This window comes from Chamaea fasciata, unplaced genomic scaffold (assembly GCF_029207755.1).
Source record: "Chamaea fasciata isolate MVZ Bird 193981 ecotype frontalis unplaced genomic scaffold, bChaFas1.0.hap1 SCAF_16, whole genome shotgun sequence".
Taxonomy (NCBI): domain Eukaryota; kingdom Metazoa; phylum Chordata; class Aves; order Passeriformes; family Sylviidae; genus Chamaea; species Chamaea fasciata.
This window is the reverse complement of record NW_027094101.1, coordinates 6,035,562-6,157,457: the sequence shown is the minus strand read 5'-3', so window position 1 is coordinate 6,157,457 and position 121,896 is coordinate 6,035,562. Positions and strand designations below refer to the sequence as shown.

At 49.9% G+C, this 121,896-nt stretch overlaps 1 protein-coding gene across 5 annotated transcripts; it reads right to left on the bottom strand.

Annotated features, from left to right (window-relative positions):
• Window positions 1-9,100: 9,100 nt before the first annotated feature.
• Window positions 9,101-112,969, bottom strand: ELFN1 (extracellular leucine rich repeat and fibronectin type III domain containing 1). 5 transcript variants are annotated; one of them, XM_066198249.1, is made up of 5 exons: window positions 109,821-109,891; window positions 90,512-90,624; window positions 55,534-55,668; window positions 53,286-53,418; window positions 9,101-13,550 (listed from the first exon to the last, which is right to left on the bottom strand). In XM_066198249.1, exon 5 carries the CDS (start codon window positions 13,108-13,110, stop codon window positions 10,720-10,722), a length of 2,391 nt encoding a protein of 796 aa, XP_066054346.1. In that variant the 5' UTR covers window positions 13,111-13,550; window positions 53,286-53,418; window positions 55,534-55,668; window positions 90,512-90,624; window positions 109,821-109,891; the 3' UTR covers window positions 9,101-10,719. The 5 variants fall into 5 exon arrangements, with proteins under 5 accessions (XP_066054346.1, XP_066054345.1, XP_066054344.1 ...); XM_066198248.1 differs by lacking the exons at window positions 53,286-53,418; window positions 109,821-109,891 and adding an exon at window positions 112,875-112,969; XM_066198247.1 differs by lacking the exons at window positions 53,286-53,418; window positions 109,821-109,891 and adding an exon at window positions 112,879-112,969.
• Window positions 112,970-121,896: the final 8,927 nt, after the last annotated feature.

Below are 121,896 nucleotides of genomic sequence, written 5' to 3'. Positions count from 1 at the left end.
GAGATGGCTTTGAAGTGGCGTTCGGAATTAATGCTGGCATATGTAAATGTTTCTTGTGCCACGGAAAAGCTGGCTATAAATGATGCATGAGGTCCAGCGAGAGAGAGGCTTGCTTTGTTTACACACACCCATTGGGCCTCGTTATGCCAGGAGCAGGCAGGGGAGGCTGCACAGACTGTGTAGCTGCTGCCCGGCTCTACGCGAGCGTTTCACAGGAGTTAACAAGGCGTCTTCAGCGCATCCCAAATTTCCTCCCGTCAGAAAGGTTTAAGCAGCCCATCAAGGCTGCTGCTGTCTCTGTGCTCAGTGCTTTCCCCGGGTCCCCCAGATGATGAGGAGGACACATCCTGCACTGTAAATCATCGAGGTCCTGACCTGAATGCCTGCCTCAAGCAAAACCTGCCTCGGGGCAGAGGCACTTAGGGATAACACTGAGTCCCTGCTCACCTGTTCCTGCTCCCACCTGGCTCATCCTCTCAGCACAGGGCTGTGCTCACAGCAGAGCTGGGGAATGTTTCATTTAAGAGGAAAAAAACCTAAAGAAAGAGAAAGAAAGCACAGAACCCACAAGCACAGCTGAGGGAGCAGGAGGAAGTGCATGGGGCAAAAAGGCAGAGGAATGTAAGATTCCTCAACCCTGTCTCCACCAAAGGCTTTTGATGATGGCCTTTCCACTGCTGGATGTGTCCCAGAAAGGCCAAGTTCAGCCCTGTGCCCTGGGGGGATGTATTTTATCCCAAGAAATGTTTCAGAGATGAATTCTTGTGCATCTCTTCTATGAAGCAGGACCCCTCTTGGATCACCCAACAGTGAGGTGGAAAATAGCTCCCTAACATCTTCTAGGAGTTTGTCTCTGCTGTTGGGATTGGAATTCGGCAGGTCATTGCCTTCTTCTGGTTGCTCTCCCAGCAGCCTGGACTGAGCTGGAGACCTTGCACAGTCCAGTGGGACCCTATGGAGACGTCCCTCTGGCATGGGCCTGGGACACCTGGAGCAGCATCTCTGAGAGACCTGAGAGACCTTTTGGAGCATAAAAAACCAGGGCACTTGTATGGGGGCAGCTGAGCATCTGTGCAGCTCCATTTCCCTGGAGTGATGAGGCCAATGTTGTAATGGGTGTCTAAGCTGATAAGGCCAGAAACCATCACAAAGTGGGTGGCAAAACCAGTGGCTGCTTGTTTTGAGCGAGTGACTGTACCTGGAGCACAATGTGGAGCCCTTGGCAGAACCTGACATGCAATAGGTTTGTTGTTCACTCACTCTGGGACTGAACGGGAGTCAGGCTGAATGGCTTCATCCTGACAAGCACTTCCTCTTCTTGGCTGCTTCCCTTTAGGCCTGACCAGGAGCAGCCTCCAGACCCCTGGCCCCCGTCAGATAGCTGGGGGAGTGTGTGTGGGGCAGCTGCCTGGGCACTTCTTTGCTCCTCCAGTGCTGCTGCCAAGAAAAGAAGCTGAAAATCACCAAGTGTGTCATGTTTTCCCTGCCGAGTTTATGAAATCGCTTGCTCATCAAACACAAAAGGAACAGTTTGCTTTTTAAGTAAAACAAATATAAAATGCTTTCCTCTTCATTGCTGTCCAAAAGGCTGCCTGGTTCCCTCAGCCTCTGCGCTTGCCAAGGCCACCAGGCTTCACAGGTGGGGACTCTCTGAGCCCACATTTCCCACCCCATCCACCCACAGACAAGGGCCCTGCAGATTCCATATCCCTGCTCCTGTGGACATGAGCACGGGGCAGTTCCTGGGCAGGAGACACCAAGTGCTGGAACTGTTGGAAGCCTGGCCCCCATCCATGGCACGCTCCCCTGCCAGCCCTCCGGACAAACTCCCTGTCACAGGTCTGGTCTGGACAAACTCAAGGTGAGGAAGGAGGGAGCCGAGCATGAAGCTGTGACCAAGTGCTGAGAGGATTTTGTATTTTCCTACTTCCAACTGTTTATTTACCAACATGCTGGAGAGCAGCAATCACTTCCTCATGCCTTATCGAGAAGCTCAGCTGTGAAATAACTAAATGAACCATCCCTTTTTATTAGCCTTTGGACTGAGCAGAGGAGCAATAAGTTAATGGCTGACCAGTTTTTGAAGATGCTAAGCACATTACAAGTGCTAAGTATTATTATTTTCCCTCCTATGCTTTATTTTTCCCTCTGAATACTCAGTTTAAATAACCCTTTCAATTACATTATCTGGTTTCATGCATTCTGCTCAGATTAAACGCAGTGCCACTTACAATTCACCCACCTCAGTGGTTTCCAGGTCTCTGCAAGTCTCATCCTAACCTTTGCCTCTCAAGCTTGGGTAGAAACAGCCTTTGTTCTGGGTCCAGAATCTGCCCCAGCTCTGCTTTGGCTTTTTAAACTCCAATGCATCCACATCACTTTCTGTCAGGCACTGCAACCTCTGGTTCCTTGCTCTTGCATGCTGTTTTTCTTTCTTAATAGGGGAACATCTTGCATCCTTTCCCTTTCCTTCCAGCTAAATTAGCTCCCTGGATAAGCTGTCTCCTCCCACTTGCTGGCATCTTGTGATGTTTTGGTTTCTTCTTCTTCTTCTTGAGGGCTTTGTGCTGTGCTTCTAATGCTGATCTCTCTCATCAGACCTGGGATCTCCACCCGTGTATGTCTGTGACTTTGCAGAAAAGTGAGACTGGCTCAGACTTCACTCCAGTGGGTGAATCAATCTCCTGGCAGCTTCAGAGCAGTGATGGATGGATCAGTTCTTCACAGCCACAGGTGGGCTCTTCTGGGTGTGCTGTTCTGCAAAGCCACCCTGGGGCAGGGACTTCTCAGTCACCCCAGCCAGAAGAGCCTCACAACAGTACCCAAAAGCGTTTCACCATCTCAGGTGGTTTCTGGAGCCCCCAGATCTGCTCCAGCACGTCCATCTCTACTTCTCCACTCCTGACAACTGTGCTGGGACACATCTGGTCTTCAGGACCCGAGTGCGAGATGGTGGGAGATCAGAAGCCAGCCCACCCCTCATTTCACTGTCCTCCTCCCTGGCTGCAAGCTCTGCCAGAGAAATACATTTGGAGTGGCCTTACCAGGCACCTGCCCTCCCCAGCATCTGCTGCCAGCCTCCTGGCATGTCATGCCCAGAGCCCTGGTGTCTGCATCTGTCTTTTAGGAGCTGTGATCACCCTGCAAGGCTGGAGGCAGCTGTAGAGCAGCTCGGGGCTTGTCAGCTGTCAGCTCGTGAAGGGTTTGTCATTCTTGGGACTGCTGTGCTTCTGCCTGGGATTTCCCAGGCAGAGATGTCTGTGTGTGCAACCCCTGTGGTGGGTGGGAGTGTTGTTACAGCCAGAATGATCTTAGGATGTAATTGAGATAAGGTTTGTGTGGAGAGGTAATAAGTTGCAGCACCTGAGATGGCTGGGGAAAAAACCCAAAGCACAACTGATTTTGTGTACACAAGCTCTTTGTCAGCCTAAGCGAGCTGGACACATCAGGGATGTTTCAGCTGGATGGTGGCAGATTGTTTGTGCTTGTGGCCACTTTTCCAGGGGGTTGTTGGCTCTGGCACCCCTTGGAGCTACTCTCAAGAGCTGCTCTGCTGCCACTCTTCCAAATCTTACTGAAACACAAATCCCCGGTGGGGCAGGAGGGCACTTTTGGGACAAGCAGACTTTAAGCTCCAGCCTCAGGGAATGGAAACCTTTGTGTCTTGGCTCCAAATGTGGTGGGAAAAGATTAATTAATTTAGCTGCATCACATGAAAAGTGCCAGTGTTTACTTGTGAGACCACAGAGGAGCTTTTGCAGTGCCCAGAGAGGCCTCCCATGTCTGGATGGGCTAGGAGCTCTTGATTGCAAGGCAGGAGATGCCCAAGGAGAGCTCTGCTGCATAAAAGCAATGCTTTTATGAGAGAGAGGAACAGATTTAAGAGGCCCCCAGCAGAGACAGGCTGCAAGCACCACACACAAACTGAGGCATTCCATCACATTTCTGCAGATCAGGTCAAGCCAGCCAGGGGCTTCTGCAAGGATGGAGGAGTCTGTCAAGGCTGCATGCTGTGGTGGCATGAGCCAGACTGGAGGGCTGCTAGGAAAGCAAGCGAGTTGGATGTTGTGTGTGGGGCTGATTGCTTCCTTTCACAGCTGAAAACACGGAGGAATATGACAGACCCAGAGCAGAGCCCAGGAGATGAGCAAGACAATGCTGGGGACAACACTCACAGATCTTAATGGATGAGACAAACCAGGAGAGAAGAGCTCATTAGGAAAGGGCATTGCATGGTGAAGGGAGGACAGGATGTAAGCCGTGTGAAAGCTGATAAAAGACAGAAATGGAAATCTTCTCGTCCCAAAGAAAGCAAGGATGGAGTACATTAATGAGCTCTTTAATGGCAAGGCAAGTAAAGGTGAGCAGCAAATGGCTATTGCCAGACAGCTGAGCTGAGTGTGAAAAAACAGATGTAGGTGGGATGTGAGAAGCGATCCAGCTCGTACAGGAACAACAGCACAACCCTGTGATTAACATTCCCACTGAATTATTGAAAAGGCACACACACAAACTTGGAGACTTGGCAGGCTCCTCTGGTTACTCTGCAGGGACAGGGAGGTTGCAGAGGGATGGGTACAGGCATGTTCACATCCAATTTGAACCAAAAGAAAGGGCAGCAAAACAAAACTGAAAACTGGCCTCCTGCTGGGCTACTCCCCATGTGATGAAAATCCACATCCCTGGTCCTTCTGTGTCTTCTCATCCCTTGTACAGAGTAAACTTAGTCCAGAAAACTGGCTGCACTCTGGGTCAGATGGTTTCCCTCCATTAAGTTCTGGGCGGGGAGAAGGTGGGACTGAGCAAAACTCTCAAGGCAGCATTTGTATAATCTCTACCACCGTTCTGGTGGTGCTGGTGAGCTGGCTGAGAGGGGTAAAACAGAAGCTGTGACACAGAGGAGATATGAAAACTTGGAGCCTAAGGAAATTCAGGTGAAGCCAAAGTCACTGCTCCAAGCCAAAGAATTGGTTTGGTTTCTCCAGCAGCACTGGCCATGCCCACCAGCCCCTTCACCTCCTTCAGTGCCTTGGGCACTGCTGGCACCGGGGGCTGGAGGTGAAAGAAATGAATGTGCTATATTCCTCTCTCTGGGGAACAATTTAATCTCAGAACACTTACCCAGAAAAACTGACCCAGGGCTCATGGTGGAAAGCCTCTGGTGAGGAAAAAGGGAGAGAAGAGCTTGAGGAGAGGCTGGGGCACCTCTGAGGTCCACACTTTCCTGACCATGGCAGTGTTGCAGCCATGCTACAAGGCCTGCTCACACACCCATGGCATTTTAGGTAGGATCAGTGCTTTTCCCAAATAAACCCTTCATCCCCTGAAGTCCATCCTCTTCCCTCTCCTCTGCTCTGTGTCCATGTGCATCCACCTGCTCACAGCTCCAAACTTTGGGGGGGGGGGGGGGTGACATTGTCCCAAGGAGGGTGACACTGTCCCCAGAGGGCACTGCAGAGGAGAGGGACACGATGTGCACCGAAGAGGAGCTGAAGCCAAGGTGAACAGGTCCCAAAACGCGCAGCAGGGCTCTGCTGCACCCGCACTGGGTGTTGTTGTTGTTGTTGGTCCTCCCCCTGATGAGCACTCACAGATGCAAATAAATTCTGACTTGGGCTCCCAAATTCCTGCTCTGCTGGCTGTGCTAAAAATAGCCCAACGCAGTGCGTGCTGGCTTCAATCACCCCGATCGATCCGCGCTCCTGGGGCCGGTCCAGCCGCATCCCCCGCAGCGCATCCCCCGCTGCCTCCCCGGAGCCCGCCTCGCCAAAAGGGTTTGTGAGATGGAGCCACTTCCACCGCACTGTCCTCCACCCCTGCTGACCCCCTTCTCCTGCAGGCGAGGTGATTTATTGCTCCACAGCCTGTCAGGCAGCCGGAGCCTGGCCAGGGCGGTGTGTGGCGGCTCCCGGGGTCTGCAGAGCCGCGTCCAACGCCGGGAGGAGTTTGGGGCTCTCGGGCAACCGAGCTTTGGGTTTGCCAAGACCCTGGTTCAGGGAAGGACTGACCTCAAAAATGGGCAGAGGGGAGCACTTGGAGGGTAGTTGGCTGAACTTCCTGGGAATGAGGGAACTCAGGGCTCAGGGCTCTGCTCTGCCTCTGGTTCTCCAGCAGCCCTGGGCATCTCCCAGGTGTTGATGCATGGGCTCATCCATAGGTACCAATGGGGTTGGGAGAAGGACAACTCCCTGGCAGTCCTAGGAAAGGTGCCAGCAGCCAGGAGGCACTGCAGGGCACCAGTATGATTTGAGCAGAGACAGGGAAGTCTGCTGTCTGATCAGGGTGGCGCATGGGAGCACCTTCCCTTCTTAGGGCCCCCGTGCACCCTCCCAGACCCCTCCCGTGGGATCTGCACCTGGTTTCATGGCAAACTCAGCTGAAGCCATCAGGAGACTCTAATGCTGGGCAGGGAGGGTGGCAGTTCACACCTCCAATACCCACCAGCTCTGGAGAAGGAGGCAGCCCCCAGCTCCCCTCTTAGTGCTTTGCTGCATCAAGGAGGCAGCTGGGCAGGCACTGCCACCACTGCCATCCCGTGCTGCTCCACGTTTCTGTGAACGTGGCCCTTCCCACAGGCCATGCTTTGAAACAGATGGACACAGCCGGTGTGCACACCAGGGCTGGCAGGTGCCCTCAGGAATCCTGGCCTTAAATGGTGCATGCCTATACTAAGGGATGTTTCTGTCCTAATTTACAGGGTTTTAAATAACATCCAGGCTCTAGATGCCACACAGGCTTTGTAACACATGGCAGGGTCGTTTGCTGACTCTGGGCCAGAGTGAGGATTGAGCCATGGGTAATGTGGGCTTGGATTTACTCTCCAACAGCTTCTAGCTGTCCTTGCTGGGGTGCTGGGGGAGGGATCAAAGGAAGGATTTTTAGTGCTGCCTTGGTTTTGCCCTTGAAGACAGGTTGTTGAGACAGCAGCAGTTTTGTGGACACAGAAAGGGCATCAGTAGAATGCATTTCCACATGGCCCCAGGGCTATGATTACTGTATTTTTTTTTCCCTAGCCTCCCCACCTCTTCACTCCAATACACCTTTCCTGTGCCCTCTCCTTTCTGCTTGGTGGGAAGCTCTCTTCCTTTGGATGAGTTTGGGGCAGCAGGAGCAGCCTGGCTGGACGAGGTATCACTTCTCTTTGCAGAAGCAGCTTGAGAGCTTTGGTGACTGACCAGGAGACAAAACAAAGAACAAAACACCCAGCAGGTCACAGGTGATGAAATCCCCACTCCATCCTCAGAGGGGTCTGTAAACCAGCTGCCTTGGAGGGATGGAAGATGCCGTGGGCAGGGATCTCCAGACCTGTGCAGAGCCAGCCCTGGAGCTCATCCATGGAGTGGTAGCCCTGGGGACAGTGGGACCTCCTCCCTTTTCTTGTCTTTTTTTCACAGCTCACTTTATGGCATCTCCTGCCAAGGGATGTGGACCATGGCTGCCAGGACTGCACCTTGTTTTGGAGCGAGGGCAAGGGGCTGGAAGGTGCTCAGCAGTCCAGGAGCCATCTGGAGACCTGTGGTGAGGCCCCACCTCCCAATGGGGTACTGGGTGATGCCTTAAGAGATGCCTTGGAGATAGAGGGGCCTAGACTTTTTCTAATTCTCCTTTTTTTCCAGTTGCAGGCACCTTGCATGTGGGAAGTGTTTAATTTAGAAAGGCCAGCACTGCTGTATCACATTCCTGTGTCGGTCTCTGTTGGTTTATGACCAGTGAAATCCTGGTGTGAAAACAGAATCAGGCTTTGATTTCATCTGCCCCTGCTGTTTTACGCCACTAACAACTTTGCATTTCGATAGCAGCTTTTATTCTAGGAGCTAAATGGGCTTCACAGACAGCCAATTAATTAATTGAGCCTCCCCAGCCAGCCTGTGCCCTCAATGCCACAAGGAAGCATTTGCAGAGGAGGAAACAGAGGCAGAGGAGCAAAATGAGTGGTCCCAGCTAAAGAGTGAGCTGGCTGCTGCCTCCACAGCAAGGAGGATCCACACTGCACTGGCTGGGCCATTGCTGCCAGACCATGGATGGTCCTGATGCCATTTCCAAACTGGTGTGGGAATAGTCTCAGTGCAGAGATCAGCTGAGGAAGTTCTTTGGGTGTCTGTCAGTGACTAATAATGCTGGAGCATCTGAGCCCAAATTAATGAGCTGCCATCCCTTTGGACCACCCCAGCCTCTTGATAAGGAATCCTGTGAGATCATGAAACAGTGTCAGGAGGCCCCACTACTGTTTCCATCATCCATGCTTGCTGACCAACTCTTATTTCTCTTGGATGGGAACTTGAGCAACCTGATTTAGTGGGTGGCATCCTCACCCATGGCTGGGGAGTTGGAACTAAATGCTGATGACTTTTTATTTTATAGTCGTAGCTGATTTTTAAGGTCCCTTCCAACCCAAACCACTCCTATGAGGAGGCACTCAGGGTTTGCAAGGAAAGGCTGTTTCAGCTGAAGGGCTTGCTTTGGTCCAGGTGCTAGAGCTGAGATCTGGGGAGGGACCTGCCACGATGACACTAAACTAAAGAGGGGTGACTCTCAACTCCCCCCTCCAGGTCCTGTTCACTGCCTGGTTAGCAAGACACAGCCCTGGGAAAGCTGTGTGCTGTGGGCAGGATCTGGGGCACCTGGAGGAGGTGGAGGAATGTGCCTTTGCTCAGACTGAATGCATTCCTGGAGAAATTACCTGCCTTTTATTATGAAATCCTGCTAATGGTTTGTTGTCTGCACAAATAACCACGGGGAATGAACTCGTGCACTTCCCAGCCTGCTCTGTGTCTTCCTGGCTCAGCTCCTTTCTGAACAAACATAACCTTTCGCAAGAATACCTGTCAAAATCGCTTTGAAATATTGAAATAACAGGATGGGATATGGTTTGCTCCTAGGCCCTAGTGCTCATCCATCAGGACTCAGGGTGTCCATCCAAAGCGACTTGTGAGCAGGATGCAAGGGAAAAAACTCTGGCAAGCAGCAGGGCCTCACAGGGCTGCATTTGGGGAGCTTAGCACCTCACCTCAGTGTGCTGGCTCCCTGCATTCCCACACACTCACCTGGGAGCAGGGCAGCTCTCAGACCCTTATGAAGCCCTCACTTTGGGTTGGTCCTGGGGTAGGTGAAACACAGGGGATTGTGACTCAGCTGGAGCTCATCAGGACAAAACAGTGTCCTTTGGCCACCAGTGTGGCCTGGGAGTACCTTCATGGCCTCCACACCTCCGTTCTCACCTCATGTGAGTATTTTAGAGATGGGGCAAAAAGCTGTGGAGTCTTGGAACAGTGTTGGACACCAATGGCTGAGGGGCACGTGGCTTCCTGGATGGACCCATGGACACAGAGCCTTCACTTTCCCTTCCAGTCTCTGAGTGCCAAGGGCTGGTCAGGGGCTCCCCAGGGTGTCTTAGTATGGGCAAGCTGTAAATGCTGACTGTCTTTTACCTCAAAAGTAAAATCACCCCTCCATTCTTTCCTTCTCTGCAGAGCAGCAAGAGGAATTGTGCTCTAACTCATCACTGGACCCTGCCTTGAAAGTGGGGGGATAATCCACCCCTTGGTGGCTGGTCCCAAGGGCCACCACTGCCCAGACATATCTGTTTAGGGGCAGAGACCAATACTTTTTGATTTGCAGGAGAAATCCCACTGCATGGTGACACCTGCTTAGCCAAGAGCCCTTCACTTCTCATCCCCTTCCCAGTTCCTGGTGGTGATGGTCTCCCACCTGGAAGAAGGTGAGGGATTCTATTTTCCTGGGTATGAGCCTTTTTTCTTCAATGCACTTGGAAGTGATGAGAACTTGGACACAGACAATTGGTGGAAGAAATCGAAACAAACACTTGGAAATCCAAACACTCCCCCCTTCAAAAGATATCCCATCAACCAGCCAACCAACAAAAAAGTCCTTCAAATAAAACTCCATCTCTTTCTCTAAAATCCATGATTAAAACCTGGTACAAACAGGTGAATATAGATATATATATATATTTTTTTTTTAGTAGATGTAGTATTGTTTTTTTTCTCCTCTCTCTTTCTCATTATACAGCAAACATTGCAAATATAGAAATTTTCTCTGTACAATTAACGACTTCGGTTTACAATGCAATGTGTGGTAAAACCTCTTAGTGAGTGAAAATGTGAACGGGCCTTCAACCGGGTAAAAGTCTAAACTGGAAGACTCCGTTTGCAAAAACAGCCCAAAAGATGGAGCTCCTTCTGGTCTCTTTTTGGTTTTTGTTGCTGTTTTTGTCGCTGTTGATTTTGGAAGGGAAGGAAGGAAGAACACAAACTGTTCACAAAGAATCCACAAAATCACGGAATAGGGACTCATGCAATGCAATATTGGAAAACGCCAAACCTCAGCTCTCTGCCCGCTCTTTCATTTTCATTTTATATTCAATTTTTTCTTTTTTCTTATTTTTTTTAAAAAATCAAAATGAAACAAAACTTTTTTTTTTTCCCACTCCACAGTTCGTTTGTTTTTCAAAGTTTGTGTTCAAATTTGGTGCATGTCTCACCAACGTGAAGACATTTTAATATCTCACTTTATATATTATATAGAATATTTATAGATTTTTCATTATTTGTTCTCTCTTTTATTTTTTTAAATTGATTCTCTCTCCCTTTTTTTTTTTTTAATTTTTATTTTGTTTCAAAGACAGTCTGAATAAAAATAGCTGCTGCGGATTTCTTTTTTGGTCCAGTTAGTGTGTTAAGTCACGAGTTGTGTGAGGACTCAGGACTTTTGCTGGGCAGAGACGCCCTTCCAGTAGTCTAAGATGTCGTGGAGATCCTCGTCTTTGGCAAACTGGACCTTTTTGCGTAGGGCATGGCCGGCTGCCATGTACTCCTCCTCGTCTTTGTGCCGCTTGCGGTTGAGTTTGAAGCGCTCCCAGATGCTGTGTGACGGTTTGCAGGTGTACTCCGGGCTGGAGGTGTAGCTCAGGTTGTGGTACTGAGGAGAGAGCTGGGAGTAGGCCAGGTCTCTGGGGCGAGGACGGGTCAGGGGCTCCAGGATGGAGGGTTTCCTCCCGCCCATGCTGTCGTGCTGCTCCCCTGGGTGCGAGCTGGGGTACGAGTGCCGGTGTTCACTGTACTGGCGGATCTTCTCCGCCTCTGCCCGCAGGATGGCCGCGGCCGGTGTCACAGTGAGGATGGTGTCGGTGGTGGGGGATGTCTTCTCAATGTATTTGGCTTCAGATTTGTGGCCCGATCCCTCGGAGCGGTAGGACCTGGGGCTCCGTATGGAGCCACTGGAAGAGGTGCTGGAGCGTTTGGGGGCCGCCTCCATGCTGTGGTGTCGCTGGAGAGGGTGGTTGTAGCTTTCCTTGTAGACGGGGGAAAGGAATCCGTGCTTGCTGGGGATCTGCTCTGATAAGAGCACCAGCTGAGGCTCCACCGTGGAGACCGCCCCTGACTTCACCCCTTGGAAGGAGGTGGACTCGGATTTCAAGGCATCGATGCAGTTATTGATGATCTGGTTCACCTTGTCCACCTCCTTGGCAATGGTGGAGATCTCAGCCACAGAGCCCTGGGTGTCTGGCGGCAGGGACAGCTCACAGTCTCTCCTCTCAGGCTGCTCACCCGTCCTCACCTCCATGTAGTTGCCCTTGGTGGCCTTGGGGGTCTCGCTGCTCTCAATCAGCTTGTACTGCTCAACCTCACCAGCAGAGGGTAGGTAGGGGATGCGGGTCACTGTCTCCCCACCCAGTATCTGTCCCTGGGACAGCTGGGTGATGCTGGTGGTCTCCATTTCTGGCCCATACTTCAGCTCGATGATGGTCTTCTTCATGCTGCCGGCAGCCTTTTTGTGCTTCTCCTCCTGCTGGCGCCTCTTCCGGAGGCAGTAATACACCACGCCCAGGACAATCACCATGCCAAAGAGACAGCCCAGGATTGTCATGATGTAATGGGTGGCAGTGGAAGGGGTGGGCACTGGCTCCTTGCGGTTGGGTCTGGTGGGGGTGATGGTGACACAGGTGTGGTTGTACTTGGAGTACTGGTGAACAGAGACTACACAGTAGGTGTAATCTCTTTGTGCTACTAGGTTGCTCACGGTGATGTTCTCCTCCTTCTTCCTGAGCTTGGTGATCATGGAGGAGAAGCCGTTTTCGAACTGGGAGAGGATGTACATCTTGCTGAAGGGGTAGGGGATCTGCACGGTGAGGACGGCCGAGTTGTGGTTGAGGTGTTTCACCTGGATGTTGGGGCGCACCTCCGTCTCACCGATGGGCGTGAACAGGGAGAACTGCGGTGTCGTGCCGTCGCCGGAGGAGCACTCCTCCTCGGAGCAGGGGCTTTCGGAGGGCACCGTGGTCACCTGGTACCTGGGAGGGATAAAACGAGGGATCACAGTGTAGGAGCCACCAGTGCAAAGGGAAGAGAGCATGCTCAGAGCATTGCGGTAGCCAGTCCGGCCTTGGCCTAACAAGTAGTAGCCCATGTAGTCGGGCGGGGAGTCGCACTGCATCCGGTCGTAGGTGCGTGTCATGTTAGTGAAAGCCTCCAGCCATTGCAGGAAGCCGAGCAGCTCGCAGGAGCAGTAGAAGGGGTTACTGTAGAGTTCACAGACAGAGAGCTTGTTTAGGCCCCGAAAAGTGTTGCTGTCCAGTCTCTGGATCCTGTTCATGGACAGGTCAATGTTCACTATGTTGGGGCATTCCCAGAAGGCATTGGGGGTGACGGTCTCGATGAGGTTGGCCTGGAGATAGAGGTACTCCAGCTTCCCCAGGCCCCGGAGGATGCCCTCGGTGAGGTTCCTCAGTCGGTTGTAACCCAGCTGCAGCACCTGGAGGTTGAACTGTCCTGAAAAGGCACCGTCCTCGATGTAGGAGATCTCGTTCTTTGTCAGGTTGAGGTATGTCAGGTTGCCGAAGCGGCTGAGCGAGGCGTACTGCACGCTCTTGATCTTGTTGTCGTTCAGCCGCAAGTCCACGATGGTGCTGTTGATCTGCTGGGGGATGGACTCGTAGGGGGGCTGGTTTTGGCTGCAGATGGCCAACCAGACGAAGCCCTTGTCCCCCTCGATGAGCCAGCAGTCTGCCCGCACCCCGCCAGCGTGCAGGAGAGACACGGCCGCCACGTACATGCAGAGGGCTGACGTCACGGCCCACCGGCGACCTGCCATCTGGAAGGGCAGCACGGAGAAGGGGTTCCTGGTCTGCTGGAAGTGGGGAACAGGACAGGGGCTGGGAAGGTGTGGGCTAGTGCTCCTTCGGCAGCTTTGCTTGCCTCTCCCTTCTCCTCATGGCTCGGAGACGGGAGGGAAGCGTCCGTGGAGAAAGCGAACCTCGGCGCCCACGGTACTCGGCAGCCAGCAGCCAGGGGCTGCTACCAAGGTCTTGGTGGCTGAGGCTGGTCCCACATCACCAGGCCTCTGGCATGTCGAGGTGGGAGTCATGAAGTTAAGCGCCTGTGCAGAGGAGTTGTTCAGGCTTAGAGACAAGTCTTCCTCTCATTTTTTATAGTACTTCTCCTCGTTCTCTTTTTGCTGCACATTTTGGTGCTGGTCCCCATCTCCCTGTGCCTCCGTGTGTTCAGCTGTCCCCGCTCGATCCCTCGGCTCACCTGCTCAAAACAAAACACAAGCACAAACTAAGCACAAAGGAAAGACAGTCAGAGGTGTTGGAGATCCATCCAACTCCCCTCTTAGTTAGGCACTCGCCTTCTCATTCTGGCAACCACCTTTCAAGGAGCTTTTGGCTTATTTGGCTGCCACCAGCACTATTTGGCAGCACAAGGGGAGGTGGTCACTGAGCACTGAGGTCACCCTCTGAGCCCTTGTCCAGCATCACTTATTTGGCAGTTGAGAGACCAACGCACATCCAGTGCACTGTTTGTCTGACCTATTTAGGTGTCTACCTGAGGAGGAGAGGAGTGATGCCCCAGAAGTGTCTGTTCCTCTCCGCTGAGAGCAGATGAAGTCTAGACAACTCGCTCTGATGTAGATTTGATGCTGCAGCGTTTTGCTGAGGGGAATCCTGACTGTCTCATGTGCTGGTGTGCGCAGCAGCAGTGCCCACACAAGGGGTGCTGGTTGAGGACACCGTGTCTCTCTGCTTGCACTGCCATGTGGCATCTGGGATACAGCCCAGCATCAGACGCTTGTCCCGTTTCTGGGAACTTGAGCAGTCGTTTCAGGGCACTCTTTGCAAAACCCACTGGTGAGATTGTGAACCACCCAGTGTCCTTGTCCCTGCTGGGGGTTTGATGCCTTTCACCAAGGCCTCTCTCTCCCTCCCAGGTGAAATGATGCAGAGGTGTGGAAAACCAGCACACATTCAGTGGCATAACAAGAGCATTTGCTGAGGATGGGACAAGATCTTCCTTACCCAGCCAGAAACAGCTGTTTGAAGACTAGGAAAAGTCTTCACTAGACACAAATTTGTGGGGCTGCCAGCAGCCTCACTCCACACAAAGAAACTCATTTCTGGCTCACATTTTCCATTTTTTTCCCCTCTAAGTTTTTGACTAAGCATGTATCTCCATTGAGAGATCTTCTTTTTCTGATTTTTTAGGGAAACAGGAAGGAAAAAGGGGAGAGGTGGGAAATGCATGAGCACCAACATGTCCTGGGTCATGTTTTTCCACAAGATATTGAAAGCATCATCTGTGGATATCTCTACTGTCAAACAGAACTCTGGGCTGGTAGGATGGATGCAGTGAGATGTTGGGGCAGAGAAGGAGCTGCCGATAAGTGGACAGAAATCATCATGGCCTATCTAGAAAAATCCTTCTTTAAACATTTTTTTTGGAATGGGAACACTGTTTGTCTCTCTTGTCCAAGGGCAGATTGTAGAACTCAGGGAAGACACCACCTATACTCCTTGGAAACATAGCTGGTAAGAACTGGAGCTTTCTTGGGAAGTTGTAAAGGAGATAGGGCCACATCTTATACCCAAATTGTCTTTCATTAAATCTGAAAAATAGTATAAACCCAGTCTAAATCATTTCACAGTGTTCAGGCTGGAGTGTTCTTGGTACTACATACCTGAAAATCATGTGGGGCTGATTGTTTAGAGGCAGATGCCACTCTGACCCTTGTCCCAAAGAAACCAGGTTCCTTTCCAGCCAGGGAAGGAGATTTCCTTGCAGAGATCCCTGTTTACCATTCAGTTCGTACCTTGGTAAGCAGGGCAGTAATAATAAGCAGTAAAACAGTTTATTTGGTTGGATGGTGAACAATGAGTCTGTTCCCTGGTGACAGTTAGGTTTCTATTACATCAATAACAAGACCTTCTCTCACATGAGCTCTCTGCACATGAGACTTTCCAGCCACCTTGTCCTCCGTGTGCTGTCACTGCCCTGGGATGCTCTGCCAGTACCTGGAAGTCCATTTTAACACAGCTGAGTCCTTGGAGCCAGTGAGGAAGGGAAGAGGGACTGTGCTCCCCGGGAGATTTCAGGTGAATGTCCCCACCTTGCCACCCCCACAGCGAGACAAGGGCTGCAGTGCCAGACTGAAACACGTCTGCTGCTGCATCCCTCTGGTGTTAGACAACTCAATTAACCTCTCTGCACTCCAGCCTCCTCTCTGGTACCATGAGATAATGATAGAACTTCACAGGGTGGTGGGAGACTGAAAAAAGTGCCCTGAGCTCTTCTTCTTAGGGTGAAAATCCCAGCACACACATTGTGTTGCAGGTGGAGTCTTCCCCTCTAGGTGTGCCAGTTCTCCTCTGTCACAGGGAGCAGCCTGGTGTCCAGCTCCTCCTGCATCCTGTGGGGATGGGTATTGCCCCTAAGGGTGTGGGATGAGGGTATTCCTGGCCTGCAGAGCTATAAGCAATGGCTTGTCCCAGTTGTCCCTTCAGGCTGGCACTTCCAGCATCTCCCTGTCCTCCTCCATGGACTTGGGGATTCCTGCAGGCAAGGGAAACCCACACTGAGCACAGGCAGCAGGAAGGGATGCACTTGGCATATTCTCTTCAGTAAGCATTCATCTGTCTCCTCTATCTCTCATTGTGACCCAGCCACACTGTCTGGGCAAGCCTGGGTTTGGGAAGGCTCTGCAGAGCCAAACCAGCCTTTTCCTCACAGAGGAATGTTCCAGTCACTCCTCCCTGGGGAAAGGCTGTGGGCAGAGGGAATTAATGGAGTGGGACCATCCATGTGCAAAGAGCAGAGACAGACTCCCCACAGATCTTGCCAGGCTGATCCCCTACAGCCTTCCCCTGTAGCACCCTTTTGCTTCCCCCATTTAACTGGAGGTGTTGGGGATGAAGAAGAGCAACAGTAAATTACTCAAACACATTCAGTGAGGCTCCCACTGTATGTTTTCTCTTCTTTCCCTTACACTGCCTATCAGCCAAGTCCTTCCTAACAACAGAAAGGAGAAATGGCATTTTATCAGCAGCCCGAGTTTAATTTCAGCTCATTAAAGCAACCAATTTGCTGGTTTATTTGCTTTACAAAGTGTGAATAAAATGACAGCATTAAGGAGATGTGAGAGAGGAAAGAGGGGTTAATCTCCCTTTTTATTAGATTCTTGGGACACGACTGGTGAGTGGAGAAGTGGGTCTTGTTTCTTTGCACAAAAGACATAATTGTTCATCTTGTTGGCTTCTGAGAGCCTCCATCCCAGCCCGTGGTGGGTGTGGGTGTGTGCCCAAGCAACACCAGCGCTGAGCATCCCGCAAGGGTCTAGTGGTGTAACTCTCCTGCAAGCCTGATTCATCTTTGCCCAGTTGTCCTGAGTTTATTCTCCTTGTAACACAATTGCACATAGCTTTTTCCAGTCCTCTGAACCCCCACAGAGCTGAGAAAACCTGGGAATAAACCAGCAAAACTCTCACATGAAAAACAACCAGGAAAGTGGCAATTTGGAGGTTTCATTTGCTGTTGGAGAATCAAGCAAAAGGTAGGAATGAAGACAGTGTGAAATAACAATAGAAATGTTTTGGAATGATGGGTTTAATCTCAGTCAGAGATATCTTGGTCATGGTAGCCACCCAGGAAATACCATTTCTGCACAGCTACCTGGGCCCTGCAGACACTGCTGTAATTCCCTTTCCTTCTGCTCTCAGGAGGCAGAATGGCTTGACCAGCTGAGAGGATGCTGGGTTTTTGTGGCTAACAGGCCAGCAAAAGGGGCAAAGACAGCACCCTCCCTCCTTGCCCCTCCTGCACATTGCCTCTGATATCCACATCTCTGACCAGATCCATGCTTCTCCCTGTTAATCCTCAGCCCTGACTGGGATATGCTTCCCTCCTACCCACCTCTACTTCTCCAGCCCTGGTCCCTGTCAACAACCCAGCAGCAAAGAGGGATGGCTGGAATTTCAAGGCTGTAGCCTGCACTGGATGAGCAGCAGCATCCTTTATCCTGGCTGAAAACCCATAGCAAGTACAAAGGAAAAGGCAAAGCTGGAGCTTCCAAAACCAGTGTAAGCTGGCTGGGAAGTTTTTGCTTCCATTTCCCAACTAATGGCATCTTGGAAAATTAAACCAGAGCAGCAGCTGCAAGGAAGCAAACAAAGCAGCCATGGGGGCTGGGAAGGGAGCTGGCACTCAGTTCCTAATTTTGTTATTCTACTGAATGAGTTATTTCAAACTGTGGATTACATTTACTGAGGGAAGGCAAGATTACGCATGGGTGTGCGTGTGTACACACACAGCAGTGCTCCTCTCCTTGGCATTTCTGCATCTCCATAACTTCCTTCTCCCTAACTGCTCCATCTCCAGCTTCTCTTAGTCCCCCTTTCACAGCCACTTTGGCTGTTTTATTAAAAAAAAAAAATATCCCCAATACAAAGAGAGCCAGAGGAAAATGGGAGCGGTACATTACAAATGTGAGTGTTTGGTCACTCAAAGAGGAGGGGAGGGGAAATTTGGCTAACAGGAACCAGATTTTAAAGTAAACCTTGCTTCTTCATTATGTGTAAGATAATCTGGAGGGGCAGCTCCAAGATGGCAGATAAAACTTTTAACAGCGATGAAATCACCTGTAAATAGCTAATGTCCATCCTGTATATGTCAGGTGGGGAAAGGAGGTTCCCAGGCAGGTTTTCCCTCATTCATACTCCTGGGCTTTGCTCCATGACTCCTGCTGGGTGATGTTGGTCAGAACCTCCCTGGATAGTAAGGATGCTCAGGCCTATAAAATTCAAGTTCATTTTATATCCAGACATCCTGGTCCTTAATATCCTTCACTGACAGGGTTTAGGCAACATTTTGTGCATCCCAACCTTATTCCCAAATGCCCCACAGTGTTAGATAATAGAGTTCTCCAGTCAATTCTACTCTCTCTCCTGCTATTATTTATTATTTAAGAAAAACAGGCAAGAGAGAAGAGATATATTTTCCACTGAGGTTTGAGGAGAAATTAAGAAGGAATGAAGCAGAGAGGTGAAGGGGAGGCTGAGAGAGAAGTGCCCAGCATTGCATCCAGGATGGCTGTTACTGGGACTCTGGGAGGTCCCAGACTGTATGACAAGCATCCAGGTGGGAGGGATGGCAAAGAGATAACTTTTCTGGGAGACACTGGGAGAAACAAAGAGAAATGACACGCTTAGTCTCTATGCAGGGACAGTAATATTACCAGTATGTCAATCAATATTACCAATATTACCAACACTCATGGGCTCTGTATGGAGCTGGGGCCAATCTCTCCTTGGCCTATTCCTATTTTAACCTTGATTGAAAAAGTTACTATCTTTACTGGAAGCTGATATTCAATCCCATTTAATTTAGCAGTAAACCTGAGTGCTGCAGTGTCTGAGGGGAGCCCTAGTTCAAAGCCACTGGGCCTCCAAAAGCCAAGATGAGGCCAGAGCTGCAGCCTGGGAATGGTCAGAACAGACCTGTTTGCACAAATGTTTTTAGAACCCTTCTTTCTATGGCAAGATGAATTCTGGTTTAAAATGACAATATTTTTAAGACAAATTGTTGGGATTCCAGAAAATAAGACTATTCTGCTGTTACTCAGCTGTAGTCTGAAGTAATTTACATCCATCTCATGCTGTTTGGTTTCCAGGGTCTGTTGAGATGACAACCCTATCTCATGCTGCTGTGGGCTGCTGAGCAGAAGCCTCTGCTGAGTTTAAGTAAATGCATAAATGATCTTCTTAGTGAGCAACCTCTTAAGCCCAGCTGGGGTACCTGTGCATTAAACCAGCCTTCCAAAACATCGGCACAAGCGGCGGTGGAACATCAGCTCCAGCCCCTGACAGTGCAGCTGAGCCCTCAAGGAGCTGAGAAATGTGATGAGAGGGAGAGAGTTAGGGGAAGGTGAAGGGGAAAAAAGGTTTGAGGGGATGTGGAGAGGTAAGAGCTCTGATCAGGTACGACTCTAGCAATAAGAAAGGCTCTAATACTTTCTTGATGGGATTTTTCCTTAGAAATAATCACTCTGAATCACAGCTTCATTATGGGATGGTTATGCTGATGGCAGGCTGGGGAAAAGCAGAGGTCTGGTGTGGAAGCAAGAGCCCCGCTTTCCCCTGTAAATAGTGCTGAAGATCAAAGGATGTTTTTCCAGCACCGATGCAATGGAGGGAGCCAGCCCCACGCTGAGATGTGGAGCTGCTGGTGTTCCTCAGCAGTGACAATCTGAGCTGAGATTTGTCCCCCCTGCATTGTCACCCTCGCTCAGTTCTTTGCTGCTATTTGGAAAAGGGCTTTACTGCTTCCATTCATTAATTTATTTTTGCAGGAAGCCTTCATAACCCTTTGCCTCCCAGATGGGAAAACCCAGTTTTACACAGGGGAAAATCTGGTGATGGATCTGTGAAATGGTGAGTTGTTAGAAATTATTTTTAGAGGTGCAAGTGTGTTTTTCGCTCTGATTCTTTTTATGGTTGTATTTGCAGAAGAACACTTCCCCCTCTGTCCTGCCGTTCCCCTGTGAAGGGGTTTCTGGCCAGAGCAACAGTTTCTAGACAGGCTGTAATGCTGAGGGTTGAGAGATGGACAAGAAAACACACAGCTCATGAAGGACTTCCTGGTAATCATCTGTGATCTCTGGGTAAGCAGAACAGAATTCACCTTTCCATCGGCATGTGTCATGCACACAGGAATTGTTATGTCTGTGCTGTAAGCAAATACCTCTGCTAACCTCTCACTGACTTGCCTTGGAATCTGGTCCTGCTTTTCTGATTGGAGACTTTCAGATGTCTGTTCCAATCCGGGTTATCTTATGATTTTAATGACGTAGCTCTTGTCCTCTGGAGCCAGGGAGCCCAGCTTAAGGCTGGACCCTCTGGCTATCCACTTTCTGAAGGGGGTTTCTGCCCAGATCTTGCTATATCTGGCAAGCCCCAGTGCCCTACAAGCCTAATTTTAGCTCAGTGCTGCAAGTTGGCTTCTTGTCATGGGCCAGGAGAAGGTTAATGATCATCTGGGCAGCCCTCCAAAACCAATCTAATGTTTATTCAGGATAACAGCATTGCAGAGGAAACCAAGCGTGACCACCTTCCCCGTCCAGCTCACCCATCACAGCCCTGCTCCTGCAGGTGGCTCTGCTGGAGCAGCTCACCTTTGTCCATCCTTGGAGGAGACCCTTCCCTAAGTCAGCTCAGGTCCTCATCAACATTTCCAACCCTGCCCTCTTAACCCAAACAGATGCTGTGTTTCTACAGAAAAACAGTTTACCAGGCTGTGGGTCTGTTGTTTCAGCAGTGGAAATACGCACCCACCTTTTTTTCTTCTTTTTTTTTTTAAATGGGACACTCCTCATGGGTCAGATACCCAGGCTACAAACAAATATCCATTTATTGGGATATTTGGGAGGTGGGTCAGTGGTCTCAGCCCGGTGGTGATAGTGGCCTGGATGTTGCAGGTTTGTGCTCCAGCTGGGTCTAGGATGGAAGTGAGAGGATGAAGGGCTGGTGCAGATTAGCACATGAGGAGGCACAGGGATGTGAGACAGCAGTGACTGTACCCTCTGGCAGAAGGCAGAGTCCACAAGATGGTTGTGTGCATTTATTCACCTCAGCTGCTCTTTAATGGCCTAATTTCAGCCATGAATTACAGCCTTTTCTTCCCACCAGCACAGCCCCTGCAGTTACTCCACCATGCCTTTGACACAACGTGAAAGGATGTGCAACAGATTCATCCCAAGAACACCCTACACCTGCAGGGAGGTGAGCACACTGCTTTCTTGGGGCTCCCCTTGGGGCCCTCAGGGCTCCATGAAGGGATTGGGTATAACCTGTAAAGCCTGAAGGCCTGAGATGTGCTGTTCTGAGGGAAAGATTCTCTCCCAGCAGTAAGTTCTCACAGACATACATGGCCCAGGAGAGCTCTTGATGCTTCCCTCGGGGTGCAGGAAAAATTCTACTCATAGCAAAAAGTGTTTTCTGAGGCAGTCCTGAGATGCTGGTACTGGCTTCACCATCAACAGTCCCAAAACAGCTGGTTCTCACTGCCTTCCCAGGCATGCTGAGAGGCACTCTGAGAACATCTACTTAGCAGCATCTCTGGAGAACACTGGGAATGTGCTTCCTGCTACCTGAGATGGTCAGGGAGGTGACTGGGCGGCCAGATGGCCGTATGTGCTTGGAGCTGATATTAATGTCTCATTTGATTATGTTTACAGCATGATTAAAAGGTTCCTAGATTCCTGAGCAGGTATCTTTATTATGCTAAATCTGAACAGAACAAAGAAACAATGATCCACTGTGGGCTAGGCTGGTTAAACATGGTGGCAGACAATGTTTCTCTCAAGACTACCTGATTTCCCACTGGAGTTGCCCATGCACTGGTGGGAACAAGCAAAGTCCATCTTTGCCCATAGAGGATACTCAACTACAGGTATGAGGGACCACTGGCTTTCCTTTTAAGTGCCAGCACGCCTAAAGCTCAACCAAACAGCCTTCTACTTAAAAGTGCGTGGCCAGATGCGGAGAAGCTTGTGAAAAATGGGTTGTGCACATGCTAGACTCCAAAAGAAAACGTTTTTTTTCTGGGCACATGGTCAGAGCCAAACCAGTGGTGGAAAAACAGCAGTAGGACCTACTGGTGTGCTAGTGTGGGCTTGCAGCACACAAAGCCCTTCCTCAGCATCCCGTCTGCTCCTCAGCCAGGTGTGTGACCACTCTCTGGGCCTCTGTTTCACTGCTTGTCCAGAAGATATGGAGAGTGGGAAGAAACTTTGGAGCCCAAGACAACAGAAGCAGGGAGCTATGCCAATGTTTGGATTGCCCGTCCTTTTCATCAACACCTCCTGTGGAGGTTACCCAAGCTGAAAAAGCAAGTGAACCCAAAACACCTAGCCTCTTTGGAGGATTGGAGTTTATTGTTAATAATCTACTGCTAAAAGGGTAACATCTGTTTTGGACAAACTGTAATGAGATTTAAACCCCAGGTGGAGGGAGGACTTCACAGTAATAAATGACTTTCTGTATGTCTAAATAGTTTTAATTTTTTTTCTGGCAGAAATAGCTGCTTTTCACCTCAGGCTTCTTTTTGCCAGCTCTTTTTTGTTTAATGATTGCTATTAATTTCCAGGGTGGCAGATGGATTCCAGGCTGGTGTTGTCTGAAATGAGGAAAAACAGCCCGTGAAGGTGTGAGCTCGCCGTGAGTGTGTGCACAGGTCACACATGCTGGTGTGATGCCACGTGTGGGAGTTTGCTTCCCAGGGGAACAATTGCTCCTGGGTACCTGCCTCTCCCCACTGGGACGTTTGAGCATCTCTCAGTCATAAAGGAAGGTAAGTTAACATTTCTGGTGGCTGCTCGTAGATCTGCCTATTTAGACCTTCATTTAATTAAGCCGCTGATTTCAGCAAGGGTTTGCGAGGAATTCGAACCAGCACCAAGTGCTTTGCGAAATCCAAGCTGAAGTGAGCTGGAGAGCAGCACGTGATCCCCAGAACATGGAAATGATCTCCCTGCCCATGGCTGGATGCTGCCAGGGGATGGGGATTCCTCCTTGGGCATGAAACAGACATTTCCCAGTGCTTTTCCTGTGTTATTTGGATTTTTTTTTTTAATAGTGTGGGATGTCCCAAACATACAATCCTTCTCCATCCTCTGGCTGTGGCAGTAAATGTCTGCTGTTGAACCCAGCCCAGCCTGCCAAGCTCCTAGTGCCCAAAGGAGGACTTTCTTTATCCTCTCTGCTACCACCTCCTCCTCAAGAAGCCTACAGAACTAATCCCAATTAGTGCTACAGTGTGCTGGGCTGCCCTCCTTTGTCTTCCCCTCCTGTGGAGCATCTCTGGACTTGGCTCAGGAGGCAGGACACATGGGCAGCCAGGTGAGAGCTGGATCTAGGAGGCAAGGCTGATGAAGGACCACCACATGGCAGCACCCTGTGGACAGACAGCTGTCTCGAGACAAGAGTGTGGCAGAGGATATGGGAAGGAGGGAGGGGTTTATTTGCTTGGGCCTGGGTGAGCCCCTGGGGATGGAGGAAAGGGGGTAGAGACAGAAAGTGCAGCATCTCAGGTGATGCAGATAATCTCCTTTAATCTCCTGCTCAAAATAACCCAAAGTCAAGTAAAGGAGGGATTACAGGGCCTAAGCCACTGTTATTGCCGGGGTGGAACAGACTTAGGTTGCCTCTGAAAGGCTCCCGAGGAAGAAGAGGAGCCGCAGGAAATTCCAACCTGCTGGAAATGCCTCCTGCTGAGGGTGACTGGGTGGGCTGGGGACCCTCCTGAGGTAGCCCAAGGAGAGTTGGAGCTGCAGGGACGGCAGCTGCTGGCAGCCTTAGGAGCCTACACAGGGACCTGGCCCCAGGGAGAGAGTGTCTTAGATGCCCACTTGTCACCTTGTCGTTGCTGATGGGTTTATTCTTAGTGAAGGATCCAAAGTGCTTTACAGCTATTAATTATCCTAATGGGGAAGCAGTGCCCGTGAAACCCATTTTACAGATGGGAAACAGCCCAGGAGGAGGTGAATGACCTATCAGGTGCTGGGGCAGGGCTGGAGTGAGGTGGCCAGACCCTGCCCCCCCCCACCTCCCTCCAATTTTAAGGGGCCTTTCCTTGGATGTGTGTTGTTCCCATCAGCTGTGAGGGTGAAGGCATCTCCTGCCCTTGCCAAAAAAGCCACGCCAGGGCTGGGCTGTGTGCTGCTGCCAGGGAAAACCGAGCTGCAGAGCCCTATTCATCAGCTCCTGGTGATGTCTCCGAGATAGCAGCAGCACAGGGACTGTGTGAAGCAGGATTGCACTGGGGAGGGAGCAGAGCATGTTCATTTTAATGAGCCTGTCCCTGCCTAAAGGAGAGAGAAAGCGAGAGGCCAACCTGGTTTAATAAACTCTAGCATGCGGATTTAATCAGATGGATCATTGTTCCCCGGCACAGGGATGAATATATTAAAAAAATGATTCAAACTTTTCCCCTTTGTTTTTCATTTGTATTATGTGCTGTGGTGTGATAAAACATCCTGGGGCCAACTTGCAAGGCAATAAAAGAGACGGTGGAGGAGAGGAAGACATTGATCCATGCGAGCGAGCACAAAAACTGTGGGAAGGGTGGCTGCTGGCAGCCAGGGCTGGAAGAGAGGGGCTGCAGCATCCTCAGCCCCCACCAAAGCCCCAGGGAAGATGTGGTTATGGGGGCTGACTTGCTGTCAGCTCCTTTTCAGAGATCTGAGATGACTAACGGCAGTTTAAGTCCAGTGTTAAAAGCAGCCCTTGGTCGAGCATGAGACCTCCATCTCACTGCAGAAAGATCTGAGCACAAGAATATCCCCACACCCCTGCCCCAGGAGGGAAGGGGGGACAGTCCCCACCTTTCTACAGGGACACCAGCACGTGGATTGTGCTGCTGGTGTCTTTTGGAGTTAGGTGGCACTGGCCTTCCAGGGAATGATGCAACAGGACAAACCTTCCTCTGGAATCTCCCCTTCTCCTTATCAGGAGTTGTTTCATCACTGCCTCCCCACTGCACCCACGTGCCAGGCAGGGAGGAGTGGAGATCTGGGTGCTACTTAATGATATAGAGAGTTAAACAGCTGTGGTTGCAAAGCTGCAAACTGCACGGCAGTAAAGCAAGGGCTGTATTACGGGGTTTTGCCACTGCTCCCCGTGTGAATGCCACACCCCTGTGCCTCTGACTGTCCCTGGGGACTGCAGGCATTGCTTGGAGGCACAGAAAGGTCTTTGTCCAGCACATCAAAGAGCAAACTGGGTGTGCAGGCAGCCCAGGTGGGATCGTGTCAGTGTGTGCCTCAGCAGTGCCTGGCTCTGGGCTTGCAAGGCTCCTGCTACGTGGGTGGGAATAAAGGCAGCTTAGACAAAATAGTCTTTTGTACTAAATCCTGGACAGACCACCTGGAGCTGTGGACAAGGACAGACCTCAGGGGCCTCAAGATGCCTCCACGGAATTTACCTCCTTTGCCCTGCCCAAGCTCACTGTCCTTGGCTCAGGCTTAAATAACCCCTAGCCCTTGCTTTGCTCACCCTTCTCTGGCCCATCAGGCTGCTTGCCACCCTGAGACACAAAGAATTGGCTCTCTGAGGATGGGTCAGGGCACTCAGCTGGGTTTTAACCACTCCACCTAACACTAAGGCCAGACCACTCCCTGGCAGGTGAAAGATGGGCATTTGGCTGAAGGCAGCCCAGAGGTGTTTTTGTTGGGGGGCTACAGATCCCCTTGCCATAGAGCGAAGCTGGACCTGATAGGTTTGACTGGCCCTAGGACAGGGATGGGGTTTGTGGTGAGAACCCAGGAATTATGTTTTACATCCTTCCTTCAGGATGGATGACCTCCACCAGCAGCTGCAGGGCCATGGTAGTGTTTAGAGGAGGGGGAAAAGGCATCTCCTTCCTTGCAAAGGATTGCTCTAAATTGTGCCATTGACCCATTCACTGAAAAGTCACTTATGACCACTTGGTGTTGAAGTATCACCAACTTTGGCTTCTAACACACCAGCATGCTACTGCTTCATTACTTTACCCATTACTGTCTATAAACACTAATAAATAATCCTATTTTCATTCCCCCCATTGTTTAAGTGGTCATTAATTGTAGTTTATACGCTGTCTTTGTGTATTTGGGTACGATAGCTTCTTCATGATTCCTTGATTAACTGTGATTGATTGTGTATTTTAAAATCAATTAAAAGTTTCAACACTAAAAGGTAGAGTCTTTAGAAGTAATTCTCCAAGACATCAGCACTTATAACGGAGCTATTGTAGTGCTGGGATCCATTAGTGTGGCACGACGTGATCTTTATTTTCCAGATTTATGCAAATAAGTAAGTGTGAGTGTGCACGTGGCTGGCTGATATGATGCTGATATGATGGAAGAGGAGGAGGGTGGCCACCACCTGGGTGTCAGGGCATGTGCTGGAGCACTAATCTCTGCTCTTTATAGCATCATGCCTGTATTATATCAATGCTTAGCTCCTCATATTGCTGATGTGCTGGGAAAATGTGTGCGTCCAGCACCAGAGCTGCAGGAAATGGGCTTAACACCGTGCTCTCCTGCTGCCTTGCCCTGTAAACCTGAATCCTAGGTGCTGATGCCTCTGTGCACTCTGTGACTCCAGGGCAGCTCTGCCCAAGCAGCTTCTCATGGCCCATGCAGAGCATGAGGGGTGGGGAAACCACACAAGAGATTTTGTGCAGGTGCTCCGAGGTGGGGGAGCAGATCCCCAAGGAGCAGTGGGAAATGAGGCCCTTCTAATGGATCCCCTACTTGTCCCCCATCCTCCTGGATGTCTGCCTGCTGCCAGGAGCAGGGCCCTCCCAGCCATCTGCCAGCTCAGGCAGAGGATTCCTGTGCACTAATCTGCTCACAGACATTTGTCACCCACCCCTCACCCAGCTGCATGATGCAAAAAATGCCTCAGTGCCCCAGTACAGCTGCTGGGAGCACCTGTAGGGGAAATCAGCAGTCCTGTTAAATGATGGGGGGACCATTTTGTGCAAGCCTTGGAAAGGGATCACTCTGTTGTATTAACTCGCCTGCTTGCATTGATGTTAATGAAATAAAGAAATATAATGGTTCCAGACTTTTAAACTTCTTATAGCTCAATTTGCATAATAGCCACCGCTACCCTGAACAGGAACTGATCTGTCAAAAAATATTGTTCCAGTCCTCTATCATTCAGCTCAATGGGAGGTGCAGATTGGCCCACAGGAGCTGTTTTTCGCTGATGGAGTGGAGTTTGCCTAGTGCCAACCATAAAAAGCTAATATTAGCATGCAATCCAATATTGTAAAAAAGAAATTGGTTAAAAGTTATAGATCAATAACTGTTAACGTGGCTCTGTTTTTCAGACAGACCATGTTTGCTGCTGCCTGCTGATGGGGAGGGGCAGGCTCCCTCCTGCTGGCTGAAGCAACTCCAGGGTTCCTCCTTGGAGCAGCCTGGGGCTGCCAGGTTCATCTGTCCTGAACAACCCTGGGAGCTTTCTATGCTGCATAGTGTTTCTTGGGGAAGTTTGTTCCCCTCTACCCTGGACTATGAAATGCTGGTTGGGGCTAGACATTAGCCCTGTCTCCACCTTCCTGCATGGCCCTCCTCGGTGCCTCAGATCCCCTCTCCTTCATGTCCTACAGCAACCCCACTTGATGTCTTAGGCTGTTACTCCTTGATTACCTAGACCCCTTCTCCTCCCTGCCCTAGATCACTGTTCCTTGATTATCCACATCTCTGTTCTTTGATGCCCCAGATCTCTGCTCCTTCATTACCTACATCTCTGCTCCTCCATGCCCTAGATCTCTTCTCCTTGATTATCCCGATCTCTGCTCTTTGATGCCCTAGATTTCCTCTCATCAGTGCCCCAGATCTCTGCCTGCTGCCAAGACCGTGCCTCTCCCAGCACTGCCTCTCCTGCAGTGCTTCCAGCTCTTCCAGAGCAACCCGATATTCTTCCTTCACCCTCTGGGGAGAAGGGCGTTGGTCTTGGCATGTGTCTGTCCCCTCCCTAAAGGGAGATGAGCATCTCTCCTCTCCACTGTGTGGATTTAAAGCCTGTCGCCCACGTGGCAGGGACTGTCTCTCCACACCACGGTGTGTTTAGGGAGCGCAGACCCAAATCCTCAGCTACAGTGATGGGGATGGGAGTGTGCAGGAGCAGGGAACCAGCTGAGCATCACGAGCCAGAGTGACAATGCCCCTTTTGCCCCCACTGACCTTGGGCTTGCCTCTGATAGCTCATTAGAGCCTGCCTTTGATCACTTGCCTCTCCCCTGCTCTTTACTTGGAGATGCTGGAGAGCTTTCCTGACCAATATCATCAAACAGGACGTTTTTACTTCCAAAATATACAACTTAATTAGAACTGTGAAGGGAGAGAGCAGCCAGACCATAAAACACCCACTCTGCGACAATCTGTGCACTGATTCTGTGGGAACTGGGGACAAGAGACACCTGCATTTCACTGGGAACAGGGTGGTTTCCCAAGTGGCTAGAAATACCACTCAGGTCCTGGACAAAAAGGGGTTCTTCCACTGCAGGAGAAGGTTTTGGTGTTGAAATCAAAGGTTGAGGTGCCCTCAGCTGCAGTCAAACATGCTTTGCTGAATTGGGACCTATTGGAAGCACGGACTGAATAGCTGCAGACAGCAACAGAGAGACCCTCATCTACATCATCACCCTGCATGTTAACACACCTTTTGGTTGAATGCTTGAATATCCACTGCCACCCCACAGTCTTGCTCACACACTCACTGAACTGGGACTTTCCAGCTTCCCAGGGCCATCTCCCTGCAGGCAGCAAGGCAGGCCCACCCCACGGCATGGGAGGAGTGTGTTTGCATCCAGCTGCCAGCTGTGGACAGGACCAGCCTAACAAACGAGGTGCAGTCATTCCCGTCTCTGCAGCTGCCCCATGAAACAGCTGACACCTTAAAAAACCGATGGGGTTCATTTCCTGCCTCCGTGCACTCTACTTGAAGCACCAGCTCTGCCATTTCCAGCGGTGTCCACATTAATTACTATCATAGCCCAAGTACCTTGGCACGGCTCCCCGGGCTGTCCCAGCAGTGACCTGCATTTCCCTCCCCTCGGGACCTTTCGCATGACTGGGATTTCCAGCGCTGCCGCCTGCGGGAGAACAAAGCTGCAGCCTGCTGGGACAGCCCCCGAGGAGGAGGAGAGGCCATCAGGCAGCTCTGCTGACAGGTTGGCTCTGGCCCAGGCTCACCTGCAGCACGGGGGGTTCCTTCTCCTCCTTCGCCCCTTTGCCTCACTGAGCAGCAGCATCAGTGCTGCCCCACCTCCGGGGCTTTTCCACACGGCAAAAACGATTTAAATGTTCATTGGAGACTGACTCCGTGGCCGGGTGGTGGAACTGCTTCTCCTGGGATCATCTGGAGTCCTTGCACTGAGTCCCTTTAGGTTTGAGCCTCAGGGACCAGCCTTCAGCTTTCCACTATGCAGTCCTTCTGAACAGAAACCTCCAGTTTCCAAGGAAAAAAAAAAGTCAAGTCATGGAAAAAGGCTCAGCTCACTCTAAAAACAGCTCCTGAGGGATGGAGACAGGATTTTCAATGCTCTGTTGGCTACAGAAAATTGAAAATCTTGTATTTTTTGCATAAAATGCTGATTAACCAGTGCTAAACACCAGCATGTCTTAGACAGTAAAAGGACATGCACAAAAGAGATAAAACACTAGAAATTATGAGGTAATGAAAGTCAGCAGCTGAAAGGATCATCAATAACCCTTCTTCAGCATGGACAGAGTTACATGTAACTCAGGTAACATACAGCCTAGTCAAAAGCCTGACCAAAAGTGTGCTTTGAATGCATGAACACACCAAAATCAGCACCTGCAAGAGACTGACAGACACAAGAGAACACAACATTCATTCGAGATGCTTCACTCCTGCCTTTTGCCATTCACCTCAAAACCTCATGGGAAACACCAAGCCCACAAGCAACAGCTCCCCAGAAAAAGGTCTCAGAATTATCGTGGGTCACAAGCTGAACACAAAGTATCCGTGTCGCATCAAGAGGCAGACAGAGCCCTGGGATATACGAGCTGCAGAGTGGCCTAGGAGTCTCACAAAATCATCTTTCTTATCTGTTCAGGGCTGGTGAGGTCTACCCTGGAGTAGATGCTGGTATTGGCAGCTCATATCAGAAAGGAGGTGGCGCTGCTGTAGGCAGCACAGAGCAAACAGGATGATCAGAGGTCTGTGAGACATGACCTACAAAGAAAGATTGAAAGAACTGGGTTATTTTGCCTAAAAGAGATGATGGAAGAAGAGATGTGATAACAGTTTTCAAGTGCTTAGAAGGCTGCTTCTAAGGGGAAGAGAATTATCTGTTCTTTATGACCATGGTGGACAGGACAAGAAATAATCAGCTTAAATTACAGCAAGAGAAATCAGGTTAGACTTGGGGACAAAAAAGGCTCGAGGAGCGAGGCAGTGGTTACCTGGGAGGTGGAGGGGCTCTGTCACTACAAACACAAATGCTGTTAGGGGACAGGCTAGCAAACATCCATGGGGAGAGGGGGCTGTCCTGGGGCAGGGCTGCAGCCTCTCCATGCCCCTGTGGTGCCTTCAACATGAGCCTGGAGCTACTGCATTGTCCAAAGTGAGATCATCCTGCAGCAATCCCTTCAGCTGCCTGGACAAATCCCAGACATTCTGGCTTGTGAGAGGATTCAAGATAGCAAAACTTGATCTGGTAGCAGACTGGGGCCACAAGTCAACGTTTTGGGTTATTTTTCTTGCAGTAAAGAAATACTTCAAAATTGATTTTCCTTTTCCCCCTCTCATCTCTTTCAGTCACTCGATTGTGACACAAACGAAGCGGAGCAGCCCAGCCCTGTCGCACAGTCGAGCTGAAATGACACCATCCAAACGAAACCTGTTTGATAATGTCCTCACTGAAAACAACAATGAAACCAATCTCCCTCCTCCAGACAGCCGGGTGGGGTTGAATCACCAGTTCCGAGTGCACAGACTTGCCCGGAGATGTTTTTCAGCCAGCTCACCAGAGAGACAAAAGGAAAACAAAAACAGGTCCCCTTCCAACCCAGCTGTGCCCCCACTTGTGCCAGTGGCCGGGACGGGGGACCCACCACAGTGTCCAAGAGCAGCTCCATCCACATCCACTCACTAGCACCTCCACTGTGCTGCTGAGCGTGCACCTTGGGGCTACTGATGAAGAGATTCTGTGTTCTCCTGAGGAATTATTATCACCCCTGGCTTCCAAGAGCAATCCTTTATTTTAAAAACCTGCCTCCTAATTCATTTTATATTTACCCGTAGAATCTTGGCCAGGGTTTCTGAGAGTTGCGGGTTTTTGGAAAGGCCAAGTTTTAAATGGAGCTGACTCAGCAGAAGGTAACTTGATTGAAACAGTGCCTGTTTGAGTTTATTCCATTCCTGGGCAGGATTGGAAACAAAGCAGCAGAAAATGGACTCTTCCCAGCTTTGTTTTCTCCATAGGCTCTTGGCTGTGTGCAGAAATCGTTGTTGCTGACCCACAGGGCTGGGACAGAAGTGGAGGAGAGCAGAAGAGAGCTGGCAGAATCCCTGTTGTATATCCCATATTCTATTGATTTAAAGTTTAATACAGTTGAGATGAGGATCAAATAAAAAGAAGAAAAAGGAAGAAATAATGAAAAAAATTAAAACCCTGTAAGCAATTAATTTTCAGCCTCACTGCCCAGCATCAGTCTCAAGGAGGGGACTGGGGATGCAACTAATACTTATATTATTAAAATATCTCTCCAGTTCCCTCTAGGATGCTCTGGTATAGGCAATCCCTGCCATGGGGAACATGGAGCCAGTTCTTTTCCACACTACAACAGCAGCAAACTGGGACTTGGAGTCATTTTAACATAGTCCACGGAGCCAAGACTGCTTCTGCCTTCCTTTTCCCACACTGTGAATCCTTAGTTGTGCCTGTGGCACAGTCTGACTTCTGGACACAAAGGCAGCACACCTTGAATGTTGATGTTGACGGGGCAGTGCTGTCCCAAGCAGTGTCCCCTCCACAGCCTGGCCTTTTTCTCAGGTCCTCCTCATACAAGAGCTGGAGAAAGAAGATGGATTACGGAGGATGGCCAAGCTGCCATGCCAATGAAGCACTGGGGACTGCAATTGGATTGTGTCCCAGGTGAACCAAGATCCCTTCAAGGAAAAACTCATTTTAGGCTCAAGAGAAAAATACAAAAGTGGTGAAAGTCGACCACCTTCTCATACCTCGGAGAGTGCTTGCTTCTGATGTCCTCGCTGTTATGAGGTGCCTGAGTGACAGCCAGGCTATGAAATACAGCCAAGGGTTTTTGAATTGACAGCTCATTTCGTGTACAAGCAAAGCCTGAAAGACAGTCCAGAGCTGCTTAGCAAGAGCAGGCTAATAGCTAAGTACACAGCAGAGACCTAATGAGAACACCAGTATCTCCTAACTCCAGCTCCATTCAGAAAGCCAAGAATATGGAAGTTGTCACTTTGTGTCCAATGGCCATAATGAATGTGCCAGCAGCGGTGCCCAGAAAGAATAATACCATAAATTGGCAAGGTGGCAGCTGCATTCATCAGCTCAAACAAGAGCTGGTCATCCATAAAATCCGGCAGGATCAAAGACCAGTTCTTCAACTCCAATGTTATTTCCACCTTTAGAGTGTGGGTGGAAATATGCTTGAAATTTGCCAGCAGCCCCAACAGATGTGTCACTTCTGCTGAGAGCCAATGCTGGATGGTGATCCAGGCTATGAAATGCTATTAATTTATTACAGCAAATGCTGAGAATCACCAGGGGATTCAAAACTCAACCCCCAAGTCCTTTGGAGATGGTAGCAAGCATGTGCCCGGGACATGCTAAAGCTGAGCACCCAACCCCCGGGCTAGAGATGGGAGCAGCCTGCCCTGGGCAGAGATTTGGAGACACCTCCAGCACAAGCTGAAATGTGCCTGCTGAGCTTGTGGTGCAGGGACAACACACAGGACCCTGCTGTGCCCTCCCCGGTGACAGCGTTTGTCTCCAAGGCGCAACACGAGCACAAAGCCGCACGGCGGCCTGCCAGCTGACACCCTTCCCCTGGGAGCTGGGAAGAAGGGTGAGAAACGTGCTCCAAGTCCCCAGCAAGTCATGCCCACTCCTGTCTGCTCCCCCTGAGCTGCCTGTCACCACGATGGGGTTTGCCACCGCCGTGACAAGCCCGGGGGAGTGAGCGCGGTGTTATCTGCACCGCCGCTGCTGGATTTGCCAGGCAGTGATTTGTGCAGGGAGATAACTTCCCTCCAGGAGCCAGGATCACATCCTGCCTTCCCCTGGGCAGAGGGGTGGGACTCCCACTGTCACTTTTGATATCCTTCCCCCGGGGAATTGCTGGGAGCAGGGGGTGGGTCACAGTGCTGGGAATGGAACGGAGTCCTTGGCAAGGACTTCCTGGGTTTTTTCCCTTGGAAGGGGAACACGGGTGATATGAAGCCCCTGGGTCACCAAGAGTTGTGCAGTGTTATCCGTGCAACAGCTAATGAAGATCACTCAACCCATAAAGATTTTAAGTCAAGGGTTTGATGTTAATTATGGACCAAAACATTTAATAGCCCGTTTCACTTCCACAAGGCATTTTTTTAATTAAAAAATGATATATTGCACAAAAGGGGGGCGGGGGGGGGGGGGGGGGGGGCGGAAGAGAGAAATAATTGAAGATTGTCTTATTCCAGAACAACCTGAGGCAGGGAAGGCAGTAAAGAGATGACATGTTGGGGAGTGTGATGGCAGCACCACAAGCCATGAACTGGTGGCAGAGGAAGCCAGAGGGGAGCAGTCTCATCACACTGGGAGAAAGTGCCCAGGGAAAGGGGAGAACAGCCAGAGGCAGGTAGGTGGAAATCCACATCAATCTTTTGGCCACCACATTGGCATGCCCTTACCTGTTGAATCTTTAGTTTGTGCTGCTGAGGACTTGGTTTCAAATCCCTCTTTCTGACTCTCTGTCAGCTGTCTCTCAAGAGAAACAGCTAAACCCCCAGGGTGGAAATTAGTCTGGAATAGGTCAGAAATGAAGAAAATCTGACATGTCTGGCTCTGATGTTACTCTAGTTTTCATTCAATATTTAAAGATGAGTTTGAGCAGGGGTTGGCCTGAGATGCATTCAAATAGTCTGTGCAAAGGAAAGATCCTCAGCAGAGCAAACCAACACTTCCCCTGCCTTGGGCAGTGCCCACAGGTGGTGGTGCACAGGGCAAGGGGGCAGCAGGAAGGAGCAGCTTGAGGTGGGAGGCTGGTATTGGACTAGCTCAAGGAAGGAGGAAGAGAACTGGGATGGAAATGTGGCCTGGGACTGACTAGGAAAACTTAGTGTGACTGCTTAAAACTGGAAGTTTTAAGGAGTAAAGCAGGAGTGTGATACCAAACTCCCCAGCCATGGATGGCCTCAAGTCCTTCTGTGCCTCCAGCTCTGAGCTCTGCTGTTGTTCTCTTCCTTCAGCTCTACAAGGGGAATAATATTATTCCCTCCTCACAGGGTTTTGAGATGCTCAGTTACTATGGTGATGGGGCCATAAAAGTACCAAAGATAGCAAGAACAATAATATCAGACATGGTAGGAGCCAAATAATTGCATTTAGGGCACGCACACAACACAAAAGGGAGAGCCACCTCCATTCACCACGGCGCTCAAACCCCAAAGAGAAAACTTCTGTTGTACCAACAGGCTCTCAGCCTACTTAAAGGGCTAATTCCCAATTCCTGCCATATCCACTCAAAGCTAGGAGTGGTCACCAATGACTGCAGCTCCAGGACTGGTCCTGCCTCTCCACAACTCCAGGCAGGAAGAGTGGGGAGCAACAGGGCTGGACAGCCTTTGCCAGTGGAGAAATCAAGTGTTCCTTGCACCACCTCTGTAACACCAAGTCCTCACAGGTGTTTGGCCACTGCACTGTGTGACCAACTAAGCATCCTTTGCCCAGAGTGGCGAGTGTGCCCAGCACAATGCCCCTGACAGCTTGTTCCTTTGTCTCTGCAGAGCACAGCCTCATTTTTTTTTTTTTTAATTTATGGGGCTTTAATTGAAAAAATTGTTTAACATCTGTGGCTGCTTCATAACACCTGTGCGCAACAAGGCTGATTTTCAGCAGTGATTGTCACAGCATTCTCATCTGGGCAAAGCTGAGTCAGTGCTGTGTGGCCTCCTCTGAACTGCTCAGGCAACAACGGCCCTTGGAGGGCACATAATTAACATGTGATGGAAAACAAGGTGCCGAGGAAAAAATATGAAAGACCTCCCTTTTAAAGGGGGAAAGCATTTGTTCAGGTGAACCATTGCAAACTCATCAGCTGGTGAGAGGTGACTTTGCAATGGTTCACCTGAACAAATGCTGCTGGCACTCAGTGGAGAGCTAGGCTGCCAGCCCAGCTTTGGTGTTACAGTAAGAGGAGGTGGCAAAGGGGATTTGGCCTTTCCGTCAGCATTTTGGGCAGTGTTTGCACCCCAGTTCTTGCTGGGCATCCACCTTGTGGTTGCCCCCAGCTCTAGCCCAGGAGCTGCCTGCTCGCCGAGGAGGGCACAGGCAAGGCTGGTCCCTCCGTTGCAGCAGCCCTTTGCAGCAGCAGTGTGTGCCCTAGCAGCGACCACTGCTCTGGAATTTGCTGAGCCCAAGGGGGCTGTTGGCAGCAGGAATACGAACTGCCCTTCTGCCATTTACACAGCTGCTGTGGGGACCTGCTCTGCTCATTCCTGCTCTGACAAACATTTGCACATTCGCAGCACCCCAGATGTGGCTGGGAAATGCCACCACCCGTGCTGTGGCACAAGGCACGAGGAGCTGCTGCAGCCCTGGCCTTGCCAGCTGTGGACAGTGAACCCAGAAGGCAGCAGATACCCCCAGATGGCTGAAAGCCCAGAATCCTGCTCCTTCCTTGTTAGGTCTGGAGGCCCAGCACCGCCCAGGTAGTTTTTATCACAAGTAAGAGGATCCTGAAGCTCACTGCTGGTGTTGCCACCCAAATCCTCATGATTTTGACAGCCTTGAGTGCTGCCTACTGAAAGCTGCCTCCTTGCAGCATCTCCCAGGGCTTGCTGTGCAGGTGCTGGCTGTAACAGTTTGGCTGTTCAGGAAGCACAGAGCAGCCTGGGAGGCTTACAGGTGCCTCTTACATTTCTACATGCTCATGACAAAGCTGCTTGGTAGCACAAGTGAGCGAGGAGCAGCAGGGACACAGCTCCGGCTGTGCACAGGCTGAGGTTTCTTCCTTGCAGGAGCCTCCCTGTACAAAGCTGGAGGAGGTTTTATCCACTACTCACAGCTCTGGGAAGCTCAGGCTGCCCTGAAATCCCTCTTCCCACTGTGACTTGGTAAATAAATAAAACCCTGTTTCCTGCTGAGCTCGGTAATGGCAACAGAGCTGCCAGGGCGGCAGACAACCAGGGCTGGCAGGTAGAAAGCAGGGGCCAGCTGAGCAGTTTGGGCAGGGAATAAAGGAGCAGCAGGGCAAACATTTCCGTGTCCTGCCCCTTGTCACTGCAGCTTGGCAACACCCCCGTGTAACACGGGCTTTTTGAGCAGATTCCTCCTTGCACATCCTGGGAGCAGCCCCCACTGCTCTCCCCTTAAGCACAGCATCAGGTCATGCCCCCTCCTCCCTCTTGTGTTTGGGCTAAGGATTCCCCTCATCTCTCAGAGCACATAAAAAAAAATCAATGTAATTACACAGCAAACATTAATTATGATCAGAAAATGCAACTGAGAGGGATTGATCTGGAGGAGAGTGGCAGCTAGCCACCAAATTACTAAACACCAAATCAGTGGGGTTGGTCCAGACAGCAAAGAATCATTAGTGACATTTGGCTTGACCACCTCAGTCTCTGGTTTCTTTTATTGGCTCTTCGAGTTTGCGGCATAAGGCAAAGTGAGAAGTGGATAAATGGAATGTGTTTGTAGATATATCTAGGTGCCCCTGGTATGGCTGATAAGAGGACATGAGACAAGAGAAAGCAAATTGCTTGTCTCAACGTGGTAATCCCAAAGACATGGCTAATCCTGCTTGGGGTGAAACTTCATCCCTGCCATGGAGGTGACCTCCATGCAGATGCTTCCTCAGCTGGTTGTTGAAGCTCTCCTGGGGACACGACTCCCACACACCCCCTTTACAGCCTGCACAGGCTCTCAGCCAGCCTTGTCCTTAGGAAGCTTTCCCTGAACATCTAACCCAAGACCTCCTGGCTGCAGTTTAAGCCTATTACAGCTTGTCCAACCCTTGACCAATTGATCAGCATCATTTTTTTAACTGCTTTTTTCCGCACTGATGAATGTTACACATCCTACCTCCAGTTGTCTCAGTCCTGGAGCACAAACCAACTCTCTCAGTCCATCTTCCCCGGGGCATGTTTTCAAAACTCTGTGAACTCACTCAATTTGTCAGAGTCTTTCTTAGAGTTGTGATGCCAAAGCCTGGAGATATATGTCTCCAGCTGATGCATCACTAGCACTAAATAGAGCCAAATAAATTACCTCGCTGCCTTCTATCTGAAACTATTAATACATCTGTGGGGAAGGTGTGCCTTTGCTCTCCCTTTCTCAAGCACCAGGTTATTGTCTGCTGCTCAGTTTGAGGGCTAGCCCATTGCCAGAGCCACTCTCCTGCTGGCTTACCAGTCCCTCCCCCCTTCCAGATCTTATATCTGCGATTTTGATATTGCCTTCCTGAGTGCAACACTTTGCACTTGACTTTATTGAATTTCAGTGTATTGATTTCAGGCCATTTCTCCAATTTATCAAGATCATTTTGCTCTGAGGAATCTGGCAGCAGCTTGTCTTATATCTGCTCTGTTGACAAAAGGTCTTTAGACCTCAGGACTATCAAGTCAGAACTTTGCATTAGTCCTGAAAACAGTCAGAAGGAACCACATGGGAGCCATGGGGACAGTGGCAGGTGGAAGTGACAGACTGGCTCACACAGACACAGCCCCACACGGCCATCTCAGCCAGGCAAGGAGCAGAAGCAAGAGGAGAAGACAGAAGGAGCAAGATGAAAATGCTAATGGGTCCCCAAGGGTGAGAGCAGGGATACCTGCTGAGAGATGCTGGGCCCCTGCTGCAGCCCTGGGGACAGCCCTGGAGCAGGAGGATGGAGGGGAGATGAGCACTGGGGTTTAATGGTCCCTCTTTCCTTTCAGGTCAGTGTGTGATGAGCTGCCCTGTTCCCACCTGAGGGCTAGCCCGCAGACTGGAAGAAGCCCTGCAGCACCAGGCATTAATGGCACTATTTGGGGACAGAAAAACTGGACAGAAGTCCACCCTGGTGTGCACAAACCAGGTCAGATGATTTTATAGTTGCTACTATTATTATTATTATTATTATTATTATTATTATTATTATTATTATTATTATTATTACTCAGAGGTCGGAGTGCTCCACTCTTTAAGGCAGAAGAAGAGTCTTGGGAAGCTGCTGCTTGTCCTGGGGTGGAAGGAGCAGTTCCCAACCCTTGTGCTTGGGCACACTGCAGGAGCACAAAGCTTTGGACAAACATTATGGGTATACAACAGCATCCACCTTCCCACCATACTCTCCTCCCTTTGCTTCTCCCACCAGCTTGCCAAAGGCCCCTTCCTCTGCCTCCTCCTCCTCCTGCCCCTCAGGAGGGCTGCAGTTCAGCCAACAATTACCCACATACTGGGAGGAATTTCCTAGAAAACTTTGCAGAAAAGCAACTCCTGCAGAGCTGCTTCCTGCTAAGTCCCCATTCTCCTGTGGAGGGCAGGTGAAACAGCTGCTGGCACAGCGGGAAGGCTGGGAAAGCATCGCGAGGGAGCTGCCAACAGCCCTGGGAAGGGGGCAAGGCAGAGGCGTAATGGAGGGGCTGGAACAGCTTGGGAGAGGGCAGGGGGAATGGTTTCCTTGGGAAAAGGCTGGCAAGCCTCGACTGGAAAAAGGATAGCAAGGAAGAGACAGCAGAGCTCCTCTGGGTGCAGAGGTCACAAGGAGAGAAGAGGAGCAAGGTTTGGGTGAAGGCCTGGCAGCCACAGGAGCTCACCCTGGCTCTTGCCATGGGAATGATGCAGACACAGACATGTGATAAGCCCTACTCTGCACACACTTTAAAATCTAAGTAGCTTATGAATAAGTAATAATCCCATATTCCCAGAGCCATAATCTATATTTAATTAAGAAAATAACTAAACGGTGGCAGTAAAAGGGGCTGTGTGGGGAAATGGAGAGAAGAACGCTGTCAGATAAGCTGCAGTAAGAAAGGCAACAAACAGCAGCCTCAGCATGGCAGAAGCAGCAGGGCTGTGGCCTCCAGCTTGGCTGCAAACACAAGGTAACTTGGCCTTCAGAACACCTGTCTGCAGCAAAGTCTGCCTCAGGAAGCTTCCTGGGACAACAGGTGAGCTGCAGTTGGCCATGAGGGACTCAGTCCTTCACATGCAAGTGTGAAATTTCCTGCTGTTCGGTGATGCTGGACTGTGCACAGAGAGCAAGGCACAGAGGAGCCAAAGCAGCCCCCACATCCTGCATGGGAGCATCCAAAAGAACCTTCAGCATTGCCACAACAAAACTGCCCTACAGCATTTCTGTGCTCAGTGCCCAGTGTCTCCTCATGTCTGGCACTGGCAAATCCAAGCCAGCCCTGGAGCTGAGTAGCACACGGGGCTGGAGAGCTGCTAGCCTGGAAAGGGCTGTGCCAGCCCAACGCTGGGCCAAAGCCCAAAGCATGTAGAGATGTTCATATAATGCCTGCAGGAGCTTGTCAGCCCAGTGCTCTGCTGGATCCCTTAATGCACCCCTGGGACCACCATCCTTCCCAGTATCACCCCAGCACCCTTGGGCATTGCCTGCTTTTCAGGGGTCTTTGCCAACTTGGAGCCAGTGCCAGGCCAAGACTGGAGCTTGGCTTTTCCGCTGTCTCTGTGCTGTGGGTGGTGCTGATGTGAGCACTGATCACCCCCTACTCTGGGCAAGACAGAAAAAGATGGACAGCAGTGTGACCATGAATAGTCCAAATACTCAGCACCTGTGTCCAGAGCCCTTCCAACCCCACCAGAAACACACCACAGACCTTTCCCTCCTGGCACATTTCACCAGTTCCCCAAAGCATCTCTGCAGCCTTGCTCTGTGAACTATGTTTTACTTATCATTCCACCCATGGGGTCTACAGGTGACAGATACCCCTCTGCTTCCTTGGACTGTAGTAGTGGAAATGACAGCACGTTTTAAAGGCTGGGTTAAAGAGAAGGAAAAAGAAATCTCAGTCCACACACTATACATTATAAATAGACCGTCTGGTTTTTAAATTGAAAAACAGCAATAATCACTGCTAAGAGCCTGCTGAACAAAACCAGCCTTATTACCACTGGGACAAATTCATATTTACCAAAAGAACACAAGTATTTTTTAAGCTGCACTTGAGCTCCCTAAGTTGCTAATGTCTTGCTGCTTCCCCTGATAGAGGTCCCTGGGAGTGGTGACACAGAGCCACAGCAGGGACGTGTGGGCAGTGCAAAGTGGGGGCAATCCTTTCAGCTGTGGGCAAGAGAGAGGAAGGTGATTTGGAGCAGGCTCAGCTATGCCAGGCTGCAAAGAGAGATGCCATCAGTGTTTGGTTTTTTTTTAGCTGCAGTCTTTTCCTCTAACTGCTGTTTTATGGTTAGGGAGACAGGAGGCCTGGGGAAATGTGGGAGGAGAAACCTGGGTGGAGATGAGGGGCAGGCATGGGACTGGCTGTGTTTTAAGGGGCACAGCCATTCAGGCAAGCCTGTCTTTCCATTCTTTCCATTCCTTTAAGGAACAGAGAAAAGTACAACTTTTATTAGAGGGCAGGGCGTGCACAGAGCCCACCAGCACACAGTGGGCAGCAGTCCCTGTGAAGGCACTGCTGAGAGGTGAAGGAATGGTCCAGGGCAGCTGGGTAGGCAGGCGTATGAGCTGCAGGGACTTCTTGGATTTGGATTATCAAGGGGGATGACAGAGATAACCACCTCACTTTCCTATCACAGCTGTCACAGTGCTGATAGCAAGGTCAGGACACAGGCAATAAATGCACTGAGGGAAGTGCAGGGATGGGATCCTCAAATCTGCCTGTCCTCCACTTCTTTACCAGAACAAGGGACCAGGGCAGGGAGATGGGCCTGCAGAAACTGCCATGGGGAGCAGGGTGCATCTCAGTGGGATGAAGGGCATTGCTGCCAGGCCTCGGGCTGTCCTGAGGGTGCAGAGCAGGCTGAGTTCTCATACAGCACAGACATGGGAAAGGAAAATTAAAGCAGCCCCATGCCAAGATCCTGAGATCTTCCTCTCCTCTCTTCCCAGGCCATAGTACAGTGAGATCACTAGAAGCCGGCTGCTAAATCTGATCTGTCCTGTCCTTTGGGAACAGCAAGGCACCACAGAAGTATCAACAAGCTGCAAAGGTGGCTGCCAACCCAGAGCCAGGAGCAGGGCTTGAGCAGGTGGAAGTCACACTCTTTCATCTGGGTTTTGGTCCCTGAATCAGAGGGCTGGACAGCATGAGCCACCACTGATCTGGAGCCAGCATCTGAATGACTGCAGAAGAAACTCACCCTGGCTGGAGCCCTGCCTGGGCACTGTTTCAGGCACAGCTGCCAGCGGGCTCATGCAGTTGGCCTGTCCTGTGTCATGATCAGCACAAGGGATGTGGGACTGACAGCCTTCCACAGCCCTGCCCACAGCAGCAGTTACCCTGAGCAGAGCTCTGGAGCAGCCATGCCTTGGGAGATGGGGCTGAGTGGATTTTCTCTCTGCCAAAGCCTGACTGTGGCCACTGGAGAGGAAGCACAGACTTGTAAGGCTGATCTCCCAAGTGATGCCCACTGCTTCATGTTGCAAGCTGTCTCTGAGTGCAGCATGCAGGTTCAAATGTTACAGAGAAATAAGAAAGGTGTAGCTTTGGAAGGTGGAGGAGAAAGCAACAGAACAATTTAGTAATGAATATATTATGTAGACATGTCATGCCTCTTGCCTGCTGGCATGGATTAATATACATAAATCAAAGAGGAAGGAACTGTTTTTAATGCTGGAGATGGATGCTGGTCCTCAGAAAATTGCTAAGGGGGCATTAATGAGGAGAGACATCTGGGAATGGCTCCAGGTGCATTGGCTGCATGCACAGGAAATGCTGCAGTACTGCTGTCAGCTAAAAATTATTCCTGTGCTGTGGACACGTGTGGTCCATGAGGACAATAGCTCGGGAACCACGGGTCCCCATGTGGAGGTGTTGGTCAAACTCAGGAGGAAGGTGGAGAGAACTTGGTTCTCTGCTCCTCAAGGCAGCTCCTTCCCTTCTCTTGCACACCAGGAACATTGGCCCCATCCTTTGACTTTGCTCAGCAAGAAGGTCCACACAGGCTAAGTGATGGGACACTCTCAGCCTGTGGAAGCCAGGAGCCACAACTGAAGTGGGATGTGCCATAACATCCATCCTGCCTCTGCTGGGCATACAGTCACCAGAGACAGGAGTCAGGGACAGTGCCACCTCACAGCCACCACCACTGCCATGACACAGAGCATGGGAGTAGCACCTCCTCCTGCTGTTCCATGAAGCTTTGGATCAAGCAGAGATAAGGATCACCCTTTGGGGCTAGAAGGAGCTCTCTGTTGTGAAAGGAGCTCTGAGGTGACACGGAAGGGACAGAGAGCAGAGGCTCCAGGCATGGAGAATCTCTCTGAAATGTTTCTGGAGCCCACCCTGAGGGTGGCTGGTGGGTGTCTGGGCAGGATGCAATTACCCTGTTGAACAAGTACAAGCCCTTAATGCATTGACCAGGGATGACCTCCTTGGGATCTTTCCCTTTCAGCAGCACAAGGCCCCTCCCAGGACTTCAGAGGGGTGTTAAAGCCAGGGGCGATGGCACAGTGGAACCTTCACATCCCCAGGAGGGCTCTGCGAGGTGGGGGCTGCTATCAGGAAAAGGGGGGTCCGTTCGGCTGTTTTTTCCTAAGGGGAGGGCGTTGGGTGCCAGGATGTCATTAATCACATTTTTATGTGCATTTTAAAACCCCCTGAAATCTTCACTTTTTAAGAGCGCCTGCTCCTCTCCCACCCGCCCTGTAATCTGACGCCTGCTCTCTCTCTGCCCTTCCCGGGACCACCTCCTTCCACTGGCACTGACCCACTTTAGGTGTCGGATTTGCAGCCCAGCGGCGCAGCCGGGGGAAGAGGCTGGACTCAGAGTAAATTTGCAGAGCCAGGGAGCCACCCAGGGCTGGGAGAGCAGGAAGAGGCTCTCCAGGAGACAGAGACACCCACGTGCACGTGGAGAGGCGAGAAACCTGCCAGGGAGAAAAGCCTGGGAGCAAAGGATGCTAAGAAAGCATACGTTCACAGTATGAATGGATTAGAGGGGGAAAGGGGAAAGAAAACCAGGCAGGAAGGAGGTGAGAGAGGGAAGAGCATGACAGAGAGGGGCACAGAGCAGTGGAAGGGAAGCTCACCAGCCAGGCAAAGCCCTGCTCAGCACAGCTGCTGCTTTTCAGGTTGCACTGCAAGGGAAAGGTGAGGTACGGGAGAAAGCTTGGTCCTAGCACAGGGGGAATCTGCCACCCCAGAGGGGCAGAGCAGGATGGGGAGGAGGGAAGTGGCTGGGGAGGATCTTGAGGGCTGTTGGGACTGCGCTGTAGAGAGGGAAAGGAGGGATGGAGGAGGCTGAGTATTTGGAGATGCCTCAGCATTTCAGGGCTTATTTAAAACGAACACTCAGCTCCTTCAAGGTTCACCTCGTGTGACGAAGCAGTCCCAACTTCTGACAACAGAGAAGAAGCAGCTGCTGTCCCAGGGTCCCAGCAGAGGGATGGAAACCCCAAGCATGAGATCCAGAGAGTTGCTACAAGCAAATCCATGTGGCAACATCAGAAAGCCATGCTGGGGCCGAGCTCACAGGCAGACAAGCTTAGCCCTCAGAGAGCAGGGAATTGCTATCTGTCTGTGTCTCCCTCTGTTTTCCCTGATTTTATTGTGTTTTGTTTAATTGAATCACACACACACATGCACATAAAGCCCCAACTCGTGGTGTAAAGTCTGTGAGGAAATGAGCAGCAAATTAACGTTCCAGGAGGAGTGATGCTGAGCAAACACATGACACTCGCACGAGCTGTGAGCAGGAGTGAGGCAGCAGGAGGAGATAGGAGAAACTGGCAGGGAGGGAAGAGGGAGCTGCAAAAGGGATTTTCCTAGGGGAAATGGAGCCCAAAGAAAGCAGAACAAGGGAAAACCTAAGAGGAGAGGTGAGAGGACAGCACCAGATAATGCTGGTGGTTCCTGAGGTCACTGTGTCCAAACTCTCATTGATCCCTGCGTGGAGCAGTTCAGAGCACAGGGGGAGAAAGCTCACACAGGGGATGGCTGGGCTCAAGGGACATGGCTCAAGCTCCATCACTGCTCCAGGGCTCTCCTGCCCAAATATGAGCAAAACACTCCTCTGGACCCAGTATCCAAGTCCACCAGGGCCACCATCATGACCAGTTCAGCCCCTCTCCTCTGGCATGGCAATCACATCCCTCCCTCAGCTCTCAGCTCAGCCAGGACCCCCACTCCCACTCCTCTTGTCCCTTCTGGTGCAGCTGCAGCTCCATACAAGATGCTCATCCTCAGGAAAAGATTGGATACTGAGGAATGAGGGACATGTGGGGTGAGACCATGACAGGCTGGAGCATGTGCTCCAGCACTTCCCAGGCTCCTCATTCCCACAGAGCTGCACCCCAGTGGCACCATCCAAACCCTGGGTGACCAGTGCAAGCCTCAGCAGCCTGTGAGCACAGTGCAGAGGACAGGGACACAGAAGGGAAGGAGCATCTCCAGGACAGAGGGTTGTCTGTGCAGACAGGCAGCTCTCTTGCCCCTCCTCACCTCACTCCTGCTCACGAGGGGCTGGGAGGCAGCACAGCACTGATCAGCCACTCCACAAGATGAGGTGCTCTTCAGAACTGGAGAAGTGCAGGGTTAAAGGATTCTGATTATCCTGCCCAGGCTCGCTGTGACAGGCCTCACATGTGTTCAGTCACATCCAGATATGAAGCCACTCTGGAAACCAAGACATTTATTCAAAGGAGCAGCAGCATTGCACACACATCTGCCTGTGTAAAGGAGAACTTCAAAAGGGCTGACAGTCACAGAGCCCAGCAGTAACCTTTGGCTAATTAGCTGTCTTGATTTTCTTGCAGTTTATTTTTATACTTCTTGGGCTCTGAAATGCATTTACTGTAATGTCAGAAAGGCCATGGTAAATATAAAGCTTTCTAGCAATAAGTATATCCACCCCACTGAGCTTTTGGGACTGACAGCTCCAGCTTGGCGTGGGCCAGGTGGAGTGACAATGCTTTGCTGAGGTTCTTTGTCTTGCACAGGATTTACTGAGACTGTGCTGGTGGAAATGATAAAGGCACCTGAGGCAAGGCAGGTATGGGCATGGAGCACAATGAGCACAGAGCAGAGGGCACCTGTAATGGTGCTTTCCTGAGGTCAAATCACAAATGAGCAGAAAAGACAGAGGGGTGAGGAAGTCTGCAGGATGCAAAGCCATGAGCCAGCTCGCCAAGGAAGAGGTGAGGTCAAGAAAAGCAGGCAACCAGAAAGGTGGAAGTGATGCTGAACCTGCAGAGAAAAGCAGGTGGGACCTCATTCTAAGCATTAAGGAAATCATCAATGGGACCTGCACTGCTCAGAGAGCCTGCAGAAGACACAGAGCCTTCCTGCTCCTGGACAGAGGAGAAAAAAGCCTGGAAAGATGCTTCAGTTGGATCTCAGTCAACAAGGAATTTCCAAATCCCACTGGGGTGGAAGATAACAGTGCCCATTGAAGCAGGTCACTGCTCCCCACCCCAGCTGTGCTTGAAGTAAATCTGTGCTCCATGTGTCACTGCACAGTGCCACAGACACCCTGTGACCCTTGTCAGAGGGCTTGTAGCTCTCACTGAGACCTGGCGCCCCTAGAAAGCCAAGAAAGCCAACCCCTCCATTCCTGGCTGAATTCCACCCCCTTCATCCCAGCAGCTCTGGCATTCCACAGACTCTGAATTCCACTTGGCCAAGGTGTTGGGGCTAAGGTGAGGGTGTGCACAGCCTGAGATACTCCTGCTCCTCTCTGCAGGGACATGCAGCCCACTCTTGCAGGGCATCTGCACAGATGGGGCCAGGCTGAGCCACACTGTGAGGAAACAGAGTAAGAAAACAGCTTCATTATCTCTGCACTGTGATCTCCAGCACAAACCACTCAACATTTGGCTCTCCCTGGACTGTGCACAGAGAAGATCAGTGGAAAGAAAACAGAGAAGAGACCAATGCATTAATGATCAGAAATGAAGCAATGCTCCTGTGCCCCCAGATCTAGAGGAGAGTTCTGGTCCCTGCAGATGGGTGGCAGGCACCCAGGACTTCAAACAGCCTCTCCCTCTTGGCTGCTGCTCCTCCTGCCTGGCTGGGTGTCAGTCTCAGGACTGCCCTGTGTACCAGTTGGAAGAACTCAGTGCCAATTAAAAACCAGGCTCTTGTATCCTTTGAACTGCAGAGAAACAAAACCCGTGAATTCAAACTTTGCTTGTTTGTTGGTTTTTTTTTTCCCCAAATGATGTCAGGAGTTGAGGAGACAGAACAGTGCTGAGTGCAATTGCTGTTGAGAGCTGCTGGCTGTTTCCGTGTGCTTCTTGAACTCCACCAGCACAGCTGTGCTGGAGTTGGTAACTGCAAATCTTTCATTTTAAGGGTCAAATCCTTATAGACTCACTCAGGGAAGTTAATAGGAAGTTTACCTCTGACTCAGCTATGTAAAATCAACACGAAATTCCCAACTGATCATAGTGATACATGGTTCCATCTCCAATCCCAAGCATCCCTTCCTACAAGTCAAATCCATATTTTCATTTTTAAACCCATTCTTATACTTAGAGCTTGTGCTGCCTGATCAGAACCAAAACATCTCAGATGGCTGGGCTGGATTTTGCGACTGACCTCAGCCAGCACTCAAATCTGAGTCTCCTCACTTCTGCTGAGGTTCAAGTGTTTCAGGACTGAGCTCTCTGCTGGGATAATGCACCTGCAAGGCACAGCATGGCTCTGTTCACGCCCTTGGTGTGCAGCTGGTTGGGCCCTGACTGCTCCTGAAAATCCCTTTGGCCTCACCCAAGCACCTCAAAAGCCCTTTGTACCAACAACCTGCACATGGGTTGCTTTAAATGATGAATACCATGGCGGCTGTTTCAAAGCATCTTAAACATCATCAGGTTTGTGAGCAGATCAAGGCACCGTTGTACCCACAGTCCTAAAACTGCCCACAGGGTGATGGTGAGCAGCAAGCACTGAAGGTCTTAGTGACAGGCAAGGAGTTATTGCATTGCTCAAGCAGAACAGGAGAGACATGCAGCACCAAGCCCTCGCCCCATCAGCCCTTTTACTGCCTATTTATCCCAGAGAGATGTGTTCGATGCCTGTGTAACCCCAGCCCTCTGGTATGGCCAGAAGTTGGTGCAGGGATCTTTTAAAGGAGCTGGTACCATCCAGGCAGGGAGGGTCCTGAGCTCCTAGGTCATGCATATACATTATTAATGCCCTCCACATGACAGCTGCTGGCTGTATCTACAGACTGTCTCCACTGATGCCTCTCTCTGAGTCACGGCTGCGTAAAGCTCCTTGACAGACCTGGAGGATGAGAGATGTGGTAAAATCCCAAACATGAGTATTGCATCAAAGGTTCTGTGGTTATCAGAGCACAAATAACATCTCCCTCACAATTTCAGGGGCAGGAGTAGTGCAGGGGCTGTCTAAGCACCCTCCTGGAGCACAGGGTCCATACCCAGGGGCCCAGTGTGTCAGGGCCACTCTGAGATGCTCCGCAGGGGTGCAGGGAGGTTGTCTGTCCATGCTGCTGACAGAGGAGTCAGGGAAAGCAGCAAGGAGCTGGTGGGTGGACTTGAGTGGGATTTCTCCTGCATGGAGAGCTCAGCAGTCCTCCACGCATGCCTGGCTGTGTCAGTCACTCTTGGTTTAGCTGACACGCAGGAGAGCCTCATGTGAGACTTTCAGAGGATGTTGCACACTGATGTGGGAGATTGCCCCACGTGCCTTCATGGATGGGCAGAACCCGAGGCACTATGTAGTGTAGAATGAACAGGGATGGCTGGGACAGCCTCCCAGTCTATCTTTCTTTTTTCATTGCCATCTTTCCTATTCTGCCCAGGCCTTTCACCTGCTCTGAGGCTGCTGCTGTCTCAGCCACCCAAGATGAGTGAAGGATACGTGAGCATCCTGATGGGCACAACAGCCACTTCCAACAGCAGGTACCCTGCACTGCCACGGGCATTTATTTACACACAATCCTTGAGGCTGGGCAGGAGGTTTTCCATCCGTATTTTGCTGGAGCTCTGCTCTGAGCTCCAAGGCAGGGGGACCTGCATGGGGAAAAGACCCCACTCTGGGAATAGACAAGAAGCAAGACATCAGGGAGGATCACTGTTTCCATTGTGGGTTTACTAGCAGAGAGAACTCTGCTCCTTCTAACTCCATCTCTCTGCAGAGTCAGTGACTCCTCCACCATGAATTACATTTTATTCTATAAGTGCAAAGCAATTTCCATGGAGGGTAGGGACAGTGAAGCACAGAGAAAGAGGAGCATAATATCTCATCTTTCCTAAATCCCCACCATCCCAAAGGATCCTGGTGCCGTTTGCTTTACTTTCTATATGCATGCACAGTTAATTAGCATTACCACAGAACTGCAGGTATTCTCAGACTTAGTAGAGGGAATATCTTGTAATAGAAGGGTAAGCAAATTGTTTCTGCTGTTTCCATTACAGCCAACTTTGATTATCCAGGGTAATGGGATAACAGGGACAAAGCAAAAACAGAGATAACATGAGACCTATGCAAATTAAGCTGGGGGAAAAAAAAAGTGATGCTGAGAGTAATGGAGGGAAGAAAGGTCAGTGATACTGATTAAGGAGCATGGAGATCCCTGTGTTAGCATTGCCTTAAGCTGACAAATCCATACACAATGGTACCTGGGCACAGTAGTTACAGAACAAATCTATAGGGTCTGTCACTGTGAGAGGGAAGCAGAGACATCCCCTGCACAGCAAAGCCAAGCTGCAGCAGAGGGAGGCGAATTGCATTAATGCCGAGCATTTCAAAGCCTCTGTGTGAGGGATTTGTCATTAAAATGAATAAGATTTGGGCACTCAACCCACCTCCTCCCTACATGAGCAGGAAGAAGCCCAATTTAAAGGTCAGCGTCTTAATGGTTTTCGCTGCGTATATACCAGGATAATTCCTCTCCAAACAGAAATCCTGCACCTCCTTGGTGAGCCACAGCCACTGTTTGAAGGAGCACAAGAGCACCCATAGCTGAGGAGGTACAGGAATACAGACAGGTATAGCTTCTCTGTTAAAAGGGGGTGGGAAGAGGCTCCAACTTCCTCTCCTTGCAATGCAGCCCAAGATGAGGAAAAGGAACAACACTGGAATTCCTTGTGCAGTCCCTCATCTCAGCAAAGACTGGATTCACTCCACGCTGTCAAAGGGGATGTTCAAATCCTTGGCACCAATATCGTGGAGGCAGCTCTGAAAAATCTCTGGTGGTGGGTGGATAAAAAGGGCACCAGTGGAGATGAGACAGAAAGAAGAGAGGGAGGAATCTTAGAGGAAGAAGAATCTTCTTAATAGGTTTTATTGATTTAACCCAAAGAGAGAGAACAGTAGGGGGAAATATATGCCATTTAAATGTAAACCGGCAATAAAAATAATCATTAGAGTCATAATCTCAATCTGTTAGCATTTTATGTAGAAAATATCTTAGTGGGAAATATTTTCTTAGTAAACTATTTGCATTTACTTGGTATGAAGGAGCCTTTTAAATATAACTCAATCATTATCATGGACTTTTTTTGCAGGGGGTCTTATCAGTACTCAGTTCTTGCAAGTGCCTGATGATTTCACAGCCCCTGTAGAGCCTGACTGGGAGAAGCTGCTGGCCCACCCCAGTTGGGATCTCCTGTCCTTATCTCTGTGGATGTTCCTGTTTCCATACTGGAAACACCTGTGGATTTCAATGGCAGCTAGAAATCATCACTCTCCACCCAAATGGAGATGTGGCTTTGTGACTGGCCATCACTTGCTCTAATCTTGTAAGCTTTAACTGAGGAAAAGTAACTTCAGAGCATGTTTCCAGGCCCTGCATATCCCAGAAGAAGTGAGAACCACCTGACTATCTCTTTTAGCCTTCCTTCTTGTAAAATAAGAGAAAAATGAGAGGTTTTCCCTTTGTGGAGGAGCTGCAGGGCTGGCAGTGAAGATGCAGGGCAGGAAGCCCTTTCCTGGTGAAGGAGGGGAGATTGGATATGTCCACCTGTATCTCAGAAGGAGCTTTTCTGGTCAGGGAATTGTCCCCAGGATGAGTCCCTGTGGGGACACGGTGCTTCCCACGTGCAGGTGCTCAGGGGAGGTCACCTGTGACTCCCACACCATGTGCATCTCAGCCACAAAGGAAGGGATAAATACCCTCTTCTGCCTGGGGACACCTTTTAATCTTCTTGCTAGATTTTCACACTCTAGTCCAGACTCCCAGCCGGGCCAATGATCTCATTTAGCATCCCATGCACAGAGGTGACTAAACCAAGGCTGCTATTTTATGTCAAGCACTAGTAGGGGCTGGGGCTGCTCCTACTGATGGCACTGGGGGTTCTCCCCACCCTGCAGCAGCCATACCTTACCCCAGAGGGGAGAACATCCCATGGTGGTAGACACCTGGACCAGCATCCCGGGTGCTGGGAAGCTCATCAGCCCCTTGCAGAGCTGCTGGTGGCAGGACATTTGTGGGCAGCAGGTGCCAGAGCAGCAGCTCTCCAGGGGCCAGGCAACAGCCAGGGCTCCGCACCAGCAGCTGCAGAAGCCACTGCAGCTCCTGGAGTGGGTCTGGCCCTGTGTCCACAGCCTGGGGAGTTGGTCTGGCCCCAGTGCCCTGCTCATCACCAGATCTCCAAACTCTCAGTGGCCCTCATGCTGTGTGGGTAATTCAGGCTCACAAGGGGGTTATTAAAATCCATTCAAAGCTAATGTCAGCCAGTTCAGTGTTAATGTCAGTGGCTGAGAGGCACAGCAGGAGTGGGTGGAGAAGGGCTTTGATTTCCCCACTCTAATTTCCAGGCAGGGTGGGCTTGGCAGGCAGTGATGGGGAATGGGGAGCGGTGGTGGGTGAAGGGTACAGTGCCACATGTCCCACAGCAGACAGGTGGGACTCACAGTTTAATCCTGGCAGCCAAACATTTCACTTCATGTTTTGCTTGACAGCATCTCTCCCTGGCTGGCCATTTCAGAGGCATGTTATCTGCCAGGATCCCAGCAGGTGAGTCTGCCTTGAGCAGTCAACTCTGCACAGAGGCTGGGAAGGGGCTGTTGGTGTTGCTCCATGTGGGAATCCACCAGGTATTTCAGGTGGATTGGGCATCACACCCAGGCATTTCCCATCAGGTGCATTTGGAGGTTCAAACCACATGCCCCAACTGCTGCACTGACTCGCAGCCCATCAAACCTGCTGGGGTTGAAAGCAGGGCTGGAGTTTGCTCACGTCGGTCGGGTGAGCCCAAGCTATCCCCTGGATTTTGAAAAAATCCGGGTAATTTCAGGATGTGGCCAGCATCATGTAGGCTAAGATAAGAGTAATCGGAGCTCCGGGGCCGTAAGCCGATTCCTTGCATATGACAGGAAGGAATTAGCGCCGTCTCTCCGCCCCGTGCCTCCCGGCAGCGTTTGTACACATGGGCGCACACCTGGCAGGGGGCTGAGCCACCGGGACACGTGTGTCCCGATGCTTGCCAGGGACAGGGTGACAAGGATCCTGTGCAGGCAGTGCACAAGTCCCACGAGCAGAAGAAAGGACACGGACAGCAGAAGAAATCTGCCCCAGCCATCATTCACAGGGCAGGTATTGCCCCTCCACCTCCTTGCACTGGCACAGCTGGGAACCCCCAGGTCTCCTTCCCAGGAGGTCCTGCCCTGGTTCTCCCCCGGTTTCAGCATCTGTTTGCAGCGGGGATTCCTCCACGTTGGCTGAGAAATGCATTGCAGTCTCTTAATAGCTCATCCTGTCTGGAAGCTTTTCCTTGTGTGTAAATACAATGTGTATAACAGTGGCCTCATTTCGCACTATAGGAGTGCATCAGACGCAGCTAAAGGTACTGAGGACGGCTTAAATGATCCAAATTTAACATTTGGTTATGTAGGCTGAATATTTCAGTGAGTTTTTAGGTTACAAGGCGCTGTAAATGGAGCCTGACCTCCTAGACTGTGAATTTTACCCAGGGATTTAAATCAAGTCTGACCATTAAGATTCATCCTTCTGACAGGCAAAAATTAGTCTGGTTCATAAGCAGGGGTACAGCTGCTGAAGGCAGACTGGTCACAAGCCACAAGATCCAAGTGTTGAGCAACAGCTCTGAAGGACAGCAGGTCCTGCCTGATGATACAGCCACAAAAAACAGATTATTCTGCCTTAGCTTGTCTGATTTGTAAAATTAGGGTAACAAGCAGTTCTGAGGTCAAACTCAGTGTTCAAAAACAATATTTGGTGCTGCTGTTTTCACCTAGAGAATAGCTACTATTCAAAAATCAATGGTATTAGAGAAAAGTGAAACTCTAGTGGTCGCCAGCAATCGGCCAGATGGGTCAATGAGGTGGTTTAGGGTGGCAGGATGATGGAGATGTGTGGCACCAGCAGACCCAAGTCCCATCCTGTGTCCCTGGGGAGAGGGACCAGGGGGGTGGGAAGGAGTTGAATCTCCCTGCAGCTGGCATCTCGTTCCACGTGGCAGGTTACCAAGCAGCTGAGAGCAGGAGATGATTCCTTTTGCCAGTTTTCTAATTTATCTAATGAGCAAGAAAATAAATCAAGCTGACAGTCACCCAGGTGGTTTTGAGCCTCAGCTCCTCACAGTCCCCTTGTTCTCCCAGCCCAGTTTATAACAGGGTTACAACCCCAGGACACAGCACTAACTCCTGCTATAATCTTTTCTCTACCAACGTCACTTAGCAGATGGAGTCATTTAGATGTGCTCACGTTTAAATGAGTGGCTTGCCCTGAAAGGGACAGAGCTGGGGCTGCTGGCAAGGTTTTCGGGATCGTTAGCCTAGAAAATGCTTAGCAGGGGAAGCAGTTGGCAGGCAGATTTCACGGACATGGCACCACTGTCCTCTGCCAGCAAAATTACAAGGCTGAAATCCTGGAGCTGGATGGGGCCAAACTGTTCACAGCAAACAATTTAATTGATGAATGAAGTGAATTGCCCAGGAGACGGGTTTTAGACATCTGCTCACTGCATGAAGCTGCTTGGAGAAGGGTTTGCACAGTCGGCTGTGGCCTGGGATAGGCTGGCTGGGGCTCCCCATGGTGGGAACCTTCACCAGAACCCTCTGGGCACCTCCTCCCTGGCAGAGCAACCCAGTGCTGTGAGCCTGGCTACCTCCAGGCTTGCCAATCCAAGGTACTTACAGTTGTTACTGCTCCTAAGCCTTCGACCAGTGATGGGACCATGCAGACCTCAGCACTCAGTGCTGGAAACGGAGCCAGCGCAATGCAAGGGAGAACAGCACCAATCTAAACAGCAAAAGCGACTTTTCAGCTCCTGCAAGAAATTCCAAAGCAGTTTCAAGAGGTCTCTCCTCTCTAGCTCCCTGACCTCCTGCACAAGGCTACCTCCATAAGCTCCTTTCATTTGGTCTAATAAAGTAAATTAGTTCTCCAGCTCTTCCAAGGAGAATAGGCATAAAAATGAACATTGAGATGAATGCTTACAACCCTTGAAAATACCTCTTGCCTGTGAAAAGGCTTCTGAGGAATGAATAGAAGGGACAATGATTACCAAAAAAGGAGGAAATATTGTTCATGCTGCCTGGGTAGCATTTGACCCAGCCCTTGCAAAGGCTGGGGAGAAAAAGGAGGAAGAAGGCAGGGAGCTGAGGCACTAATGGTAATCATTGCTCTGTTGGGAGCAATATCTCACAGTGTCCATGGAGATCAATCGCAAATTATTCAGCCTAATAGTTCTCAAAACAAACTCTTATTCTGCTCCTTTGTGGCAGGCATAAGGCTTTCTCTGCAAGGCCCATTTTACATCTTAGGTAACTCAGTGCTGGATGGTGTAACACTCCACTGTGAAATCCCTGCAGGAGCCTTTGATGCCGGCATCTTCCAGACAAGACGCAGAGCTTATCAGCGCAAATAACACAACTGTCTTCTGTCCTTTGCGTCCCAAGCCTGCTGTTTTGGCACTTATATTTGTAATTCATTGCCTGGCTCTGGGTCTGGATCCATCTGGATGGGCAAACTGTCTATCTGTCTGCATTGCTGAGATATTTGTGTCTGCCCCAAGGGATCTGAGCACCCAAGCTCTGCTTATCTTCATTGATGCTTAGGTTCCTAATTGGTTAAAAGTCACTTTGGAAAGGTGGTCTTATGGGCTGTAGGCTTGTAGATGCTTTCAAAATTATTTCCCCCAGGCCAGGCTGTCTATCTTTCCCTGGGACTGCATCCCTGGTCTGGTCTGGCTTCCAGAGATGCCCATGCCCCTCCAGCTCTTCTGTCCCTCTCTTCCAGATCAGTCCCAGCCCACAGACCTGCCTGCCTTTCACCAGCACTACATTTTCTTCAAAAAAGGACAAATGAGGTGGAAGAAGAAAAGGTGAAAACATGATAATAGCTGTGGGAGAAGGCCGCCGCTAAAGATTTGACAATGCTGGGAATAGAGGCTCAGAGAAAAGTTTTTCTCCAAAAATTATTCTTTTCAATCTCAACAGCACACTGAAGAGAAGTTGAGGCACACTTTTTAGCACCTTTTGTACTCAAATTCGAAATTCACCTGTCTAACCAAGCAATAACAGAAATAATCTTTTTTTATCCAGCTGCACATTTTGCTACAGAAATTTGTTTCCATTAAGCTATTCCCCTTTGTCCTCTTAGAAAGCATATTTTAAATAATAACAGTGTAAAAAAAAATTACACACTACCCAAAAAACTCAACCCTGTCAACCGTGCACTTTTATACAAAAGTTATCTCCTTCTTACAATGGATTGATGAAAACCCTTTTCATAATGTCAAGGTGGAGATGAGGAAGAGGGAGAAAATTTCAAAGTGCCCAGCACAGCTAGTCATTTGAACAGGGAACATGGTGCAAAATCTGGTCTTAGAAAACTGAGCTACAGCTCCAACATGAACGCAATGTTATTTTTCTGCTTTGTAAAACAGAATTTTGTAGAAGGTGGGATGGAGGCATGCATTGCACTTCTCATCTGCAGGGGAGAAATAATGTGCTTTTTTCTGTTGTTCCCTAAATCTCAAAAGAATGTGAATTCCATCTTCAAAAAAATAAAAATTAAGCATGCAACCATGATAACTTGCACTGCTGCCACGCTTTCAGGAGTGCAGCAGCCTCAGCTCAGCCACTCAGGGATTCCTCAGGAAGGTCAGCACTCGGAGAAGAGTCCCACCAGGAACCACCCTGTGATCACCAATGTGAGAAACACACCCCTAGCTCCCTGTCCGTGTCTGCATCACACTCTTCCCTACTGGGAATGAATGCCAGGAGCCTCCCCTCCACCATCCACTCCTGGGGAGGATTTCCCAGCACTGCAGCCCTCTCCAGAGAGACTTGCTCCATCCCTGCTGGCTCTCTCCCACAGGCAGCTCTCTCACACCAGCTACTCCTCTCACTCCAGAGATGCCACCAAGGCCACCCCTCACCTCTGAGCCTGTGTGTCACTGCTGGCTCCAGCCACAGTCCTGAAGGTCTCCTAGTTGTTGTCCTCAGGGGCTGGGAGGCACACTGGACACGGCATTCGGAATCCCACGAGGTGGTCACCAAGGCCAGTATTTAAACTGCAAGGATAAAAGAGAAAGCATAAGAGGGAGTTTCAACAAAGGGGATAAAAGACTGATTGATGGCTTGATTAATACCAAGCCATCCCAGGGACAGAACAGCTGCTTAAGCCATGGATCAAACACAGAGACACAGGAAGCAGAAGTGAAGGGAAAGAAGACCACAGGGAGGTCCAAATGAGAGCAGCTGCTCAACAGAGTAACTAAAAGGGAAAAGAAACCCAGTTGCCAGTGGATTTGGGACTGTGTGGAATGCTGGAAGGGGACCTGGGACTGACGTAAAAAGAATGGGACAAAGGCCAGACAAAGATGGAAAAAGATGCAAGGAAGATGGATAGCTCTGGGCATGCCCAGGGCAGATGGTACAAAACATTAATGCAGAGCTCCTGGAGGAGTGAGGAGTCACTGCCACCACCAGCACCAGCCACCCAGCATGTGCAGGTTTTAATAAGTTTAACAATCCTTGTCACACCTGAATGTCTTTTTAAATCTTAAGTGGGATTTTATTGCTCTCTGTGGTCAGTTCCCACACCTTCATTGTTTTTCTATGACTTTTGGATGCCTGGCTGGCCAGGGCGCTCTCTGCTTCCCACTGCTGTCAGTTCCTGCCCACCTGTGATGCCAAACAACCAGTACAGCAAGAAGAGGTGACACTGAGTGTAACAGTACTCATCTTTGTGATATTCAATGTCTTGTTTTATGATCATCTACACAGTAACAATAATAACAATATTAGTGACAACCATTTTGTTACTCCTCCCGTTATAATATTCAGACATGACCTAAGAGGTATTTCAGAAAGACAACACAAATCCAGTGCAAGATCCAGGAGAATGGGGCAGTTAATTAAATGTCAGAGTGATGGACAGAGCTGGGACAAGCCTGGAACAATATCGGAGAGCTGGACAACCTCTGACAAGCACAGGGAGATGGATGGATCTGGGACACGTCCCAGACCTCTCCCCCAGCAGACACAGAGCCCTCCTACCCACACACATCTTTAAACACAACATTGCTCCCTCTCTGTCACTGCTTCAATGACTTATGCAGGTGAGGAAATTTTCTAGGGAAAGCTGCCTTCCAAGCCACGTCACTGATCACAGCCTGATCTAGTGACATTTTTATACCTCCAAATGGTGCAAAGGAAATAAAGAGCCCCATTGAAAATGACAGAGTCTTAGAAGTGTGTTTTACCAGCATACGTGTGAACTCACAGCAGGTAGGGGTTTATTTTGCAAAAGATTTCTTCTCCTTTTTCCACACTAGACATTCATAAGAGAGGCAGGTGGTGGTCAGGGAATATGGGGAGAGAATGGCAGCCGGAGGGTGTTCCAAAACTCCAAGAATATTAGAGAACAAAAGGAAGCCTGTGACAGATACCGGGCAATCTGTAAGTCATCAGGAAGAGTGCAGAGCATAATAGACTAATCAATCAGGCAGACAAGGGTGAAGTGTCACCGGGAGGCAATAGGTAGTTGGAGGTCAGTAATGAAATATAATCTCTAAATTGGAAGGAGAAGGGCAGTAGCACAAGACAGGTGTTTGAATGCAGATAGGTGGACGTTGGATTGGTGATTTCTGGGAGAGTGAATGTTGGATGGGAATATTATGGGGGTAAGGAAAAATAACCTGGTATTTTAGAGACAGGCACATATTCTGTGAAGTGAAAGGCTGAGCTGGTGAGACTTTGAAGTGTTGCTCCATTTCAGAAAATGCTGCTGGAAGACAGACGGCGGGGCTCCCTGGTGCTTGTTCCTCTGGGCTTCCAGACAAAGTTTGTCAGGTTAAAAGCAAAACAAAACAAAAAAAAACCCCAATGCTTTCCCTAAGCATAAATCCTGCAAATAACAGCTGGGATCTGAAAGCCAAGCCAGACTCTTTCTAGCTGGTGCTTTCTCATCAGCATGCGTAATCTCTAATCTAGTTAGCTGAGATGCAGGGAAGTTGCACGCTGCCACGCATGAGAAGATGGGGATTCTGCAGGTGAATTTAATTACTCCTTCCACAGAGAAAGTGGGAGTCAATAAGGCACCACTCACCCTCCATTAGCTAACTGGACTGCACAGGCCCAACAAGAAACCAGGCAGCATCATTTACTGCTCTTTCTAAGCTAAGCAGGACCAGCCCCGTTACACCCAAAGAAAAGCTTGACTTAACATGAAGTAATTTCTACCAACACTTTTCTGACCTTAACTGCATATTACCAAGATGTCACACAGCCCTTCTAAGAACAGTTAGACCCAAGCAATTAGAGCTGAATTAACAATTCCTAATGAATAATCCTTTGGCAAACTTCATCTCATTTTATGCTCACGAAAACATTCACACACAGATTGCAAAGTTCTCACATTTCTTTTTCAATGGATATTACTTGCTGGTTTTTTTCCACTGAGCAAATAGGAACGTAACAGTTCATTGAAAAATCTACATTCAAGCACAGGCTGGGTGGACGGGTTATGCCAAGCACGTGGTGCTGTTCCTCCACTTCTTCCATTGGGTGAGGGATCAGAGCAGCTCCAAGAAATGCAGATCAGGACTGTTACCTCTCTTGTTTGAAATTCCTTTCTGCCAAATCAGTCAGTGCTGGAGCACACTGACTGGACTGAGCCATGGATATGGGCAATGTGGGAAGGGAACCAGCTGTGGTCCCTCTGTAACTGATGGAGAGGGACAGGTATTGTCAAAGCCACTGGAAAGGTCAACACCAAGGACACACTGGAGAACCCAGAGACCTTAAGACGATTACCCTGACTCCCTTAAACCCTTTAAACCACCTGCTTAACTCTCCATGCCCAGTGCTGGCCAGGACTGTGGAGAAAGGGGCACAGGTGAGCAGCCCAGGAGGTGGAAGCACTGGTGAGGTGGGACCAAGGCTGGCAGCCAACCTGCTGGTGGCTGAAGAAGCTGAGAACAACATGTGCTGTAACATCCAGGGGGAGGGATAAGGGTGTGTGGGGCAATAAATCAGGCTCTCAAAGCAGAGGAGATTAGGAGATCAATGGGACAGATATTATACCAAAGGAGCAAACTCCAGAGAGACAGGAGCAATTTTTTTCCTCCTCCTTTTCCCTCGCTGCTAAGGATTTTTTCTTCCCATTTAATACCATGCTCATTGTCTTTAAGTGAACAGCAAAGCCGGTGGGTTCCACGTGGCATTAGCAATGTGTTTGTGAAAGGGAAAACGACTGGCTCCTAGCAGGATTTGATAAAAGCCTCTCCAAGTTCTGAGTGATTTACAGCTGGAGAAAACAAACACGGACTGATACAAATGCAGAGAGAGGCAGAGCCGGCACCAACATCCAGGTACACTCAATTACCAATTCATCAGCCCAAGTGAACTTGAAGGGCTTTTCAAACTCTACATGGCTCGAAATTAAAGGAAATATTTAGATGGGTAATGTTCTGCAGTGGGGAAGAAGAAGATTAATTTGTTGATCTTCAGCTCAAGAGCCCTGGCCTTTCATGGGCAAAGGGCCACAGGAAAGGGGTGCAGGTGGCAGCTCCCACTCCCCACGTGGGACCAGGGAATGGACCAAACATCAGGATGATGTTCACACACTGCTGCAAAGCTGTCAGCACACAGCTCTCTTTCTCTCTTTCTCTCCTCACTGTGCCAGCCCCCAAACAGATTTTTTTTCCCCATCTCTACTAAAACCTTCGCTTTTGCCTGCCCTGGAGGTAATCATGGCAAAGCTGTGAAAATAACCAATTTTTTTGGTTCATTGGCTGAACTAAAAAAAAAAAAAAAAAAAAAAAAGAACTAAAAAAAATCACAGCACAGTGACCCCAAATTGGAATTGTCCAGGCTCTCCACAGCAATATATATATAAATATATATATATATATAAAAGATATATATCTGTGGTCAAACAACGGTTTAATTCAATCTGAAACTAACTCATGGGGAATGTCATTTCTTCCCTCCATCCCCTGCCCAGAAACCCATTTTTTTTCACAAGAAGAGATGATTTACAGCTCCACGCTCCAGCAGAACTGACACAGCCACAGTGTTTGATATCTTCCCCTGTTCCATGAAGCTCCTCCGTGCTGGGGCACGGGGCCCTTCAGAGCTATTCTGATACAAACTCTGAGGCAGCTGGGGGTAGGAACAGAGGGAGTCCGGCTGCTGAGAGACTGCAGGGAACTCTTTGTTAGTTGTTCATGCAGAAATTGTTTTGATTTCAGTGTCTAATTGATATCTTGGGGAAATCTTTGCAAAAGATAACGCATCCTCCCCAGACCCCACCTGTGTGTGCTCAGTTGAGGAGCCCCACGCTGCCAGTGCTGACAGAGCCCCAAGGCTGTGGGGCTGTCCCTATTCCCCTGCTCCACGTCCTCATCCCACAGGTTTGGAGAGCTGAACCAGCATGAGAGCCCTGGGGCAGCTGGAAGGGTGGGTGCTGAGCTCCACTGCTGCTCAAATTTTTGGCAGAGAGGAGACTTTGGAGAGTTCTGTGCTGTGATGTCTGTTCATCAGCAAGGAGAGCTGTGTCAGCCTCCAGTCTCCCTCAGGAGTGGGGACTGCCTGCATCCCTCTGGAAGCTGCCAGCATCATCCCTCCTCCTGCCAGAAGCAGCATCAAGCCCTGAATTTTCCACTGGATATCAAGCCCTCCTCTTTCCTCTGGCCTCCTCCAAAGACAGCAGCCATCGCTCACACATGCAGCTCCAAGGCTGGCTCTGAACTATTTAAAAGCACAGCAGGTATTTTAATTATTCACATCAAGCGCGCCTTGCTTGCTAACGACTCTCTGAAGCTGTCATAGCTGCATGGGGTGGAGCAGAGCCCTGCCAGCAGCTTCCCATGGCCTGGCCTTGGGGCAAAGCCTGGCTCTGCAAAACAACCACGACCCAGTGCTGTCACTGAGGGCGGAGGTGGCACAGGGACACTTGGGTGAGGAGCACCCTGGCAGATCTGCCCGGTCCCACTTGCCCACCCAGCCCATTGTCCAACCTCCTGCCTGGCACCTTGCATCCTCCAGGCCAGCGGTATCAGTCAAATGCTTTGCCATTAACTGCGGGCTGCGGTGCCCCACGCTGACAGACTAGCTCTTGTCGTATTTTAAGAGCACTGGAATTACCAAAATGCAAGGAAACAGAGGGGTACTTATACAGCACAGCTGGGCGGCTTCAGATGAAGGCACTGGAGGGGATGACACACTTCCTTGCTGCCTTGAGCTGCTCCCAGGGTTTGATGCAAGGAGCTGCTTTGGAAAACAACCCTTGCCACCCTGCAGCAATGTGTTTATTTGCTTCTTCTTTCCCAGTACCATCAAAAATATTTGCTGCAATAGCATCACTCTTCTTAGAGACATTAGGAGAAAGTTCTTTACCCAGAGGGTGTTTGGGCGCTGGAACAGGCTCCCCACGGAAGTGGTTGCAGCACCAAGCCTGCCAGAGTTAAGAAAAGTTTGGACGACTCTCAGGTGCCTGGTGTGATTCTTAGGGTTGGTTGTCTTGTGCAGGGCCAGGAGCTGGGCCCAATGACCCTTCTGGACTCCTTCCAGCTCAGGATATTCTATGATTCTGTGATTCTGACCCACATCCCTCCTTGGCAGAACAAGCTCAGCTCTCTCAAGGTGAAATACGTGCAGAAAGAAGGACGGTGATCCACGCTCATGGCTGGAAGGAAGATAGCTTGTGTTGAAGGGAGCCAGGTTCACCCCAGGCTCAGAGCCTTTTCTCAGCTCTACAGTGCAGCTGAGGGGCAGAGACAGGCATCCCATCTGCAGAAGCATCAGGGCTGTGGGTTCCTTCATTTTTTACCTCACTGAGTCTCAGTTAAAGGTGAGTTTCTTTTAGAGACCTCAGGATTTCTATCTGAGGTTGATCTGTTTTCTTGGAGGTTCCTCTCAGTTATTTCGCTTATTTCTGGTAATTAAGCGTCTCTTCTTCCCCACCTTTCCTCACCATTACCTGAAGGTAAATTTGGAGGACTTCCAAGAATATTCAGGACCTGCTTTCCCCCACTTCAAGATGAGCAAGAGCCTCATCATGGTAACCCTGAGCTCCAGGGCTCTTCTCTGGCAGCAACTTCTCATGGGCAAAGCCTGAGAGCAGAGAGGCCCCCACAAAAGCACACCCCCTGGTTGAAGAGCCAGGCTCTTCAAGCCTCCTGGACCATCAGAGCCAGCCCCTCTCTCTTTAACCTGCATGTTTTTTAATGCTAATTCCCACCACATGCCCAATTCGAAGCTCTAATAATGAACAACTGCTTTCTTCCTTTCCTTCTGATTTCATATTCATGAGTCAGGGTTTCCTGGCACTAAACGTAAATGCTAAACGGAAATCGCTGCACAGTGACACGTCTGTGTAGCTTCACTGTCCATTTATTTGCCTTTTCAAAGAGCTGCTGTGTTAAGCAAACATCCCTGCCTGGATCCTATCTGGAGGAGTTTGTCTGGTACGGCATGGTGCCTGCCGGGGTGGGGGAGGCGACTCGGTGCGATGGTGTCTCGCAGCTCTGTTTTCGCTCCAGGGTACTTCTTGTACAATAGTTTGAGCTCGGTGAATATCTCAACCTTTTCCTGGGATATTTTGCTTGAATCTTGGCAGGATGTGTTCAGCTCTGACACAGCGAGGGATGAAGCAGGGAACTCCCTGAGAGAAACACATCCGTTGCTTCGGCTTGGACTCCTGCAGGCAGCAGTGGGCAGATGTCTTGGCAGGGGAAGCAAAGAGGCACCTGTAACATCACTGGGCAAATTATTTTTCTTCTGGCAACTAGAAAATTCACATACACATGCAAACAACAAAAAACCCCAAAGCAAAACAAACAAACAAACCAACCAAACCAAACAAACATAAAACCCCCAAACATTCCAGGCTTCATCCAAACTTCCTGCCAGCTTCCAAAAGAGAGAGACAAAAGACTTCTTGAAAAAGGGAATGTTTTCCACTAACCATATTGGTCAATATGTTTTCCAAATATTTTCCTTGAGGACTGCACTTCCATGTTGAATTGAACTTTTAAAACAGCAAGGGCAAAAATAATCTAAAAGTGAAAATCAAAGGAATTAAATCTTCATATATTTCAAGATGAGCTGAGATGTTCTTCTCTGCAGAGATGCCAAAGCTGTAGTGGTCCTAAATCTTCCATTCCAAACCTTTCAACCTGTCTGGAACGGAAGCTTTAGGATCACAGACTGGCACCCTGAAGTCTCCTCTCCACCAGTTCACCCTGCCCATGGAGTAACACATCTGCCCACCTCTGCCAGGGAATCCTCTGTCCCCTTGTAGACATCATCATCCTCACCTATGTGCTCTGCACTCAATAGGAACAGGAACCACTGTCCTGGAATCAAGGACAACCACGTAGGGCTGGAGCTGGGCTGTGCTGGCCCCTGCTCGCTGAACTCTTCATGGGAACACCAGCTGAAGGTGCCTTTGCTCTAAGGGTGGGTTGGAAGGGGGACCAGCCAATATCCAAGAACCCTGGACTCCTCTGGCAGCTTTGCTCCTGCACTGGTCACCTCCATGGGGCAAGGTGGGCAGTGAGGAACTGCAGTGGTGGACTGGGAACTGGCAACTGGCAACTCCAGCTCTTTGGTTGTCCAGTGCTGGAGGCCTTCCCTCCTCTCAGCTGCCTCCACTGGGGTTTCCTTCTCCAGGGCTCTGTGGAAGCTCCTTATGATCTTGGTGCTCTGTTGCCTTCTGCAGTCATCCATTGCCTTTCCCTGTCTGCCTTTCCCCAAATACTTTAACAAATGAGCTCACAGGAAGGCAAGAGAGAAGATGAGAGATGAATTTCAGACCACGAGAAATGAACTCACAAATGAGAGTGTCTGCAGGCACCATCTGAAGAGCTGTACTCCTGCTCATGGAGAACATCATGTGTGGCATGTGTTCAATCAAAGTAATCAATGGGGACCACGTTTTGAATATTATCTACGCACAACAGACTCCTTGGGAGGAAATTATGCAGCAATATTTAATGGTGGCAATGGTTCAGCAAGTAAAATAAAGAAATTTTCCTCAAAACACCATCAACTTCTCATGGATAACTCCCAGATGGGACTGAGGGTAAAAAACCCTTTCATTAAAAAGCCATTCAGTTATGGTAAAACTGCCATATGTGGCTCACTGAGATTCTGATTGTCAGTGACTTCAGCTTGAAAGCTGCTGTGAAATCAGAAAACTACTTCCCATTTGAACAGGGGGGTGGAAATAGGTCCTTAGGGACCTGAAAGCAGAGCTCGATCTCACGCAGCTGAAGGTGTCTTACAGCTGGATGTCTAGGTTAAGGTAATTGTCTAGACTTCTTTTATCATCAGTGAACAGAGAGACGTGCACCAACCCCCAGAGAGTGATTCATTCTTCCTGTCTTAAACATCTATTTTTGGATGGGATGAATTACTCTCTGGAGGTGTTCAACTTTCTCCACTGGCTGTGGAGTCTGGATGATGAGCTTGGCCGAGACACTTCACCTTTCCAGTGCTGAAACCGGGAGTGATCCACCAGAGAAGACAACTCAAGTTGTGCCAATAAAGGTGGTGGGTTGGGAGTACTTGGCCAACACCTAGAGTGAACAGACACAAGAGCAGCAGTTCCCTCAGGAGACAGGAGATGGAGGAGGGGAAATCATCATAAGCACACCCTGGAGTGATCTCAGTATTTAAACAAGACCTGAGGAGACGCTGGTGCTTGATTATCTCATCTACTTCTTTTATGTCATGCAAAAGGTACAGATTACATCCAATTGCTTTCTAAGTGTGACCTGAAAGTTGTAATTTTGCAGTCCTAGGACGAAAGCAGGGACTGGTCTCTCAACTGAGTGCAGCCTTCCTAAAAGACCAAGCCTTTTACAGAGCTTGGGTTTTTCTGAGATTAGCAATTCCAAAGTTCTACAAACCACCAATTTATTTCTGAGACACCACCTGTATTCTTCTACCCATCTCCCCAGTCTTGAACAACCATGTCTTGTAATTTTAAGGGTTTGGTTAGAACCTTAAGAGCTATTTTGCAGACAGAAGTTTTCATGTCTCTGTTTTGCCACAGTCCACAGTCAATGCTAATAACCCACACTGCAAAAATAATTCTACTGTGTTCTAGGAAGCTTCTTGCTATAAGTCTTTCATAAATAAATGAGATTATTGCCCTCCATGACTTCAGTGGGAGCCAGTTTTAGTCCTCTCAGAAGACCAAGTTCTTAGTGCCAACTCAGGTTTTAGATCTTAGAGCCATCTAAGCCACCTCTTAGAGCCATCTTGCCAAAACCTCTTCAGATTCCACTCCTGCTATATAATATGGGACACTTGTGTAAAACTCAGGATTTGGGAACTGCACAGGAAAACCAGATATTGCCATTTCAAAGATCAACATGAGACAATCAAACAGGGAACTAAATGGCAGGAGAAGCCACCAGAGGAAGGCCAGGCTGCCATCCATATATAGCTTTCCAAAGGGAATGTTTGCAACTGGTTCTGAGCGGGGCACACTAATTGCAAAAAGTATGTCAGGACCCCTCTCCAAAGCCAACAAATGTGGAGGAAGACTGGGGATAAAATTAATGAGGCAAGGAGTTGTGAGCAGTAATTCACCAGGAGAGAGATTTGTGCTCTTTCCTGGGGCTTGCTACTGCCAGGAACAGGATGCAGCTGATGACAAAAAGCCCATGGCTGGAAGCCAAAGGGTTCCTTGGGGGCCAGGGAAATGCCTTGGAGACTTCAGTTCTCCACACCAATTGGCTTACACCTGTCGAAAAAAATTCCCCAGTATTTTCTCCTGACTCATCTGGAAAATCAAGACGGATCATCCATATTTAACAGGCTATTGGCAGCGCTCATGGGAACGTGTTCAAGACAAGGCAGAGCAAGACCTTCAGTTCACAGTGTGATACCAAAAGTAACGCAGACATGTGAAGGGAGCATCCATCTGTCTATCCAGAAACATGGAACACACAGGATTCTTAGAGTCTGAGTGATAGAAATTACCCTCCTGTGAATTGAACAGATTCACCTAACAATGACAGTCCAGTGGGGCACATACCAAGGCTTGGTTTCTCCTTTCTGACTTGTTTTCTCTTTTCCTTCCTGCTTCAACCACTGAGTTTCCTGGGACAGATTTCTACATCTCTGCCTCAATTTTCCTCTATTTAAAAAGAGATTAATGTGACAGGGAAGTGTTGGAGATCTCTTAAGGAAAGCCACCGCATGAGAGATTTTTCTATTTTAAATTGTGAAAAGTGCTAGCCAAATGCTGGTTCTTAAATACAGCTGGTGAATATATAAAGAAAATTGATTTTCACAGAAGACGACATCATTTAAGTGAAAAGTCAATAATCATCTTACATACCAGCATTTAAATATCTGAGCAAAAACACTCAAAGAATGATATCTTTTGGGTTCAGATTGTTCACTGGAAAGAAGGGAACACACAGTATTAGTCTCAATACTATGTTGACAGAGAACACAAATGTCAGTTTGACCATCTTAGGAAAGACTTTTAAAAAGATTTGAAATTAAATGACTCAGGATTACTCATGATGAAATTTTACATTAAGCAGTGAAAACTCTTATTTCAGGGCAATTTTTGGATTGCTAGCAGTGTAAAGGAAATGCATTTATGAAAAAGCTGCCTCCCTTGATAAAGAAATACAGAGACAACAAGCTCCAAAGATGAACACTGTAACCCAAAAGCGGGACAGAATGCTAAAGAGTCTAACAGAAATCTCAACACATAATCAAGGGAAAAGGCAAAATCACAAATAAAAGTGGCCAAAGGAGACTTCCATGAAAGGGGCAGCAAGATAAAAGGGTTTGCCTTGCTTTATTACAAGGGAGTTTATATAAATGTACAAAAATATGGAAATTTTTCAGAACAAATGCAAAATTATTTTAATAAGAAGATGCAGCTCAGTTTGGAAAAAGGCCAAAACAAAAAAGCCCAATGTTACAGTATCATACCAATGGTCAAAGGGTTAATAACCATGTCATTTCTGGCAAAGGAATTAAATGTGACCAGCAGGCTCTACAGCCAGGCAGCCCTGGTCAGGTGTTAGTTCACTTTCCCAGCAGAAAGATGCATTTCAACAAATCTGAAATTTCTCATGACATGAATTAGTTCTGGCAAAATCACATTTTAAAAAAATTAGAAATGTTTTGATAAATCAAACATTTCATTCGGAAGACTTCAGGAGAATTTTTCATTTCTATTTTTATCACATAAGAAAATCTTTAAACATTCATATCTAAATGACATTAAAATTAACCTGAAGTAGATTTTCATAATAACTTAATATTCTATTCAGAACGCAACCAAGTGTAAAAATCTTGTATTTTCCTGCAAGGTACAAATTTTTCTATTATCTCACTGTTTAATTTTCAGCCTTTCCAGCTATTTATTCCAGAACCTGTGCTGTAACATAAGAAAAAGGCAGACTCTTGAAACTCTTAGGTATGTTGTTGTTATTCTAATGTGAAAGGAAAGGAAATCTATAAGCAAACATATCTGCAGCCCACAGCATCAGACCAAGATATGAGCATCGGGACTGTGAGTCTGCAAAACACCCTTGGAGTGCAGTGAACTGCATTCACTCAGCTTAGCTGAAGAAACAGGAATTTAAAAATACTTTTGGGTACAGGAACAGCACCTGACTTTGTAGAGTGGCCATTCTTTGTGAACCTTTCTCTTTTTCACCTCAGTTTGGTTTATATTTAGAAATCCTATAAATAGGGTCTGTTTAATCAAATGAGAAAAAAAATATTTTGATAGATCATTCACTCATTTATTCTCCCCAAAAGAAAGGCTGCCGATAAGACTGTCTGTTTTCACTGCATCTGTTCACTTGGCAGGAAAAAATAATTTCAGTGGAAACATTGCAAAAACCTACCCTTTCTACCCAGATGCTCTATTTCCATATTTCTGATGCCATCCTGCCTGCAACCACTTCTTTAGATTTACATGAATTAACTAGTGTAGGACAGGCACCAGACTACAAAGTGCTCACAAAGTAACGATCCCTTTTGATGATGACTTTGGAAGTTCAATGGAAAAGCTGTAATCTCCTGTCCATGAACAAAAATAAACATTATGGGATGGGTTTAATACACCTAAAAGTTTCATTCCATACGGTGCTTTTTTACATAAGTTTCAGAATGAGACTGCAATGTAGAACAAAGTACACACAGGTGCCAGCTAGGCAGCATTTGTATGAACTTCTTCCTTCATCATTTCGCCTCATTCTTAGGGTTACTTCTGCAGTTATCCAAGATTTCTTTGGCACTTCAAAAATAAGTGTAACCACAGCTATACCGGCCTTTTTTAATAATAAAGCTTACTGGGTCAAAAATCAACCTCAAAACTCTTTAGAGCAAAATAATATTAAGCTTCAAGTTAAAGTACTAACCAGAAGAACAACAGATATTTGGGAAATAAATTAGGAGTAATTTGTGTCTAATCCAAACTGGAGACTCTTTCAAACTTTTTAGGTCTTTCCATGGCCAAGCTAAAGGAATCAACCAAGAAAAATCTGCAGCCCTGTTCTGGCTCACCAGAGTTAATTTTACTGATACAAAGTTTGTACAAGGCATAGAGGATGGGGAAATTAACCCTTTTGATCTTGAGGAATTGGCAAAAGATGCAACAAAACGCAATTTTTCATAATTATGATCCTTCTATTTTCTCCTAAAGCACAGTACTAGGAACACAGCCTTGAAGATTACACAAAGCACTTAGGATTTGTAAGATAATAATGATTATATGGTGCAGCCAGGGAGTCGGATTTTACCTATTATTGCCAAGCTTAAAAGAAAGGTTCTAACTCTGCAGATACTTGATGGTAAAATCACAGTCTTCTGGAGTGCAGTGGCAGGCAGGAGAGCAAAACAAACAAACAAAAAAAAATTTGTCACGCTTTCTAGCCTGTTTTACAGCATTAAGTTCTAACTGCTGTCAAAATTTTTATAGACTCATGGAATAGAGAGTAAAAGACAAAAAAAATCAGAAAAACAATGAAAATGAACTACAGTGAGAGGGCTCTTTTTGCCAATACCCCTTATCATGCAATTGTGCACTAACAGTCATATTGTACTAAACCATGTGACCAGGAGAATTCTGCAGCCATTAGACAAAAACTCTTGGTAAAACCCTTGCAAGGTCTGAATTAAAAAATAAGCCATCAAGATAAAAGCAACTGCTTTCCAAATGGCCAGGCAAAAATGGATTGATAGAACATGATCAAGTAGCTATTGCATGTAATTTGATGGCAACTCTGTATAAAACTTAATATAGCCTCTATTGTGCCTCTTCCAGATTATGCTCCTGATGTAACTGGCTTGTGAGTAGTGCTGGAGAAACTGCAGTGGGGAAAGGCACTTCCAACATGTAATTTGGTTCTGTCCTAAAATACAGACATATTGTCAGGAAATAGTAACTGTTACCAAAAATACTGCTGGAATGAAAAATACTGTGTTTTTTCCAATGGAAATAATCTTAGGAGAAGAAAATACCAAAATAGCCCACACTAAAACACAAAGTCCCTGCAAGAAGAACGTGCCCTGATTCAGCAAAACAGGTAAGAATGTGTTGATGCCAAGGGAGTTCTGCTCAGTGGAAATCACTTGTGCATGACAATTTTAAGTATGTTTACGTCCCGTTGAAGTCAGCTGGATGCATAATGCTCCACTAAATTGTGTGGTAGTAGGGAACCTTCCCCTTCCCATGGCAGTTTGGGAGCTATGGCATGAAGTATTAGGAAAACAAAGACCTGAGAAATTCGTTCATCTGGGGGGGAAAAAAAAAACAACAAACCCCAAAGTGAAGAGCTGTAAAGCCCTGTAACACCTTTTCCCTGCACAATTCACAGAAAGAGAGGAGCAGAGGAATAGATAATTTAAGATGGATCTGCTCACTTGCAGATGCTGGTAACCCATGGGATGTTTTGGGTTTTTGCCTTGTCCTGGTGCCAGCAGAGGCGACCAGAACCTCTCTGGACCCTCCGAGACGTGAAAAAGAGAAGTGTAAGGACAGAATTTAAGGAATCAGTTCTACTCCAACTCATGGTCATGTGTAGCCTTGACACAGTTTGGAGGTTTGTGTAACAAAACCACACTTGTGCCACGCTTTGTTCCACTGCTTTCTGAACTTCCACCGATTGCCTCAGTGTGAGGCGTGAAGTGCCTCTCCTGCCTCAAGGCTCCAGTTTGGGACCCTTCACCAAACAAACGCAGAACTCCTTCCACTGCCAGGTCCTTAAATATTTACCTCAGAATGTGGATTTTCATTTTTGGCTCTTTGATCTTTTCTTTTTCTTTTTTTTTTTTTTTTCCCTCTTTACTCATTCTGGAGTATTTAGTCTCATCCCACAGCTCCTGAGTAGATGTGTTAAGAATAAAATAACAACAAGGGGTGGGATTTTCCAAAGCACTCAGCATCGGCCTGACTCTATTCTCTTTGAAGTCAGCAGGAGTTTTATTACCAACTTCAATGGGAGCAGTTAAGCCAATGCTACACATTGTGAACGTGCATATTCATGAAGCAAGGAGGATTTGCTAATGGAACATGGATTCAAACGGCTGATAAGATTTTAAGTGAAAAAGCTACTTGAAAAAAAAAAAAAATTCCCAAGTAGTTCCATGAGCACCAGAACTATGAAATCCTGCTTTCTTTGAGCTTGATTGACTTGGGCACCGAGAAGAGGGATGTGCTGATTGAAGTCCTTCCTGTGGGTGGGGTGCTGAGATTTGTGCTCTCTCCCAAATGGATTCACCGGCATCAAATAAAGGCTCAGCACAACATGGCAGCTTTTTCCTCAGTAGAAGTAGGGCATCTCTCTTCTACCTCTGCCTGTCTGCTCAAACCTTGAGGGAACTTGCTATTTTTGAGACTGCTACCCTCTATCAAATTCGGCTGGAGTTGGATAATGCACTTAAAAGTTGTGAGGCATATATACATGCAGGTATAAACACACTCCATGTGAGCATGAAATCCACGTTTCTGCAGGATCTGCAGGAAGGCAGATGTTAAGACTGCTCAGAAAGAATCAAGTTTTGAGGCAATGAAAAGGATGGGTTCAGAGCAGTTGAAGAGCAAACAGACTCAGATAGATGAGCCACAACCCTCTGAGAATCTCAGCTATGGAGAAGGTGCTAAAGAAAGGGCAACCCTTGAGGAAAGAAGAAGACAACAATATGGTCCTTCAGAGGAATTAGAAAAATGGCTGCTGAGACGAAAGTACATTCCAGATAAGAAACTGACATATGTAAATGTGACAAATTACTCAAAGTACTCAAAATCTCTAAAAAAATACAGGACCTGAAAAGGTGCAGGATTTTTGAGCAACGGAGACACTGCACTTTTGGAAAGCCGGGGCATTTCCATTCTGGAAAGCCAAAGCATCTCTGGCTGCACAAAGAAAATGAAAGGAAGTGGCAACACTGACTGGTCCCTTTGGCACCTGGGCTAAAGCAACCCAAGAGGAAGACAGAGAGAGTTGGATACAGGCCCCAAACTCCTTTCATATGGGAACCCAGACTCCCAGGAACAAAGCCTGGCAATGGATGGACCTTCCCTTCCAGGAGCAGCCCGTTGCCAGCCCAGGTGTTCACACACACTGTCACTGCCTTTGGCACCAGGGATGTCCAAAGAAGAGGATCAATTCTCTCTCCACCCCACAATTTCCACACCGCTGACAACTCAGAAAACAATTCAAGAGGGAATTCAAAGGATCTGTTGAAATTCCAACGAGGAAATCTGAGTAAGTGAGCATATGTAAATAGAAAGAATGAGTAGCACATAATTACATCAAATTGTTACTTAGCAAGGGAAGTAAATAACCCAAAATATGCAGAGCAAAAAATGGCAATGAATTAGAACTAATTACTTAAGGCTAATTAAAATAAGAATGGCTTGAATTGAAATATGTTAATGGCATTGAACCTGCCTTCTACCAGGGAATTTCAATAAAAGTGATAATGTCACTTCAACCTTCACCTGACAGGGGGAGGAAAGTTGGGATTTGGAGCTCATGGCTGCTTGGGGGTACTGACCACAGCAATGCAATATTTATGATGGAATGGACTGGATTTTTCTGGCAGGTGCAGGTCTCCTGGTTATGGGTAGAAAGAGGTTTTCTTGGATAACAGATGTGAAGTGGAGAAAATACCGTGACAGGCAAAAAGCAAAATCCCTCGAAGACGAATAGATCCTGAGGTACCTCTCCATGCTGGGAAATGCTACGGTTGAAGAGAGAAAAAGAGAAAGGCATGGAGATAATGAGATCACAAAGAAGGAAAGAGAAAGAGGGAACAAGAGAGACTGAGGGAGCGAGGAATGAAATAGATAGGGAAAGCTTAGAGCCATGACAAATCATCACCAGCTTCAATTACACGAGCCTGCTGGGCTATGAAATCTGCCAAAGGTCACTGGATTCCTGTCTTTGCAACTAAAAACCAAGCGGCTTTGCTGGTTCCACCCCATGGCCCGACTGTTTGGTGGGAGTGCCCAGGGATCAGCAGCCTTGCTGATGGCTGAAGGTACCTGCACAGGCTGCAGGGCACTAACAAGCTGGTCCAGAGAGCAGGGCCAGCCCCAGTTAGGAGATGAATGTGTCAGAGCCATGCACCAACTCCCAGCACTTTGCCAGAACGCCAAAGTGCTCCTGTGCCAGCAACTCAAGCCCTGCCAGAGAGCAGGGGGAAACCTGAAGCAGCAGCACAGCCTGGTTCAGCATCTTCTTGCCACGCCACAGAGCCCAGCTTGTGCTCTACCGGCACTCTGTGCAGGCTGATGTCCCAACACACCCTCAGCCACTGATCCCAGCAGATGTGGATCCCTGCTGGGCACAGGCACAGCTGGTTCAGTGGCAGCATCTACACATGGAGAAATCCTGATCTTCTGCCACAAGCAGGGAGTGCCCTGGCTGTGCACCACATCCTGGGGCTCACCCCTTAGTGCTGAGCTGGGCATAAAGCTCTCCCTGCTCCTCCAGGAGCCGAGCTCTTAGTTGTGTTTACTGCCTCATTCTTTCCAGTCCCCCTGGTTCATGCTGGAGGTGAAACCTCTTAACCCTCTCACAGCCCTGGGATTCCCATAAAAACCATGAGCTGTTCATCCCAGCACTCTGCATGAACAGGGGTCACAGAGAGGATGGAGGGTGGGATATGGCAGCACTGCAGCCTTTCCACTTTCATTCCATCTCCTGGGCTGGCTTTTGAGCCAAATGAAGGAAAAGCTGGTGCCAGGCTTGCTGCCAGCTGATGAATCCAACTGGATTCATCTTGGATCTGTGCATCTGAGAAAACACTAAAGCCAAAGCATGGCTGGGTTCTGCCCAGCAGGTATGGGATGCTGTGAAATACCAGAGAGGTGCTGCAGCCCCAGAGGCACTGCTCAGCTTTCCCAGCATGGACCAACTGCCAAGCCAGTCAGGAGCAGCAGTACAGCCTGATTCTGAGGCAGTGGGAACAAGCCTTGGATTGATTGCCTGAACGACAGGCTGTGAGCTACTGATGACCACCTCCCCAGAGCTCCTCTTGTCCTGAATGCCAGCCAGGATGGGTGACGGTGGGACACACGCCTTTGGAAAATGTCCCTGTACTGAGTACCAGGGCTCCACTTTGAGCAATGCTGGTGGCTGTAATGTTATTTCAATCTCTCCAGTCTCCTCCAGATAGGAAAAACATTGCTTAGAAAACCAGAGTTCAGACTTGCTGCTCCTCCTGTGCATGGAGGAGCTGTGGCAGGCCAGAACAGGTTCCTGCGAGCCTGCTGCCAAAATCCTGACATCTCTGTCACTGCCCTGCCTGACCCTCTGCCTTCCAGGGAGGGAAGCCCTGTCACTGGTGAGGATCCTGCCTCGGCAGACACAAGCAGTCGGCTGAAAGACATTTCCTCTTTGTTTCTCTGCTCGGTGTAATGAATCCTGCCTCCCACTCAGATCTGCTAAGTAAGAGGAGTTACTGTGAGTAATCCCCACTTCGGCGTCTTCGGCTGTAATCGCACAGAAATCACATTAGCTTTTTTTTTCTAGGACAAGGAGAAATTCATCAAATTGCAATCCGGGGAGAGCACACACAAGAGAGAGAGAAAGCCAACAACACACACGTAGCCTGCAAAAAAAAAATCCCAAAGTTGACATTTACATTTCAAACACTTATAACAGCTAAACAAATAACAGTAATTATACTATTTGCATACTTTGTTAAATAATTGTTTGTTAGGTAAAGGCAGCCGGTGTGTGTGTGTCTTGAGTGTGTGTGTGCACGGAGCAGATGCCTGAAATCCCAGGAAGCAGAACAGCTGCTGCTTCCCTTCCCAAGTGAGCTGTTTGCTTTACAAAATGGTGCCAAGTGACCCAAAGCACTGGCCGGGGAGGGGCTGGGTGTGCTGATACATGGAGCACAGAGGCATGGGGCAGGAGGCCCTTGGGTGAGGAGGATGAGGACCATGAGCTGTAATCCTACTGCTCAGCACCCACACCACCCCCCTGGGCACACGGACAGGCTGAGTGCTCTGGACGTGAGCACCAGCACTCAACGAGGTGAAGCTCCCAAGGCTCTGAGCATGAATTGAGGATTGCAGAAACACTGCCAAGAAGGAGAGCTGTGGAAGAAAGCAGGGGAAGGCACAAAAGCTGGACAGAGGGAGGCTCCCCACCTTGCCGAACACCCCTCTGACGATGATGTCTGACTCAGAGCCCACAGACCGTCTCCTGGCTGGCAATTTCCCTTTGCTCCTGCAAAAGCGTCTCAGCTTTCAACCCTTTCTGCTCAGCTCCTGGAGCAGACAGCTAATTGAAGGGTTTTTCTTTCATTTCTAGTACAGAAAACCCACTAAATGCCTTTTAATCTGCCCAGCTTTCCCCATGATTGGCTCTGTCTATCCGCTCACCACTCCTATCCTGTTGTTCTGGGTTGGTTTTTTTTAATAGACTTGAATGATGGAAACTGGTGGAGAGAGGAGAAGCCTTCTGCCTCTCCTCACATGGTCAGAAAAGGTGGAGCGGAGCCAGAGCCACTGCATCTTTTCACACCTGGATGGAACCAGGTCAGGCAGCTAATGCATTTCTCAGGCTCAGTGGCTACTTGTTGGAGACACACAAATGCTGCTCGGCTGCTTGAGTGCTGGAGGCTGGGAGAAAAAAAAATTCCAGCAAGAGACATATGTGTCGGGAGGCTGAGAGGGATGTGGTGCCAGGAAAGAGGAAAGTGATGCACACACGGAGAGGGCAGCTCTGTGCAACAGGAAGAGATGCAGATGGAATAAAAGGCTCCATGACTTTGAAACTGCCCCTCACAGCATCTGTAAAGAGTGGAGGGTTCATCAACCATAAGAGTGCTCGTGCCCTGTTCAAGGGTGAAATCCCAGCTCCAGAGATTAAATCTGTCCCTTAGTCTGGGAGCAAAGCCCTGCTCACTCTGACCCCCCCCAAGCAACAGCAGGCAAGTCACAGTCCCAAGGAGGAGCCCAGGCATTCACTGGCTCTGATCTGTGCAGCTCTGATTTTTAAGTGTACAACTAAGGGCATCCCATGGGGCTGGGGAAAAGACATGCTCCAAAATAACCATTCTCCCCTCAGAACATTTTCACTGGAAACGTTTATATTTACCCTTCAGAAAAAAACTTTTTCCTGATTTTTTTTTCTTTAAGTTGAAAGAACATTTTCCAGTTCAACTCTTGTTCTTTCAAGTAGAAATATTCAGTTTTCTTTAATGACTCCCTTCTCCCCCACTACTCTGCTTTTTATTTGGAGTTTAAAAAAAAAAAGGAGATGAGGAAAGGAAAACTAACAAAACCAGAATCAAATTTTTACATGAGTTTCAAATAACTTGAAAAAAAATTTTTTTAAGCTTCATGAGTGATTTTGAAGGATGCAAGAGCTTTAAGCAAACTTTTTTATGTAGGTCAAAAAAACTTCTTCCCAAGATAAAAAAAAAGCCTAAACAAAAACCGTTAGTGTGGGTGAAACAATGTGGACCAGCTCTATATAAAAGCTTTGCCACAACTGCCCATGCAAAAAAATCATAGAATGATAAAATCATAGAAAATTTCGGGTTGGAAGGGACCTTTAAAGGTCACCTAGTCCAAACCTCCTGTCATGGGCAGGGACACCTTCCACTATCCCAGGTTGCCCAATGCCCCATCCAACCTGGCTTTGAACACTTCCAATAATGGGGCAGCCACAGCTTCTCTGGGCAACCTGTGCCGGTGTTTCACCCCCCTCATTCTAGAAAGCTTCCCTTTATCTAATCCAAATTGACCCTCTTTTAGTTTAAAACCATCACCCCTTGTCCTATCACTACTGACCCTGCTAAAACATTTGTTTGTTGTGCCAAAGTGTGCAGCATAAGGGGCATGTGTCAGCCAGGGCAGAGCAGGGAGCCTTGGGAAGTATACTTGGTTTAGGACAAAATGGCAAAAAATCAGCGGGAAAAGAAGTGTGATTCCTGCCTCCCTTTAAATAATAATTACAAAAAAGAGCTCATGGAAACGGACACATTTTCCTTCAAAAGATATTTAACACTTCATTTTGCTTCGTCCTTTTTGGAATATTTCTTACAAAGCACAAAGGCTTTAAACAAAAGGTCATTAAGAGATAAAGAATTGAAGCTCTTCTTGCAAGAATGAAAGGAGAAGGCATCTTGACATTTTTAACGGGTTTTTTCCCCCCCTCTTTTCCAAACTGAAAATTAATCAACATTGATTTGATTTCACACACATAAGCCTGTTTTGTGGAAGTGGCATTTGCTGACAGGGAGCTGTTTCGACAAGAAAATTCCAGCCAGAGGAGCACACAATATGCTGCACACCATTAGGGTACACAAGCTGCAAGGACACTGGTCTCCCAGGGTTCATAATAAATCCTATCCTTTTTCTGGGTCAAGAAACTCGTAGCTGTCTGGAGGTTATGCTAACACACCGGGGTTTGGGGACTGATGTTGAGATCTGAGGAATTCCTGTTGCCTGGAATAGAAACAATGAAATTGTTCCAAGGCACCATTTATTCCCAGGTGCCTGCAAGCTGTCATTTCTGGGGAAGATGAACAATTTGAGAAGATCTAATGTCTTCAGAAATAATTCAGGAAGACAGGATTCATTCAGGTCCCCAGGTCAATAATGAATGGGACTCGTGTGAGTCAGAGGAGGACAAGAGGGGACCTGACCAGCAGCTCTCCAAAACCAGGTGAGCTTGTGCAGCCATGTAAGGGGCACTTTGAGCAGCTGGGACTGGAGGCCACACGTGCTCCAGAGGGGCTGGGTGGGAGCAGTGAGGACCAAGGGATGCAGCAGCCCTGGGGCTGGCAGGTGCAGGCCAACACTGGAGGCTGCTCTGCCAGCACATTAAGGACCAACATAGTCTTGAGCCTTTGTGCTACTCCAGCACCCCAGTTCCCCCAGTAAATGCCTGTTTTATCTTGCCTCCTTGCACCTGTCAGTCAGTTCTAGTCTAAGGACTAGACAGGAATTCTCTAACTGGGAACAAATAAGCAATGCTATGAGCAGTGGGGTATTACCCCTTAGGGATTTGACAAAGAGCTGTAAGACACCCTGAATGTGCCACAGCCTCCACCTGCAATTAAAAGGCCAGAGGTGGGATGAGGAAGGAACAGCATGGAAAAAATCAAAGGATCATTAAGGTTGGAAAAGACCGCCATGACCACTAGACCCTATCACAAAGATATCACTTCCCCATAGGACACATTAAGCCTGGGTACCAGAACCAGTCCTGCTTCCCTGCAGCACTGCCCTGGATCCTTGTCCTGGCTGGCATTCACTTTCCTGCTGGCATTCCACTGCTTTGGAATGCTGTGGGTCCCTGTATCTATGTCAGGGAGCAGAGAAAATGGCAAGGGAAAAGCAAACAAAGTGAATGAGAAAAGCATAACAAACCCAGCAGAAAAAAAATCTTCCCACGCCACTCTGTGCTTTCAAGTAAATGAGGCTAATTAACTAATTGCCTAAATTATTAGGGCTATTTTTACCCTTGTATGAAGGCTTGGTGTTATTGCCAATTTCTTAAGACTCAGCACTGAACTCTCAACTTATCAGGAAGTTAATGAAGCAAAGCCCCTGGAGAGGGAACCCTCAGGGCAGAGCAGCTGCCAGGCCAGGGCTGGGTCGGGGCTCAGGTGGGCACCTCTGCAGCAGCATCTGCAGCAAAACCACCCCCTCTGGGTGATGCTGTTTAACACAGAAGTTCAGAGTTGTTTGCTGAAACCTCCCCTGCACCTGAATCTGCCCCCAGGAAAGGATTTCTCTCCATCAGCTTCCCACTGCAGCCAAGATGATGGAGGCTGACTGGGGGAGAAGGTTTCACACCTGGGCAAGAGAAGGGGAAGACTGATGGCTGCATGACAGTCCTGGCTCCATGGAAATTCATCAGCTCTCCTGGGCAGACCCAGAGTAACCTTGGACAACTGGACCACCCTCCACAAAAGGAAAGGGCTGATCCACCTGCTGTAACCTCTACTGACCACCCTCTCTGCCCCAAACATGCAGCCTCCAGGCAGGAACCCAGTGTGGCAGAGGCTCCTTCCTTCTGCATTGAGAAAATGCTGTTTTCTTGGGGTTTGAGGGATTTTCTCCACAAAGAAATCTAGATGTTTTCTCCTCTTCAGCTGAATGCCAACATCTGAGCTTCCTGATGGAGTTAACTCAGTTAACTCATTTAACTCCATTACAGGCCCCCAGTCGTTCTGGCTGAAGAGCTCATCCCCTCAGGAGCCAGAAGACTGATAGCTCTCCTTTTCTGTAACCTATCTCACCTATCAGCTCTAATGAGGTGACATTTCAAGCCTGGCTCTTCTCTCACCACACAAGTACACAACAGTTTGGGGTGGCAAGTCTCTTCCAGGTGTGTCACTGAGGAGAAGGGCAGGTGACAGTCTGCTGTCCTTTGGATGCAGGAGTGAGCTCCCTCCTGAGTTATCTCCAAGATTACCTTCAACGCTGGACCGGCCATGGCTTGGTGTGGCTGAGTCCTGGAGACCTCCAAAGATGGAGATCTCACGGCCTTTTCTGGCCATCTGTTGTGGAGCTGTGCCACACTCTTAGTGCACATCTCCTTCCAAGTGCCCAGCCTGAGCAGCCTGTGTGCCCTCTGCCCCCCTGTGAGGCTGCCTGCTCCTCTTGGGAGGAGTTTGGCTCTATCACCTCTGTAAACTCTGTCCAAGCAGCTCTAGTTATTTAATGCTGCCTTTCCAACCCCGATCCTGCTGTCTAGCAGGACGAGGAGTCTTTAGATGCCCTGAAATGTTGGTCTGACAGTGCTGGTGAAGGGAACCAGCAGCTCACATCAAACCATCCCAAATAAGCCACAGACTCCCTTGGGCCAGCTCCACCCAGGCACTCCTGCCTCCAAACAAAGCTCCTGGGCCCCTCACAACCGTTTTGGTGAGGGTCAGTAAGATGAGGAAGGAGGACGTGATGGCAACCACTGCTCTGCTCAGCAGTGCATGAGGGGCATCTCGCAACTCTGTTATCAAGGAAATATGACTCACCACAATTTGTTGGTATCTGTCTACCTGCAGGCCCTCTCCCCAAACTCTGGTCACCTTGCTTGCTGAAAATCCCATTTTGCTTGGAGCTAGCCAGCTTTTGTTATTGAAAAATACCATGTTTGACTAGTCCAGTGCAGAACCTCTGTTAGATCAGGTTCTTTTATCTTAGAAAAGATGAATACTTTTTCCTGTCTTGTCAGGGAAGCACAGAGAGCCATTGTTCCAAAGTTTTGTAAATATAAAACAGAGATTATAGTCCCTGGGGTGACTTGGCAGGAAACTTCACCATTTTCAAGGGCCTTCCTGCGAGTGAAATGGAAAGAGCAATGCTGCCCTGTAGCTCCCTGTTTGCAATGTACTTAGAAACTCTTGAATATCTGGCACACGACATGCTGTATTATCTCCTACTTCATCTCCTGTGTATAAAGCTGGCAGCCTGGTCAGGGGAATTATTCCAGATTTGTGCTGTCCAGAAAACATCCTGACAGAAGATTTGCAAGTCACATCTCCCTGCTCAGTGCCATCTCCTGCCCCATTGCTCAGGAACCCACTGGAGATGATGAAATTTGGGCTCTCCACTCTGGGAGAGGGTTGGCAGTCCCAAAGCAGGAACTGGCAGGCAGTTCTCACTGCCTGCTGCCAGCTCCAAGAGTTGCTCACTGCCTGTTCCCATCACTCTTAATGTGACAAGACACCACCACCTCAGCCACTACTGCAGAGAAATCAAATGCTGCCCTTTCCACCCACACTGAGGGACCAGCAGGGAAACTGGATGACACTGGGGGGCCCAAGAGAGGTCAGTGCTGCTGCAATATTTACAGTACAGGAGAACACCCTGGTTTCTTCATTATCCCCAAGCCCATGTAGCAGTGGAGACGGAGAGGATGTTAGGACACAGCTACTTCCCTACTGCCCTAGGGCAGGTCCTGCTGGAGGTGTTGGGGCAAAAGGAGTAAAAGTCTGGTTTCAACTCACCAAGTGCCTCTTCCCAGCACATTTGCAAGTCAGATTAAACTTCCCAGGTTTGTCTTCTGCATATTTTATCCACTAACATATTTGCATAAATTTAAATACAATACAAAGCAGCAGACACCATCAAAAGAGGCTAGAGAGGAAAGGGTAGGAGAAGCTTTTCCTTTTTCTTTAGGCTTATGGAAGATACTGTTCTCAGAGGTCAGAGAAAGGGCATTGCCAGGCTGGAGCTGTGCCAGTCCCTCACCTAAGCAAGCACTGCTTGGAGAGACAGGCAGGGGCCACGGGAGAATTCAACAGGTGGGTTCAGGGCAGGGATTGGCACTGCTGGTGCTGGGACAGAGCATTCAGTAACCTCAACCCATGCCAGTGTCACCTGAGACAGCAGGATGTCAGCTGGGAATTTGCTACACGGCATCTCTCCAGAAAGTGGAAAAACTCCTTGGATACTGCAAAGGTTTCATGGGAATGCCCCACTGGTGCATTCCCCAGGAGGTCTCTGCACACCTACAGGTAAGGCACAGTTTAAACGCCCACTCGACAAAGAGAAGCACCATGTTAGATGATTAAATCCCCCATATACCTGCAGGAAGTGGAGAATGGATCCTGCTTACCAGAGCTGTGAAACATATTCACCTGTTGCAGGAATTAATCCTTTGTGGTTTTTTTTGTTGTTTTTTTTTTACTAACAGAGAGTGGCAGAGCTGTGCACACAAAAATCCTGTCTGAAATGAATCCCTGATAAAGAGGAAGCCAAGTTAAAAGGTGAGTTTTACTACCTGCCAAGGCTTTGGGTTTTTAAAGGGTCTCTTGTGGAATTACTGTATTAGCAGGCTATTACAGGTATAGATATCAAACTGCTATGCACAGCAAGAAAAATCATAAAAGTTTTGAGATGCGAAGGAAACACAGAAAAAATGAGGCAGAAGAGGGCAAAAGGGGGAGAGAGGAGAAGCAGTGATGTGCAGAGGGGAGGGAGGCTGGTAAATGATGGAGGAGATGGTGGAAAGGGGATGAAGAAGAGAGCAATGAGCAGTAGTGTTGGAAGAACAGAGAAAGATAAAAAGAGGAGGAGGAAGGAAAAAAGAGATAAATGAGGGCAAAGACCAACTCATCATTTTGCAATTCCACCCCGGTGGAGAGGAAAATTGATGTCTGGAGCTTTTTTATGGCCAACCTCCTGGGCATGGGACAAAAGACAAGTTATTACCCAACCCCAGGTCAGGTCTGTAGCCTGCCAGCTGCCTAGACACATTCAGAGAGCTCAGGAGAGCTGTAAATCAAGGGGGCCAAGGAGATCAAGGGAGGCTGGGACCAGGCACAGCAGTGAGCTCAGCAGAGGCAATATAACCACAGGAGAGGAGCGAGCCCAGGAGCAACACGGGCAGGCAAGGAATGCCCAGCTCAGAGGGCTTTGCTCCTCTCTCCTTCACGCCATTCCTAAGGACAGTGCTCCCCCAGAGATGCAAGTCCCCCTGCATTTCCTCCTGATTTCTCTTCCTATTGATTTCCAAGCCCTGAATACCATTTATTTTTGCTTGCTTGATTCACTCATTCATTGAATAAAGGCTTCATCACTATTATTATTATTATCCCTGTCACTGGGCTCCTCATCACGCATTATATTATTTGCATTGCAGAGCTGGAAGATTTCAGGTTGAGGCAGGAAATTTGTGTGAGTTGTTATTACTGCAATCAGATGAAGTGAGAATTGGATCGGTGGAGGCTGCCAGAGCACAGCTCTCCCAGCAGGACACCAAGGCTCTGCCCAATCAGGGGAAGCTGCTGTCTCAACGTGCAGGTCCCACCAGCAATTTTGGACTTGCCTTTGGTGTCCCACCTCTCCCTCCCATCCCACCTCCCAGCCCCACCAGCTGCCAGCAGAGGATGGGGGAAACACATCGGGACAGGAGGGCGAGGAATCGGAGAGGACTTGGCGAGATTGCACATTTTCTGCCTTGCTGATGGTATTTATTAGACAACAGAAAATAGCTATTTTGCCATCTGCCTTGTAAAAAAAAAATCCTCATTAAATTAATGGAATGTGCAGCTGCTGAACAGAGTGTTCCTCTTGCGGCCGCCTCCCCATTAGCCCAGCACTTGCTGGAGCAGGGAATCGGGCTGCCAAAAGGAGCTGTGGCTAACTGGCTCGCGTAGTGGGAGAGGATGGACAGACAGACAGCCCCCTGCTCCTCCCAGCCCGGAGGTCATGCCAGGGAACCTACAAATGCCCTGCTGCTGCAGGCAAGGTGTAAGCACTGCCTTGCTCATTGTGTAATGGAGCAGAGGGTCCATCCCCCTTCTTGCACACACCCCTGCTCAGCCTGTGAGGGGGCCTGAGGGGTCTGCTCAGCAGGCTGAAAGTGCCTCCTTTTGCCCAAGCAGAGCATGATCCAAACTCCAGCTCGAGGAGGTCAGTGTTGCCCAATGTCATTTGCTGAGCACATCAGGGTTTGCAGGCAAGTGAAGTCCCAATTTCCTGGCCTCTGCTACCTCAACATGACCCAGTCCATCCATCCCAACCATCCATCTGTACAACTCAGAGTTCCACCGAGCTGATGGTTCAGCTGGGATCACCAAACCAAGGAAACCTCAAGCCTGGCTGACTGCACAGCCCAGAGGAGTTCCTACACATAAGCCTTTGTTTTGGCTGAGGGGAGACCAAAAATACTGAGCCCAATCCTTTCCCAATCCCAGCAAGAGAGGTGCACCATAAACCCAAGGTCCTGAATGATTTTAATGATGCTGATGGAGGGAGAAACAGCAGCCAGTCTTACCTATTCATTTCTACTGAACAGCACTGAAGGGGTTTATGTGAACCTTCTCTTCTGATAATTGGTGGAGCCTGGCAGTGTTTGATGGTGAAGTGATGTCCAAAATCCCGTATCACATGGGGCTTTGAGGAGCAGATCCCCCAGTTTGCACTGCCATATTCTCCAGGAGGAACCAGAGACCAAAACATGCTGCCTTGGCTCACTGCCTCACCACTTCATCACGAGCAGCTCCTGAAGAGTTTTATCTACAACTGCTTTGGGCCCAGCAGTTCTTCTAAGGAAATAAAGCCCTTTGTTAGTTGCCTCAGCACTACCGATGTTTCAGGATCACTGCAGCATAATCCACATTTAATTCTCAATTGTGTTTTCTGCTGCTAACCCCTCCGCTAATGCCAGGGAGCTGCCAGTGCCTGCACTGCTCCTCTAAAGCTGCAATCCCTTCCCTGCTGCCCTCTCCTCCTCTTTCTAGGAGGCTTTTCCATATAGATGTTTCCCCTAGGTGAGTTTTTACCTGTCCTTCACAGGGAATTTGTTCTCTTAAACTTGCTCCTTCAGCATTTGTGAAGCAACTGGAGGGAAAGCTGACCTTGGGAGACAGGTCCAGGTGCAAAGAGCTGCCCCCATCGTGTCTGTGGTGGGAGCAGGAGATGGGCCCCTGGATTTCAGCAGGCAAAGGCAAGTTACAGGACTACAGCATGTCGAATCACCTCACGCCGAAATAAATCCTGACATAATAAGCCCTAATACCGCCAAAGAAACTATTACAGTCAGTTACAAAAATAATCCACATTGAAAATCAGTGAAAATACCTCTCCCCAGTGGAATGACATGGCTCTAGAGGATCAGTTCCAGTCAAAGATGATCATTTCATGTTTACCCAACAGATGAGGGCAGCTCCAAGAGTCAAATGTTTGTTGCCAAAAAAGCTCTGCCTAAGTGAGATTTTGCCACCTCTCATCAAAGAGTTGCCTTTAAAAGCCATGAGCAAGTACAAAAGGGAAGACCATGAAAGGCAGAGATCAAATCAAAGTCCAGAAGGCTGCTCTGACTCTCTCTTACACCACTGCCTTCATTCCTATCAATCCAATCAATTTGCAGCAGCAAGGGCAGAACAAACACCAACCTGATTGCTTCTTTAGCAGAAATTCTCGGGTTTTCAGAGGCTAATGGCAAAATTTCTCTTAGTCTTTGCCTGTGCTGCTGCTGGTCTCTGAGATTTTAAGGCAGAAGCCTGTCTGCAAGTTGCTGATTTTATCTACAGCATCAGTTGGTTGTGTTTTCAGGGCTGTAGGTGTGTTGGTACATGTGGATCTGGCCAGTGGTGTGAACATGCTGCCTTGGGCAGTCCTGGCAGTGCTACTCTCAGAGGAACCGGTGACACAGCACCACCAGGTTGCTGAGCTTCCTGCTGGAGAGGCTCACAGGTTGTTTTAGAAAGCAGGTTAGCCAGAAAGATGTGGCAGAGTAGCAAAAAAACAGGGGCTGTCATTTTTTCCTTGGAAAAACATTTGCTTTCTTAGGAAAAAACCCCCACCTAATTTCATGGAAACAAACAAACAAACAAACAAACATACACCCCCAAGTTCCTTTAATTAAAACTTGAAGCCTGTCACAGGGAATTTTGATTAAAACGTTGACATTTTGCAAAGTTGCCCTTGGACAAATCATGAGCACTGAAAGCTCTGAGACAGGGACACTGTGGAAAGTGACTCTGCGCATGCCAGAGCGTTTGGGAAGGACATTCATCTTCCTGCAGTCAGGTGTGTTGGTAATTCCGTGATGTTTCTCATGTGTTTGTCCTTCCCATATCCACGTGCAATCTGCATTGCATGGGGGCTGTGGCAGCACTGTGAGAAGGCCGAGAGAAGGTCGTGTGGTTGCACACAGGGAAAATGCAGCGTGCCCCTGGCAGGGCTGCGCACGCACCGCTCTGCGGGCTCCAGGTGCTGTTTGGAAAGGAGGGACTTTGTGCCTGTGTGTCTCCTGCTGCTGGCACAGACATGGAGCTGCACCACTTCACAGAGCCCAGCACACATTTTTACAGTGTTCCAGGGTCAGGGATGCTGGCTGGGACAGTGAGAGGTGAAGCACAGCTCCAAGATTTTGGGTTACTCGTTTGCTCCGCAGGAATTTGTGGAGCCGCAGGTTGCTGCAGCACCCACAGGTCTCCAGGATACCTCCAGTGCCCAGGGCCTCACACAGCAGGATGCTTCCACCTCGTGAGTCAGAAATTCTCCTGCTGAGGCTCCGTCCTGCTTAGGAACGTTCTGATACATCACCCCTGGCACAGGTCTCAGCTGCAGACAGCAGCCCTTTTGTGGGCCCCGCTCATGCACACACGAACCCACGGCCACATCAATCACCCATGGAGGAAAACCAGAAGACACAGACAGGGAGGAAGGACCTCACCCTCCAGCTCTGCCCTGGGGCTGATCTACATGTGAGGAGCCGCTGCTCTTGAACGCCACAAGTCCCATCTCAGCATCATTTCCCCGTTGCTCCATCCCCCTGCTTCTCCCGTGCTTACGGGAGCACTCAGTTCACACTAACAGATCCGAGCGTCCCCGGATGATTAAAGGAAGCGCTGCCTTTTAAATCGCTCTGATTGGAGTTGACGGCTGTGTGGAATTGGACACTTGGCTCTAATGATGTGTGAAAATCTCCCTGCTGTGACCCGTCGTTCCAGCTGTGGAAAATAAGGAGAAAGGCGGAGGAGGGGCATAAAAAACCCCTTCAGTGGGAGTCCCAGATCAGACAGAGGTTTGTCACTCAGGACAGTCCCTCTGGGGCACTGCTCAGTGCCTGTATGTGGCTGGGAGAGGTGGCTCTGCTTCACAGAACTGATGGTGTGTAAATGTGGCACCGGTGACAGCAGATGAACTGGCGACCTGGTCTACCGCAGGCCAGCATGACCAAAGCATCCGAGCCACACTGGAAACTCACTCCCGGGCAAGGAATGCCTGCCAGTTTCATGGGTGGGCTCCATCCCGGCTCTGGCTGGTCCCACCAATATTCCAGTGCTGGCATTGGGGGGGCATGATCTGAGATTGAAGTGCTGCTGGTGTGTGCAGGCTGCCATGGCACAGCTGTGCTGCCGCAGCATTGCTCTGGGCTGTGACTCCTCTGGATGAGACTGTGGTGGGCTGGATCCAGCCCCAGGGGCAGGCAGGCACGACCAGCCTGCAGCACAGCATGGTGGCTTCAGTTGAGTCCCATAAGCATGGTAAGAATCGTCTCAGTGAGCAGACCACGCTGTCCCTGATGCACAGGGGACACCAGCTGACACCTCCTGAGCTTGGTCTCCATCACTGCTGCTGCCAGGGGACCAGCCAGCAGATCTCTGCACGAAGGAAATGTCAGTCCAGCCCGTTCAATGCTTTCTGTCCCCACCACCTTCCCCCATTATTAAATCCCTGGTCACACCTGAATTCAAAGCAAATCTGGCCACACACAGTCTAATCCTTCCTCTCTAGACAAATTGGCTTCTTAGAGGCTCTCCTCGCTGATATTCACTGTTCTGTGGCTGAGGAGAATGTCCAACTGGGCTCTGAAACAAAGGATGAGTTTCCTCAGGCTCAGATGGGGCTAAACAGAGGCAGGGGGGGGAGGCCGGGCACCGGCCGGAGATGTCCTGCAGCGAGTGACCCTCAATGTGACATTGATGGCTCTTAATTCCTAAGCCTGCTTTGGAAGGATTTCAGTAGATCCAATTTAATCACTGCAGCCTCTTCATCTCTCCTGTCTCAGCTCAGGGTAATGTTATGCATTCTCCTCCACCGGTTTCCTCCAAGAACTGGCCACCCTCCTCTGCCTCCGGGGATCCCCAGCATGAGGCCACCAAGCCCTTCCCCTGCTGCACGGTGTGGGGCTGCCAAAGCCACGGCTGCCCTTGGCCTGTTTACTACCACACAGCTCAGACAGCATTTGCTTAATTTCCTGTGTCTGTGGGAGGACTCGTTGTCGTGCTAACGAGGGGCACAGCTCCCTGCAGGTGCACCCACCACCTCCCCACAGTTGGGCTGCTGCCGTGCATAGCATTAAACATTCAGGCGCTTGTCAAAACGTTGTAACTATTTTTTTGTCTTGTTCCATTAGCTCCATTTCCAAAGGCCACCACCGGAACTACTGAACATTTATTCCTATTGAATCCAGCTTAGAAGTTATGATCTGAGGAAGCGGGAGACAGGACAGTATGTTCTGCGGCACCGGCTTTTCCCCACCACCGCTCAGCTGAGACACGCTGGCCTTTGAAATATCATTTTTATTCCTACCTTAGAAAAACTAAAATAAAGAGATTGACTCTTCCATCTGCTTGATTTGCTTCTGCTGATTAAATAGGGTACATAAATATCAGTCAGGTGGCCACCCTGTTTAAGTTTTGGGGCTGTGTGTTTAAACACCCTGCACAGTTTGTGGTACTGGCCATGGGAGCTGAATTTCCTCCCCAGGTGCAAAATAAAGTGTGGTTATTACATGGTTTTCCTGTTGCTAGAGAGGCACACACATGAATCTTCCTCCCTCACTGCCTGTGCATGAACAATGTCTTATAATGCAAATACTATGAGTATTAGACAAAAAGCACGGAAGAAAGCCAGGGGAGCCAGCAGTTTAGATGGAGTGAAGCATGGGCAGGGGGTGGTTGTGGGGATCGATGGTCCCCAGGTTTGCTTTATGTTCACTTTATCAGCAAGAAGTACAGAGCAAAAAGGAGTTGCATGGGGTTGGGAACACCTACAGCCCCCAGGGACATTGGAGAGATGCCCATTACACCAACTCTTGGCCACAGAATCCTGCACCAGGTCACTGAAGGGCTCAGCCCCCCCAAGCAAATGCCAATTTTGCATGAGGGAGCTGGGCTTGGTGCAGGACAAGAGGACAGGACTGCTGGTGGAAGCCCTGCAGTCAACAGCTTCCCCTCCTTCAGAGTAAGAAAAGGGAAATCTAAAGCCTTCTTAAAGACTTCCCTGCATTTTAGTTCCTTGCTATTTAAAGACATGTGAGAGCCCAAGAGTTCCAGCCCGGCTGATTGTGCCTGGATGCTTTGGAAAGTTGTAATCCCCGCTAGTGACATCACGGGCTGTTTCCATGGGGATGTCACAAACTCAGAGCTGTGACTTCATCGCAGCAGAGATGGGCAGCAAGGGAGGCAGTGCTTCCCAGCCACCAGTGCCTCTGGTAATTAGCAAACTGGCATGGAAAATGAGGATGAAACATGCAGGATAGGGACATAAAACCATTTTGCAAGTATCATCTATTGGAAAGCATTCCCTTGTGACAAAGCGCCTCCTTAATGTATCCTGAGCTCTTAAATAACCCGCAAAAGGCAGGGAATAAAATAGAAATTATAGTGATTTGTTTTATTGGGCATTTCATTGAGTAATTAAGAGGATAATTATGAGAAGGAACATTAAAAGGCGTTACTCTCAGCCTCCATCCTGCTTTAGAGGAGCATCCTTATATTGAATGTGCAGCATCATCCAACATTGTCCTGTGCCAACGTGGGTTTCCCTGCAGGGAGAAAGGCATGCATGGATGTGGGAAGGGGTGGAAAACACCTCCCCCATGGCCTGACAGGACGCCAGAATTCTCCCAAGAAATGCAGGGTGGGAACAGAGGATTGCAGGGAGCAAACCCAACCTTCATGGTGTCACCTGGCACGTGGTGTCAGGCCTTCGTGCATCGTGTGTATGCAGGGGAGGCTAAAGGAAAAACTGGGGAGAGATCAGTGTGGTGCAAAGTACTGACAGAGCACCACAGCCAAGGCAGAAGTGGCAGAAAGCTGGAAATCCAGCTGAAAGCTCAGCACAATGGTCACCCTGCACCAGGAGGGCAGCTCTCATCCACCCCCCTTCTAACACCTATCTCCCTTTTTGTTTTCTCCTCACCTTTGGAAAATACATACAGAACTACCTGTTTAACTAATCCAGATCCAGCTTGGAGCAACATTTCAAGAGTCCTCAGCAGCCACAACTCAATCTAAGCTGTCACTCTAAGACTGCCAGTATTTCCCACAGATGAGGAAGCCTTGGTGCTTGCCAAGACATCCATGAAACACATCAGTGAAACAAAGACCTACTCAAGTCTCGAAATCTGCAGCTCCTTTCTGGCCCCAGCACATCTCTCTCCACCCCATGTACCCACCGGCACAGATACACTCCAACAGAAATATCAGGACATCAGGTCCCACCACGGGCTTCCTCTGGAGCCCATGTCACATGCTGCGGACCCCAATGCTCACAATACTGCCGCCTCCCAAGAGGCCCCAGGTGAAAGCCAGCAACAGCAATTTGTCCACTTCAAGTCCCCCAGTGGCCACTGCAGGGAGCAAACATGGCAATAAGGGAAATGCAAACAGGAGCGATGGACTCGATGAAGAGAAAGAGCTTTACTAGAAGCAACGGCTCCCACTGGGCAGGCATCTATAAACACTGAGATGACAGATGAGCTAATGCCCATTACTTCCTCAAACCACTTGCACACGTGGCAAAACAAGCAACCAACCCACCCAGATAAATGAGAAACCCCAACCTGCAACATGACAGTGCTGACCAGTTGCCAAGATTTAAGTAGCCCTGAGGTCCTCGTTTGCTACAAAACAGATATTTAGGAAAGCATGCTGGAGAAAACCGGCATGTTTTAAACTGGCCTCTGTGGCTGGAAACCCCTTTTTTCTCCCTAGGGAGATGGATGTGACAGCTATAATCCAGTTGCTATGCTGGATTTCAGGGACAGTGGCTTGTCCATGTTGAGCCCAAAGCATCAGACAACTGTCAGAAAAATCCACGTTCAGGAAGTCACCAACCCTCCCTTTTCTTGTCCTGGGAAGCACGACTCCCCTCCGTACTCCCCTGCTCAGGGGAAGCAATTTCCATCCTCTTCAAAAGAGAGTAAAACCGGCTTTTTGGCTTCTGGCTGCCCCTTCCAGGCACGAGAGCAGCTTGCTGGGAGACTCGAGTGCTCAGCACAGCCCTAAAACAAGGCTCCTGTTTGAAGTGCATGGATTGAGGCTGGATTAAGAAAACCCAGGAGGAGTGCTTAGCTCTGCTCCTGCTCTAAAGAGCAGCAGCTCAGCAGCAGCAGCCAACGCAGCTTCATCCTGCTCAGCCCTTCATGTGATCCCTTCCAAGTGCCGGGCAAGCGGCGATTTCGTATGCGCGGTTCGACGTGATCCAGGAGCAGGGAATGGCAGGGAATGTGCTCAGCTTCCCAACGCTGCAGGAGCACCCAGAGGGGAGCTGATCCTCCCTGAACCAGGAGCAGGGAATAGCAGGGCCCGTGCTCTGCTTCCCAATGCCGGGGGAGCACCCAGAGCGGAGCTGCTCCTCCTGGGAGGCTGCGGGAGCACCCAGAGCGGAGCTGATCTGGTGCTCACCAAGAGGAGCAGGATCAAAAACCTCCATAGGGGCACGGAAAGAACAACAGCAAACGCGGGACAAAACGCCACCATTAACCCCCAGTACAGCCCAAAGAGGCTTGGAATGCTTGGGTGCACAGCAGGTCCCAGGCAGACACTTATCTGTGGCTTGAGACAAGTTTAGAGAATCCTTTCTGAAGTTTTCCTCTTGCAAACACCTCATTTCCCCCCTCCAATCAATGCAATGAACAAGCTCAGTGCAACACAAACAGAGAACAGAGGATGAAACAATTTTCCAGCCCATACCTGAAGGTGCATCCTTCTTTTCTCACCAAGCAGCAGGGAGGACGTTGCTGTCTCTCGGTAATTTTCCAACATCCTGTGTTGCAGGTAGATTTATGCACTGATCATAGTTGAAGCTGTTAATAAAAAAGTGCAAAGAAAACGGATTTTACTGTGAAGTGTAGGGCTGCTTTTCTCACAGCTTTGCATTATCATGACTTCCTCCTTTTTTAATCTTTTTTTCTATGATTGACCATGTTTGGGGTTCAAAGCTTTAAAAATAAATCGCGGATCGTCTTTCATCTACTATGCATGAGAGAGTCAGAATCATTACATGGTTTAAATGGATATTTTGGGAGCAACTCTGGACCAAGCAGTTCCTGCTTTAACTGGGAGCCAGAGGGATGAAGCTAATTTGCAAATAATGTTACATGCTGGTTTTGCTTGAACTCAGGGAAAAGCTGCAGTGGCTACTTGTCATTCTTTGTGAGAAATTGAACAAAATGGAAATCAGTTCACTAGTTAAAAAAGAAATATATATATATATATATATATATATTAGGAAAAGCTGCAGCAGACCAATTTCTCCCGCATCAGGGGAACATCCCAGGACTGCAATTAAGCTGTGGTTCAGCACGAACCCTACTGCTGCCTGAGCACTGAGGACAAGCACACCGGCCGTCCTTTTCCTGGGAGCAGATTTTTAACTCGGTGAGCTGCGAGTTTTTCCGCAGCTCCGCTCGAGCCACGGCTTCCTCAGGCAGTTCAAAAGTCAACTTTCCCCTTTAGCATCATTCACGCCTTCCCCCAGGAGCAGGGAGCTCCGCATTCTGCAGCACTGCACCTTCACAGGGAATCACCTATCCATGACTTTGTGGCTAATGTACACAAGGGGAAGCAGAGGAGTTAATATAATGCAATTTTCCATGTTTACTGCATTATTACAGTGGTTGAATCTGCTGATTAGTTCCCTTTTTTTTTTTTTTTTTTTTGCCATCTCGTCCTAAGCATCCCTTTTATTTTTGCCCTGCTTATCTGCATAGAGTCATTTATTCACATGGCTGCTGTAACAGCAAGCAGGGCCAAAGCTATCATTTCTCCTCTCTTTCACATTTTAATCTTGCAGACCTCAATCTCTCTGATAACGCTATTACTTTGTCCATATCTGATCTAATGGGAACCTGCCATTATTTTTTTTTTTCCTTAAAAAGAGAAAACTAATCTGAGCAAAAGATCACGGTGGCTGTGGCACTAATGATCCCTGGTATACCCCCTTGCAATGAATCCAGTGCTAGAACAGAGAACGTTTGTTTCCCTTCTCTCTACAGAACTGCAGGACTGACCCCTCATGCACAGGCAGTTCCCACAAATAAACAACATTGCCCCGATCTCCTGGGGGATTCACTTCTCTGCCAAATATCTCAGCAGCTCTTCTTACTGTCTTATTTATCCAAACAGTGGAAAAACAACTCAAGTGGAGCCACTCTCCAACAACATGAATGTTACTGGTTTATTCAGATTTGCTCCCCTACGAGCTAGGGAAGTCTCTTGCCCCAGTGGTTATTAACTGAAAAGAGAGGGGGGAAATTTCCTGTAATATGAACAATAACCCTAAAAAATGCTCTTCCTGTTCTTTGAAGATCATGGCAAGACATTTTGCCCCCTGGGCTCCCTAATGCTTCCCCCCCTCCCAGCTCTGAGCTATCACCCCAACTGGAGACCATCCACTGAAGCACCAAGCCAAATGCTCTGCACGTGCCAACCACATCAGCCAGAAAGGATTTACTTGGGAGAGGCAAGGACACAAATTGAGGAATCTCTCTGCTCCCTTCTCCTGCACCCCAAGGTTTTTCAAACAGCAGGTTTGCTCACTCAGCCTTCTCACTTCATGTCCACAATCTGCACCCTCAGTGTGGTTTGTGCCTAGGCCATGCTCTTCACTTCTGCTTGCAGTCCAGAGACCTCCACGTGCTCCCCCTTCTCCCAGGAATATTATAAATAAATCAGGGACCATGTTCAGCTCTTGGTCTGGGATGCAAGCAGGGATGTGGAACTGCTTCAAAGACACATGGCACTGGCAGGGCACAGGGTCTTGCCTGTCCCCTGTCCAGGATTTACACAGATGAGACTTCTGGAAATCAAACTGAGCCCTTCCCCACATCCTCTGCTGATTTGGAGAATCCCAGGCTCACAGAACTCACAGCTGCCCGAGCTGTAGCCCTGCAGGACCCTGACCATTTCTTGGGCTACATCCACCCCAGCGTGTATTGTATTCACTGTTAATGAAAGATTAAATGTTCTAAAGAGCAATATTAATTTAAAAGCTACTAATAATCATCCGCTGTCCCACACTTCACCTCACAAGCCTGAGAGCCGTAACCAAAGAGCAAATTCCAGCTCAGAGCATCTGTAAGCTGTGATCTGCAGCCCAGCTCTCCAGCTCGAGGTCCCACAGGCATTTTCTGCAAGTAGTGAGGACCCTCAAGGATCTTCTAATGCGAGCAACCATAAAAAGCCAGAAATGGCAAAAAAAACCCCCAAAACTCTGTTATCCTCGTCTTTGAAAGTCAGGAGTAAAACAAGCCTCCCAGCTCTGCAACACCAATCTGACTTCTCTTGTGCCAGTCTGCAGCCCCGTGATCATCCCAGGAGCCCAGGTTTGCTCTGGAGCAGTTGCAGCAGTCATTAGATGCTGATAACCCATTTTAGTTCCAGGAGAAAGTCTGCATTTCCCAAATGTGTTCCTTGCCCTCCTCCTCCTTGAGAATATGCAGCTCCTTGCAGGAGCAAGAGCCAAACAAAAGTCACAACAGACCCATCCCAAATCAGTTCTCATGGGACTGTCCTTATGATCACATAACACCCACCCCACCTCCCAGAAGTGGCATTTGGTCCCATCAGAGGTGCTCCATCAGCACCAGGAGCAGGGCCATTTCTGCCCTGAATCCTCCAGCTACTCAGTAGGACAAGCAGAGCAGGCAGCCACCAGCCCCAGCAAGGAATCTGTGTGTCAGAAGGGCACATGTGCAGGTACAAAGCATCCTTTGCACACCAGAAGCTTTCCTGCTGCCTTGGCACATCAGCACTGGTGGTGAATCACATCTCCTTTGTATTTCACTTGGAGGAACAGGGAGAAAGACGTATTTCACAGAAGAGAGTCACAAAGAGGCCCACCTAGGAAAACAGGCTATTTTTGGCACTATAATCCCTTTCCTGTGAAGAAGAGAGGTAGGCCCAAGAGACTGAAGGAGCTGCTGAAACCCAGAGAGGAATCTGGTAGCAGAGCACAGGGCATAATTCAAATATCAGGGACCAACACCCAGGATAAGACCCACGTTTAAAGACTGTAGGAGGCTCAGGACTGAGACCTGTGCATCACCACCTGCCTGCCCACCAACCCTGCTGTGAGCCACGCCAGTGTGGGATGCTGCAGAGCAAGAAGGTGACAAGGAGCACTCTGTTTGCTTCCACAAACCTTTCCCAATTATGCAAAGACCTGGCTCTTCATTTGAGCGCTAATTCCCACTCTCTTTCATCCCAGTTTTTTGCAGCTTTTCCACAAATCCAGAATACATTTGAGCGATCAGCACAATGTTTAGTGAGAAAATCGTATGCTACATTTCCGCTTGGCATGATTTTGAAATGGTTAAGCTGTTAAGCCCTGAAAGGGAAGTTTTAAGAATACCGTGAATAAAAGAAGCCAAAAAACAAAAATAAACCAACAGCGGCAAAATTAGAGCATGACATAAAGGAACCATTTGGATGGATCCTTTTTTTCCAGAGAAATGGTGCATGCTGGCTGCTCCGGTGTCAGGATCTCTGCAGTTGTGTAGCACTTGGACTTCCATTACAATGGCAGAAGAAAGAAATAAATGGAAGGTCATCACTAGCACAGAGGAGAGGTAGGAAGTTTTTCTAAGCTGTGATCAAAGCCCTCACAAACTTCCCTAAACCATGGCCACATCGTCCCTGAGGCCTCCTTCGCCCCACTCTGTCCCAGCAAGGGAGGTGCTGTCAGAGCAGGAAGGGGCTGCTTGACACACACGAGGACAGGCAATGGTCCAGGGTGCGGTACCCTAGAAATGCTTGTATACCCACATTTTCCGGGTGAACTCTTCCAAGGAGAAGCAAATCCTGCCCCAATGTGTGTCTCACACAACACAACCCCAGTGATGCTGGTCTAAGGACAGCAGGTTCTGCCCAGAGGGTTCTGGGGACAGGGGGGACCCCCCACCTGCACCCAAACCAGCTTGATTCACACAGTGCCGCAACAGCTGTGTGGCACCTCTGTCCCCTGTGTCAGTCAGAGGTCCCTCCTGAATTATGCATCGCTTTCTGCTGTGCACACCGACTTGTGCAGCCAGTTACTCGGCTCCAACCACGACCATTTCACACTGATTTTTGTCATAAAATGCGATACAATGCTGGATCAAAAGACCTCCCAGAATCCATTCATGTGACAATGTCCCGCTCCAGCTGTGATACAAAGCATTAAGGTAATGAGAGTTGCATTCATACCTGCTACTTTTAGGTCCACCCAACCCAGAGTAGCTGAGAGGAACAAGGGTTCTCTTCCTCCCACTCCAGCCTCCCCTGAGCCACTGTGAAGTGTTTGCTAGTCAAAGAGTTCCTGCAAGAGAGCTCTCTCACCTGAGAGGGCTTGGATCAGAGACATCAGGTCAGGTCATCTACAAAGGCAATGGTGGGAAAAACATCATTCCCAAGCATATTCATGTCTGTGCATACCTGTGAAGAGGTCAGGCATGCTCTGGGTAAGGGCATCTCCTGTCCAGTTCAGTACCCTGACCCAGCTTCAGCTGGGAGTGATAAAGAAGATGAACAAACAGCCAAAACCAGCCTTTTCCTCCACCCTCTACAACTTCTCCAGCTCAGGTCCTCCCCTGTCTTTCTGAACTGCCAAAGGATCTCACACGGAGTCTGCACAGTCACAGGATGAAACCCATGACCTGTACCCCCAAATACCTCTGCTCTGCTCCCCCTGGAAGGCAGGAACTTGAGCAGTCAACCCACCACCTATATCCACCCTGGAAGGAGTTCTAAGACTTGTCTAGACAAAGTCAGCTCCAACCTGAATCACCACTGGCAAAAGTCCTGCTTCAAAAAAGAAACTGAGCTGCAGAGTCCCAGAGGTCCCTTGTGCCAGCATTTCTGAGCCCCACCTTGTGACCTCCCCTCCTGGTTCACCCTCCTCCACAATCTTGAAACTGCAGCCCCTCTGGAAATCTCCCTGCCTCCACAAGCAGAAACTCTCACATCTGAAGTACTGACAAAATGCTGGGATTTCCTTTGTATTGGGAAAAAAAAAAAAAAAGCCCCCTCTGCACATGCCCCTTCCCTGATAACAAACAGCATCTCTGCAGCTGTTGATTACCCCTGAAACACAGCACACACAGGAACAGGCCATGAGACAGGGTACAGCACCTGGTGACCTGCAGAGGACTAGGCCTGAGAAAACAGCACAATAAATGCTTTCCTGCAAGTCAAGGGCCAGCACTTCCACAAGGAGGAGAATTTTACTCTGCACAAACTGCTTCTATGGTGTGGTCTCAAGGAGCCCTTGCTTCTCCTCACTCTGGGAGGAAGCCTGGCAGCCTCATCCCAGGACACTGCTTACACTTCATGCAGAGGGAATAACTCCTCTGGATAAGGTGGGTAACAGTACAGTGCTGCTCATGCTCAGGGATGCACTCACCTCCCACCAACCAGTAGTGCATGTAGGCTCCAAGTTACCATTTATTATTTCGAACTTCCTCCATCCTACTTCCAAGTGAGCTAGTGGGATTCATGGGAGGCTGGAGCTGGATCTTCAATTGTCATACATAATAACACCTAAACAAGCACACACCTCTTTCTTCCCCCATCTGATGTGCCATGCTATCAAGTGCTAAAATTCTTTAAAGAAATCACTGGGCAGGAGTCCCTACTATTGCACACCACAGAATAAATGAGCACAGGGCAGAAGTAAATCAGTGTCTGTGGAGGAGGACTACTGCCCGTGGGTATTTGGGTGTTTCTCCACACTGGCAGCCTGGTGACTCTCAGTGCAATACACAACTTCGGGGCAAAAGATGCTGGTGAAGAAGGGAAACTGCTTTTCCCTCCCTTTTGTTTTACACGTGCTTCTGCTGGCACTGGCTCCTGGACATGCATTTCACCATGCCCAGCTGAGCCTGTTAATACAGAAGCCCAGACCCAGGCACTGCTGTCTGTGGGCCCCACTGTGGATCAGCTGGGTGACGAGGAAAAGGTTTGTTTGCATTGCTGGCATTTGGTATTTGCAGCATGCCCAGAGCACAGGAGTTAACCTTCACACCACAGACATTCCTGAGTGCAAAATCCTCCTACCAGCCCTCTGTGCCTTCCCAGGATGGCAGGGCAAGGTCACAGCACCCAGCTCTGCCCCCAAAGCAGGCAAGGCTCCTGTGACACTGCTAAAAGCCACCGCAGGCTGAAGCAGCCCTCAGGCTCCACTCAAACACATCAAGTATTCAGTCCTCAGCTACGGAGCTGGGAAACACCAGGAGAGCCTGGAAGACAAGCAGTTGTGTTATCAGGCATTCATCATCAGGAATGAGAGCACACAACTCAACACGAGTGTCCTCCACTGGCTTCAAGGGCACACAAGCATTGAAATTCCCAGCAGATTCAGGGCTCTTGTTTGCACTTCCATCACAGCCACGGCCAGAAGCTCTGAAGGCTTTCCAGGCAAACCCAGGAGTCCACTAGGACTGGCAGCCTTGGTTTGCACCTGTGCAGTGCTTGGTGGATGCTCCTGGGAGAGAGACAGAGGGATTTTTGCTATTTAGTAATTAGAAGAGTGGTTTACATATTCTAAATGAAAAGGTAGAGGAGATTTTGCTTTTTTTTCCCCTTTCATTTACTTCTAAAGTGTTCTAATCATCAGAACTTCTTGCCACAATGAACAACTAGACAGTTGTCATGTTACCTTAGATGTATCATGGCAGGCAGCTAATCCTGTTGGTCATAAATCATGTCCCTTTCAATCTCCATTATGTAGCCAGAGCAAATTTGTTATGATGCATGTGTCATTACACACCAATGCCTTTCCATTATCATATAACTGGATACCCCCAAGGTTTGTAATTTGCAGTATAATAGTAATTTTTAAAGAACCATTGGTAATCAATAGCTCTCAGCATCACTGTCAGGATCATTTGCAAAACAAATAACAACACCGATCTCAACCAACTTTACAGAAGGGATATTTAATCCCCATGAACTGCATTATATGATGGATAAGCGAGGAATCCTAGACTATGTATCATGTATTTTCCTTGGATTAAATATCACTTCAATCAATGTTGCTCCCAGCTGTACAATGCCGTCTGTGTTTTCACTGGGTAATGCTGAAGTATTGTTTTACAAATTGACATCAGCTACGTGCTGGGCAACAAAACCCCAGGGTGGGGTGTGAGGAGGGGGCACGACCAGGGGCAAGGCTGATGAGATGCCCAGGAGAGCAGCCAGCAGCAGCAAGGCTGAGGGCACAGGGGGCTGCAGGGACCCACAAACAGGGCACTGCTGCACCGAGGGGCACAGCAGATGTTTGACCATGACCACTGCTGTGCTGGGGTGAGCACAGATGGTTCTCAGCCCTGACGGACTGAGCAGGGCAGAGGTGATGCTCCCTCCCAGAGTGGGTTTGCTCTGCACAGCTCTCTGAGGCACAGACCTGCCCTGGACACCAGGATGCCCAGCACAGCCTCCGTGCCCAAATGGAATGGACCGCAGGAGTGCAGTTCTCAGTTCCCGTGTCTGTACAGAGCTGGGGTTTAATCAGCTGTAATTAAAAAAGTGCTGTGTAGTATCATCTAAGAGGTTCAGCCATTGCCTCACCATGTAACAGGGCAACAAACAGATTTTACTTACTGCTTTTCCTTTTCTTTCAGCATGCACAGGCTGGAATTTGGAAGGCAACTGCATCCCAGCCACCCTGCCCTGGCTGTGGTCAGCCTGTCCATCTGCATCCCAGGCCCTGACAACCTTCAGTGCAGCTTTTCCATTTAAAAATGGGGACACAAGCAGCTGATCCAGCCGGACCCTGTGCATGGAGAGCACTTGCAGGGACATCACTGGCCTTGGGCTGTGGCACAGCCCAGGGCTCCCTAATGAACATCTTCCCAGTAAGATTAAACACCATGCCCGTGCTTCAGCAGCCTCACAATCAGCCAGCCCGAGTGACCTGTTGCATGGCCAAGAGTCAGCCAGCACTTGCACCTTCCCTTACAGATGCCTGTCTGAGGCATTAAATCCACATTTAAATTTTCTACTCAGTTCTGCCTCTTCAGAGCTCTCCAGCAGAGCCGTATCTCGCTCCTTGCAGCTGGAGACACCTTTAGCAAAATCTCCAGCTCCTACTGATGTGGAAAAATTCATGCATTTCTCTCCTTGTGTAAGCATGGGTCTGGCATTCACAGCACTTCCCAGAGATAAGCCCCAAATCACTCATCACTAGAAACCCCGAAATTTGGTAAGGACAGACAGAGTTGGGATAAAAAAACCCCACCCTTCGACCCTAACTAAACACTTCAGCTGCTGGAGATTACAGAATCCTATTTAGTTATACCAGAGAGCATTTTCCACAAAGGAAACATCGTCAACCTGGCTCCAGGAAGCCAGTGAAATTAAAAATTTTGGAAGGAAGAAGAAATCCAGCTTGGTTTGGTTCATTTTTAGAGACAAATGTGGTTTAGAGATGGGATTAACTGGGGCATCCTGGCACCCCTTCCTGCTCAGCAGCACCTCAACTGGGCTGTGCACTCCTGCAAGCTCCTGGCTGCCCCAAGGAAAATGCCATTAAAGAAAATACAGCTATTTTTAAAGCTAGAAGGACAAATTCTCCTCCCAGTTACACCAGTGACCTCGTGACTCTCCACAGGGTTGGGCAGGCACAGCTCTGATTTGGGGCTATTTTGAGCATCCTCCAGAGTCACCAGGCACCCAGCAGGCAGAAAGCACCGAGGAGCAGGATAAGGCCCTTGTCTTCAGATAGTCAGACCCAACCTGTTAAGACAGCGATAACTTTCACCAACAAAAGAGTAAAATACGAATTCCCTTTTTAAATAAAACACTTTAACCAAGACAATCACTTCCCCCACATGCACATGGGCCTGAGCAGGGCTGCTGCTCACTGCTGCTCCTGCTGCCATCCCCACTCATTCATCACACATGCAGTACAAACTCATTCAGGGCTCTTCTGCAGATGAAATATTTAAATGGTTTATACTTTGCTATCCTTTTTCAATAAGATGGGACCACCACAAACAGACTTGGGCCGGTTTGCTCTCTCCACCACCTTTTTTTCTTTTAATATTCTTCTCCCTGCAGTTTCATCAGGCTGCATCCAGGCTGATTGAGGAGCTTCATGGGCACAATCCATGCTGGTGAATGGATGGAGACCATGGGTGTTGCAGATATTGCAGAGGGATGAGGAAGCAGTTTGTGCTCTCTTGAGCAAGCACATGGGCTTGGCGTGACTGAGGGGATGTCACACATGAAGAGAGATGCAGAGCCTGGACTTTGCAGCCTGTGTTTGACCAGCTGGGATGAACACAACCTGCCTTGCCAACTGACCCAGCCTGTTTGTGCTACCCTTTCCAGGAGCTGCTGCTCTCACCCCAAGGCACCAGCTGCATTTTGGCTGCTGGTGACACCAGCAAAAGCAGAACCCTGGGCAAGCTGGCAGACAAGACACAGCCAACATGTAATGCTGCTGCTGATGTGCTGACACACCACCCAAAACCCTCAAGAGCTTCAGGCTTGAAGGAACTTCCCAGCTTGTGTGGTCCAAGGAGGATGTAATCACAACACAGAGGCTTTCCCCCCACTGCCATGCCCTGCTCCCAAGTGTCCCAGGAGGCTGCACACACACACAGTCTACACCAGGAATCCTGATGGACAACGACTGAGCCAAGCGACCACCAGTTCTACCCAAATTCACCCCCATGTCCTCACGCTGGAGGCCAGGGCACCCAGCCCTGCTGCCCCTGCTGCAAGGGGAGAGGGGACACACCCATGGGCAGGGAGGGAAGATCTCTCCCTTCCCTGCAGAAGCCTCGAGATGGAGAATGCTTACAGCTGTGTCTGCATCCATATGCATAAGAGAGCAGGCCCTGATCCAGCACACGCTTACGTCAATCTGCCGTCACCAAGATTTAGGAGAACATTTAAAATTAAACGAAAATTTCCTTGCACTGCAAGACTAAGGACAAAGAAACCAAGGAAGTCTTGTGGGTGGTGCAGAAGCAGGTGTCAAAGGACCTGGTCCCAGCAAGGCTCTGGTACTGCCACCCCAGATAACCCTGGGCATGTCACTTCACTTCCAGGTTTTTCCCCTGAATGCAGCTGCCAGCTCTCTGGATATCAGTCTGAGGACAGATAAGGGGCTCTCAGATGGTCACAGAAAACCTGACCAGCTCAGGAGATTATTTCCCATCTGGTCCCCATGCCTGGCTCTTTACAGGCTGAGTGCAGGACAGGTTACCTGTAATTCATCACCTCCAAGGACCCTGGCTCCGAGGAGCTGCTTGCAATCTAAACCACAGAAGTAAGCCAGCATTTGCAACAACACTTCAGATTTCACCTGCTGAAAATAAAGACAACAGCTTTTCAAAATAAATAGGGAGAAAAAGCAAGATCAATAAGTGACACACACTTAAATCCCAAGCCAGCCTCATTAAAACAAAGTGTGTTATTCTGTTTACCCCCACAAATAAGAATTGCAGTGCAAAAGAGAGTGTGCTGTCCTAAAGGCTATACAAGCTGATGCTGTTTTATGGCTGTTTTGTTAAGACTGGGCCTGGAATGGACAAAAATAAAATCATAACATGAATCATCCATTCTTTATTAACAGAGAGGGGGAAAAGCCATGCAGAAACTTTGGGACTTTTTCTTAAAACCAGTGTGGTATTAGAGAACCTACAAGCTAGTTCACAACTGGAAAGGATTTCAATATAGAAGAGGATTTTTCTGCAAAACTGCTGGAGAATCATAGAATCATTTATATTGGAAAATACCCCCAAGATCATCAAGCCCATTAGTGAAGCGCAAGATTAACAAACTGACCCACACAGTAAACGACGAGACAAACTTCTCTGAACTTGGATGGAGCCATGATGTGCACTTTGTTTGTAAATATTATGGCTGGACTTTGTCTTTTAGGGTATTTTCCAACCTAAATGACTATATTTTCTAATGAAGCTTTAAGAATCTTATCCCACAGATTTATTTCCCCTTTTTTCTTTACACATGAAGCAGTTACACAAACTCCAAACCCAATTTCTGCTCCTTGGTGAACTGGGACAGTGAAACATGTTGATTTATTGGAGTTTTCCCCTTACTCCTCTGTGGCAGACGTTCTCCAGAAGCAGTCGCATGATTCCTGAGGCCAGGCTTCAGCATTTCCACGGACAATGTAAAAAAGGAGGCAGGACAGGTGAGCAACACCAGAGGGGCTCAGCGAGGTGTGAATCCCCATCGACCCGATGTGCACCCCTCACTTCCAGCCCCACCTGCCTGCTCAGCAGGGCTGGGCAGAGCCAGAGCTCCACTCCATTCCCCCCTCAGTGTCCTGCTCCACTGCGCAGCTGGCAAAGCACAGCCTGTTCCTAGCGCGGGCCAGGTCCCTGCAGCCCCTACAGACAAAGGCTCAAACCCAGGCAGTGTTGAAGTTCAGTGGTGCCAGAAAACACAAGAGACTGGCTTGAACGCCCAGATTTTAAACACAAAGATATTTCCAGCAGCTCTCCATCCCCCTTGGGCCGCACACCAGACTTTGCAATTCATTGTTCAGCACCACCTTCCCTAGGAGACGGCGGCTGGAAGTGTCATTACTGCAGTGCCTCCCCCCAGCCCCAGGAGTCAATCAGCTCGGTGCCACCAGCAGTCCCACCCCTCATCCCACCGCTCCCGATGGATGTCACACTCCTGACGTCTGCCCACATCAGCCTTTGTACCTGCTTCACCCTGAGCAGACCACCACGAGGGTTACAGGGTTTGCTTTCCAGCCCCTTCCTTTGGCAGGAGTAAAGCAGAAACAGGTATTTTAACACCGCAAAGAAGATGTTCCATACCTTTTTCTAATCATTGCCTTTTTTGCATTGCTTTAACAAATCTACCCTTTTTTTTTTTTTTTTTGGGGGGGGGGTGCAGTGAGAGCTCAGAGGGGTGAGTAGGAAGTGCCCCTATGGTGCTGCTCCACACACGCCTGCTTTTCCTCCAGGCCAGGCACAAATTTTTCAGCACAATGACATAAAGAAAACTACTTCAACTTCTCCAGTGTCCCAGGCTTTTTCCTGGTAACCAGACTGACCAACTGTTTAGCCTGGAGAGGAAAGGGTTAATTAATAATGTCACAAGATGAGCCCCTGGGCCACACAACTCCCTGCTTGGTGAACCACCAGCACTACAGGAACCAGCACTGAGCCGAAGTTAAGACATTTGTCCTTTGACAATACTCCATTGCAACAACTTTATTTTGATGATACGGGATGATTAATGCTCACAGCCACTGTCATTTCCTTTGATAGATTTTTGGGGCTGTGGAGTGACATTTGCTCAATGCACCATTCCTGAAAAGCTGCACTCATCGTTGCGTGGAGGAGAGGGATGCTCCATGCCTCAGCCATCAGTAACCTGCCTCTGCCAGCTGCAGGTGGCCAGGAGAGATACTGTGAGGAACTGGGGGATGCTTACAGAAAGCCTTGACTGGTAAAGGCTGTGGAGTGAGAGGAAGGTGTGTTAAACAGCCAACACTCTAAGAAATGGTAAGAGTTTGTCTTTCTCAGTAGAAAGAAGAGACTGTTGGTTGCAAACAACACAGCCAAGAGCTGCAGCAGACTTTGCTGTTTTGCCACAAACACACTGGAAGATCAGATCCTGAGAGAAACTCTCCGGGGCTGAGTGGCAGCCACAGCAAGCTCTCACAACTGCTCTTGAAGGCAAAACACATCCAAAAAATCAGACTGACCAATCAGTAAAACATGACAGACAAATGTCTCAACCCAACCCAACTTGGAAACCTTAACCTGTGCTCCTCTGAGTTCCCCCCACCTGTAACATGAGGACAAGAATCATTTCCCTCACCCGGCTGCTGCAAGGTTCTTCTAATCAATCAGCTCATTAATTCATGCAAAGCATTAGACAGGCAGCAGATGGATGGCTTTACACAATAGTGTTTTCTACAGTGAAATATTTCTACTTAATTCTCCACCAGCAGCTGCCTGCCCACTCTCATCACAGCAGCACAGAGCGGTTCAGGCTCACACAGGGATCCTGAGAAGCGGAGTCTCCTCTGAATCCAAACAGCACCCAGTGCCACACGGAATTCCCTGGCTGGAATTCCACACCCTTTCCACAAGGCTTCTTAACAGACTAGATTTTCCTCATATTTAAAAGGTGTCTCGGGAGCGTAATGATTTTAAATTCACTCCGTGCCGCAGTCAATCAATGGAGCGGCGGCGGCTGCCGGTGCCTGGCGAGCAGGCGGTGATGAATGGGGCTTTGGAGGCTGCACCGCTCGCCTCCGAGCGACAGCACAGCGTGGGCAGAGGGTGGGGAACAGGAGCAAAGCCAGGAACAAAAAATCAAAAGGAAGAAATGGGGCAGGGGGTGGAAAAGCCCCAACTGCTCTCTGCGAAGTTGGGACAAGTGTTGGTCCGGAAGGCGTCGCTTGGAGGGAGCAGTCTTGGCGTGCGTTGGTCTCTCTGATCAGTTACCATCCTATAACTTGAATAAACCAGGTAACACATTTGTGTCAAGCTAGTGCTAACCCCAAGCCTGGCCTGTGGCGAGGACCAGAGCCCTGGCACCAGCAGCCACATGTGCCACTGACCCAGCTCTGCTTTCCAGGAGTTGCGAAAGAACAAATGCCCGAGAGCAGCTCTGGGGAGCACATCTTCCCTGTGGGCTGAACAGTGAGGGGCACAGGAGAAAAGGTGCTGTCCCTCAACCCTTCTCGTGCAGAAGCAGGCAGACAAGCCCCACGGGGTGACACACAGCTCCCTGTGCCTCCCCATCCCTGTGCAGAGCCAGGTGCTGGGAGGAGCAGCCCTGTGTGTCACACTCACCCCAGAGGGACAAAGAGCACCTGTCCCTGCAAGTACCATGAGCTTCCAGAGAGGAAAAAAATCAAATAACCCCATTTGGGGGAGCCTAAAGGGCCTAATCCTGTCCCAGCATGCCGCAGATCACCCTGCTCTACGGAGAACAGATGCTGCTCAGCATTCAAAAGGAGCAGCTTCAGATCTGGGCTCTTTTTCTCCCTCTTCCTCCTATTACGGGGTCAGGTCAGTGCTGTGCAGCCTGTCAGTGTAAAAAAAAAAACATTGAAAAAAAACATAATACAGAAAACTGGTATTCCCAAAGAAGCTGCAGTTTGTGGCATGAGCATCACAGCTGAGTGTTACGAGTCTCACAAAGCAGAGAGGGGAAAGAGTCAAAAATGAAACTCACCACACCAGCAAAATAAAAATGTGACGCAGTAAATTAATGATGTTGCTCCAATTTGAGAAAACACTAATTAAGAATGTGTAATTGAATTAATGCATTATTTAGAAACCCCAGCAAATCCTGAGTGGGAATATAAATACATTAGAGGGTTCCTTTGACATCAAGTCTCTCTCATACCTCACTACCCGCAATTTATTTTAATGCCACCGGAATCTCCAGATTTATTTATGTCCTTGCCATTGACCACTGCTTTACATTGATCCCACATATCAATATCCTCTCCCCTCAATTCCACACACTCAAGTGCTCCATATGGGGTGGTGATGACCATTTGATAAGTCATAAGTAAGTGTAATTAATTAGCTCAGCTCATCAACAACTTCGCCTCCCAATGCCCTGCAGTCACAGATCTGGGTCTAATTTGTTTAGAGCCTGGAAAAACATCAAATACCTCATTAGAAATTAAATCCATCTCCTAGAAATACTTTTTTTTCTACAGCTTCAAGAGTCAGTTTGCTCCATGTTACACTGGGAAAGGCCCTGCACAAGCAGGATCTAAACCCAGCCCAGAATAGGTCAAGAAACTGATATAATCACATCGTGAAAATAAAAGGAAACAGTATCTCAGGAAAAAGGAGGAGGGAAAGTCAGCCCCTCAAAGGTATCACAGCAGATGTTTGTACCTGGGAAAGGTCCTGAGATCGTGCATTTGCAGCTGGGATGATTTAGGAGTGCTTTGGGTATTTAGCAAGAGGCTTTACAAACATTATTCTTCCCTCATTTTGAGCCCTTCACTGCAAGGGTGAGGGCTGTTAACTACCATTTCTAAGAAGAGATACGAATACACCAAAAAGAAAGAAAGAAATCCAGTTAAATTGTTTAAAACTGCTGAAGACACTTTTAAGGAAATCAGCACGAGAAAATAATGCAGGCAAATCCAAGTTCACATATATCTAGCTCTGGGAAAGGGAAAAAAGAAGCAGCACTAAAGTGCCTTGTGTTAGGTATGAGCATACACTGTAGCAAAATATGCATGCTGTTTATAAAACATATTGGAAGACTTTTTCCTAAAAGATGCCATAGAGAGTATAAAATTTTATGATCTCTGCCTGTCCATTTCACAAAGATGTACACAAACAAGTAGCCAAATCTGCCTGCAGTTTAACTCCATTAAATCCAATGAATGAGTTTGGCCCTCGAAAACTCTGCACTTACAGTAATAAAGTTAAAAGCTGATAGGAGCTGATACAGTAGAACACATACATTTCCATACACTTATTCCTGCAGATTTAAAAATACGAGTAAGCTTAAGAGATTGCCCTTGTCCAGCTCATAAAGAAATGCTGAAATGGGAAAGAAAAAAACCCAGATCTTGGAGATTTTCCCACTGATTCCCTCTAAGCACAAAGGAGAGAGGGTTAGGGGAAGCCGGCAGAGTTGTGGTCATTTGGCTTTTCTGAGAGCCCTGAACACATAGGATGGGTGTGTTAGAATAAACCCCTGATGGCTTGGTCCCTAAATGAGGCAGGACCCCACCTAGCAGGTAGAGGTCACAGCTCTGGGAGCCCACTTCTCCCTCATCAGTCCCCAGAGAGGACAAGGAGCTCTCAGGGCACAGATGTGGGATGCTCTGCTCCTGAGGGAGCTGTCCACACATTACCAGAGGGCTTTCCTCATGAGCAGTGGTTCTACAGCCACTGGGCCATCTTTAACTGTACCTTGAACCTCACATTGCACGGGGGACCAGACCAGGCAGTGCAGAGGCCAAGTCCAAACAACAGATTTAAGCCTGCTGTGACTGACAGGCATCATGGATTTGTTTGTTGGGGTGTTTTTTTAAACACACGCTGTTTTTTACAAAACATGCTTTTTTCTTACGGCCTGCTGCTGTAACCACACCAACTCCCACCTTCACCTCCCCAGCTTCCTGCTGTGTCCCTCCAGCTTCCTTATCCAGGCTCATAAACCCCGTGCACCCTCAGTGCCACCTCCCCCAGACCCTCCTGCCCCAGCTCCTCATGGTGCATGGAGGCTCCAGGTCCCCTCACCTGGAGCTAACTCGCACAACTCCTTTCTTTGATATTTATTGTTATTTGCTCCTATTACAGGGATGTCTCAGGGACTGAGATAACCCTTGTGCTGGGTACATACACACCCCACTCCAGCAGCCAAATAACACTACACGAATCATTTCATGCTCTTTGTCCTCTTTTTCCCCACTGAGCCCCTGGCACTGTTCTGCTGGGGGTTCAGCAGACATGGGACCAAGGCTCAGGATCTCCAGTCTCTTCACCCCAAGGTCCTCACAGACCTACTGCTTCCACAGCTCTGCCTCCCTCCTTATCCACAGTTTGGGCACTGCATGACTCCACAGCTGTCCCATCGAGCTCCACACAGCTCCTCTCCTCCCCACCAGCCGCCTCTGGGCCCAGTTCACTGCTGGCCATCAGATCTCCATCTCCCCACCCCCAGATACTCCACCCCAACGCTGTCCTGACATCGGGCTCACTCCAAACATCCCCAAGCCCTGGGTTTGCAACACCAAGAAAATCCAGCAGCTACACGAAATCATGCCAAGCACTGCTCCAGGCTGTGCTCCTTCCTCAAACCCCCTTTACAGCCTCCACAGCAGCTTCCCATCTCCTCAACCCTGCATCTCACAGCCTTGTTGGTGACTCCACAGCTGCCTCCCCACTGCCCAGAACAGCACAGCTTACCTGCAGCAAGCCCCCGGCCCCACATCCTCTCCTCCTCAGGCTCCTCACTGCCCTGCAGCAGCTCCTCCACAAGTCCCTCTGCTCCACCAGACTTCCCAGTGCCCTTTGCTGAAAAACCACATAAGCCCAGGCTTTTGCTTCACCTGGAGCTAACACCAATTCACAGCAAGTGCTGGCAGCTACGATGCTGCAGGCAATGCTGTGCTGCTGTGGCTTTTCTCAGCATGAAACCCTGGCCCTGGAGCAGCCAGCAGTGAAGAGCACCCCGACCAGCATGGCTGAGATGTTCCTGGGTGCTGCTTTCTGTGTCCCTCTGGAACGCAGGGCTTCACTGACATAACCCACTCACTTACCCCCAGCACACAAATGGAGAAACAAGTATTGGAAAATACTGTCCAAGGATGGGGCTGAGACTTGACAAACAGATGGGACAGCTCTGGGCTCTCCAGGGCATGGACTTCGTGTCCTGCCCCCATCACAGTTCCTCAAACCTCAGCGTTACATCCAGAGCTCAGCTCATAAACCTCAGAAGCACTGACCACGTCCTTCTGTTTGCATGCATCGAGCACTCCCGTGTTTAGCATACAACGGGAGAACTGGAATACATCATCCACAGCTCACAGTAACAAACCTTGCACCTAGAACAAGCCAAAAGGCTGACCTTTCAGAGTTAAGCATCCTGGTGAGAAGTTAGATCTTGTGTTTTCTGATCATCAAACAGGGAAGCATTAGCCAGACAGGGAGAACAAGCTCTTATCTAGACCTGATTTCTCTCCCCTCCAGGGGATCCTGTAGGATATTTCAGTTCTCTCTTGCTCGCTGTGTGATTCTTCCCTCCCCCAGTAGCTTGAAATCAGCCAAATTCACAATCTAATCTGGCCAGGAGTCAAAGGGGAGAAAAATCAAGTCCTAATGCAGTGACTACTTTGAATGGGGAACTGAAGCCAATCAGAAAGGCATTATTGATCCCTGCTCAGAGCACCTCGGTCAGGGAGGGGGAAGCTGCGGGCAGCCGCAGAGCTGCCCACCGCAGCCAGCCAGGGCTGCCCTGCCAGGCCTGCAGCGTTCCCAGCAGCGCTCCCAGAGCCCGCCCGGGCTGAGACCCGGCCCCGTCCGGCACAGAGAGAGCATCCAGCACCCCCGTGCCACCACTGGCGAGCACCAGCCCCTGGCGAGCACCAGCCCCTGGCCAGCACCAGCCCATGGCCAGCACCAGCCCATGGCCAGCACCAGCCCACGTGTGTGCGAGAGCGTGACCCGTGTGCTGCCTGCAGCGCTGTGTTTGTGTGCAAACACTTCCAGTGTGCATCGCCTCGCCGTGGGCCCATCTGCGGGAGCCAGGCTGCTCCACGGGACGGGGTGTGCGTGCGGCTGTGCGCTCCAAGGGCTACGCGCATTCCAGAGCATTTCAGCTGTTAGTGCGGGGCAGCTCTGCGGGAGAGCCAAAAGGGCAGGGGCAGGGCAGGGTGTCCGTGTGTGTAGGGGAACCTGTGCCGCACAGTGCCCGCAGCAAGCAGGGACAAGCAGCGGGTGGCTCAGCGCGGGCAGCGGGGCAGGGGCGACCGAGCATGGGGAGCAGCCGGACAAGGCTGAGCTCAGCCCTGGGCATCCCCGAGTTCGATCCCGATGATCCGGCCAGCGTCAGCGCTGGCTACGGGCTCCTCTGCCTTATGTAACCGCGGCAGGGACGGAGCGCCGAAGGGGGATGGAGACCGGGGGGAGACGAGCTCCCCACTGAGCCCCGAAAGCAAAGGGGCCGCGGCAGAAGCTGGATCCCCCCGGCAATGTAGCTCTAGCCGCCCGGCCGAGTTGCGTTGCCCCCGGGCAGGCTGGCCCGGCTCGGGGCTGCCCCGGTGCGGAGCAGGTCCAGCCGCCGGGGCCGGTCCCCGCCGGGAGCTGCCGCTGGGCTCAGCCGGCGGACTCGGGGCGGCAGTACCGGGGGAGGAAAGGAGTCCTGGGAAGTTTAAGGACTCCACATTTTGCAAGGAGTCCGGAGGAAAACATGCTCCCTAAAAAAATCCCCCAAACCCATGCAGGGTCCCGGTAGCTCCTGGCCCCCTTTGGCTGTGCCCCCCAACCTGCCATCCCGGGCACCGCGGGGCCGTGCGGCACCGGCACCTCCTTACCTGCCGGCGTCACGTCTGCTGCCGCCTGCCCTGCTCCGGCTCTTCCTCCTCCTCTCCTTCCTCCTCCTCTCTCCCTCTCCCTGCTGCTTGGGGCTCTTTATGGAGATTCATTCATTCATGCCTTCCCATCGGTCCCTCAGCCTTTCCCTGCCTCCCGGAGGCAGAGCGTGTGACGCCTCGCCCCTTTCCAGCCACTTTCTGTTGTCACAGAGCGGCGCTGCCCCAGCCCGGAGCGGCGGCCGGGCTGGGACACGCGTGGGCAGCGCCGGGCCGGGGGAGCGTCCCCCAGCGCGGGGTGAGGGGCGTGGGCGGGCGTGGGCACGGCACCGACCCGCCCTGGGGGGTACAGACAGTCTCTAGCACCCGAAGCAGGGGCGTCGGGCCGGCCCCAGGGCTTTCCGCTCTGCCCTCCGCTTTCCCCATCCCCACGCCAAGCCGCTGCCCATCGCCGCTGGCTCCCACCGAGCAGCGGCTCTGCGGAGAGGGCACGGGTGGGCCCGCACCCCCGGCAACCCTCGCCCTTTTTTTTCCCCTCTCTGCTTGCCTCTCCATCCGAATCCAGTTCTTCTTTCCTCCCCCTCTCCCTCTGCCTCCGCACCCGCGCCAGGACCGCATCCCGCTCCGCCTGCCCCATCCCCGCCGCTGACAGAAGCGCTGACTCAAGCTCGGAGCGGGGTTGCGTGAGGGGCCAGGGTTCACCGGCCACCCGGCCGGTCCCCTGTCCTTCCCACCCCACCTTCCCGACCCCGGGGGCTGCTCCCTCCTCCAGGTCATCGGGCAAACTTCATCTCTGCCCCAGCCTTCCCCAGGACGGGGGTCCCCCCACTGCCCAGCGCTGCACTTCGGGGGGCTGGGGACACGCTCCCGGTCCCTACCGACAGCAGTCCGCTGGCCACTGCCCCCCGCTGCCATGGCAAACCCGGAGGGTCTGGGGGAGTGTGAGCCCTGCACGGTGTCAGGCAGCACGGCGGGAGGTGCTGACGGGGGATTTTAAGTGCTAAATTCGAGCGGATTGCCTCGTCTCTGCGAAGGCACGGGGTTATTCTTTCCAGGCAGGCAGGGCGGAAAAAAAAAACATGCTTTTTAAAGACATCGTCGGAAATGTGAAGAGCAGCTCCCGGGCTCCGGTACTGCCACAGCATTCGGAGCGATAAACCCTTCACTTGGGGCGAAACCCCTTAAAAACCCTCCCAGGAGCGCTCCGCCCGCTCCCGCTGAGCCGCGCCGTCCCTGCCGCCGGTGCCACCCCCTTTTCATCGGTGCCATCAATTTCTATTAACGATCGCTTTATTCACCGCTGCAAACTTCTAAATATTTAATCCAGCGCGAACCGGCGGCGGAACGCGCGAAGCTGACGGGAGGAGGCGAATCCCCGGCCGGGGAGGCGGGAGCGGCGGCTCTGCCCCGGGGGAGCCTGGTGATGGCAGTCCCCCCGTCCCCTCCCTCCGCGGGGCTTTCCCGGGGCTGCAAATCACAGCCTAGACGTGGGCAGGACCGCAGGTCCCCCGGGCTGCCCGAGCCGGAAAGGCAGGGATGAGCGGAGGTGCGGAGGATTGTGTCCAGGGAGAGCTGGAGGAGGAAAGGGCTGCGGGGGGAGCACCCCGACATCTCCCCAGCACCGGGCGCGGCTGCCCGTCGGGTCCCGCAGGGCACGGGACGAGTAGCCACGCTCCACATGGAGCGGGACGAAGACTGAGAACCGCCGGGGGTTTGGGATGGTTTGAGCGGGGGCTGCCCGCACCTCCCTGGCATCCCCGGGTTCCACGCACCGCCCCGAGGACCCCCAGACCCGGCCGAGCCTCATTTCAAACGCAACCAAGAAAATTCTTTGGCAACCCCGCCGCGCCGACGGGCGAGTGCCCCAGACCGACGGGCGAGTTTGCCGGTGCTTCGTTCTCTGCCTGTATTCAGCAACCGAGGCGGAACTTTACGGCAACATCTGTCATTATAATTAAAACTGCAACACACCCTCCGGGAAGGAACACGTTCCCGCGTCGTCGTGTGTCCGTACCACCCCCCCACCGCCGCCCTTTTCTAAAAAAAAAAAAAATCAAAACCGAAAAACAAACCAACCAAGCGAAAGCGGCTCAAACTCTCAGGCGGGCACCTGCCCCCCGCCTCCCCCGAGCCATCACCGACGGCACCCGGCGAGGTCTCGGGGACCGTCCCCCTCCCCGGAGCACGGACACCCCCCCCCCGCCCTCCTCCACTAATTTTCTTTAATTAAAGCTCTATGTGCGGCGCGTTTGGCGAGGACAGAAATAGCCGCTGAAGGAGCGCGTGTGGGGGGAGGCAGGTCCCAACTGCCGGCGTGGGAATGCAGAAGGGATTGGGGGGGCGGGGGGAGCAGAGCCGGAGAGCGGCTCTGTCACAGCTCCCACCCCAAGGCTCGCAACCTCCAGGGTTATTTGGGGTGAGGGCGACGGTCTCCCCTGTCCGAGCGCTCCGTGCGGCGCGGTGGCGACCCGGACGGAAGACCCCTGCCCCCGGGGCGATGCTTCTGCCCGCGACTCCGGCTCTTCCCCCGGCGCACCGGGGCTCCCGGCAGGCAACAGTTGCAGGGGCTCCCGCGGGGGATGCTCCGGCCCGGGCGCACCCCGCCGGCGGAGGGAGACCCCGAAGTGGGGATCCCCCATGGGCGGGGGAGGGAACACGGCCCGAGCGGCCGGAGGGGTTCCCGGCTCCGCGGCCCCGGCCCGGCCGTGGGGAGCTGCTCCGCTCCCGATCTCCCGCTCGCACGGGGGTTAAGGACAGCGACAGCAGCCCCGGCCGAGTCTGGGGACTCCCCGCCCGCGGAGGGCAGGGCGCCCCGCTCCCCCCGCCGCCGGCCCCGCGGTTCCCTCCCGCCGGAGCCCCAACCTGGGCTGCAGCCGCCAAAAGTTTGGCGACACGGAACGGCCACCGGGGGCTGCGCGGGGCTGGCGGGCAGCGCGGGGCGCCGCGGCGGGGCGACACCGGGCGCGGGGCCGGAGTGGAGCGGGGCGGGGGGCTCCGCTCGGGGTCGGGGGCGGCGGGGGGGAGCCGGGCAGGCTGCGGCGGGGGATGCGGGCGCACCTACCTGCTCCGGAGGCGGCTCCCGGCGCTCGGCGGCGCGCCCAGCCCCGAAGCGCGGTGATGGGCGGCGGACGCACCCGCGGCTGCGGCTCCCCGCGCCCTTCCAAGCGGGCGGGCCGGGGGCAGGAGGCGGGCAGGGAAACGCAGCCGGAGCCGAGCAAATCCCAGCGCTGGAGCCCGGCCTCCGAGAAGAGAAGGGCTGCAGCTCCTCACTGCGTCAGGCGGAGAGCCCTGCCCGTGCAGGCGGCGCCGGGCAGCGCTGCCAGGCCCGGGGGGCTCCACCGGCACGGCTCGGCACGGCTCGGCTCGACGCGGCTCGGGTGGGATGGGATGGGCACGGCGCGGTCCTGCTCGCTGCGGGCCGGGTGGAGGGGTGAGATGGGGCACGGCACGGTTCGGCTCGGTACGGCCTAGCACGGTCCGGCACGGCCGGTTCGGCTCGGTTCCGGCACGGCACGGCACGGCACGGTTCGGTAGAGCTCGGTGACGGCCCGGAGCGATAAACGGCTTGGTCGGCAGAGTGGAGCTGGCACCGGGGGGCTGTGTGTGGGTGACAATCAGTGTGACACAGGGTGTGTGACACTGTGACACTGGGTGTGTGACACCGCGCGGTACCGTGTGTACACGACACTGTGACACTTGCATGTGTGTGACACTGCCTGTGTGTGTGACACCTTGGCAGAGTGGGGTTGTGAGTGTGCAGGGCTCGTGAAGGTGTGAGTGTCCGTGTCGGGGACATCTGCGTTTGTGTGTGGGTGTGCCGCTGTGTTTGTCGTGTGTGTGTGGTGACACCCTGAGGGGGTGCAGGGATGATGGTGTTGGGGTGTGTGTCTGTGTGTTGGGGTGTATCTGTGCAGTGGGAGGGTGCAGGGTCTGGGGTGTGTCTGTATTTACACACACGGGGCTGTGCCTCTGTGAGCCTGTGTGAACATCTCTGTGTCTCCCCATATGACCATGACAGCCACCCCACCCCGCACACCAAATCTGAACCTCCAAACTGGTCCCAGCTGGGCAGTGCCAGGTGCAGCTGGGAGCACAAGGACTGGGACTAGCTGTGACACTGGTGGGGCTGAACCACGACCCCCGCCCACAGCTCCCAGGGGCCCCCAGCTCCTGTGCTCAGCCCTTCCCAGGCATCCTCCTCACTCAGACATCCCTTCACCTGTCCCAGAGAACTGCCATCCTGCCTCCCCATTTTGGGCAGGTTTTTTACGCTGTTTTAGCAACACAACACACCTTTAATCAGGATGATTAAAGTGTGGCTGGCACCGAGCCGGCCCTTGGAACAGAAGTGCTCTTCTCTCTCCCCAGGCGCTGTCATTTGAGGTAAGGACTGGCCCGTGTATTTTTTTTTTTTTTTTGTGATGGTTTGAGGTGTCTTAAACCATCTCCAAAATCACTTCCTAGCCAGCAATTTCCTTTTGCAGCCCTGCAAGAAGGTGGCAGGGGAGAGAGAAGAGGATGGGTGCAGGAGAGAAATTTTACTCCTTTCAATTTAATAGCAACAACACTACCACCACCACAGCCAAAAAACCTGAAGCGTGGAGTAATAGAGCTGGGAGACAGCCTGGGAACAGGCAAGCAATGGCCCCTCTCCAAGTGGCAGCTGGCAACCTGGCACAGCACTCAGCTGCATTAGACACACGTCCCAGGAAAAGTGCCCACGGGAATGCAGGAGATACCCTGCATGATGGAGAGGATGGGCATGGAGAATGGATCCAGCATTCTCTCTTCCACAGCTGTGACCCAGTCCCCAGGGTCTTGGTCTCTGGGTGAGTAGGTTGATCTGAAGTTCTTTCATTCCCCTTCGCCATCACCACCTGTGTTCATGCCCTTGAAGCATGGAAGACCCCTTCCTCCCTGGAGCAGGAATATCCCATTCTCCCAATGTCCCATGGGATGCCCTAAAGGCAAGGAATTCCCACTGAAATTGCTTTGGACTAATAATTCCATAGGCAATGACATGAAATAGCAGGGGCCACCATGAGGGTGGCTCTGGGGTCAAATGTCTTCCTGGGTAGATGACAGATAAGAGGTCCCATCCCTCCTCTGCCTTTGCTGGAGAAGGAACAGACTAGTTTCCCTGGGGAGGGAACAGACACTGCCAGGTCCCTCCTGGTGCCAGGAGCAGGGTGTTCTAGGATTCAGCCTCCACATCTGTGCCACAAAACCCCTGGGCCAGCCACAAACTCTGAGGGTTCATGCCAGCCCTGGAGCTGCAACTGACACCTGGCAGCTGGAAGAAGAATCACCCAGAGGGGACACGGATGCCACTGGCACTCCATTAGAGATCTTCACCCGTGGAGATCAGCAGTGAGGAGAGGGAAGGTTTGCCAAAGGCTCTTTGCAAATTTGCTGCCTGCTGGTACACATTGTCCCTGCTCCTCAGGGTTGCTTTGGGAGAGGCAGCCCCAAAAACCTCAAGCCTTACCCATGGATCAAGGACAGGCTTTAAGCAGCATCATTTCTTCCAGCTGCCAGGTCAACAGGGGGTGGAAAGACTTTGTGGCAATCAAACAACTTTGCAAACCAAGATAAATTAATAAAAGGAGTAAGTACTTCTGAGCAAGCTGTTCCAGTTCTTCTGGGGGGGAAGTGACGCCAGTCCAGACTCTGGCCCCTATATTTAGTAAAAATCTAAACCAGACATTGATAATATTATTAAAGACAGGAAGGAGTAAAAGAAGACGTAGCCGTGCTGGGATGACTGATCTATTTATGCGAGATGGCGGGAGGAGTGCTGTGAGAAAGGTGTCTGGGGTCAGGAGAGCTTCTGTGAGCCCTTCCCCTCCACCAGCAGAAGATGTCTAACACAGCAGGCTCAAGCAGTCCTAACCCAGTTTAACAAGCCGTACAGGAGGGAGAGGTGGTTAATAAAACACTGGCTGCTTCCCACGACAATGTGGAGGGGGTATGGGAATGAGAGCTCCTCTGCTGCCTTTTTGAGAATCACCTGGAAAGAAATGCTGGCCAAGGGACAGAGCGTTGGCTGGGCACTGCTCCATTTGCCCATGCAGAACGGGGAGGTGTTGAGTAAGATAAGGAAACAAAGTGTGACCTTGGGTAGGCAATATCTGTTCTGTCCTTGCTCAGGGCAGGGACTGAGTTGTTCCCCTGCAGTGCCCACAGCAGCAGGGCTTGACTCTGGATTCTCCTTGTGTCACAGTGAGTGTGACAGCCTGGTGTCCTTGTAGAGAGGGAAGTGCTCACCAAAACGGGAGGGTCTGGAGGGAAAGGTGGTGATGTGACAGCCGTGTGACAGCCTCTGTGCAGAGCCTGGGGGAGAGTCAGAAGTCCCCGCCACACCTCCACAGGACCCCATGTGGGCAAGGGATGGAGGTCTGGTGTACTTTGCTTGGTTGGACTGTTCATCTCCCCCCAAAAGCAGTGGCTTCAACTGTCTTAAAAATCCCAAGCACCTGAAGCCCCACAGTGAGACCCTTAACAGCAATGACCCACCTTACACAGAGGGTGAAAATTCAACCACCCTCGCTCCACCTGGGACCTCCAGGAGGCCTCTGCCGTGGGCATCTGAAAAATTCACCACAGTGGGGAACTCTTACCAGAAAAAAGGGAGGATGATGCTTGCAGGAAGGGTGTGATCTCCCCCTTTGCATCCCTGCAAGAGTGGCTGGTGTCCCCTGGCTTGGAGGGTGAGGAGATCTGCCCAACCATGAGTCACCATCCAGTCGGATGAGGGGATGCTGCTCTGCAGTTCCCAGCGATGCACCAGCTTGGCTGTGGGTGACTTGACATCCAAGGGATAATTTTTTGTCAGCCTGGAATGCTTTTTCACTGTTGTTGTCAAATCCTATCTAAAAATCATCAGATTAATTAGAAAACAAAAAATGACATTTTATGGGCTGTTAGTGCTGTAAGTGGACTAAGGCCTTATGGTATTTAGAGAATGTTTGGAAAACAACTGCAATATTTACATCTGGGAAAGTTACCAGGCCCAGGCAGAAGCTGCATTTCAAAACATTTTTGTTTAACGTACTCAGCCTTGGTGATGACAAATATTACTGCACATCATTACTCCAATTTTTCAGGGCATTAATACCTCATCCATTGCAAATCACATCTGCTGTAGACTTGGCAGCTTGGATGTGTTTTTATAGGTCCCCATTTGTCCTGAGTTTCTCTCTCAGTTTTGACTTTGAAACTCTCAAGAAGTCAGTGAAAGTCAGTGAGAGGTGACAGCAGTGTAGGAACAGGGGACTCCTGCCAGCCCACAGCCCAGGTGCAGAGTGATTTTGCATCAGGACTTGCTCTGCTCACCACCTGGAGCTGGTGGGGACATCCAGGACTGGCTTGGTCTCTAGTTCTACCTTTACTTGCTGGGCCTGGCAGCCAAGGGGATGTCCATGAGGACAGTGCAGTTCCCATGCAGACATTTCTTCTCACCCCCCTCCCAAAGCAGAGACACTTCCCTATCCAGTGTGCTGCTTGTATTGACCACTAAGTCTGAAAATGGGCTTCATTTGGTCCTCTTCATCCTTGTTGATGCTGATCACTGTCTCCCTGCGGTGCTTGCATCCCTGTGGAGCCCACATCTGCAACTCTGGATTCAGTGCAGCACGGTTGGACGTCCTTCACCAAGGCCCCAGGGGACTCATCCCACTGGTGATGGGTTGTTTTGGACCTTCTGGATACTTTGACATGCTATTGTAATGCAGATTGTGCAGCATCTTCCTCTTGGGGACTCCAAGAAAGTAGACAAAGTAAATAATTCAAAATTAGCAAATTCTTTAAAGATATTTTGTCGTTTTTTTTTTTTCCTCTGTCATACACACATTGCTCATGAAGAAAATAAGAAATCCTCCAGTGCACTTCTTAGGTGCTACTCACAAGTTTCTTTGGAGAATAACTCTCAACCTGTGGGTGCTTTCCAACCAAGGAGTCTGTCACTGTATCTTCAAGTTGCAATTTGGGTCACAGCCCAGCAAGACACACACTTCAAATCATGTATGCCAGGGCAGTGTCCAAAATCCACCCTGCATGCTTAGCCATGTCCAAACACCAGTGTATGGAGAGGGAAGTCTTGGCTCTGCCCTCCTGGCACTGCACAGATCCAAGCACAGACATTGTGAGCCCCATTTTTACAAGTGGTCACTGATTTGGGGGCTTCATTCAAGACATCAAAGCTGTGCTGTGGGTGCCTGAGGTTCAGACTCCTTTGGGGTGGTGGTGGAGGAAAGTCAGCCTGAGTCTGAGGATCTTCACAGCAAAACCTTTCCTTTGTGGCTGTGCATTTGCTTCTCCCACACTCCTGATGTCCATGAGGATATCTCCAGTGACCCTTTGCTTGAGGAGTCTCACCTTGTCATGCATGAGGGGCATCATCTGTTCCTCAAAAGGCAGAGCCAGCTCAAGGCTTGTCAGTGACATTGGCCAAACCAAGTGATGCTGTTCCAGGGCTGTCATTAAAATGAAGCTATTCAGTTTTGCCATAGCCATCCCTGAAGCTGATTCCAGCAAGAAAGGTTGACAGGGAGCACACGCCTGCCTTGGAGACATGTAGATGCAGCATGACTTTCTTTTTATTTACAGAGCATCAGATTGCACATTCCCTAAGAGCTCTGATTCATCCCTCTCAAACCCTAGAACAAATATTCCAAAATCAGTCTACGGCATGGGGACAGGCTTTGTTCAGTGCTTTGAAAGAGAGCAGGTAAAGTCATTACCCTCACTTTGCATAGCAAAAAATGATATGCATAAAGCTGCATAGAACAACCCTGCAAAGCTCAAAGGAAACAAATGGGCGACTTACACCATGAATTTCAATGGGACTTTGTGCCGCCAGGATAATAGCCAGGGAGACAGTGAAATATTGCATGGAGAGACAGTGGGCAGTAAAAACATGTTCCACTTGCTAATGCAGTGGAATATCCCGCAATATCACACGGGGGGAGATTGCAGAGCTCTTGTGTGGGGACACGTGGATCAGCCTGGGAGATAACGGAGCACACACGGGCCCAGGACAGGAATCATTTGGGATGGTAACTGCAGGGATCTTTTAAACACAGGGAATCACCCTGTGGTTTCTCTCTAGACCTGCCCCCGTGGCTTGAAGAGCTATTTATCCATCTTGCCTTGGAGGCAGAACCTGGTTTGCAGGGAGGCCTCCAGCTAATTTTTCACACGGGTTAACTACAGCCCTTGGAGCATCTGACCTGGGATGGAGATCTGTAGCCAAGTTTCTTATTATTATTCCCAGCAACTGCCTTCACCCTTGATCCCTGGCTGCCAAACACAGCCTGTCTCAGGCTCCCCCCTTTCTGTGGTCCCAAGCAGGAGAGACAAAGCAGAGTTTCAGAAGGGGCTGACCCCAGGGAGCCCCAGCACAGGCTACAGCATCCCAGCAGCATCCCAGCAGCATCCCAGCAGCATCCCAGCAGCATCCCAGCTCCATGGGATTGGTGTCCCGAAACACCTCTGCCTTCTGCGAGCTCCCTGTTCCCACAACTGTCCTTGTGGGATGCCCTGTGGGCCATGGGCTCAGCAAAGTCTCTAAATATAGACTGAAGAAAATCATCCTCCTATTTGACACCTGGAGAAAAGGAGGTTTGCACGTAGCTGGATAACTCACCCGAGGATGGAGTGGAGTGAATTAGCATCCTTTAAATTAAAGAGCTTTAAAGAGCATCTTCTCCCCAAATTGCCACTATATTCATTTCAATAGTCATAGCAAACACTTTGCAAGTATACCCAGAGGAAGAGGAAGGGAGAGGGAGAAAGCAAAGAGAGAGAGGATGGGCGATGCTGCAGCGTGGTGGGGAGGGGGCCAGGAGAAGCCCATTTGCACCAGGAGCAGCTGCACTGTTACCAAGCAAAAGATGCTAAAGCCAGGAATTCCCTAAGGCACCCTAAACTTCTACAGATTGCTGATGGTGAAAGCAGTAAATGAAAGGACACCTCTGAGTGAGCACTCATGTATTAAGCAGACTTGGAGGTTGTCCCCATGCAAAACACAATGTGCCTTTCAAAGCTGCGTAACTCCACAGCGGATACAACAGTGAGGGATGCAAAATCCAGACAGGAAAACCTCATCAGGACCTTCAAGCTGCATTTCAAGATGTCCATGACAAGGGCAAATGGCAGTACAATGTCTGACTACGTGGAGTCTGGCTACTGGTTCTTGTGCATGGCCACCTGCACTATTTAGGGCTATTTAAGGGTCATTTGTATTTTGGGCCAAAGTGAGATGGGGAGAAAGGAGAGAATAGCTGAGATGTGTAGGTGAAGCTACAAGACAGGACTGGTTATGGTTCAGCTGTGGACATTTAAACTCTTTGGCTGTGAAAAGCAGAAAAAAATTAAGATGGCTGAAAGCAGTGGACAAATTAGAAATTCATATGGGAATCCAGCTATTCAACGCACCAAATCTGGGATTAATGACACCATCTCAGTTTCTTCTCCTATTTTAAGGCTGACTGGAGATCCAGGAGAACATGAGCGATTTCAGGAAGAGAATGGAAATGGGCTCAGAATGAGTCATGTGGTGCATCTCCTTTCCCCAGGATTCCAGGAGCTGAGACCTTCAAATCCATCACCTTCTTTAGCTGGGCCCAGGCAGGCTGAGTGCATCCTTGAAATAAGAGTGTGGGGAGCAATTCTCCTCAATCCACACCAACCCAGCACCACGAGTCTAAAGGCAGCGCTCTGGTAATGTCCCTTTTATTGACATGACATTCAAAACAGGGCAGCTGGGGCTGCTGACTCAGAGGTCCCCAGGTAAGGAAGGAGCTGCTGGGAAGGCTCCAAAGCTGTGAGCAGATCCCATGACAAGCCCCGGCCGTGCAGTGACTACAGCCATCCAAAATAGCATTTGTCTCCACTGAGACCCACAAGCCCCTTGGGAGGGGAAGGACCAGCTATTCAGCAGTGCTGTCAGGACCCAGGGGAATGTTTTGCTCAGAGAATGGGAGTTTGGAGGTTTTCTGCAGCTTCCCCTCCCAGTCTCAATTTACCTCACCAAATTAAAAGCAGTGTGGGCTGGAAACGACGTTAAAAGGAAAAAGACGGCAGAAAAATCACACTGAGCGTATTGTTCCGGATAAATAAGACACAGGCATGTTGTGGAAGGTAGCTAAACCCAGCCCACAAATGGTCTTCTCCTGCCAGGAAGATGTGACAAAAATAATTACTTGGGCTATACATAATTATTGTGCTGCTTTGAGCAGCTGCCTGCCCTTGGCACAGTTAAGAGAGCTTTCCCCTGATACTGATTAGTGACATTAACCATGGGCCCATGAAAGTGCTGAGCTGCTGAAGGGGCTGGGATGTCCCAGTGATGGTGCTGGGTGCCCACCTGTGTGTCTGCCCATGCTGATGCAGGGACACCCTGTGCCTGTTGCAGGAGAAATGCTCCCAGTTGCCATTCCCAGTTGCACCAGTGCCTGGAGGTTGGACCCCAGTGCAATCCTGCATCAAGATCTCCACTCAGGAGATGCTGGTTGCCACTGGCAGGTCCAGGTTGGCACCACAGACGCCAGTGATGGTTTGTGGTACTCATGGGAAGTAGGACCAGTGCTGGAAAACCCAAAATTGGTTTGATGATAAAAAAAGGAAGGGAAAAGGTAATGAAATCACTTTTTTCTCCCATGGGGGAAGAAATCTCCAAATCCCTCCAGATTTGGTCCAGCTGCCAGAAAGAGACCTGTTCCATGGGTCACTTGGGGAAACCTCCATGGAATAAATTAAATGTTCTTCATTTAATTCTCTCGAAGGAGGAAATAAGAGTTTTACAACCAGCTGTCAAATGCTCGGCAGCTAAAATATCAACAAAGTATGACAGATGCAAGACTGAAAAAGCCTCTGAGGTTTCCTTTTATTGACTGGGAAGTCTCTGGTTTCTATCTTATTATCTTTCAAGCTAAACTGATATGAGCTGAACAATCAGGAAATTGAATAGCATCATTGGCAAAGATCATCCTCTCCCAAAATAGCTGACAGTGATGAATACCTGAGATCCATTGCTCCAGCATGGTGGGATCTAACAACACAATGCTTGATCTTATCC

Bases quoted from the DNA above. Each gene is read 5' to 3' on its own strand.
- ELFN1 (XM_066198248.1), bottom strand. From the start codon at position 13,110: ATGGCAGGTCGCCGGTGGGCCGTGACGTCAGCCCTCTGCATGTACGTG.